The sequence below is a fragment of the Echiichthys vipera genome (genome assembly GCF_963691815.1).
Source record: "Echiichthys vipera genome assembly, chromosome: 16".
Classification (NCBI taxonomy): domain Eukaryota; kingdom Metazoa; phylum Chordata; class Actinopteri; order Perciformes; family Trachinidae; genus Echiichthys; species Echiichthys vipera.
Genome location: NC_139841.1, coordinates 20709937 through 20851499, shown reverse-complemented (window position 1 = coordinate 20851499; position 141563 = coordinate 20709937). Strand labels below are relative to the sequence as shown.

Sequence of the window (141563 nt, the reverse complement as noted above, 5' to 3'; positions counted from 1 at the left end):
TTAACTGACACATAATAACAACACAAATGAATACAAAAGTAAATAACCGTAAGAAAAGACAAATATATAATTCGTGAAAACAACTGTAGTACAACAGAAGATGAAGTTAAGATGTCAAGCTCAACTCAATCGAATGCCATTGAGAAGTGGTGAGTCGTCCAGTAGTGACTTAAAGGTCTCTAAGGTCTGAGCAGTTTTTATATGAACAGGTAATCTGTTCCAGAGCTTAGGAGCAGACACCGCAAAAGCTCAGTGCTCTAACTGGAGTATGAAGATGGAGAGTTCTGCTAGATAAAGTGGCGCCAGCCTATTTAACATCTTAAAAACAAGTAACAAAATCTTAAAGTGAATCCCGAACTGGCAGGAAGCCAGCAGAGGGAGGCCAATAGGGGTGTTTCTTTTTCCAGTTAGAAGACAAGTGGCTGCAGAATTACAGTAGTCCAAATGAGGTTATAAAAGCATAAATAACCCCCTTGGGATATTCGTGGGAGAGAAAGGTATTTACCTTGGATTAGAAAAAGATATTTTTAACAAACGGAACTCATTTGTGAGCTGTAAACAATCACACCAAGATATTCTACAAAGGGTCGATTGTGAGAAGCTCAAGGGGCAAGTATACCAACAGCTTCATGAAATGGGTCAGGCCGTCCCAACATAACAATTTCAGTCTCATTTTCATTAAGACTGAGAAAGTTTGAATCCATCAAAGGTTTGCTATCCACCACTACCCACAGAAGACTGAACTGTCATTCAGTACCCCCCTGAATCCACCAGGTGGCAGTCATTTCTCAGTCATATCCACTATGTATTGTGTATTACACCCCTTTGAATGATGCACAACTCACAGTGTTCAGTGAACTCATTAAGCCGTGCAGTGTAGTTCCCAAACCCAATTATGAATAAAGCTTTGTGGAGATGTTCACTCACTGTGTTTTCTTGTTTATTTTCGGACTCAATGACTGAAATTAGACGTTCTTATGCAACCGTACTGAACATCTTTCTTCTCAAAGATTGTTTGACAACATGGTGGGCTGCCACCAGTGATTACATTAACTGAAAAAGACCAATTTAATACACTGAGCCTGTCTGTCTGAGTAATTATCGTCATTATTTCGTAACAAGTTGTTGCATTTTAGTTCCTGGAAGTAAAGCGGTCAACTTTGTGAATTTGTTTTACAAACATTATAATCACACAACATGCATGATGTTGGTTGTCAGCTAAAACTAACAATTGTGTCAACAGAATTATCAGTATTATCATAATTTCAGTCATTTCATCAACAACACGAACAAAAACCCAATTGTTAATTTCTTTCAGTTAATGTCAACGGTTCCTTGTCAGATGGCATCTTCATTAAATATGAAATCATTGTTTGCATGTTGCGTATTTGTTTCACAATGAGCCCATTTGTAGAGAACAGTACATGTCATGATTCGCCTTTGATTAAAGAGGGGCCGAAATTAAAGTCCTGTGCACATTCTTTTAACAAGCTTGGGTCATCGCGTCCTAGGAAAAGACAGGGAAAAAAACATGGCAATATACATGTAATTCTCAAAATCCCTTCTGGAAGTAATTAATCAATGTCATTCAAGGCCAGGCCTTAAAAGATTTCCAATATTTGCTGAAGTGCCCCCTTGTTCCTAATTATATCTCCCTGCTTGTCCCCCCCATTATTTAGAACTACCCACAAAAAGATGCAACTCTGAATGGGAACACCCCCAGCCCCCTTTTGCAAAGAAAATGTTTAATCACAAATGAATGAGTGAGTTACTGTGCTGCGATCAAGGCCTTAATGAGGTAATTTTATTAGCAGCGGCTGTCCAGGACTGTTGGAAACCGATGGAGGAAACAAACAGAGAGGCAGCATAGAGAAAATTAGTGTTACCCTATTCATTAATTAATGCATTAGAGTGGGCAGCAAATTAAAGGCCCCAAAAATCCCCCATTCAGTGAAGATTATGATGAAAAAATACATTGTTCTCCCCATGCAATTACAAGACAGTGCAAATTCAATTCTAATGAGGCGAAAGGCACCCCCTTAACATACATCCCTTATTTCCCCCTCTAAAAGGCTTGCTCTTGTTGGGGCCTAAGTTTAAGGAAGTATTGAGGGTGAAGGAGACAATAATGAGAGATCGGCCTGGCCTTAAGTGCTTTATATGCTGCAAACAGGTAGAGAGGATTGAATGGCTCTCTTTCTGGGACTCCTGGGGGGCCTGTCTTCCCAGCACAACAACACTTGGCCCTGAGAAAAGGGTCCTCTGAGGAGCCTGGAGAGTGAATGGACCTGTGCTGCAGTGGGTCAAACTGAATGGCCACAAGTTCTTCAATGATTACAAACTATGTTGTGCCGGCCCGGGCTACACACATGTACACACACACACACAGAGAAACACACGTAGACAGCCCTCACCCTTCCACCTCTCCCTCTCATTGAGTTATCTTTACTCAGGCTTTGTCTCGTCTAATTGGAGCTGATGAGGGACTAATTTGTAGCTTTTTTACAACACCCAGTACTTAAGCAATGGCAAGCCGAGGGAGGCAGCATGAGCAGAGTTAATGAGAGGCTTTGCACAAATAAAAGCTTTAAAATGGGCCTGTTCCACAGAATGGGAGAAAAGGAAAGTTGAGAATATCTTTTGTGTCCTCTACATCTTTCACTTATGTGCAGGTATCTGAAAAGAAGAGGGAGTGGTGGAGGGCACACAGTGGTTGCTGAAACGTTGAGCACTTGTGCGCATAAAGGGATCTGTTCGGTATTGTTTGGGGCCCATCGTTTAGTGTGTCTGTTAATAATGAGAAAGGGCTGCTCTTCAAATGAATGTGGCAAAGTCCTTAGTGGACAATAAGTGCCCTCTCTTGGCCGGACCACACTGGACCGTGTTGAAGCAATCTGGAATAAAGGGGTAGTCCTTCTGCATTGTTGAGGGTGAGTATGTGGCCTATGTGCGTAGAATTGAGCCAACAAATAATACAGCAGCAAAGCCAGTCTACACAGCTTATGTGCAGTAATCATTAAATCTTAGTTTGAAAGTATTATTATCAAAATGTGCTTTAATCTACAAGAAATGGGGCTTGTGTCTCCTGTCGGATGCACTTTCATCATATATGACATGCAGCACACCAGATGGAAACATAAAAATCATGCTCCTCGTTCTCCTCTAGGGCCAGTTAATAGATTTGCATCATGGTGGTAAACTTAAGAGCCCAGCAGGTTCAACCACAGGACATTTCCTTAGCATGCTGTCGTCTCAGCGGACATTTTGTTCTTGTGATAATGGCTTGCTTTGTGCTTTTCTGGTATGAATAAACACCATGAGGCAACAGGCTTCATTTAACTAAGCCGTGGTCTCACACCAGGAGGTGACAAGCCACTCTCCCTTTCCCCCTAATGTGACATGGGTAATACAAACACCTTTAGATCATCCAGGAACAAGTAGCCCCATGCACAACTCAACTGGTATTTGTTTTATCTGATTAGGCCAGTTTAGGATCGCTAATGTTGACTCAAAGTACACCCAACAAGTGAATGTGAGGTAGAAAATGTTAAAATATGAGAAGAACATTTAAAGAAGATGTGTGGGTAGACATTAATTAAATGCAGATCCAGGATATATATTTTAAATACAGTGTTATTTCAACACCAATAGTTCAGGCCCACCCTAACCCATACAGTATGTTTACTACACCATCCTATAATTCACTGGCCAAATATTTGTGCTGACTCATGTGACAGGCTATTCACAGTCTCAGTGACCCATTAACATCCTACAGGTTGCTATTGTCCCCCAATAAATGGATCCATTAGCATTGCCATTGTTATTTAAATCCTACATTTCCTTACAAAGAGTGGGGTTTAACTCTCTAATGAGGACTTCCTCGGACAAAGGACAGAGGCCTCTATTTTCTCTGCTGTCTAAATCCACTGGAAACATGTTACTTTTCATGCATTTTAAATGTTACATTAGGTTTAGCATCTTATTTGAAATTAAGTGTATCCCACTTTGTATTTCTAGTGTTTTGTTATACCTGCTGTCATCCTTTACTGTATCTACTTACCTATGCACTGTCCAAATTGACCCATAGAGATCATTCAGAGTAATCTTTGTCTAATATATTACTTTTTACAGTGGCATAAAGCTCCTCTGATATACATATGTTTGCACATTCACAGTGTGTCTATTCTATAATAAACATCACATGACCCCAGTTTAAGAAGAAACATGTCGTCCGATAGATTTGATTATGGTGCTTCTCTTAAAACAACTTTGATATTAAAACCTTTAACACAGAGAAAGAAAATATTTAGCAACAGTTATTCATAATTTTTTGGTGCAGATTGCAGAATCAAAACTTCTGTTTTGGTAATAAAAAAAATACTTGAAGTTGAGTTTTGTGATTTTTTTTGTCATTCATGTTAAACCACTGTTAATTAAATTGACTTAGTACCAACTAATAAATGATAAGTTATTGCAAAAGATGTGTTCACATCAACAGAGGAAATGTATGTTTTGAATATGGGCATTTTCATGCCTTCGTTGGCTTTTATTAGTCATTATTTAGAGCGTTAATGTGATTTAAAACAAACACAAACACAACATTTTTGCCCAATAGAGAGCAGACTAATGCGAAAGGTCATATCACTTTAACATGAAAAAAAAAAAATTATTCTGTTAGTAAATCACATCCATTGTTGTGATAAAAGATATGATATTGTATAGTAGAATAAATGATTTAATGGTTAACTAGTGAAAAGCAAAAGGTACCCAAAAAGAAAAAGGAAATCTCTTTTCATATGTGTTACACGACTACATGACCCTAAAGCAAATATATTCTTAATTATCACATCAAAAAACATGATGACTGTAAACCTGTGCACATCGGTCCTTGCCATTTGCTGATCATTTGCCAGAATAGCCAAAATCCCTGGATTAGTGTCACCACAATGGTCTGTTTTGTTCTGGGGTTCGTTCCTGAACCCGTAATCACGGACCCTCACAGAAAGTGATGCTTCACCTCCAAAAGCAACAGGAAGAAGCTGGTGAAAGTAAATAGAAAGCGAGTGGCACATAATTGTGTCATCTCCCGTCTCCCACTGAGGCTTTCAGACTGCAGAGAATGCTGCAGCAGCCAGCAGGGCTACGTCACTTAACCTTTCTTTGACCTCATGTAGGCTGACGAGCTGGTCCAGAACACTACAGGTGATGGTGTTCAGCAGCTGAAAGAACTTGTCTTTATTTTGACATACCGCATATGTTTGTGACAATGTTGGTCTTTTATTGTGGATTTAGATCATTTGTGGATCATGTATCACTTTTTTTGTTTTGCTTTTTTGCAATAGGTGCAACCTGTGCATGATGTTGTAATGACAAAGATATGTGTCAGACATCTTGCACAATAACATTTTTCAAATATGGAACTAAGTTTGCTACTGAAATAACACAGGCAGGCATCTAACTACCAAAACAAACCTTTCAAATATAAGTAGCAACAGAATAATACTGGAGTCTTTGACATTTATACTAATATTGACATTTAAGTTAAAAACTGGCACATACATAAACCTATAACAGGAGAAAACATGTCTCATATTGATTCTTTGAATTGTGTTCCTTAACATTATAATTAGCATTAGCATTAGCAATAGTATAGCATTACTGTGTAAGCTACGATACAACATTTAACATCATATCAGCTAAACGTATTAGCTAAAATTATGTCCTTTTAAAGTGCATTTTGGGTAAGCAAGAATTAGCCATTTATGTTAGCCTTAGTATCAGCATTAACATTTGCAGTTGTAATGTTGACAATGTACAACCATTTCAAATGTCATTTCGGAAACTGTGATGAACATTTTCACCATATTTCTGACATAGCATTAGCGTTAGCATTCATTTTAGAATGTAGTAGCATTAGTATTAGCATAGTATTACGCTGCAATTGCTTCGATATCAGTACATTATAAAAGAAATTATCACTAAGCTAACATGTTGTGTTCACACCGACCTGCAAATCGCGCAAATTGTGCACTGCGATTTCAAACAAAGTAAATGCAAAGACGCAAGATGATGCAAAATTGCGACGTGAAATTTGCATCATTCGCCTATTCAGTATTTAAACTCAAGCGATCAGACTTTCACGGCAAAAAGCGAATTTACACAGCTGCAAATGTATGTTTTCTGATTACAAGCAGGGGTTAAAGTACGGTAAGAATATGGGGAGCATTTTGAGACTCTGTTATATCTTTTTTCAGTGTTAGCGTATTTCAACAGAACAAATCCCCCATCAAATAATGCTACTACCACACATCTCCCACACATCTTGATAGGGAGCACATTTGAACATAACGCAACATTACTACCATCAGCATTATCATTATTGATAAAGTACAAAAATTTCAATTTGGGAAATTATGATGGGCATTTTCACTATTTTTTTTAAATTATGGACGGATTTTGACACAATGGGCACCTGTCTACGGGTGGGAACAAGACGCCCAAATTCAAAGTCTACTTTTAGTCATTTTGTAGAAATGTTGTCTCTCTTTGTGGTCATTGTGCACTTATTTTTAGAGGGATTTCTGTGTGGTATTTGTGTTTCTTTGTGGTCATTTTAAATCCATTTTTAGTTGTTTTGTATGTCTTTGTGATTGTTTTTCACCTCTGTTATTGTTTGGCATCTATTTTTAGTCATTTCACATTTCTATGTCATCATTTTGCTTCTCTTTTTGTGGTAATTTTTACCTAATTTTGCGTATCTTTGTCATCGTTCTTTGTCTCTTTGTGGTGGTTTTATGTCTATTTTCACTAATTTAGCATCTGTTTGTGTTCGTTTTGCATTCCTATAGTCATTTTTGTCTCTTTGAAGTCATTTTTTGTATACCTGTTGGCATTTAGCATCTTTGTGGTCATTTTATGTTTTTGTTCTGCAACATTAAGTCAGGGCCCCTGACCTTAGGGGCCCCTGACCTGCCCCGTAGGCCTGTTCAGTAATCCATCCATGATGCCAATCAAGAAAATAATTGATTTATTAATCGACCGTGCATAAAAAATAGTGGCATATACTCTTAATGTACATATGGTCACAATGTCTGTATGTTTTATTTTTTTATTTATTTTTATTTATTTTGCTGACCACGTGACCAGAAGTCCCGCTTCTCGACTTCAACTGTTACCTTAAGAAAAAAAAAAGAAGAAGAAGAAGAGAAAAAAGGACCAAAAAAACCGACCAATCAGAAAGCGCCCTGTTGGCCTACAGGCATCCCGTCATGCTCGTGGCCTCAGCGCTACGTCAGCAGTGATACAGAAACATGGCGGTGTCCATAGCACGGCGCCCGGCTGCCAACGCTCGTATGTTGATATTAACTTTTCTTACAGCGTTGATATTTCACCGTAGTGTCGCAGATATCACCGCCAGTGCCTCGACGTCACAGGAGCTCCCCCACCGCCGGTTTGAGTACAAATACAGCTTCAAAGGACCGCACCTGTCTCAGACTGACGGCAGTATCCCGTTCTGGATCCACACTGGAAGTAAGTTTGTGTCCAGCTGTCAGCATCACAGAGCCGCTGGTCACCTGCTGCATGAACTTAAGACACTAATGTATCAAGAGGAGAAGAGGTACGGCTGAGCTCGGTCGTGTTTGGACGGTTTGTAACCGACCTTTTGCCGCTATTGTTCAGAAATGACAGCGGGTTTGCTTCGTCCATTCAAAACTGCACCGGGGGGGGGGGGGGGATCCACACATTTAAGCACCCTAGCCTTTAAATGTCAGAGAGAAACATGTCCCGGGCTTATTAAACATAAACAAAGTCTGTGCAGAAAACATGCAACTCAAGTGCTGAACTTTCCTCTTGCAAAATGGGGCATTGGATTCTTGCATCACACAGTTGAGTTGTCCAGCTGCTGATATGAGCTGCAGCAGGAGATAACACTACATTCCCCCTAAAGCATTGACTTAGGGGCCCTAACGCAAGCCAGTAATAACTACTGACATAGCAAATGAGTCTATACATTCTCCTTTTGACACGCAAATGTTTACGTTACATAGAGCAAACCTAGATCTGCAGGTTCTGTCCCTGAGGCAGTTAAATATTAGAGAGTATGCACAATCAGATAGTGCTGATCGTGATATCAATAAAACAAGTTATCTGGCGTGAGCTTTTTCAGTTCGGCTCAAGTGTGCATATTATCTTTTAAAACGCCACGTATGCTGTTGAACTTTGTGATAAACTATTATTTTCGTAGATATCGAACACATAACTCGCTACTAAAAATCCTCCGTATTCTCTGCATCTCTCCTCTCTCATCCCAGATGCCATTCCAAGTGCAGACCAGGTGCGCATTACACCGTCCCTCAGGAGTCAGAAGGGCTCTGTGTGGACGAAAAACAAAGTCAGCTTTGAACACTGGGAGGCCGAGGTGACCTTCAGAGTATCTGGACGAGGCCGGATGGGAGCAGACGGTTTGGTAAGGAGAGGTGAAACTTCTGTGTTAGTTAACAAAGTCCAGTTTTCTTTTAGGGAATATGTTATGCTGTACAACTTAGTAATGCACTCCTGATCGCAGGTGTTAAAGTTTAGTTTACGTTTAAAAAGTCCAGAATCAGGTGACACAACAACACCGACCTGACATGCTGTTGTCTACTATTCTATGTATCCACTCTGTGGCTGGGTATTATAACTTGGAGGAGACCTGAATGTCCCAGATGTAGTCCAGAGTAGAATAATGACATACAACGTGGTCCCTTATCGGTGCAATTTCATTTATATTTTGCTTCTAGGAGATGCACTGACTTCAGGTGGAGAAGGACCTTATTATGTTAAGTCTTATTTTGATGCAGAGATTAGTACATTAGCAACCATGTAGCACAGCGTAGAAGCAATAAAGTGTAATAAAAATAATTTGTCCCTGAAATGATTTTGAGTAATCATGATAAATAAATGTTAACTCAATATTAATTAAAAAAATAAATAATAATAAATCATCATTTTTGCCATGATAATGCTGCCCTACTTTGGCCTGTTATATTTTATGTAGACAGAGCAATGAATGATACGTGATTAAAACATTAAGTATCAGTTGGGTATTGTTAGAGAAACACTAAAACACATAACTACTTATATACCTCATCTTTACTTAAAGAGATATTTTTCTGATTTTAAGTCAGCTCTGTGTCCTGGCAGTGTGTAGCTGCAGCGTTTAGAACACCGGTCGTCCGCTGAGATCCGCCGAATGACACTTTTCCACAACAGAGAGAAGCCGAACACTGTTCATCAGCACACTCTGCCATGACACAGAGCTGACTGAAGTATCTCTTTAGGTCATTTTTACAGGAGAGAAACTGAGGTCTCACAAAGGAAAATGGCTGCTTCCTTTGTGTCTTTGACTTGTTCTGTAAAGGAAGCTAAACTAAACTAACATTTGAACCCCATTTTCTTCCTCTTTCAGGCTGTGTGGTTCACCACTGACCAAGGCCTCGATGGTCCAGTGTACGGTGCCGCGGACCAGTGGCGTGGAGTTGGAATCTTCTTTGACTCCTTTGACAACGATGGAAAGGTTGGTGTTCAATGTTTAGCTATAACTGTCAATGATTATATCTTTCCAATAGTGTTTCTGAAAGTGTTTTATTGTAAATTGTTGTTGAATATGAAATTAGGATTGTGAGCTGATCCATTTTTTCGGATTCACTATCCATATGCAGTATCTTAAATATTAGTTTTGGCTCATTTCTGTGTTTAAAAAATAGTACATGTTTTCTTTTTGTTTTTGTTGAAACTTATTAAGTATTCATTTTGAAATACTTGTCAATGTTTGTTCTTCTATGTGTGTATACATGTAGTTATTTTAAAAAGAATATTTTTCATATGAAAAGTCTATTAAAGGTTGTTTATGTAACTAAATATTACATTCAGAGATCATAATTTAAAGCATTTCAGTTTATATGTATATATAATAAAATTAATTATCATCTTTTGAATAGATATAATGAAGAGTTCTTTGTTTCTCTGGCCATAAAAGGGTCATAAATAACAAAAAACATCCGTGTCAGCATTGGGAATCAGTCAAATTGTTATTTGAAATATTTGCATCAGTTCCTGCGTCCTTAGTCGCTGTCATGCAAAACAAATATTTCATAGGTCTGTTTATATCACATTTGAATATAATTTATTTCAGGTAGGGGATTGATATTTCCAAATCAGATTACCTAATAGCAAAGCCACCTCTCTTCAGATGAACAAAAGGATTAATGTGCTTCCTTGTTTTCTTCCATCATCATTCCAGAAAAATAACCCCGCCATAGTTATTGTTGGAAACAATGGCAACCTTGTTTATGACCATCAAAAGTGAGTAAACATTTATTTTGCTTTGCTCGGATGTCATCACCAACTCAAATTTTAACAACTTAAAGAAGATTAGGAAATATGATTATATTTGCTTGGAAAGTAAATAATCCTTTATCTTTCCTAATCTTCCCCAGGCCAGTGAAAGCTTTAAATCACTTTTCCAATGCCATTTCACTTTGTCTCAGAATTCACACTGTTTACCGACCACAACAAGTGTTTACAAAAACATTAATGTTATTCACTTATTTAATAAACTCTAGCCCTACAATATTTACCCCTGTTCCTGTCCAGTGTCTCTGTGGAGAGCAGTGCTATACTATATCCATGAATGCAATTGTTATATGTTGTCTAAAAACGTTGTTTTGATCCAGTGACGGCACCACACAAGCCCTCGGCACATGTTTACGAGACTTCCGCAACAAACCCTATCCTGTCCGAGCCAAAATAACATACTACAAGAAGACGCTGACGGTAGGAGAAACCATAAACACAAGAGTTTTTATTTATATATATATATATATATTTTTTATTTTTTTATATTTTTATATATATATAAATATATATCTGTCTATGAAGAGAAAAAAGGCAATGTTACCTCGTGACACTGGTATCATAATAATAAAACATGTTTCATTAAATATTTCCTTGAGCTTTCATAGTTCTGTCCTCCTCCTCAGGTGATGATCAATAATGGTTTCACTCCAGATAAAGAGGACTACGAGTTCTGCACAAAGGTGGACAACATGAACATTCCCAGCGAGGGCTTCTTTGGCATTTCAGCTGCCACTGGAGGTTTAGCAGGTATTATTCTGTTCTCTGTGTTGACGAGCCTTAAAGGTACAATCTGAAAGATATACGTTTCATTCTCTCTGCCGGCACCTATGGAAACAAGCAGTGATTACAGGTTTCTGGATCCCGCTTCACAGAGATCCAGTGACACCTGTCAGTCAGTTGGCTGTTGCCAATTTATTTTATTTTTGGATTTGCAACATAGACTTTATAAAAAATGGACCTAGCCTCTCCATCGATGTCCGTTCTCTCAACTTGATCCAATCGTACTCACCTACGGGAGTCGCCATCTTGACAGACTTTGACTCCGCTTCATTTCCTCTTACCAAAAAAGGGCATTGATGTGACGTTGGGGGGAGGGTGATACGTCCATCGGGCTGACGTTTACCTCCAAGGAGAAGTGAGGGTCCGCTGCTAGCTGTCCCTCAAGAGGCCACGCCCCTAATTATTCATTAACTTTAACCTCCACTAAAATAAAAACAAGCCTAGTACATAAAAATATTTCCCCCTCAGTGTTGCCATGGAGATATTAACTAAACATACCGACTAGAATGTTTTTTTGTACAAGACCCTAAACAGGCTTAATTATGCCGTGAAAAAGAATGAAAAAGCAGAGACCAGAAAAAAACACAGTACACCACTTCACACACAAGTGAGTTTAAGAGTGAGTCTGCCTGCCCTCTCTGGCTGATCAATCACTTCTGAGTGATGGAATACACGTTGGCTATGCGCTACAACAGAATCAAGCCGTTTTTGGCCAGATTCAGACACTAGTCAGCAAAGCCTTGATTTTTTTTCTAAAGATTATGTGAGAGTTTGTGAGAGTCCACCCTGGCTGCACTGATTTTATATTGCAGATATTAAAAATGTCCAATATTTGCTATCTATCTGTATATATATATATATATATATATATATATATATATATATATATATATATATATATATATATATATATATATATATATATATATATATATATATTGTCTTACAGTATCTGTTTTTGTGTTGACCACATTAGGATTAGCTGATTTTCTTCATCAGCTAATGGGGATCTTAATAAAATCCCCAAATTACAGAATATAACACGATATTTCTGAGATGTGACTCTGTATCAACCCTTTTCCCCTAAGATATAACCCTGCTTTCACATGCATGAATAAAAAGTGCTTAATAATTTAAAATGAGTTCATTTCTGTTGTAAGTTTCTAATTCAGAATTTCTTTCCTCCCTCAGACGACCACGATGTTTTGTCCTTCTTGATGTTCAGACTCTCAGAGCCAGGCCAGCAGCCGGTAACTACATTACACTCCAAATACTTTCACAATCCTGTGTGTGCAGTTCACTTCTCTGTAGCTGTGTGTCTCAGTGTGTGCAGGCATGTATGTGCACACCGCAGCCTGAGAACAGCCTCTATTGAGTTCACAGAGGGTTTTTTTGTCTCTCTCCCGCTGAAGCCCCCACCTGAATCTGAGATTCCTAAAGAAGAGAAGGACAAGTACCAGGAGGAATTTCAGAACTTCCAGCAAGAGCTTGACAAAAAGAAAGAGGAGTTTCAGAAAGAGCACCCAGACGTCCTTGGAGAGCCAAGTTAGTTTTCTGAAATCAAAGTGATCATGAAGAGAATCTATTTTGTTTTACTCTTTATTATCTGTTTTATATAATCTGAACAAACCAAGTTAAAATGTTTAGAAAATATAAATCAAAATAACGCCAAACATTACAATTACCTTCATGAAAGGTGTGTAGACTTTATTTTAATTGGTTTTATATTTTGTATCCTCCTCAGTTGAGGACTTGTATGAGACCGTGAATGATCGGGAGATCCGTCAGGTGTTTGAGGGCCAGAACCGGATCCACCTGGAGATCAAACAGCTGCACCGGCAGCTCGCTATGATCCTGGACGAACAGCGTCGATATGTTTCTGTTATCACAGACGAGATCGCCAAGAAGGGGCCGAACGCTGAGTCGGGACAGGTGAGCGTGTCATCACCAAAAGAAGAGTTCACACCAGATGCAAACAGATGGAACAGGGTTTATAAACCAGTTAGAATGGCATGTTTCATTTTTCACACAAACTAAATAATAGATTCATTTCTAGTCAGTTTATTGACTTAGAGTATTTTGATCAAAAGAGACCACTGCTCAAACAAATTGTCAACACAGGAAAGACCCAATGCATTCAAATATCATAAATCATATCTGTGTACTCTTGCTGAAGTTAACCGTTTTTATGCCTCCGCCCAGGCGACAATATGTGTTTTGGGTTGTCTGTTTGTCCCTTCCATTCTTGTGAATGTGATATCTCATGAACCCCTGGAGGGAATGTCTTCAAATTTGACCAAAATTAGTGCAAATTATTACAATTTATATCCAAAGGTCACGGGTTAAAGATGTGAAACTTGGCTATTTTGCCATAAAAATACACTTTTAACTTGTTTATTATATTCCAAAGTCTGCTCTTCATTAGTATGTAAGTCTGGACAGTTGGGATGTAAACTGCAACTTGACCGGTGGTGAAGGCACACAACTGCAAGGCTGTAATTCTACAGTTTTTATGACAGGTTATCGAAACTAATAAACCTTTTTATGTGACAGCTTTATCAGCCTTCAACACTGGAGTGTTTAACCTTCATACCATTTTGTTGTATTTCTCTCTTTTAGTTGGAATCTGCCGGACAACAACAGTTGGGCACCGTCATAGCCACCCAGCAGGAGGTTCTCAAAAATCTGAATGAGCTGAGGTAAGTAACATCTGTGTCACTGTTGTTGATGTTTGGTCAGTCTTTTAAACTAGCTGTTGTTTTTGCAACAAAACATAAAGCGAGACTCGTGATACTCTAGAAAAACAAGGGAAATCCTGGCGGTTAAATCCCTCACATTATATTTAATCTCAGGATGCAGTGGCTGCAACATCACAGGTGTCTGCCAGCCTGATAATCCATCTGCAGTAACCCTCACAGGCACGTGCACACGCTAAAAAGCCTCAGTGCTAAATGGGATGATCAATGGGATAAGTCCTTTTAATAATTTTTGTGATAAAATAAAAAGATTAATTACTTTTTAGCAGACTTTTGCATTTTAAACGATAGCCTCTCAATGAATATGAATTTTATCATTGCTGAGAGATACAGCATGATAGGTTTAGTAATATTTAACTGTAATCTTCTTTTTCACTTACAAAACTTGTACAGTGCCGGTTCAAAACGTTCCTATTAGGAAAGGGCCAAATGCTTGACCTACTGTAGTGCTGCTTGCAGCTTTCTTGAGAACCGCTCATTAAGCAACTTCACACTGGACACTGCCCTCCCTTGGGTCCTGAGTAACACACCTGCCATCACATAGTTGCATCTCCTAGCAATGTTAGAGTGTACGCCTCATTTGCTAACAGCTAGCTATTTAGCACCAGGCTATTTCCCCAAACAAAAGCGTTGATTCAGAAAGTAATATTTATGGTCTCATTTATACTGAGATACGGATGCATACAGACGGAGCCTTCTGAAACTGGGGATTAGTGTAGCGTGAAACAACCATGTAGGACACAACAAAGACATGTTAAAAATGGTGGAACAGAATGGTGTATTTGCTACATATAGGAACGTTTTCTGTCTATTTTTTTTTTGTGGGAAGTTTTTCAAGCCTTTATTATATAGGACAGACAGGAAATGGGGTGAGAGAGAGACGGGGGAGACATGCAGCAATGGGCTGCAGATCAGAGTCAAACCCGCGGCCGCTGCCTCAAGGACCTTCAGCCTCTTTACATAGGGCGACTGCTCTAACCACTCAGCCACCAGCCGCCCCGTATTTCTATGATTTATCCAATGACCTGACAGGCTATTACACGCTGCCTCCGCTTTTGCCTCTATAATACAAAGTACGTTATTATGACCTCCTCCACCGCCGCCGTGTTTGTTGTTTTGACTCCAGACTGCCCTCTAGTGGATGTGTTTGTTCACATCTATGGCAGCATAGAGAACGCATTTAAGTATGTGGGCAGTGGCGGTAACGTTGTTTGAAATGAACGGATATATTTTCATCTGTAAAAGGAGCATAAATGAGCCTTAACATATAATCAGGCTCCACTCTCAATACACTACAGTGTGAACATAACACACTAATAATAAATATGTCCTATAGATCACAAAAGACTGCGCTTAACACTACACAGTCGATCGGATAAACGGTTGTTGAGGACATCAAAAGACAGACAGACAGAGACTTCTTGCTTTATAGGGAGATAATCTCCGCACTGCTCTCAGTTGACATGTTTTTAATGCTAAGATAATGCAGCTTAAGAGATTTCATGATGGTGTGCCTTCCATGACTGTTTGATTTTGGTACTTACAGTAAGTAAGCCTGATTAGGTGTTCAGAATGTAATTTTTTGATATTTAGAGCTTGTGTCTTGTGCTTTTTGAATTGCTTCCCTAAGGTGCTTGTGGGCTTAGTCACTGTGAGCACGCAACAGATTTAAAAACAATGTCTTCTTCAAAACCCTTCTGATAAATTCATGAGGGGATTTTAATGAATGTTTTTCTCTTATAATTAAGTTAGTAATCATCCAACTAGTCTGCTTATTTCTCAACATTGTATTCGGGTTTTAATTGTCTGACGTTCTTACCGGCATGTTCGTCCTGTGGCTGCACTTTGATTGTGTGTCTTAATTTCAACACACCATCTGCATTAAGAATTAATCAGAACCACCAAGATATTAAAGATTGTATTTTATGTAACATTAATCTCTTAGTCTCATGTATCATAAAAGAACCAAGCTGTTTATATGCCCTAAATCCAACAGGACATTCAACCTCAAATGATTTTTGCATACAGGATTTTCTTTATTATATTGTTGACCCATAACTCGCATGAACCCAGACTCTCACTTGTGATGCGTCTCATTTTCCAATTCTACACAAGTGAATAATACTGTGTTGACGGCAGGGAAAGACGGTTTCTGTAATGTTATCAGAGGTGCACAGGAGTAAGCTGATTGAAACAGTAAATAAGTTGGGACTCTGGCAAAAGACTGCAGCTGCTCCCTCTAATGATCTAATGTGAGCGACTGATCTGTATTACTTTGTAGATTAAGCTCTCAGTTGATCCTGGCCCATCGTTCAAACAGTGTTTATGATAGGACTTCATCTCAGACTCCCAAGGAGGGCTTTCTGCTCATAAATGGGTCACTTGTAGCAGATGAAGATTAGATGTAGGCTTTAATAAATGCTCACTTACTTTCTCAAGGGAGCTGTGAAACAAATTAGATTTTGTTTATATGTCATCCCTGTCCATCCTCCCAGAAAACAGCCACGTGGCCGAGCAAGAAAAGGCCACCATCTTAGCACCATTTTGTCCTTATGAGATTAGTCGTCTTTAAATACATCTGTCATACACAGCCAAAACATGGTTTACCTCCAATTGATTTCTTGTCCCAATCCTCCCCTCAGGGCCTTCCTACTTACGCCGCTGGAATTCACTTTTTTCTTTGTAATCGTCTTAGATGTGTTTAAAATAATAAGGGAAACTTATTGCTTTCTCCCTGTAAGTAATCAACTTTAAGAAATTACATTTTGTTGAGAAATATGATCCAGGCTTAGACGTCTTCATTCTCTACTGCAATTGTACTTCATTTGCTAAAGAAATTGAAAGTGAAGATACAGATTTACAGATTTAAGGGTGAACAAATATTAATATAACAGATAAGTGGTGACCTTTTAACCCTCTTAACCATAAATTCTGCTCTTCTCAACCTCACACGTACTTAAAGGAATAGTTTGACATTTGGGGAAATCGTTTGAGTCTCCGCTAGGGCTGCAGCTAACGATTCGTTTTATTATCAAGGAATCTGAATATAGTGCTGGGAGATAATTCGCCTTTCTGTGGAATCCTATCGTGATGAAATTATACATCTAGATATCATGATACACAATTACGTCATCTAAATTGATAATAACCTAGATTTTTTCAGAAAATCTGATTTGAAATATTTTGAGTTGAGTTTGAGTTTTCTTAATAAAATCCGAAAAAGTCAGAGTTTTTAATTTGTCAAGTATTAAATTAAAACAGAAGTATACACAAAGTATAGACAAAAATGTGGTTATTTCATATAGACTCTTTATTTATGAAATGTAATTCATATTGTGATATATATATGTATATATATATTGTTATCGAGATATGAAATTACCTATATCGGGAAAGATGATTTTGGCCATATCGTCCAGCATTATCCGACAATTATTTTCTGGATTAATCATTTGGTTTATAAAACGTAATAAAATACTGAAAAATCTCCATCACTGTTTCTCAAAGTCGCAAATGATGTCTATAATTGTCTTGTCCAGTCCAAAACCCCAAATATATTCAGTTTACAACAAAGAAATTCCAGAAAGCTCCATAGAAATGGCACAATAACACTGTAAACCCACAGACCGTTGATTTTTACACTTACGCGTCATGGCTAGACTCTGGATTCCATATTTCAGATAGCGTTTCTCTGTGGTCTGTTTCTTAACCTCCTCTACTTGTAATCTGTTGTAAGAACATGTTTTTATAAGGGATTAATTCAGCAATCCTGACCTCTTTTATCAGATGGTAATTTTCTGTTTTTCAAACTTTGAGAATATGTAGCCTCTTGTGAATAGGGATTAAAAGATTAATTTTGGAAAATTCGTATGACTGTCAGGGTTCCTGCGCAGTATGGAAAAGTATGGAATTCAATTTGAGTCATTTCCAGGATCAGTTTGGAAAAAAGTTTGTATTGTTTCCAGACTATTATCTCACTTTCTAAAATAAAATATATCAATATATACAAATCACAACAAGTTTACTAATGCAACATAGCCAACCTGTAGATGATATGAAACTAATCCAGCTGGCTGTAGAATGGTGTTGGAGTTACCATGGTTACCATTCACCATGCAACTGCGATTCTCATTTATTTTGTTTGTTCTACATTTAATTTATGATTCATTTTTATCATTTTATTTATTTACTAGTATGTTTACTCTCATAACATGAAAGACTTATGTTTTCTTTTGTAGTTCCCTGGTTAGCTGTACATCCCTACTGTTACTGTCTGTAGGGGTTTGGAGTTCATTCACTTATATCAGCAAGAACACGCATGTAAAAATGTCATGGCAACGTAATGGCATACATGGTCAGAATTTAACATACGTGTTAAAAGTTGGATTTTAAAACCATTTATTGACATTAGCATTTAAAAATGTGCATTCAGATGTTTAATGTTGACTGAAAAATCCTCAGAGAAGTCTGGAAATTAGAGTCTGAAAAAGTGAAAATGTGTAGGAACCCTGTTTTCAAGATATTATGCCATGACTGCTTTAGACAGGCTAACCTATAACTGATTTAAGCATTTTTACTATACTATGACCTTTATTTTGTCTTATTTTTTGGACATACTTTTCCTGACTTTTTTCAAGACAGTATGCCGTGACTGCTTTGACTGATTTAAGAATTTTTTTGGACATGTTATATCTTGACTTTTTTGACACACTATGACTTTTTGGGGCTTTTTTTTTTACCCACTTTTCTACGACTTTTTTTTCGAGAAATCATGCCATGACTGCTTTAGACAGGATATCCTATGACCGATTTAAGAATTTTTGGGACATAATATATTTTGACTTTTCGACATACTATACTATAATTTTTTTGATATATTTGCCGTACATCATTCAACACAATTCAAATTGTCAAAAATAATAAATAATAATACATCTAATACACTTTATTTGCCATTAAAAGGCTGCTGCGCTAAGGATGATGGACTTCAGTCCTTTGGGTTGAAGCAGTATTCATGTTTTTCGTCCTGCAGGGATTTAGTGTCTTCTCTTTGTCACTGCAGAAACTCCTTTTATGAGTCACTGAAACAGATCGGCTCAGTCCAACACCAGGGTAATGCAGGCGGTCTGGGCACATATGAGACCATTCAGCACTTCAACGACATCAAGGAACATCTGCACATGGTCAAGAGAGACGTGGAGAACCTGGTCCAGCGTAATGTTCCGGTATGGATCACAGCATGGAAACTCTCATGGAGCAGTTTATCAAATAGATAAACATGACTGAATTTTGTGTCGTTGTTTTTTTTTGTGTATGTTTTCACGCACAGAATCCTGCTGAGAAGGTTATGAAGTGTCCCGAGGTTCCTCCCATGCCTTCCTGCTTATCCACGGTTCATTTTGTAGTCTTCATTGTCATCCAGTCGGTCCTGTTCTTCTGCTATATCATGTACAAGTAAGACAACATTGTTTTTATTTGGCGAGACGAGTGCTCGTACATTTAAACGACTCTCTAATTAGTGGTGGAATGTAACTACGTACATTTATTCAAACACTGTACTTAAGTACAAATTAAAGGTACATTTCCTTGAGAATTTCCATTTTATTCTACTTTATACTTTTACGCCACTACAATTTGGAAGACAATATTGTACTTTTTTCTCCTCTACGTTTATTTGACATTAGTTTCTTTCTTTGCAGATCCAGATTATTGACACAAAGTATGAATCTTATACATTATGATTATGATTATTATTATGGATTTCTGGCATATAAAGTTGTTATAAATAATAGGTATAGTAAGTTATAGTAGTAATACTTACACATTAATGCATTTCTAATTATAATCGAGTGACATAATGTACATTATTCTGTAATGGGCCATTCGGCATAATGAGTACTTTGGTACTATTATTTTTAATATATTTTGAAGCTAATAGTTACATTTACTTGTATCAGAGTCTCTTTGTGCTGTTGTATTACAAGTATGTAGTATTTAGATATGACATTTTAATATCGATCTAGCTTGTGATGCCATGTGGCTGATTGCTGATGGGCCACGTCCCTTAGTTATGACTTTACGTCCAAATTGGTAGGTTTATGCCCCCAGTGTTCGTGGTGAGTCCAGTGTTAGAAGCTGATTTAGCTACAAACAAATGGTTTTTACTAAGCCTTAAGTGTCGACTTTACAACACAAGAGAAGAGGTACACATACTGTGGAGTGTTCCACTGCTGTCCCTAACACATGTTGTGTGTCTCCTGCTTTTCTCTTGCAGAAGTCAACAAGAAGCAGCAGCAAAGAAGTTCTTTTGATGAAAAAAAAGAGCGTGTAAATGAGGGAATGTCCATTTTGGTAAAAGTTTTTTTTGATTATTTTCAGATTGTAAATTATTGTTCTTGAAAAATTTGGTTTTGTTTAAGAAGTTTTAATTTGATCATTTAATTGTTGTGTATGAATGCTTGTGTGAGACCTGGGTTTCAACATGATGTAACATGCTCCTTGCAGTATTTTTGGTTGGTCGGATCCTTTTTTTGTTTTTCAAAGGACAAAATCTGCCCGGTCCACTTCCCTGGAAATGAACTGAAAACAAAAGAAAAACCTGTGTTTTGAAAATGTGCAATTTTGTATACAATAATGCTGAACTATTGGTGATGAAAAGTCAGAGCAGGTGTCTGCTTCCGTTTATCTGCTTTGATCCAGTCATACGTGTCAGAATCTGACATATCCTCTACATGAACAATTTACATAAACCGAAAACCCAAATTACTCTATGGTGTCTGCTTATTTTGTTATGTAAGATGCACCCCACACAAGATTCAGCTACATTTGCTAACGCGTCTTCTGTTACTCTCGTAATTACAGTTTTGTCGAGTGAGCGCCTACTGTACACATGGCGACTGAATGCTTGATTTCAAATTTACACAAAAGGCAGTTGCAGTCATAACAGTGTGCCATAAAGAAATAAAATATAATGCCATTAAGATTTAAATTAAAAGGTATTGGTATAGGATATCATAAATAAAGCTTTTATAACAATGAGAACTGTCCAGACCACATCCTCCAGAGTAAAGGGTTTGTTGTATATTGATTTAGAGCGCTCTCAGGTCGAAGTGGTGATCCAGACCTGTCTTCCTGTGGATAATGAGACTGATGCTACTGGCTGCTGTTTTGACTGCAGATCGTCCCTTGACTGAAGCAGGACACCAACAGGAGCTCCAGGACAGGGCATCAGGACACTGTAAAAAATGGTCTATTCAGTGTTATATGACAAATTTTATGTCTTAAATAGTCATAGTATATATAGTATGTCATGAAGAAAATGACTGAAAAGAGTATGCCATTAAAATCATAGTATAGTGTCATAAAATCACAGTAGAGTATGTCATAAAAAGCCATTAAAAGGTCATAGTTTAGTATGTCAAAAAATCATAAAAAGTCAGATTAGTATGTCATAAAAAAGTAATAAAAAATCATAGTAAAGTATGTCATAAAAGATCATAAAAAAGTTATAGTATAGTATGTCATTAAAAAGTCATAAAAATTCATAGTAGTGTGTCATAAAAAATCATTAAAAAGTCATAGTATAGTAAAACCTAAAAAAGTCATAGTATAGTAAATAGTATGTCATAAAGCCTGTGAATGTTCCCATTTGTCCAGGTCATCGTTATCCCCAAAGCAATTTCAGTCAAAAACAACTGGACTTGGTTATTCGTCTAGGAAGACGTTTCACCTCTCATCCAAGAGGCTTCATCAGTTCATGTACGCATCTGACCAGTTTGGGATTGGTCCAAATGTCTGGTGTGGAGATCCAGGTATTTAACCTCTCACAAGGCCGATGATGTCACTGGAACCCTTTGCGATCCCAGTGCCAACGACCGTCGTTAGAGCGACAGTCGTTGGTGGGTAGGTAAGTAGGTTTCCACTTCGTTAGTGCTCTACTGGGTCCTAACGACAGTCGCAGGCCATTTGTGAACAGTTGTTCTCTGAGGTTAGATTGTTGAATCTGACCAGTCAAATTTATAGTGTGTCATGAAAAAAGATACCAGCTACCATTATATGATACCAGCTACCATTATATGATTTTTTAAAATAAAAAGTCACAGTATAGTATGACACAAAAACTCATAAATCAGTCACAATATGCTGTAGTATGTCAATGTCTATACTATGATTTTTTTATGATTTTTTCACCATATATGATTTTTTAAATAAAAAGTCATAATATAGTATGTCATAAAAAGTCATAGTATAGTATGCCATAAAAAGTCATAGTGTAGTATGTCATAAAAAGTCATAGTATAGTATGCCATAAAAAGTCCTAGTGTAGTACGTCATAAAAAGTCATAGTATAGTACGTCATAAAAAGTCATAGTATAGTATGCCATAAAAAGTCATAGTGTAGTATGTCATAAAAAGTCATAGTATAGTACGTCATAAAAAGTCATAGTATAGTATGTCATAAAAAGTCATAGTATAGTATGTCATAAAAAGTCATAGTATAGTACGTCATAAAAAGTCATAGTATAGTACGTCATAAAAAGTCATAGTGTAGTATGTCATAAAAAGTCATAGTATAGTACGTCATAAAAAGTCATAGTATAGTATGTCATAAAAAGTCATAGTATAGTACGTCATAAAAAGTCATAGTATAGTACGTCATAAAAAGTCATAGTGTAGTATGCCATAAAAAGTCATAGTGTTGTATGTTATAAAACATATTACAGGATATTCCCGTCACGTGCCTTTGTCTCCTGACAGGATCAAACCTGAGCAGTACTAGCTGAGATTAAAAAGAACAAAACTTGGCCAATCAAACTAGAATCCTAAAGACTTCTCAATGTTTCTGTCGTATAGGTGTTAGGTAACCAAGGTGACTGCTTTGTTTCCAGAAAACTGTACTTCATCTACTCTGTTTGCTGGCGGATTACAGCCATGGGTACCCCTTTAAGCACCAACTGATGAAATTACGCTAGCCTTGCTTAGTTTATCCGCTCCAAAACATGAACTATGAAAAAGCACCTGACGCACATTTTGTTATTGTGACCTTTCAAATGTTCACTTAAAATTTGTTTCACAATTGAATGGAAGCACAGCTACTAAAGCAGTTTAGAGCACATCTTTCTTCCATCTGTCTACAATTAAGTCACTCCTGCAGCCCAGTAATATTAGGCAGGTAAAGTAGATAATGTAGGTCTTTATTTAAATCATGCATATCACTGTCAGAGGCAGGAGAGAGGCAAAAAAGATGCAAACATCCAGGTGAACATCTGTGGGAATGTCCTCGCTCTCACATTTCCCACGTCCTGTTCCTGCTGTTCCTGCTGTTCCTGCTGTTCCTGCAATTAAATAAATGGGGGGAAAGCTTTATAATGAACAAACATTTAAATGTAACATCATTAAAGATATTGGTCATATCAATACAAGACATATTTGGTTGCAGATGAGCATTTCTAAAGTGTTTGAGCGCTCATGAATAGTCCTTCAGGGAAACTTGCAGGGTGTGGTGAAACTAAAAGAGAGCTGTTTCCTCCCCATCTCTCATCCTGCTGTCAATCATCCTGCCACTGAACAATAGCACGGCATGAGCGATGGGGGATAAACAAGACTGTAATCCTGCTCCTCTCTCTCTCTCTCTCTCTGCTCTGCTTGGTCTCAGCAGTATAAGCTGCACACGGGCCAGTCAGTACTTTCCTAATATGATTACGCACAAGTGGGAGGAAGCAGCATATGTGTGGCCCCAAACTGAGGACAGCATTTCCAAAACCATTTTTATGATGAACGCAGCACCCACTTCTTCCAAAGAATGCAAAAAGTGTCAAAATGAATAAAGAGAAATGTCTCCAAAGGTCTTCATAATTTAAAAATAGAGAGAAAACAGGCCATCTGCCTCTTAGCATAGTGGTGCAGGGAGGATTAAATCCAGATTATGGCCGTTGTGTGCGTGTGTGTGTGTATGTGTGTGTATGTGTGTTTGTGTCTGTTGCTTGTCGTCAGTGTGTCCTTGGCTGCACAGACAAGCAGCAGGTTAGCTAGAGAGCTACCACGGGATTTGACAGCTATAGGAAGCCGAACCGGAGGGCGCCATAAGGAGAGCACGACCACTTTCACCTACCCCCCCAAAAAAAATATTCTCACCCTCGCAGAGTGAACAGTCACTGAACTCAAGATGGCTTTCTTGATCAAGAGCATGATTGGGAACCCCCTGTCAGGAATCGGCCTCGGTGGTGGAGGTGACAAAGAAGAGGAGGCCACCCCCACAGATCCAGCCAAAGCAGCAGGGATGACACGGGAGGAGTATGAGGAGTACCAAAAACAAGTGGTGGAGGAGAAGTAAGTAGTAACATGGGACAATGCTCCATTTTAATGCCATTGGCCCGTGGAAAACAGTATGGCTGCGGAATTTACAATCTGACCTTGACAAGTTGTTTTCTACTTCCCTCCACTGTTTCTTTCCCCCTCTTTTGCCTAACATATTTTCACTCTAACGCTAACTAAATGTAAACACTCATATATCCATTTTTTCAAGAGCTTACACTGAGTAAGCTATGTTTTTAAGAGATGTGTCAGTTGTTGAAGGTCACAGCAGAGGTATCATCACAGTGGATCTTTTCTACATCATAACCTCCTGAGGCTAATGGTCCTGTCGTATCAATAATCTCCCATAATCTGTCATCTATTTCTGCATCGATAACAGTTATGGGTAACATTTTGACGGACTCAGTAACTGAGTAAGCAATTAGAAGGCGGCAGTTTTATTTGCAGCTCGAAAACAGGGATTTGAAAGCAGAAATATTGTAACTTAATAAACTAAAATAAAATAAAAATCCTACGATTAAGGTGATTCTATGGTGGTGCAGCAAAATAAAACAAACACAGTCCTGCAAAATTATATTTATTCATCCATCTTATGTGGATCAACATAGGTGAGGTAGCTGTTTTAGTCCAGATCGAAGGACAGTTTGAAAGTATTTTGCCACTCTTTTCCTATAGGACATCTTTTGAATATATAAAACAGCTACAGTAATATGAGCAGCACATAGCTTGGTTTTGTGCTCCACCATGTTGCTGCCCTGTATGTAGAAATGTACGTATATACCAACAACGTGATTAATCCACATTAAAATTACATTTTGAAGAAATATTGTGGATAAAAAACGTTTAAAAAATTTGGATTTATGTGATACAGAGTAGATTTTGCAGCATCCAGCAGATCCTGTATTACATAACAAGGCTAATCCAGCCTCTTCACTCTTATGTTTGGGAAATGATTTTAAACGCAGACGTAAATTGACAACATTCTCCATAAATGTAGATTTCTACTGATGCATTGAGATCTATAGCAAAAAACAACCATTTGTCTACAAAATAGCACAACTATCTGTATGATCTGGCAGAATTAGCATTTTAACAAAAGCAGCCAATAGCTTTTTTATAGATACCTCAGTCTACTGTGTTGTTGTTGCTTTACTACAGTTCAAGTGCTGTTATTTTGGCTTGATTTCAAATCGTCTTGACTCAGTCTGGACTATTAATCCCATCTCTAATTGGCTGAGGGAAAGTATGCGAGTCTCCTCTTGAAAATAAAACTTAAATCAATGGGCTTTGATAACTTCAAACATCTGATATCTTTGATTCAAAGATAAAACCAAGAATCACTGATTAAGATACTTACTTACACCTAACACCTCTCCTGGAGTACAAGTTGTTGATAAAACTGACCTGCAGAGCTCTACTAAATTCTCTTGTTTTTTGTTTCTGTAGCATGTGAAGATTTTATACGGCATGTTGCTAACCCTACGTCCAAACCCCTCCTTTCTCAACAACCCTAAGATGTTGTAAACACTTTAATTTAATTCATAGTGTAACAAAGAATACAGCCTAGCTTATGTTGTATTCCATGGATCTAAGGGAAGTGAAACTTGAGTAACTGGCAGTTAAAATATTACATTACTAAGGCAATACATTTACACACACACATTACAGATTTCAATAATATGTCAATATATCTTTGACCAGACTGTAATAAATAACAGCCAATATTTCCCACTTTGTAGTAAAAGAAGGTACTTATTAGATTGCAACCGCCAATGAACCTGATAATGTCCTTTTTATAAGTGTTGAGTGAAATAGATTTTCGGATATTTACAGTTCTGAGTTAATAAAGTATATATTTTGTATTTCAGGATGGAGAGAGATGCCGACTTCTTACACAAGAAGGCAGAGAGGGCCACACTCAGGGTGTGCCTCAGAGAAAAATACAGGCTGCCAAAGGTAACGACTTTTTATTCATAGTTCAAATTGAATTCAGACAAATACATTAACAAACAATTTTACCTGTTAACTGATATAGTGAGTTATAAACGAATTATTCACTGTTTGTATACTGCTTATGAATGATAGGGTGTTAAAGTCATGTTAACTTAACTTTTTTTCCCATCAGATTATACACTCCTCCTCTCAGTATTTATTTTTTGTTTTAAATAAAGGCTGGTAAATCCAATTAACAGTCCTTATTACAGGGCATAACTGTCCAGTGGTTGGTAGAAAATGCAGGATTTGATAACTGAGCTAGGTGTCCTCCTGTTGAGGTCATCTTTATCTAACAGCAGCTGCAGCTCCGGCGACAGGAGGTGGAAGCCATGCCAGTAGATTAGCGAGAAGACGTTCAACCAGCGTCCTGGAAGACGTTAGTGTCCCATATTGCACCTTGAGTCTAACAAAGCCAAATGCCACTGAGCAGGTGTCCCAGGCTCATTAGGGAGCGCCGGGCAGTGTGAACTGGTTTTAAGAAAGAACAACATCTTGGCCTACTTTAGTGGATGTAAACCGAGCAACTGCACAATTTTAAAAGGGAAAATAAGCTGTAATGGAAGGAGCAAATAAGGTATGTTGGCATTTTATTTAAGCCATTAAGAGATAACTATTAGTAGTGTCTTCTAATCGCATAGACTGGGGTAGAGGTGAAAACATGCTTATAAATGTGAAATGTGTGTTTTTATAGCAGGAGAGCAAAATCAGTTTCTAATACAGTCATGATTTTTATTCATCTGAATGCAGTGATGACCTTGCTGGAGGCGTCTCTTATAGGATCTTAGTATCTTATAGCATAATGCAACAGACACTCTTTTGTTCTGGTTCCCGGTTGAAACAATGGGTGCATTTACTTTCTTCTTTTATTTGAAACCACATATATGGGGAGGAAAATGACAGAAGAAGAGAGAATATAAATCTAATTATTTTCCCTCAATGATGTTTACATTGCATTCCAGCTTGAAAATGCTAATGACAAATGACAAAGAGTCTTTATTAGTACTGAAATGTGCATTTTAAATGGCTTTTCAACAATAATAAGGGCTCCTTGTTCTGTTGATTCTTTTCTTTTAATGGGGAGGGGGTTGAGGACACGTACATGCTATCAAGAGTGGGGAAAAAGTATACATTTAACGTTTAAGTGTACAGTATAGTACAGTACAGTATAGAGTATAAACAGGAAGTTGGAGCGGTTAGTCTAATGGAATTAGGGTCTCGTGCAACGCTATAGAAGATATCTTTAGACTATCGTTGGGATTCGTAGAGGAAAGGCTAAAGCAGGGCTGAGATAATCCCACAGATTGAAGTTTAAAGTAGTCCCAGAGCACTGCCTATTGCATGACTATTCCAGATAGTAAGTGATTACACTGAGTTTGTCGGACAGGCTTTAATTTAGAATGATGCAAAAAAGGCACATAAAATAGACTTGTGTGTGCTCCACAAAAATGTAGGAAACACAGAGAGCAGAATATCCTGGAGGGCAGCTAGCTACTTGAATGTGGATTAAGACAAATCCTACAGTTCACCTATCTGTGTTTACGACTGTAGTTGGCTTGCTTATAATTTGAATTCAAAAGCAAACCAATGCACGGTATTTTGAGGATTTAATGTGTTACACATGAACTCAAAGAAAGACGATCTAATTAATCAAATAAAGGACCAAGTGGTACTTTATAGTAGGCAAATCAGAGACTTCCTTGTACCCAGTCTCAATAATCTGAATGTATAATCTGTCTGTGTTTCTGTGTTCTGACCATGCTTTCTCCCCGATGTTGTCATCTGCAGAGCGAGCAGGATGAGAACATGATCGAGATAGCCGGGGACGACGTGGACGTGCCCGAGGAGCTGCTCAAGATGGTGGACGAGGATGCCACGGAGGAGGAGGGCAAGGAATCCATGATGGGCCAGTTTCAAAACTTGCAGAACATGGACATGGACCAGCTGAAGGAGAAGGCCTCGGCCACCGTCACCGAGCTGAAGACAAAAGCAGAGGAGAAGTGCTCCGTCATGTGAACGGCCAGAGGTGGTCGCCAGTGTTTGGATGATGAAGAGGAGGAAGAGAAGAACACGAGAAAATTCATTTCAACATGTTCTGGGAATCTGCAGACTGAGCTGAAGTCTGGGATTTCAGTTATACTGCCTACAAAGTATTCACTTTTATTATAAGCATTAAAAAAGGTGTGTTATGTCATTTCTGCTACAGTCTGCAACTAAAGGATATACTGTCAAAGTTTCGCTTTTAGCTTGTTACTGAATGGGTAGTAATTTACAACTTATCATGGCAATAAACAAAAAACACTTTAAATTACAACCAAGGTGCCCCGTCTCTCCCCAGCGACCATTTTCTTTAGCTAAATTATGTAGAAAAGTGATTTTCCAAGTCAAGTATTCCTTGTCACATCATTCAACGGCCACACTGCATTTCGATATTTTGATTATTTGTGATATTATGTTCTTTCTTTTTCTCTGTTTGTTGTAAAAGAAGTCTCTAAAAGTGTGATTTTCAGTCAAATTAATAATATATCAGGACTCACTTATAAAAAACAACCTTCTTTAAGTTTTGTTAAAAAATCAATCCCATGTGAGTGTTTCAGTCTTCCTTTTGGTTCGTTGGTTATTCTAGTTTGGTTCGTTGGTTTTTGTTTTTTTTGTATGTGGTGTTTGAATTATGACATTTAGATTTTTTTTTCTTTTGATGTTATTACAAAGCAGACGGTATACATAAGCCTTGACGTGTTGAATTACTTTGGAATTTCTCCACATACACAATTGAATTGTAATAAAAGCTGTTGAGCCTGAAACATTTGCAGAGGCATTTGCAAATTTGCACAAATCATAACTTTAAAATACTGAAAGATTTATTCCATAAAAAATGAAAACAATGTACATAAAAACAGATGAAATAAATGGAGGTACTTGTAAATGCATTCTTCAAATAAATATGTATATTGAATACATGAAATATGTCAGTTTGTATTCTTCTCTTACTTCCTACATATCATATCAACAGTCAGATGTAGCTTTTCCGTAAACGCAAATGTTCAAACTGCATGTGTATAGCTCCACGTGCAAGCCAATATTATTAATAGAAAATATCAAGGATAGGAAAAGAATTTGCCTATTAACTGTAATGTGGCTGCATTGGACTTTATGCATTAAAAAAAAAGGTCAGCCACACAAAGAGCCACTAAACATTTTAGATGACACAACTTCAATGAATCCCATCTACCTGACTCAGAGCTAATGCAGTGAATAAAGAAATAGGTCCTTCTTTAATTGGGCATTATCCAAACTCTTGTTAGGGTTGATTAGGCAGCGCGGGGGGAGGAAGGAATCCTCAACATTTAGAGTTTCATGAGTTTAAACGGCAGTGGATTTGTAAAGTCTAGAGATTATCATCTAATAGGATCAGCACAAGCAAGGTTGTCAGCCGCCTTTTCTCTCTCTCTCTCTCTCCCTCCCTCTCTCTCTCTCCCTCTCTCTCGCTCTCTGTTAGCTTAGCATAAAGACTGGAAATACAGGGAAACAGTCTGTTTCTGTCTGAAGGCAACAAAATGCACCTACCAGCACCATTAAAACTCACCAATAGACACATTAGGTCTTTGGTTTGCTATCTTCTTCTACAACCTACAACCTGGATGACCACAGATTGTATGTTTCTACCCTCTTATACAACCCATATAAGTGTTTCCTAAATTAGCACCCCTACCAGTAGCAGCTCAAGGGTCACATTCATCGGTCCCAGTTTGGTTAGGTTTAGGCAGAAAAACAACTTCAGTTACGTATGTAAATATTTGATATAGTAATGTGCATAAGTTAACCTGTAAGTTAAATTACGCACGTTGACTTATTTAACGTATTAGTAAGTCATTGTAAGTCAATTTGCCAAGTTTTGGTTTCACTACAGGGCAGTGGTCTCCCGGGTGAAAGTCCTGGGCAGACTGTCATCTCTTATACCACGTCACATGACTTTCTCCTTCGCTGCCATCATAATTATTACGGCCACTGGAGGTTGCCTCCACTTTAATCGTAAATATATGTCCTAATGAGCTGTTTGAACCATAGACTGTATATAAAGATGGACAGATTGCTGAAAGTGAAGTCAAAACATCTTGATCGCCCCCTGGTGGCTGGCTGCAGTTTCGAATCCCCCTCCCCCAACATGTTATCACATGTGACATTGGTCAAACTAACAATTCAAAGTATACCTCAAATAATTTTTTTTTCCCAGAGATGGTTTCCTTCATTTTAGGTAGTTCTTAAAGCGCTGATATTTGTTCGAGCAGGGTTTTTTTTTAATTATCTATTTAATGCTATGGAGTAAAACATCATATTTGACAGCTGTGCTTGACTTGTGATTGGTTGTAAGGGCGGGACTTTGATTATTGATCACACTTGACAGAGTATGGATTTTTTTTTTTTTGGACAGAGCCATGCAGGCTAGCTGTTTAGACTTAGACTTCTCTTTATTGATCCCTTTAGGATGATTCTCGCATGGAGATTGAATTGCCCTGAGATAACTTTTGTTATGATTTGGCACTATAAATGAAATTGAATTGAACTGAATTTCAGTTTCAGTAGTTTACAATATTTGTGCTAAGCTAAGCAGCTTCTGTAGCTTCAAGGAAACAAATGAGCATAGTTCCCAAATTGTCGAACTTGTCCTTGAAAGCGTCTAGATCTTATTAAGTGATCATAGTGGACATAGTTGAAACCTGCAAGATGTTTTCGTTGTCTCCATTACTGGAATAGTGAACACCGGAGGTTATTATGCAAAGTAAAGCTTCATTCAGCCTGTGCGCTTGCGACTCTCAAGGTTAAGCTGAGCGTTGATTGAGTTCATGAGTCAGATAAGTGTTCGTCTTTTTCATTTTTATTGTAATCAAATCAAACTCACTTAAACTTTTCAGACACCATACAAGTCTTTTATCAAGATCTAACACCCTCAGAACTCCTCACATGCAAACAGAACAAGAGAGCATCTTTAAAAAGGTTTTGCAGCATGAATTAACTTTTGCATGATGGAGTCACAGTTTTTTGCTGTTCATTAAAGCAGAGCTCAGTTAGCATCTCTTTCCCTCTGACCCCCCTCCTCTGCAAACAAAGGATAAAGTCACCTTCGGTAATTAGGAAAAGCTAAATAGTTTTAAGGGTTTTCTTTTGAGTAAAATAATGTAATCCCCTTAAGCAGGATTACATCACTGCTGTCAATCTTTGTGTGCTGTTAAGTGGTTATTGTTTAGGCGCTGTTACCCTCTTTGGCTCAACACATTTAAGAAACCGGTGAAAGAAACGCCTAATAGTTTAAGTCTGATTTATGAATAATTGATTTATTTCTAATGACCCTCTAAATGTGTTTAAGTCTCTTTTATTCAACACGTCAGGAGGTGCAAGATTGATCCTTTAGGTCAATAAAACAAATAGTTCTTCAAATAAATGAAATGTCCATTTGGCAACAATATATTGACGCTTTGATTAAATATTAAGCTGTCATCTTGCAATCCGTGTCCTGACCAGAAATCTTGTAATTATGATTTTGTTGTACCTTAATCTGTGGGCCTAATCTTCCTCCTTTTTTCACAGACATGAACATGACATCTGGAGGAGTGGAAAGATGGTTTTAAGATTTATGTAAGTAGGTTTAGAGCCAGCACTGACTGATGCACTTGAGATGGGGAGGAGTTATTCAAGGGAGTGTGTGTGTGTGTGTGTGCACTGTTGCCTGCTTGGGCGCACAGTTACCCCTAAATCCAGGGCCAAATCCAACAGGACGTCCCCTCTCTGACGTACAGCGGGGGTGCCGCATGAGCAGGGGGTCTTACAGCAGGCACTACTTTAAAAGCCCCCTCTGAAGATGCTCCATATCCACTGAGCAAGACGGGCTTACTGGTGCGTTTCTTCTGCGCAACTTTTCCACTCGGCTCTGGTTTGCAGTTTACAACTTTTCCAAACCCAAAGAGCAGCGATATTTATATTGAAAAGAAGCTGCGTAGCCTAATTGTGACCACTTTTTTTGGACTTCATCGACCAATGTGGCTCCTTGGATCAGCTTCCCAAGTGATGATGATGATGGATGAGCGCATGTCTCCGTCCGCACGCTCCGTCCAGAGCCCGGGGGACAACCCGTCCACAGTCCACAGCATAGAGGCGATACTGGGATTTAAAGAGGACACTATCTTCCATAAATCGGCCTGCTACAGCATGACAGAGAAAATCCTGGTCAAAGACGCGGAGCGAAATGTAATTATGACGCCACTGAAGAAAAGCCACTCCTCAGAAAGTTTTGACAGTAAGTGATTCTCTCCGAAATTAAGCTTCTAGTAGATTCAAGTGCAAAAAAAATATAAATCTACTTATGTTTATTTAAAAACACCTTTACTTCTTTCTCAAGAAAATCATCCAGTAGTCAGTTTTTCGAGTCAGGTGACAGTTTGTCTTGATATAGTGCATGCGCGCTTTTTGCAGATTATATAGATATAAAAAGACCAAATTAATGCTTATAGACACACACAAAAAGTTGCTTTAGATCAAACTAGAATGAGAATTTAGGACGCAAACACCTTTACTTCTTTCTCAAGAAAATCATCCAGGAGTCATTTTTTGATATAGTGCATGCGCGCTTTTTGCAGATTATATAGATATATAAAGAACAAAATGATGCTTATAGACGCACAGAAAGTTGCTTTACTTCAAACCATAATGAGATTTTAGGACGCATATTTAAAGTTGGCTCAACAGTTTTGAGACTTCTTTTCTCGGTCCTCCTCACACTCTCCTCTCCCCGCAGGTGTGTGTTGTGCCAGCGGCGCCGCGGAAGCCTCGGCCTGCCCGGACTCACCGGACAGAGACGGCAAACTGTCCGATGATGACAACCCCAAAAAGAAACACCGTCGAAACCGGACAACATTCACCACCTTCCAGCTTCACGAACTGGAGAGGGCTTTCGAAAAGTCCCATTACCCGGACGTGTACAGCAGAGAGGAGCTGGCGATGAAGGTCAACCTGCCGGAGGTCCGAGTTCAGGTATGTCCCCAAAAACAACCGCGTTCACCGGCCTTTTTTGTCTCCCCGTGCACGCCTGTATTCGACCTGGATGCTGCAGAACAAATAGGGTCCACACTAATGTGGACATATATACATTATATCCTTATATTTTCAACTGACTATATGTAATAATTAAAACAATAAAAAGAAAAAAATAATATTTCCAAAATGACATCATTATCGCGTTTCCATAAAGGGTTATTTTGGTAGATATACGAATATTACACCAAATTGAATAAATATTAGACATTTAGAGAAAAACTTGTTTAATACGCTCACGTTATTTTCATTTGAAGGAATATTGATCCGGCTATAAGATCATAAATATAGTAATATATAATATATTCTTTTGAAGGATTTTTTTGGGCTGAATTTTAAATACAAATTAATTTGCAAAAAGTGAAACTTATTACTTTTATCATGAATTTTGAAAGAAACTGAAAAGCTGGAAGTTCAATCAGTTTCTTAAAATGTTATATTTTCAACAATCACTAATTATTGATCATCGCAATTTAATGCAAAGTGCCTCATTTAATAGCTGAAATCATCACTCAGATATCTCATATTGTCAACCTCCACTCTTATAAATATTTGAATACTTTACTGTATTTTATATTATAGATCTATAGTCATTGAAGCCTTTGATTCTTTTTTTAGCTTTTAATGTGTTTTTCTTTGGCTTTGTGTGTCTGTTCAGTTCCCTCTTTGTGTGTCTGTTCCCTCTTTAAGGATGAATAAAGTTGAAGAGTTGAACTGAATTGAAAATTAAAATCGTCCTCTTAACTTCCAGGTTTGGTTTCAAAACCGGCGGGCCAAGTGGCGTCGGCAGGAGAAGCTGGAGGTGAGCTCCATCAAGCTCCATGACACCTCCTCCTCCTTGCTCTCCTTCAGCCGCTCTCCCACCAGCTCCCTGGGCTCCAGTCTGCAGCTGGACCCCTGGCTCTCTACCCCGATCACCACCTCCACCTCTCTGCAGTCCCTCCCGGGCTTCATCACAGGTTCGCAGGGCCTCCCGGGCACTTACACTCCTTCTCCTCCCCCTTCCATGCCCTCTTCCTTGCCGGCCTCCTTCCTCAACTCCACAGCCCTGGGACACAACCCTCAACTGCCCCACATGGGCTCAATGTGCCCCCCGCCCCCAGCGTACCACTGCTCAGCGGATCCAAGGAACTCCAGTATTGCCTCACTGAGGATGAAGGCCAAGGAACATATTCAGTCTATTGGGAAGACGTGGTGATGCTGAGTGGAGGTTAAAAATGGACATCGAAGCCCAGCATGCATCATGCTGCATCTTTTGAGAAACTGACTTCATCCTCATGCTTACGGGATTGTTATCCTTGGAAATATACAGTTGAACTTCCAGGATGAGAGACAGCCTCGTCAACTATAAGGGTAACACTTTACTTCTCCCTATTTGGCATCCATAAGCAGTATATACACACATTGAATAAATGATAAAGTATAATTAAACGGATATAATTCTTGATTAATGTAAGTATCCTCCTGTGGAAACCTATAGGTGGCAACAAGAGGCTAAGGAAGAAAGTGAAACAAATATGTCTTTAAGAATAGTTGACAATTACGGTACATTAAATGTTTGTATACTGCTTATAATGCTAAAAAGGGGGAGTTTTAGTGTCACCCTCTCGGAAAACCTGTGACACTGACTGTCAAATTCCTATAAAATTCGAATGAACACTGATGATTGGCTGTTTTTCTCCTCCTTTATCTTCTCTACGAGTTGTGTTTACTGTAATGTTTTACGTTCGTTCAGCCCTGTCTCATTCTTATCCAGTGTTATGTTGCCACTATAACAAGTCCATTAGCACCCATCAGTATTTATTCTACTTTTGTAGTAAACAGAGAACTCCTCAATTATATTCACACTTTCCGGCTGCTTTTCTGATCCTTCATCGTGACAGATTCAACAAATGTTTTCATTTCAGTTCAAATATTTTTCTCAACACAATAAACTTTCTATGTAAAATCGATAAAAAAAGCGTGGCTAATCATGTTTTCCCTGTGTCACATTTGAGGTTGAGGTGGAGATTTGTCAGAAAATGTCTGACGGGATGAAAAATATGTGTGTGTACATCAGAAAAGACTACGATGCAAAAGGAATTATATAAAACATTAATTATGCTGCAGAGAGGAAGTGCATGGAAACTCAACACACACTAATTGGGGGAAAATATTGACTACAGCACCCCTCAGTGGTGTATTCCACTAACATGACTATTGGGTTGGGGACAATAAAATGTTAATTTAACAGTAAAAGCACAGTAATAAAGCGAACATTTTTAGTTATTGCATACTGAAGCGAGTTTCAAAATGCTGTCTAAAACACTTCAGGGGCCACGCATCGTACTGTAAATGCAAAAATCCATTTAACCTATTTATGGTTTCATGTTCCACACTACTTTAACATTTAGTAATTTAAAGACAAGAACACAGGGCATGACAAAGAAGCATCCTCAATTTGCAGTCCCTCTCTGTGTTTTACAGATAAAGTTTGTCAACCCACTTATTTCCTCCTCATTAACTCCTTTAAACTTTATCCCATTCGCTCCTGGGATTAGACTATAATGACTGGGTGAAAGTGGCTTGTACCTCTATTGTTCGCCAATCATCCGTGACAAATGAGGGAAGAGCAGAAAACGCGTTCCTTTGGCTTTAAGAAAAAAAGATGTGTGTAACTAAATTGTTTCAATTAGCATTTCCTATTGTCTGCAACCCCCGGGGGCTAATAATAGTCCCCGTCATCATTTATCCTACTGTCCTACATGCACACTGGGGTGTGTTTGTTTGTTCTCATGAAGAAAAGGCAGCGGCAAAGCTCGTTATATGGAGCATAAACTGCTTTTGTAATCTGTAATTATAATGATAACCCTTCGTGCTTTACCTTACTGGAAAGTTACTGAAAATGTGACCGCAGGAGCTCTCACAATGGGTACTGTGCACCATCTGGTGGTGCAAACTGGTTACTGTTCAGGCGGAGTTTTTATGAACATAAAACATTTTTAGAAAACAAAAAGTGAGTGTGTGCAAAATTAGAGAAAAGCTATTTGTGGTGTGCAAAGCATGATCAGACATCCACAATGCAGTTATCACAACTTTAAATTTATTAAGCATTCTCACGTCAGGTAACATAGCCTTGTCATATCAGTCTGTAATCAACCTGCTGCATTTAAATTATTGTTAAAATAAACTTCTATTGGGTTTCCAGCATCCTCTTACAGCAGAAAAATAAACAGTGTGATTATGTGATTATAGGGTGCATGTTTAGAAGTTAATGATGAATGTTTTGAAATTGGTCTTGCATTCAGGTGGAGCCATTGTCTCGCAGGTTCAAAGCCAGAAGACGCAGGTATGACATCTATAATGGAGAAATAAAAGTAACTATAACATCTCACTTACAAAAATGGTAATGTCTGAAGTATCACTAATAGGTAATCCACACACTGACCTCTCTGAGATATTTGTCTCTGTCCTCTTCTCTCCATGCGCTGTGCAGCCGAAGCAGCCTGTCTGCAGTTTGTGGCATCCTCTGTTTCTGGTTCTGGTTCTTTGGTTGCATCAGAGCCTCCATCAGTCCCTCTGTGACCGCAGCTCTTTCTGGGGGTGAGAGGTAGTCAGTGTTGTGGTTTGTCTCCTTCAGTCCAGGCAGGCTCTGGATGCTCTTCTTTCCCATCAAATGACCTGAAGAGTTGGATGTAACGGGGTGTGTTAACTTTTCTGGAATAAATCTGTTTGCGATCATTTGGTTTAAACAGTTGCACCATTACAATCGGTGATTAAATTGTAAATACAAAACCTCACTTTCACAATGTTGCAAGTCTGAATAAAACAGGTTATTCAGTATATGTCTCCCATGAAACAGCTGAGGTTAATGTATTTAGTAATTACATTTAATTCACTGTATAATTTATTTCTGTTGTGAACATATCCAGCACAAAATCCACCTGTCTATTACATTAACAAGTAATAAGAGTTACTAGAGCTGACACACACATGAGACAGGCAAATCACTGCCTTGCCTTATATAAATAAATTTACATTAATACATATTGACACATGTTATATATGAGCAAATATTTGTTCAAAAAAAGTAATGGTCCCTTAAAGCATATATATGTTTAAAATAGGTTCTGATCCTAGATATTATAAGATAGACTTTATTGTCCCAGATGGCAATTTTCCTTGGACATCTGTGTCTGCAAAAAACAATCACATGCATCCATTGATGTGCTCTAAATATGATTGCCAAATATGCATTTAACAAAAAATAAAGTAAATAAAATATCACGTTTAAAAACTATAAACTCCCACAGGCCTGTAGTAGTTTGACTGATTCCTATAAAATATGAAATGTCTCTTACCTACTGCCCAGTGGTTGCCGCGTGGATACATCTTGCCGATGACCGCGGCAGGACTCTCTGAGCAGTACAACATACACGGGATTGTAGCCAGAATGATAAAAAGTGGCCACACCGGTCTGCACGTCCACGAATAACCCACGCACACCCCGCTCATGTTACCGGAGAAAATGTCAGATCTAAACAGCGCTACTTGAATCCTCAGTTGCAGCGGATCTAACTTTAGAACATCTCCATCACGGTCGCTGTGTGTTTGAACCTCTGCAGCAGCGGGGTGAGAAGTCTTCCAGTTGCAGACTTGTTGAAGTTACACTCCCGATGCCTTTGATAGAAGTGACTAATGATGAAAGTTAAATGCCCCTCCTGAGAGCCTACACGCTGCACGTCAGCGGGTGTTTTTAAAAGTACCACGGTGACGATTAAGTCATGATGACAAATGATCATATATAGCATGTAATTATCACTGCTCGCCATTGTTGACCTGGAGATTGCAGTGATTGCGGGAGGCGTTCACGTCATTTCAAGAGGATGGACGCAATTTTGTGTAATTGCTTCCCTTTCAGTATGTGGGAAAAATAGAAAGTAGCCTAATGTTAAAACAGAAATCAGCAAAAGTACGTAAAGAGTGTTATTATAGGGAATCTAGTCTACTACAATTGAATTATATCCACTGAAGTGGTATGTTAAAAGCATTTTAATATGGAGGTGGAGCACAGGTTGATTACTTTATATAGCCGTATTAACAGTAATGCATCATATTTCATGGAGTGATCGCTTGTTCTTAATGCTAAAACCTAATGTAAAACTGGCTAGCATGCAGGCAAAGAAGCAGGCTACTACTGTCAGATAAAACTAATTCAGCATTGCACTCATAAGGGACTTTTTCTTTTTCTTTTTTCTTTTTAAAAGGTTTCTCAGATAATTCCACCACCAGTTCTTCTTGGTCATGTCTGGATTCAATTCAATTCAATTCAATTCAATTTTATTTATAGGGTCAAATCATAACAAAGGTTTTCTCAGGACACTTTACAGAGTAGGTATAGGCCACACTCTATGACGTATTTATGATTTACATAGACCCAACAATTCCCCCGTAGAGTACCGGCAGGAACGTCGGACAGACCCAGCTCTATGGAGGACAGCCATCTGTCTTGACAAAATCATCTTAAAAATAACAACATAGCTAAGGGCTCGTAAGCCCCAACTGTAAGCTCTATCAAAGAGGAAAGTTTTAAAGTCTTAAATATGGGGACAGTGTCTGCCTCCTGAATAACCCTTGGGAGTCGGTTCCACAGGAGAGGAGCTTGGTAGCTGAAGGCTCTGCCTCCCATTCTACTTTTGGAGACTCTAGGAACGACAAGTAGCCCTGCATTCTCAGAGCGCAGCGATCTAGTCGGGTTATACGGTACTATGAGCTCTTTAAGATACGACGGAGCCTGATCAATAAGAGCCCCAGCCCTACATATGTCTGATGATGGGCCGGGGCCCGAAACGTTACATGGTGCATTAAAAACACTATTTGGAGATGATTCTGGTGTGCGGACTCACCATTCATTCCTGTACTGCTTTTTTGTCCGGCAACCAGTCCTTATATTTTTGGATGTGCGTGCCTCTTTAACTTTCTTAAAGCTTAGACATTGACCATGAATGGTTACGGTTAGAAATTGACCATGAATGGTTAAGGTTAGTTGTTTAACACCTTTCTCCTTCCTTGTTAAAACCTGGTGTCTACAGTACATTGCCCACAATGCACTTAGGGTAGCATTACCAGATGTACTCCTAAGCACTGCGTATTATGGCTGAAGTCTGGCTACACCAGCTTATCATTCTGGGATAGGGGAAACAGTTCTGGCTTTTCAGGTATTTCTTTAACCCAATCACAATCATCTTAGGGTGCGGCTATGTAAACGGTGCCCTTACAAAGTAGATAGTGAAGACAGTGGAAGGGGCCTGGCATCCGGCTTGTGAGAGATGTGCCGGATATCAGGCTTTATCCCAGCGCTGTTCACCCGTTCAGAATACAATACACTCAACGTATTCTCAGGTTCCTAGGATATTGTAAGGAAAGTAATGCAAAAAAAATTGTAGGATATCTTACAAAATATGAAACTCTATTTAATGCAACTATGGGGACTGGAAGTGGATTGGAAACAAAAAGTGATGGTGAGGCAACAAAACTACCCTTACAGTATGTGACAAAAGATGACTGTTAGGCTTGGGCTAGGCATCCAAACGACTTGGTTAGGATGAGAAAAAAGGTCTGTTTTGACCATTTTTTAAAATGCAAGTTTTTTGCGTGTCTCCCAAATATATTGAGCTGCAATACTAAATAACTGGATTATCCCTTTCAGTTATTTCCCCCCCTCTGGTAATGCAACAGTATTTAAATACTCTGTTATAAGGGAAAGCCTTTTTGGTCCATTCATTCATGTTTTACTAAAGTACAGAGGTATTAATGTAAGCAAATAAAGCAGGCTATCAAAAGTAAAAAATACTCATCATATAGAATGGCCCTGTTTCTGAATATTATACTAGTGGTGCTTCGTTAACATGTTTACATTGAAATGTAACATTTGAATGTGTTTATTATGTAGTATCTTATGCTAGAAAGTCCAGCTGTAAAAAGGATAATATTTATCTCTGAAATGTAGGGGAGTAAAAGTATCAAATAATATGAATTGATTCGTAAATAACAGTACAAGCACCTTACAATTAGTATTTATACAACAAGTATTAAAGGTTACTTTACTATTTACGGGCATCTGCAGAACAAGAAGCCAGTTAATTAGAAAAGAATAGAATAGAAAAGCCCTGTGATGTAGCTTAATCTTACTTCATATCACAACATTTGAAGGCTACCTGACCTGTATAATACATTCATTCATCTACAACCGCTTGTCCCTGTCGGGGTCGCAATGGGCTGGAGCCCATCCCAGCTGACATCGGGCATGAGGCGTGGTACACCCTGGACAGGATGCCAGTCTATCGCAGGGCACATAGAGACGAACAGAGACAGGCAACCATTCACACCTACGGTGTTTATTTTTCCATTATTATGTTGTGTTTGTAGAGAACCACTGCAGTTTTCTAAACATGTCACTTTCAGAGCAGAGGAAATGACGCAGAAGTAAAAAAAATAATCAACAGTGATTGCAAAGGAACAAGTCTTGAACGACGATGATGCATATTTTTGCTGCAGACAACACCTGCCGTGTTTTCCGTTACAAGAATTTGACAATGAAGCATATGCCAGCTTTTTATGCATAGTCCACATCATTTCTTGGTACAGTTTATTACAGTGTATTTATCCCCTGGAAAGGTCAACAGCGTCAATTAAGCAGTCCTCAAACACAGTGAGGCACCCACGCATGAGCCTGTGTGAAATCCTTATACTTGACTGATCCCTTTCATGACAGTATTGACAGACAGATAGCTGGAGGAAGAGAATATATGAGGACAGATAAGGTAAGTAACATTTTGTGTTGAAAAGGTTGGAGGTTTCCTCTGGGTATTGTCAGGTCAAAAGCCCCCTTTACATCCCATTTTAGATATTAGGGAGTATCTCTGGCTCGTAACGTATCTTCGTCAAAGGATGACCTTAACAAAACAGGATGAGTCACTTACGATCAAAGGGCAGTATCAAGTAATGCCGGCTAAAATATTTGTTGGTTTATTTTTTATGTGAGACAACAAGAAACTGCATAAGATCATATACCAAGAAAACAACTTGGGAAATCATCAAATTCCAGGAAAAGGAAATGTACCACTGAAATCAAACGGTTTTGAGTTCATCTTTTAAAAATCATGTTTGAACATAATGATTAAGATTTATTCTGTCTCTCATTTAAAATGTGATCAAATTGTATTTATTACTTTATAATTGAGGTGAATTTCTACACGGTGTGGTAGACTAAATGAAACCAAATGCGTCAGACTTCAAACATGTCATGTAATGCAGAGTGAGGGTGTGAACTCGGGGTTATTGCATAGAGGCCAAGGAGTTTTTAATTAGGTGCTCTTGTATTCGCGATTTCACTAACAGCCACTCATGTCTGATTGCCAGCCCTTGATCCCCTGCACTCGAGACCACTGACATCATTTAAAAGCACACAATAAAACCAGATAAATTATTGTTCCGGCAACATGTGTGAGCTGGTACTAACCAATTCTCCATACTTTGGTAGCCCCTGCTATGCATAACTTCAACCTTTCAAACTCAAAGTGCTGGTAGAAGTGGATGTACTGTAATTGTCTAATCAATTCATACTTCCTTTGACTGTACTTCATTTCAGAGGCTAATGTTGTTCATTGTGTACTTATTAATAGATTAATGCTATAGTACATTAACTTCAACTGTAAAACCCTGGTTTAATCTCAACTTCATTTTGATTAGAAACAGCAGATGGCACTGTCGGGTGAATTTAAGGAGAACGCACTCTTAATGATAAGTCATGTATCAATAACTTTCATTTTAAAGTATATTAAATGTGTGTACATTATTACATGCCAATGGCATGAAACTACTGCTTTTACTGCCATGTGTAAATATTATTTACAATCAATGTATGTTGTATCATCATTTTTATGAAAAAAAAAACAATAATACATATTTCTTAAAGCTAATCTGATATATTTAAAACAGAGTGACCAATAAGTGATCTCATTTGTGAGCTGTGAAAATACACCCTTTTCTAGTTTCTAGTCTCTCCTCTTTTCAAATGTCATGATACATTGAGTGATACATTAAGTGTCCTGATGGTTGTCAAGACTGTAATGATATTGGCTTTATACAAATGTATAAATGGGCCATTAAAATGGGCCAATTAAGAAAGGCCTTTCAGTAGGAAAGTGTCATTAAATAGGACAGTATGCCATTATAAAGTCTTTTCTGTTTGTCTGTTTCAACTAAATCACTTGGCAGCCGTCCAATCAGAAACCTCCAAGAAAGTGCTGGGATTTAAAGGAAAATTGTTTTAGTTTATATTGTTACACAAGAGACAGAGAGGGAGAGAGGTGCCTGTGCTTTTACTGTCAGGGCAACTCAGCACTGAACTCTCTGCCCGAGGAGCTGAGACTTGCAGAATCAGTGATATCTTTTAACTCCCTTCTCAAGACTTAAAAAAGCTTTTAAATCATTAAAGATCCCCTCCACTCAACAATGCGTTTTGATCTATGCCCCCTAAAATGACCTTGACTATACTGACGTGTATCTTGTAGTTTGTATTTCAAGAGGTGTTTGCACAATCCTCTCCTGAAAGGAAAGACGTTTAATCACTTCCCTCAAATCTGAGATTCACACCTCCAGCCCCTGGCGGATTTGTCAGTACAGGGAGCTCGTCATTCTGTAATGTGAGCTGGGCCAAAGCCTGAAATAATATCTGAATATTTGGATCCAGCCCTAGAGGCGTGGGGGCATTGCTTCATTTTAATTTCACAAGTCAAAAAGGTTGGTAACCACTGGTTTTAATGGAGTCTTAAAACTAGGAATCCACCTTTCAGCGATGTACGTTCCATTTACCTTCAGGTATACAGGGTATTTGGGAGTTAAAATTGGGATATCGGGCTGCAAATAACAACTATATTCTCGATTAATCGATTGTTTGGTCTATATTATCAGATAATGGTGAAAAATGCCCATCAGTGATTCCCAACGGCCACATCGACGTCCTGAAAAATCTTGTATTGTCCACAGCTCAAAGATATTCAGTTCACTGTGTTCAAATAGCTCCTTTTTGCTCCTGAAATAAATGGAGGCGAGGTGACGTCACAAGACTGTGCCTCTGTTAGGGGTGGGGGAGCACAGCAACCTCAGCCTCCTCTCCTGCACTGAATCTGTCACACTGGAGAGAGGCAGAGGCCTTTTATGATGCACAAATCCAGCTGCCTTGCAGTGTATAAAATGCATTTGTGTTGTCTGATGAATAAATCTGACATGCTCCTTTACATAATGAAAGCTAATTAGTTTACGCGGCAGAATTCATGGCTGCCTTTGATAGGCCTTCCAGATGCAACAAGGACTGGTAGCAGGCCAAATAGAGACAGCCTTATTCAGCTCAAAGTCTCTATCTGCAATCTCCCAGGTAGGTAATGAAATGCTTGATTTGATCGTGTTTTGTTTACATATTTATCTATCACACGTACTGTAATGTGATGCCATCTTTTTTTACTTATAATTGCCTTGTTATTAATGTCATTTGTATGTGTCTCTACGTTGCTGTAAGGCCTACATGATTCTCCATGTGTAGTTGAAAATGATACCATTACTGTATGTATTATGTAGTATCCTTTAGGCTGAAAGGCTGTCTACTCTTCTATTGATTTTTGCTTTATGCATGTTTGTTTATGACACTTCCATCTTAAACAAAAAAAAGTTGACCTTGGCATACATAGCGTGCAAATGGGCGGTTGGGCCTAAACAGAGGACTCGGCTATTCATATATTATGTTATTGATCCCTGAATAAAAAGATTGAGACAAGTTCATCAGCACATCCCATGCCACTCGGCTATGCTATTGCACAGGACTAAGATATGAACATGGAGAATATATTCAAGCCCTCTTCTCCTGCTCATTTTCCTTTCTTCCTCTCTATATCCCCCACCTCCCTCTGTCTCTGTCTCCCACTCTCTCTCTTCTTCCTCTGCACCAGCTGCTGCTGCTACTGCTCCAGAGCCAGAGTGGAGAGTCCCCTCACCCCCCTGCACAGAGAGAGACAAAAGGCCTGGTTCGCCTGCTGAACACTGCCCCCTTTCTCTATCCGTCCCTTCAAGCACGGCCGTAGTGGTGGCGGTGGTGGCGGGGGCTTCAGGAGAAAATGAGGCCCGGACTGGGACTAATATCTAGGACTGACCCAGTGAAAGAGAGTGGGAAGGGGGGGAGGGGAGGAGGAGGATGGGGGCTGAAACGGTTGGGGCTGAGTAAAGGCAGGTGCTGAGGCCTCTACAGGAAGACTTTTTTCCTGAATATCTCTGAGTGGAAAAAAAATCTGACAAGGGTATGCCACATTTACCTTTATATATGCATGAAAGTGCATGTTTATGTTAACGTGTGTCTCTGTGGCAGCATACGTGCGCTGGGGTGGCATGTGTTGGATGGAAAACTGGGGAGAGGAGTGCATGAATGACCTGTGTTTGCCCATGTCAGATTGTCTGTCCTGTTTTTTTTTTTAACTTTATATCACAGTGCTGGCTGGTTGTAATGCTGTTGCAGGCTGCATAAAGTTTTCAGGTAGACTACCAGTGAGACTAGTGTGACAGCACTGGGGGGGAAACAGGCCAAGGTACTAGTCTGAGCTTCTACTACCATCATAGTTACATAGATATGCTTCTTCCTTTCAATGTGTTTAGTTGAATATCGGTTATGACCTACCATTTTGTACATCATTTTTTTGTTAGCATTGTATGATTTGTCTCATTTTCTTTACTGTTGTTTTACTGTTTACTGTTTGTATGTGTCAAGGTAACTGTATTCACCCATACACCATGTTTTTCATGCATTGTTGTATATTTGTGGCCTAAGTTTACGACAGTGTGGCACTGAACAATTTTATGTTCTTGTTTCACTGAATATATACAAATATACCTGGTGAGGAGGATGTGTTTCCAGGGAGGTAGGCACATCGCTTCTGCCTGTGTGTTTCTGAGGCCGTATTGCAGCACAGGGCTTTATGCTGGGTGACCGGAACCAGATGAAACCGGTTTGAGGCAGACGGAGGGCTGACAGGAACAATGCTGTCTCTGTGCTCCACTGAGGGATAGATAGCCCAGGCTACTCCATGGCAGCCCTTCGCAACTACCATGGCACAGGCAAAGACTCTGCTGCTGCTCGCAGCTCGCTGGATGTCGGCGTGCTAGGCAGCGTAGCTCTTAGCGACGGGGGCAGGGAAATCTGGGAAGGGACAAGAGCAGGGGGACGTGGCTGGTTGGGAGTTTGTGAATCTGCAGCCTGGAGCCTCACGTACACACATACACACACACAAACACACACAAACACACACATGCGAGAGCATGATCTATCTGTCTGTTTGTATGTCTGTATGCTGCTAATGGTGCAAAGAATGACTAAGGAGGATCCTTACCCAGGACCAACACCACTCACAAGATCCCTGGATGTAACCTGACCCTGTATTCTGGGCCTTTGCATGTTTAGGAAGAAGCAGGACTTTTTTTTCTCCTCCAAGCAGGGTTGGGTGGGTGGCTTTTTGTGGGTTAGTACTGTTGTGACTGTTGCAGTATGGAAGGAAGGAAGGAAGGAAGGAAAGAAGGTTTGGCTAGAGGCTGGAGAGGGACGGAGGCAAGAGGGTGAGGAGTGGCTGATTCAATTGCATGTTTCCACTGTTATTGTTTTACATTCACTGAGATCATAGTTTTACACAGATTCTGGATTTCAGGTGGTGTTGATGCGTGTGTATTAAACTGCTGTTGCTGAGAGGAGTTCTGTGTTGTGTGTTTTTCATTTTAGTCTATATTTAACCTTCATTTATTTTTTACGTCAGGCTGCTGAGGCTGTCATGGCTGTAACTAGCTGTTCTTTCCACCAGGCCTTTCTCTCTCTGCTGCAGCTTCACAGCCCAGCAGCCATTTTTCCCCCTTCACAACATTTCTCGCCTGCCCTCTCCCTCCATAGCGTTTCTCTCTTTCTCTCTGTCATTTTGTTTATGTTAACCTCATTATTACAACCATCCCATCATCCGGATGAAACTGAGAATTGTTGCTTTTTGAAACCAAAGATGAGGCTACAAGATATGGGTTGGTGTGTGTTTGACTATGCATTTGGATCACCAGCAGAACTGGATTAACAGCAGCGCAGCTCCATGGCTGTGCCTTTTGTCCCAAACATCCAGAATACATAAAGACACAGTGTATTTCAGTCCCATCGTATCTAACTTGCTTTTCTCACTATTAAAAAATGAAGACTGGTTTGTTTCTTAAGAGTTATAACCCACTGAAAATGAATAATAGTGTATAAGACATTTTGCTTAAATAAATCACAAACAAAAACATGTTCTATGAACATTAGTTCTTTTTGATAAACATGCTTTATTTGCTTGAGTGACCATCCATCCCTATGTTCCATATTACCTTATCAGAAGTCTTCCCCTGTCATCATGTTCATGTTTTATTCAGCTTAAGTGTTGTTTAAATGATATATTTGAGCCTCAAATTCAGCTGCCAATCCATTTCCAGGTAAATTACTAAAAATATAATAATCTTATATATTGTATTAATTACTTGGACCAGATCCATAATCCTACAGATTATATATCAGACAAAATATATTCAAAACAGGAACTCTCTGATTCCTCTCTTGCCTTGTTCAATTGGCATCATTTCAAGAAAAGTAAAATGGATTACAGTAGCACACTGGTATACTTGTTTTTCTCCTTATTTTATTTGTTCACTTATAGCAATGGTGACCATGTAGTGATTGAAGAGGAAAATGTTTGTTAAGTACCCACATGTAAAGTCATCAAAATGTCACATTTACCCCACATGTGGACCAGCAAGTGCTTTTCCGGTGTTTCCCTCTGAAACAGTTCAATGAAATGATCCATCGTAAATACACAGACGCAGACACTGGTGCACCAAGTGGTGACAAATTAAACCACGAAAGAAAAGCTTGACTGAATTATTTGTATGTGCTTCGATCCAAATCTATCACGAGTCCTTTATAAAGTATAGGCACATACTGTACGATTTTGGACTTTTTTATGAATTATGTGGATTCTTTTCGAAATAATATACAATCCCTAACACATGAACATACTAGTGCATAGCTTGGACTTTTCTGACTAGCAATAAGCAAGAGACAACTTCCATGTACTGCAGTTAGGCCTACGTCATTGTCTGTAACACTTGTCAACTATAAAATGAATGCATTTAACCAGAACAGAAAAATCTTTATTTTATTCTTTATTATACCTTTTATTACCTTCTTGTCTTTTACCAGTCATTGTGTGTAAAGCCATAAAGGGATACAGCTCATTTAAAACCAGCTCTGTATCATGGAAATGTGGGCAGTGTGTGCAGATGATTGATGTTTGGCTTCCCTCCATGGCAGAAATCCCTGGGAAGTAGCAGCAGAGGTTTAGTGAAATGCTCCCAGCTCAGTGAAGGAGGCAAGTCAAACACAGCTCATCTGCAAACACTGGCCACATTGCCCTGATACAGAATTGGTTTAAAATGGGCAATCAGAAAGCACCACAGTAGAATATTGGCCTAATTCAAATCTATCTTGACTATAATCTAGCATAGCAATGTTGATAACAGTGTACGAGTATTAGGTATATATTGTATTGCATCGTGCTTAAGATTTAATTTTATTCAAAATCCAATAGTACAGGGCAGAAAACTGTATTTTTTATTTAATGAATAGCGTTAGGCCATCAGTGTGTGATATTCTCAACTTTAAGTGAAGAAAAGTGTTTAAATGAATGTCTTGAGCAGGTGTTGCTATTACAGTCAACAGTCGAGTAAATGTGAAGGGCACTATTCACAATTTACACTAACTTCAATGTACATCTACCCTTCATCATATCAACCTAGAAATTCAATTCATTTTTTAATTGCTTTTGAAGAACTATGATATCCATATGTATTGGTATTTCCCCATCACCATAAGTGAAGTCCTCATTTGGGACTAATGATGACTTTAGGATTATGTTAGCCAGTATAGCTGTGAATTATGTTTATTAAGAAAATGTATGTCTACAAGAATATGGAAACGATGGTCTTTGGATATTATTGGTTTTATCTTACACAACCCTAAAACCAATACATCAGCTTCACATACAAGCCATCTCATAATCTTATAAACAGTTTACCATAAAAATGTTACTACTACCACATTAATCCAAAAGTCCAAAAGCAACTAATACTAAGATAGTATGAAGACTTTCATTGCAAAATGTGATATCTCATAGCATGTTGAGGAATTCTTCATATCATTAGATGGCACAACATGACTTATGTTAATCATTATTCTACAATTTGTGTTCCCAGGTGATCTCCTCATCAAAACAGGAGCAGGATCATGGGAGATATGAAAACGCCAGACTTCGATGACTTGCTGGCGGCCTTTGACATCCCTGATATGGTGGATCCTAAAGTCGCTATTGAATCTGGTCCGCACGATGACAATGAAGGACAGCTCAAGCAACTCAATGGTGGGGTTACTACCGATGAAGATGAGACCCACAACCCCTCATCAGGACATGACATTGGCGTTAGTGTCATTGTCAAGAACACCCGAAACACAGACACTAATGAGCATGGTGGAAACATTTCAGAGAAGGATGGACATTTCCTTCCCAAATCACATTCTGTTGGCATTGGCCTTCATAATGGCTTTTTCCCCACAATACAACCAGACAATCATTACAACAAGAATGAATGGAAATCTCCCAGGGAGGGAGGACAGCCTGTCGACAACCATTTATATAATTTCAATCAGTTCAGCCCCATCTCCAGTGCTGAAGAGTTTGATGACGATGATAAAATTGAGGTAGATGACCCCATGGACAAGCAGGGAGGTGAGTCATTCTTTAGGTCCACGACTAAGACAGAGGACCTGAATCCTAAATCTTCTGTATCAGTGGACAATGTTTCAAAGCCCAGAGCAAACAGAGAGCAACAACCTGATCAGCACAAGAACAACATTGGCCTTCTGGCAGGTTCCAAGTCAAACGAGCCCCCTCAATCAAGTTTACCGGAGGGAGAACAAAAGGAAACTGTCCAGTCTCAAGGTCAGGAGTGCAAGGAGGCTGAAGAGCCAACGGAGCTTGTTAATGTGTCCGATATGTCTCTAGTAAAAGCCAAGTCCTCTGCAAAACTTTCATCTTGTATAGCAGCCATAGTAGCCCTCAGTGCCAAAAAGGCTAATGCTACAGACTTAGGTGTTTTGGATTCTCCTACAACACAGAAAGAATCCACCCCAGCCAACAAATATACCAGAGGTCCAGAGACGCCACATGAGCAGGAGTCAGCCCTAGAGTTTGCAAAGAGGCTGCTAACAAGACAACCAGACAGCCCCTCTAGCGTCATCAGTGAGGGCAGCAGCAAAGGTTCCCCTGCTTCAGGCACAGACACCACCCCAGTCATCCCAAAAGTCAGAATCAAAACAATTAAGACATCGTCTGGCCAGATCAAGCATACCGTCACACGAGTTGTACCAGAGTTTGATCCTGAAGGTTTGAAAAAAGGAGAGAATAGTTTTTCTATCATGGCAACCACCAGTACAATTTCCTTATCTCCTTCAAGGCCCTCTCTGCCAACCACAGTATTAGCCACCACTGGAGGCCCTCCAATAGAAATAACCAAGCAAATGACTATTAAACCTGTGGCGACAGCTTTCCTGCCTGTCTCAGCAGTCAAGACAGCTGGTTCCCAAATCATCAACCTAAAGTTAGCTAACAACACCACAGTCAAAGCAACAGTCATCCCTGCCGCGTCAGTGCAAAGTGCCAGCAGTGCTATCTTGAAAGCTGCTAATGCCACCCAGCAACAGACTGTCATGGTACCTGCCTCCAGTCTGGCTAATGCCAAACTTGGGCCAAAGACAGTCCATCTTAGTAACCTCAATCTTCTGTCTCAATCTATATCATCTGCTGTCTGTGATCTCAAACAAGCCCTGTCCTCCTCCAAACAAACACAGCAAGTCAAACAGCAATCAATCGTCACTGGCCGGGCCTCAAAGAAAGTCTCTAGGATTCAAGTGTTCACCAACTCTCAAAGCTCTGTAGTGGATGCCTTCAATAAAGTCCTGAGTAGCATAAATCCGGTCCCTGTGTACGTACCAAATCTCTCTCCGCCAACCTCGGCTTGTATCTCTCTACCCTCACGTGGCTACAAGTGTCTGGAGTGTGGAGATTCATTTGCTCTTGAGAGGAGCCTGACACATCACTACGAACGTCGCAGTGTGCGGATCGAAGTCACCTGCAATCACTGTGCCAAAAGTCTAGTGTTCTACAACAAATGCAGCCTCTTGTCTCATGCCAGGGGCCATAAGGACAAAGGGGTTGTCATGCAGTGCTCACATCTAATTCTAAAACCCATCCCTGCAGATCAGATGATAACCACATCACCTTCTTCAGGACCACCCAACATCACTGGCACTACCCCCACCTCCCAAGCACCCACTAGTCAAACCCCAGGGAGAATTGCTGGTCGAGGGTCCCAAAGTACAGTGATTTCAGCTCCGTGCAGTGCACCTCTTGTGGCAGCCATGCCCTTGGAGGAGGATGCGTCGAAGCTCTGCAGGCACAGCCTTAAGTGCTTGGAATGTGACAAAATGTTCCAGGATGACAGCTCGCTAGCTATGCACTACCAACAGGCAACAGAATCCAGCGGGCAGGTGTGTGCATGTAATGTATGAACTGCTACATACGTGTGGTTCAATCTAATTAGGCATCCTTTTAGTGGTTTAGTGGTGGAGACTACCTCGGAGGACTTTTTTCAATTATTTGGTAAACAACAGTATCCTTTATGTAAAGATAATCCCTCATATTCTGGGTGTAATCTTTCAAGATCCACGATAAAATGCAAATGATGATTTACTTTATCTCCTCCTTTTAGAAAACATGCACTATCTGCCAAATGCTCCTCCCAAACCAGTGCAGCTTTTTGTCACATCAGCGAATCCACCAGCACAAGTCTCCTTACATCTGCCCCGAGTGTGGCGCCAGCTGCCGCTCTGTCCACTTCCAATCACATGTCACCAAGAATTGCCTGCATTACACCCGTAGAGTCGGCTACCGGTCAGTGTACCTTGACTAAAATCATGACAATATTTATTTGCATTTTTTTCTTCTCTTGTACTTCTTTTTAGATAGGCATATCTGACCAATGTCATATTTAATTACAGCTATTATTACATCACGTTTGCCTGTGCTTGACAATCCAATATAATTGATATTATTCACAATGAAACTTGTGGTGGAAAATTGGACGGTCAGAATTTTTGAATGGAATCATCCAAGACGCAAGTAATATAAATTTAAATCTCAGTATCTGACAAATAATGGTTTAATTATATGTCTGGTCAATCAAAATGTTGTAAAAATCATCTTCAATCTTGTCTCAAAGTTAAAATCTGCAATGTTATAATATATTTGCATTCCTGTCTGGTGATGTACTGACCAGCACATTAGTCTCACTAATCAAGTAAATTAAAAAATACTATCTTAAATTAGAAACGCTTCTGTTAGAGGAATGACTTCGACTGCTTTCCCTCAGTTAAATCTGACTTTTGCACATTTTTTCTTCTCTTTGTCTCTCCAGCTGTATCCACTGCAGTGTGATATTCGCTGATGTTGCAACTGTAAAATCCCATGTCCAGAGTTCTCACTGTGAGATCTTCTTTAAATGTCCTCTCTGCCCCATGGCCTTCAAGACTGCACCTGCAACGCACTCTCATGGGAACACACAGCATCCAGGAATGAAGCAAGGAGAGCCCAAGTAGGTCAAAAACACTGTTGGTACTTAAAATGCAAATCTAAATCAAACTTATTTCATTTTTTTAAATTCTGTTTAAAGCAGAATTGAGCAAAGTGTATTCAATGGTTGTTATAAGTGCACATTTTAAAGTTCATAAAGTTCATTATTCATGATTAAGTCTAAATTTTAATGCAAATAATATGGAGTATGCACACGTTACAGCCTAATGTAAAAACATATAATTCAAGATTTTTCAACACACATCAATACACAGGCAAACACCAATATAACCTAATACCCACGACCAATTCAATTTTCAAAGGAAAATCATCCTTGCTGCTTCATCAGTAGAAGGATTTGTGGGTTTTAGACACGGTGGCTTAACTTGAGTTTGTTTTTTCCACCTGGCAACCTTTCACTGACTTACATTACAGCCATCATCAGCACTGCTGTTGATCCAGGTGCTCAGGGGCAGGTGTTCTTGCGCTCATGTTTGGGTTAGGCTCCAGTTGTACCCAAAGCATAAAGCTACATAAACATCTGACATGAAATAATATTCAGTAGTAGTAAGTCCTGAACCACCTATGTCAGGATTGTTTGATCACATCACAATATAAAACTATCTAAAAGGTTTGTTTGGAGACTTTAAGTGCACGAACACAAATTAATGTTTAATTGCTTCATGTGAAACATCCTCAAAAGTAACAGCTTTATTTTCTTTGTATATATGTGTGTAGTGAGTCTTTTTTAAGGATGTCCTTTTCTGTCTTTCAGGATGATATACAAGTGTTCCATGTGTGATACCGTATTCACTTTGCAGTCCCTGCTCTACACACACTTTGACCAGCACATGGTCAACCATAAAGTTTCTGTCTTCAAATGCCCCGACTGCTCAATGCACTACGCACAGAAACAGCTCATGTTGGACCATATCAAGGTGGGCATAAAAAGCAGTTAATTTAGGCATGTCTGATAATAATATCCACTTGTATGCATGTACGACTCTTTTAAATAATTGTGAAGCATCATGATGTGACTTAGTGAATAGCGTGGCACAGTATTATTAACTTTATATGAGTACTACTAATAGGCTTAGTCGAGTAATGTTCCAAATACCAGTGATTATACATTTTTAGTTGTACTTCAAATCAGCATGTGTGGATCCTTTCCAGGCCATCCATGGAACCCTGAAGACCATCGAGGGTCCACCAAACTTGGGCATCAACCTCCCGCTCAGCATCAAACCCACTAACTCCAACAGTACCAACAGCAACAGCCCCAGTAGTAATAATAACAACAATGAAGATGGAGAAAATGTCAATTGTCAAGATAAGGGAGAAAAGAAGCCTTCACCATCACCTCTTAAGAAAACAAACAATAAATGCTCAGCAGACCCCAAGACCCCTCCCAGCTCAGGATACACATGTGGAGACTGCAGTAGCCTCTTCGATTCTAGGGAGGTCTTTGTGGCTCACATGAGGCGGGAACATGGCAAGGTGAATGTTTGAAACCATTCTCATCAGGAAGTTTACATTTTGTCACATGGTCTTATTTGAGATTCTGTTTAGGGATGTCAGAGAATACACATTAGGGAGAATTAGAGAGTTGACGCTGTATGTCCTACAGTGATGGAGGAGGTATTCAGATCCTTTAGTGAAGTAAAATCCCCATGATAAAAGTAAAAGTTAAAAAAGTCCTGCATTCATAATCTCACTTAAGAAAAGTATGGTGTAATCAGGAAATGTGCTAACTTAAGTGTAGTACTTGAGTAATCGGTAAGTAGTGAGGCTTACCGGATGAACTGTGTGGGTATATTTTGCAAGGGCATTGTCACTGCATCCAGGGCACAGCGTTTTCACCCTATACCAGAATGTTGACTTGTGCAGCCACACCATAGACCAGTACTGACACAGCACTAGGTCTGGCAATTCAAGACAAGTACTTGAGTAAGTGTTCTTAGTTATATTCTACCACAAGTCACACTACCTATATTCTAAATATATTTTTCGCATTCACCTTCCATTGCAGATACTGAAGAAACACCCATGTCGGCAGTGCGACAAGTCATTCAGCTCTTCCCACAGTCTCTGCCGACACAACCGTCTCAAACACAAGGGACAGCGGAAGGTCTACATCTGCCCGTGAGTACACACACCCATGGTTTTCCACCAAAGTCCTCCAAATTTAACGACGAAATATGTTGTTGGTCAATGCCAGCTAGAACAACACAAGTAAGAGTTTTCTGATCTGATGGCATTATGGTTAAGGTCTTGATTAGGTCAAAGACCATGGTTTTGGTTCAAATAACTACTTAGTTAAGGCTAGGAGTTATTGGTCGCCATGGTTTCCATAATAATGATATAGTTAGCAAACAACAGCTGTATATATATGATGACAAATATGATGACAAGAAACCAAAGTTGACTGTCCTTAAGAAACAGGACACCAACAACTCCCTTGTCCAACGTTTTGTTGACCTGTCCATTTACTCTGATCTCTGGTGTAGTATTGTTAGATTACTTCTTTCGTTCACAAGAGATAGACAGGACTTAGTCACTGAAATATGATATTTGTCATTATTTCTATTAGCCTAAACAACCGATGCTCTTGTATTTCTTGGGAGGACATGTTTTGAAGAAGGTCAAAGAGAAAGTGATTGGCTTCGGTGTACCACAGACCAATGAGTCAATAATCAATAAGTAGCCTCAGTTAGTTAGTCAAATGTCATTGGGCCCATGCAGCAGCCCCAATTGCGGAGGTTTAGGGGTTTTATGCAAGTTTGCAAAGTCCATTGCAAGAACCATACTTTACCTACTTACATACAGTACAATTCAAAGTGAAAGTACTTTTTAATAATAATAAGCAAATGCAGGCAAATTATATGTACGCAAATAATAGAATGCAAAAATCACCTTGCACAGGTTTATCTTTATTTTCTTGTACTTTGATAGGCACTGCCCAGCTCTCAGTCAGCCCTTCACTAAAAGAGTGTTGCTGGATCAGCACATTAATCTGGTGCATGGGGTCAAAGACCCAGAGGGGAAGACTGTGACCTCTGATAATATGGAGGCTTTACCAGACAAAGAAACGGTAAGAGTACTGTGGCACACATTTGCAGACATACATTACTTGGAAAGAGTTCAATCTCTTCACTTCACAGGTGTTTTTTATGGTTCTGTCATTCCTAATCAGATCATATTAATCTCCTCAATAGACCATCATCCCCAAAAGGAAGTCAGAAGAGGACGAGGGGTCTCCAGGCTTGAACTCCAGAGGCTCTGACTCACAGCCGTTAAAGAGACTCAAGGTGAACATCATTAAAGTTCACAAGTGTGCCGTCTGCAGCTTCACCACTGAGGATATCGCAGCTTTCCATGAGCACATTCCCCAGCACAAGACAGATGGCTCGTGCTACCAGTGTCAGGAGTGTGGCCTGTGCTACACCTCCCACCGCTCTCTGGCCCGACACCTATTTATCGTCCATCGGCTTAAGGAGCCGCAGGGTCTCGCCCGATACAACGGACGGGGCAAGGGTGATGATGAGAGTCAGAGAGAGAACCAGCTGGATGTTACAGATGGGACACCGAATACCAAATGCAAAGTGTGCGGGAAGATGTTTGAAACGGAGGGAAACCTGAATACTCACATGAGGACACATGGGATGGCGTTCATAAAGTCAAAGAGACTGAGCGCGGCCGAGAAGTGACACTTCTCCATTTGACCATTGACCATTCCACCTAAAGCAATGTTTTGAATTTACAGATTGTTAAAGTGTTGCTGACAACCTTCAGTATATTATGTTGTATATAAATAACGGATATTTAGGATACTACAATATACACACAAAAATATGTAATATTAGGCCTATGTCAAAGTCACTTTATGTCTTTAAGTATTTGAACAAGATAGTTTTTTTGTACAGACATAGATGTTTCTATAGACTTTGAATAGATCTTTTTTATAGAAGAGTTTTTATTTTAAACAGTTTCCATTGTTCTCACTAGGCCTAGATAATGTATGAATATATTGTTGTAATGGGATTAATCCTCATACGGTCAGCAGTGTACTGAATTTCCAATGCTGCTATGGTCAAATGAATGTCTCAAAAAAATATAAACATATGTGAAAGCTATGAGAACTTCAGGATTTCCCGGTGCAGTAACTCCCAGCTGAGGTCTTAAATTTCTCTTAATTTAAAAGTTGAGTAGAAGACTGGCATCTAGTACACTTTGTTTACATTTAATTTCATGGATAACAAAAATGTCTCTCCGAGCCCTCCACTGCTTCTACTGCACTACTACTACTTCACCCTATAAACTATTGATCCTTAAATTAAATATCTTTATATTAATCCTGAGCTGAAATTACTTGATATGTCAGAAGATATCAGACAAAGATAAAAGCTTACCACATTGTCACATATATATATATATATATATATATATATATATACAGTATATATATATATATATATATATATATATATATATATATATATATATATATATATATATATATATATATATATATATCAAATACATACACGACAAAAATAGATAAAAGGGAATAAGTTTATAGCTGCCAGCGACACGTGTGAAACACTTAACATCATTATCAGGCATCTTTTAAAGATAAGTAGATAGGCCAAATTTGAAATAGTTTTTAAAATACATTTTGGAAGAGATTGTCAAACAGGTTTTATGTTTCATTCCTGTCTTAATAATATATACAGTATGTCGCAGCTCTATGTGATAACAATTCACTGAAAAAGAAAGTTTATTTACCTGAGTATTTAAAATAAGGTAAAAAAGCACTTGCCTTTCTTTTAACAGTGATCTGTTCTTTACATCATAACTAACGCCAGCGTTTTTAGTTTCTGTCTTGTTTCTTTAGTTTGTGGATTTTTTGGTTATAATGTTAAATTATCATGAGCGTATTCATTGACAGGAATAACACTGAAGAAAAAACTTCTATGAATGTAAACTCGGCTGTGAAACTGACTTATTGATACAAGACCAGGAGTTAAATTAAATTGACAATAACTGAAAGTTCTAATCAAAGTATTGTTTTCCGTGGCTTTGTTTGCTACAAGCATTCCCAAAAAAAAAATCATTCCTTTTTGGACATTCCCTTTTCTACTCAGACAATAAGACTCTCATTGTCTAGCGCTGTAAAACTGCATGTGAGAAGCAGTCTGTGAGTTGTGCGTTGATTAGAATGTATCTTGCTGCTGCTGCTGTTTTTAGACATTGCTGATGCTTGTGTACAAAGCTGTTACTTATGTCAATAAATGATGACCCAGCTGTAAGATCTGATGTCGACTGCACATGAGACATCAGCCCTTCTCTGTGGAAATATATCAGAAATCCTTTCCTGATCATTCTTGTATAGTGCTGTTTGTGTCATGCATTGTTATGAAAGCCGAATTTGATAACAGGTGTTTGACATTTGCAATCTAAGGTCTATATGAACAACCGGACGTCCACACAACCCTATTTTTGAGTGGCAGTTAAAGTCTTATTGTGAGTGAAATTGAATCATACTTAACTTATCCTCAATGCCTGCATCTACATCAAATATTTAGTTTTCAAACTACTTATTTGAAACAGAAAATATTTGAAAAAAAAGTGAATGCCATCTGTAAAAACAGGTGAAATAAAAAAACATGGTGGCAGGTGAATTCTTATTTTTCAAATTGTTGTTGTAATACTCTTTTCAGCCACAGGAGGCCGAAGTGCACCACTATCCCATGTTCTAAATGGGACTCAAACCAAGTGAGTTTTTATTTCTCTATTCAATATATTTAACAGAAGTTAAATATATTTTGCGTAAGCAAGCTATGCAACATCATTTTAAAAAATGTTTTATTTAAAATGTACGTTGTGTTTAGAGTGCAAGGAGAAATTAGAACTTACCTTGAGACAACAATTGGATCACTGTGTGCCAACATGAACGTAGATTAAGGTCCAGTTACTTTTTGCATGTTTATGTTGTTGCGTTCTTTATACATATATGATGCTGTAGGGGAAAAAATTAAGTTCATATTGTGGAATAAAATAGATCTAATGACTTATAAGCAGGTCACCAAAGCAATTGTGGTAAAGGGCTGCTGCATGACTTGGTTTCTATCTCCATGAGCACAAAAACTAGAATTCATTAGAACATAAAGCTGCAGCATAATGAATGTATGTCGATTGTTTCCTTCACTTGTGTCTGGAAATGTCATGGCACTTCATGTAGCTTTTTAGGACAATCTCACCCTCTAGTGGCCATTTTGGTTTTATTTGAATTGCTGGCCTGTGTGATGTTGCTTCTATATTTTAGCTTGAGATAAAGTGTTCCACTAAAGACACTTAACAGAAATTACATAAAAATATCAAAATGATTAGATGAAATAAAACCAGACTCATACTATTGTTGCACATCTGTCGTTCCAGTGGTAGTGAAGGGGCCAACACTGACTTTTTAGTAGCTGTCATTATTATACTTGCGGTCTAATTATGCTGATCCTGCATGGTGACTTTAATCACAGGCTGCATCTTTTTTGTGTTCGCCTCGTGTTATCCTCATGTAACCAAATCCTGTTCACACCTGATATAGAAAACCAGGTATGGACGATCTGCAGTTGCCAAAGCCGCCTTTCAATCCACCCTATGCAAAATGGATTTCACGCTACCTTCTTTGTGATGACGCCTCCTCTCCCATGTTATTTAAACAAATTCTCCACTAAAAAGGTGCACTCAGTCCTAAAAATGTCCCTGGGTTGGGTGGCGCTCCTTCTGTTTGCAGGGTGTAGTGTAGTGCTGGAGAATACGCAGGCCTTGACTGTGTCTCAAAGATGTATGGAGGATACCGATACTTTCCTCTGGGAAATTATCCAGGACAGGCCGAAGGAATATGCTGTTCTCAGTAAGTGTTGCTGGGCTTTTTCTTTCTGTTGCAGAGTGTATTTGGAATAAGTCTGGGGCAGTGGAGGATTAGGTCCATTTAGCTACAGGGGCCAGCTGTTCTTTGAGAGAGACAGGTTACATTAACTTTGAAAGTAAGTGTTCATTTCAGCCATGGAGTGGATCAGAAACTAATTTGGACAGACGGTCTAAAGAAAAATGTTATTAAACAGGACAGTGAGTTTTGTTTTACAAACTGCAAAACAGACTTCTGCTACAAACTTATATGTTCACACCAAAAAGGAACAATACACATGAACATACATTTCCATAGAATTCAAAAATATATACTGTACAACAAAGCTTACAAAGATTTAAGAGTTTATGTGGACATCCAAAAGCATGCATGTATCAAATGACTCATCTAGGTGTAAGCCTACAAAATGAATGTAGTTACTTGTTAATGCTAAATGTACCAAGGATATTCAAAGGATAGTGTATGTTGTTATATATATATATATATATATATATATATATATATATATATATATATATATATATATATATATATATATATATATACTGTGTTCTTACTGTTTATTTTACAGCCTGCCTTATTTTATAACATTTCATTTGATTGTTTATTTTTTATTCTGAGCTGCATTTTCTGTATGAAATATACTTTACAAATACAAACTGTTATTAGTATTATTGTTATAATAAATTATTAGTATTATCCTGCTCTGTAGCCTACATACAACCAACAGGTCAATTGCCAAATTGGAAATGACAAATTATTTAAAGACAATGCAAGCTAGACTGTGTGTCGACAGCAAACTATAATAGCACAAAGTCCAGGCAAACAGGGGGTAACGTGTGAAATAAACACACACACAAACAACTACACACTGTAGCAGTTAGTCCAGAAAAGAGACAGAGGGTGCATTTAACTCACCGTTGAAGCCAGTCCTTTCATTCAAGAAGTAGTCCATAATCATGTCAAGCAATGCACTTGTTGCTGAAATGGTAATTTAGATTGTTTGTTTGTTTGTTTGTTAGTTTGTTTTTGCTTGCATAACTAGCTGCTAGCTAATTAATCCCACAACAACACCATGGGTACGTGTGTTTATGCAACGCTGAAGAAGAGGCTTGTTGTTTTGTTGGGGCCAGATTATGACTATGGCTTCACAATTTACTTTTGAGTTTATTTTAAAAAAAGTTTTACGGTGGCATCACGGTGACGGCGTCTGTTTATCTCATACATACAACTTCACCTGTCCGGGCTGCACCACCTGTAGGGTGCGACGCCATTTTTGACCGTTAGGACCCAGGGGGGCGCTGTTTCTGCTGCACTGCACTGATGCAACCAGATGAAAAAACAGGGAAGAAGAAATAATATTATCATATTTATTGATTTTTTTCTTTCTTTTTTTTAATGAAAATTAAGTCCTCCTTTGCCTTTTCCTTTTTATTTTTTTAACTTAGTTGTTTACTTTAAGCGCCTTGAGTAGTCAGAAGACTAGAAAGGCGCTATATAAGTACAAGTCCATTAACCATTTACCTTTAAAAAGTATAATATTTACTTCACTTGGATTTGTATTTTTTTTTCAGTAAAACATGACATGATTTAGGCTATTTAATAAATTTAATCGTTAAATCGAGTTTTGCACACATGCCCAAAAGAAAAAAGTACAACAGTTGTATAGTGCATCAGCGAGTCTGTCTTAAGGTGGAGAAAAAAAACAGAAAAAAAATAACATAAATCCCATTATCCCTCCCAACAACCCCTGTGCTATTTAATCTTTTACACTGACACTGGGAATTGGATCTCTGCTGAATACATTTCTAGCCTAGCACCTGATTAAAGTGCAATATGTCATTATTATATAGTCAAAATAGCATGCTATGCCTCATTTTTAGTTTTATGTAGGAAGTAGATGTAGTTTCAATCTTAGCTTTAAATGGTTTTTGAACAATCACCAAGATTATAACTTTTAAATCAAGGAAGCAGATAACACGTGTGCAGTTGTGATCAATCATCAATATCACATTTAACGTGTTTAAGTCTTTATATTCACTCGCTTTTTTATCCAAAAGTACTGAAGAGGATATTTGTTTTTGCACTAAGTTGTGTTTTTTGTGCGTTTCTTGTGTGTTTGGTGGTGCTTGTGTATATTGGCAGTGTATGACGCATTTGGAAAGATGGGAAGCAATGTGGAAGGAGGGAATGCCAACCAGCCTGGCCTGCTGCAGCAGTGTCGCTCTGCACACAGTCCCACCTTCTCTGGACAGTACTGCCAGGTGTTCCTTAGGCAGGTAACAACAAACAATGTATAATAAAAGAAGATAAAATGTCATCCTGACGGTTTAGATCTTGATTAAAGTTTTGACTACTTCCAGGGAACAGTCCAGTACTTTGTGGGTATTTGTGTTCCTGACTCCTGTGGGGAAGAGGAGGTGCAAATGCTGGTGCTGTACGGTCAGTGATTTTTAAAATCTCTGGACAATATAATTCGGCCAAGTCCAATACTTGTGACGTTTTTCACCTTTTTAACAGGGAGACTTCAGTTTGGCCAGATGTCCCTTATTCCTCCTTTACCTCCCATCCTGGTCAATGAGTCCACTCAGGATATGATCATGACCCACTGTTTGTCCAACACCACCGCCCCTGACGCATCAGATGTCACCTGTCTGTCAGTATCTGGGTGGATCTGACTTTTTAAAAACGAAATCCTCTCTCGTTGTCTTACATGCATGTGTAGTTTACATTTCAAGACCTGACTCTGGTGAGTCTTCACCTAAAACAAATGCCTTTCCTCCTGCAGGTTTGTGTGTTGTGCAATGGTAGCAATTCCTCTTGCTGCTACCCTGTTTACAGCAATTATAAGCTGGCAACGGAACAGAGAGGTCAGTCCCACAGCAGAGTCATCCTGTTTAAACACTGGCCTCAATGTTTATGGGACCCTGAAGACCAATGGCTCCTACAGTAGTGATATTAATAGTAGCACTTCAGAGGAAAATAGTAAGTATGTTTGTTTTTGTGAATACATGTTTGTGAAAATGTTTGACAGATGATGCATCATGATCATAATGTTGTTCTGTGTTTGAACTACTGAATATTGTCTTTCATAGACAGCACCAGCGACACTCTACTGAGTTTTCCTCGAAGCTGTGTGCACCGGTGCCTTCAGGCGTTCTCACTACAGACCACCAGCCAGGGTGTCTTTAGCACCTCCTCATCCATCCCAGGAGGCTACTCCTCCCTGAATGGCATCCGTGTTCTCAGCCTGTTATGGATCATATGTGGACATTCTGCCCAGTTCCCTGTAATAAACAACCTGGGTAGGATTAGACTCACTCCCTCACTTACTCACTTGCTCATTCAGTCCGCAAGTCATTCAGTTCCTTATATTCTTATATACAGCTTTATCTTTATTGCAGATAACTACAAAGACTGGAAGAAAACAGCTGAAAGCAACCCTCTGCATGTGCTGACCATCAGCGGGCCTGTTTTTCTGGCTGTGGACACCTTTTTACTGCTAGGGTGAGACTGAAACAACATGTTTTAAACAGCAGCGTGTCTTTGAAAAGCAGTTTCTACAGCCGCTTTTGTGTTGCAGGGGTCTGCTTAGTGCAAGGTCTCTGCTGGGCTCCATCGACAGGGCTGAAGACAAACTGAGCCCCAGTTTGGTGGCAAACTACCTCTTCAGGAGGATTAAAAGGTACTTTATGTTGCATTTCAACAAATGAAGTTATGATAATCTATGTGTCACTTTTTTCTTGCCAATAAAACAGATTCCGAAGCTCTGACTTCACTGTATGTGTGATCTAAAACCAGCAGCAAATAATCTTTGTCTTTCCTTTGCTACAGGATTCAGCCGCTGCATCTGTTTATTATGTGTCTAACCATTGGCCTCATATCGCTGGGGAAGTGGGGACCCTACTGGTTCCCATTTATAGATACAATGATGGATTGTAAGACATACTGGTGGGCTAACGTACTGTTGATTAGCAATCTCCTCCCGGTCCATGAAATAGTAAGTTTAAGCTACATTTCAGTAGCTCCAGTTCTATTTTGACATATTTCTAGGGATTCACCAACTTTTTCAGTCCTGATATTGATCTGAACTGGGGTTTGGGTATCTGTGTGTCGATACCAATGTTTGACCTATAAGCTGTATGTGGAAGTGACTGGTATCTTAAACATTACTTTCCCAACCAAAACAAAATGTCCCAAATAAATATGTACAATTACTGAATTGTTATTTATTATTTAAATAATAAATTGTGCATAAGTAACTGGTTAAAAAAATCAAGACAAGAATTACAATTCAAGTGTAAACACTTTAAATGCAGCAACAAAATGGTCAAAACTTAAACAGGAATTAAAATGACAGTAGTCTGTACAATGTATAGGCTGCAGTATAAAAACATAGAATTGAATTGACTATATTGGCCCCATTATCACAGATACCCAACCCAGTTGTTTGAGTCAGTATTAACCCGATATTTAATGTCAGTCTGGGATCGTGCATCCCTATATATTTCTATACTCACTTATTTCTCAACCTTTTATTTCCCAATCTCTCCTCAGTGCATTCCTTGGACATGGTACCTGTCTCTGGACTTCCAGTGTTACACCACCACTCCTCTGTTGGTCTATATTTACAGAATGTGCGTCTACCTTGGACAAATCACATTTTTCAATGATGGCCACAGCTCACTATAATGACTCTAGTTCTGTAAACTTATTCATCCTGCCTTTTGTTTTTGTTTTATTGTTTTTTTTTGTTTTTTATCAGAAACAGAGGGGTGTTTGTGGTGGTTGCTGGAGGCCTTCTGCTGATGACCACTGTGGCTGGTGCTCTTATAACCGCACTCCTGCAGTTGCCAGTCTTTCAGCCGTCTACACTGTAAGATTTAGTGATGGGGATTTGATATCAATGCAAAAGGCTAAGGAACCAAAAGTATGAAATGTAAGCTGACCTAAAGCAGCACTATGTAGGATTTAGTGACATCTAGCGATGAGGCTGTAGATTGCACACAAGTTAATGCCCCTCTGCTTACCCCTCCCTACATACAGTATATATATATATATGGAATATGTTTTATATAAATATATATATATATACAATGTATTCCATTTCTGCCATATCCCCCCATATACTCACTGCTCATATAATTGCACTTTCTTTAATCAAATGTAAAAGCAATTAAAGGCTAACCAACCATTCCAACTGTTTCTTTACAATATTTTATTTGTTTGCTTTTTTATTTTGCAGGACATCTGAGAACTATGTCTTGCATTACTATGTGAAACCCTACACAAGATATGGGCCGTTTTTAATCGGGATCTTGACTGGAATATATCTGACAACAAAGAAAGATCAGCTGTTAAAGCAAAAGGTGAGAACATCCCTGTCAGAATGCACACAGTTTATTCTTCTAGTCGAATTTTAAACACATCAAATGCTCTCAAGCCGAACAGACTCATAGAAACTAAGCTGCCATGACACTCAGTCTGCTCATTGTGTCTTGCTGTTGCTCCAGTGGCAGGCAGCACTTGGTTGGTTCTGCTGTCTGTCGATCATGGCTGTGTTGGTTGGATTGGCTTACATCCTCAGGGAGACCCCGACCTATCCGTCTGTGCCACACGCCCTCTACCAGGGACTGCACAGGCCGCTCTGGGCTCTGGCTGTGACCTGGATCATACTGGCCTGTGAGGAGGGTTACGGAGGTAAACCAAGTACAAAAAATAACACTCTAAATATGCATCTTCATCATCAAATATCAAGCATTTCTTTCTCCTGCATTGAAGTTGATCATGTTGATTAATTATTGATTATACTATAAGACACCAACTTGATGTACCTACAGGTTGGAGGATTTTTACCAAGGAAGTATTCAGATCCTTTACTAAGTAAAAGTAGAAGTAGAGAAAGCATTAGAAGAAAATACCCAAGTAAAGTAGAATTACCTCAAATTTATACTTTAGTTAATGTACTTCTAAACTACCTAACCCTTAACTACATCTCTACTGTTTACAGTACAGTATATATATATATACTGGTCTGCACACTGCACTTGTTAAGTGTCATGGGAGTAAAAACTGTATCTTTCACTGTCTCTCTAGGTTTTATCAAGAGACTGTTGTCACTGGACTTCTGGGTTCCTCTTTCCAACATTAGCTTTGCCTGCTATCTGACACATCCTGTCTTCATCATCCTCTACATTGGCTTGCAAGAAACTCCAATCCACTATTCAGACATCAACTTTGTAAGTCAGCTCATTTCATTTAAGCGTAATGCTGCAGTGTTTCAGCTTGGATCGTCGTTTGGCTGTGTTTCTGTATCCCTTTTGACTAGATGTATTGCATGTCTCCTGTCTTCTTTAGATGTACCTGTTCCTTGGCAACCTGGTGCTCACGCTGGTGGTTAGCTACGTGTTTTCTGTGCTGGTGGAGAAGCCATACGTCCTCCTAAAATGGAGCAGTACATAACAGGACAAGTCAGCGCACAAAATCAATCCAGCTTACACTTCTGATCTTATATTCTGTCTGCCTGTGCCTTGTAGGCTTTGCCAGTGCTCTTGTTCGATTCAGCTGTTGAAGATAATAAACCTTTTTTTCAAAGGAAAATAGAAACTAAGAAACAAATGTCAGGAGTTTTTTTTTACAGTGATTGCTGACTACTTTTACATTGTAAACAGTTTACAGAAGGTTGATATAGATGATGTCCTGCATACACAAAAATTAGGTGAAGATCAATGAAAACAACACATCCATCAACCTCCACAGTGACAGACGTGGAAGAAGTATTCAGATCTTTTACTTTTATAAAAGTAGGAATGCTACAGTGTACAACTAATAAAAGTCCTAAGTTGAAGTTTGTAAAAAGCAGCTTTGGCATCAAAATACTTTCTGCTAAAAGTAAAATGACTCATTATGCGGAAAGGACCATTTCAGAATAAACTAGAGTTAATATTATTATTATTATTATTATTATTATTATTATTAAAATGATTGATGCATTAATGTGTTTCTTTAATGTTCCAGCCTTGAGATGTTGAGCTTATTTTTTATCTTATTTTTATTTTTCTATATATATAGCTGGGTAGCTTGTAAATTTCACCAATGGATCATTAGGTCAGATAATGATCATTAAATGGATCATTATCTTTTATCCAAAATAATACGTCATAATTTATATGTTGATTATATATCTTATCTGTACAGTAATTAATGTATCACCTAAAATATAAAAAGTACAGTATTTCCATCTATAAAGTAGTGAAGTAGAAGTATAACGCAGCATAAATACTCAAATAAGGGTTAAATACCTCAAAGCTGTACAGTACTTGAGTTAATGTACTTTCCACCACTGCACAGTAATAACAGTGAAAATATTTTACATGTGGTTGGGTTTTCATCTCCAGAAACAATAACAAATAATGAATGCAGAGATAGAGAGGGATATTTACTAGTGACTTTACTCTGCCTTCACGTCGTCTAATTTTAATTTGGAAGTTATTAAAAGAGGAGAGAGCTAAGATTACAAAAACTGGCTCGTGCCAGGACAGTGTGACTGGCCTCTTATGACCCAAAGTTCATCATGTCATCCTTCCTCTCCGTTTAATGGTTCTGCTGTAAGATGGAACATACTTTCACCGCACTTTCCGTGGCGGCAGTCCGAATTTAAAGTGACACTGACTCATCTGATGAGATCACAACAAAGGTTTTCAGTTTCTTATGACGCATAAATGCACAGCTACGTTTCCACCGTAGCACTTGAGTTATGCAGGGCATTTGCTCTGTTGAACATTGCATTAAGTTGAGTAATGCTTCATGAACAGCCTCAAAGAAATACCTTGATCCTACTGCCACTGTTAATCTCTGTTGCTATATGTAAATATGTGGTCATTTAGAGTAATGTTGTACAGTCAGCATGATGCAACACAGTTGTCTGACACCAGGATGGAGACTTTTTTAAAAAACAACAATTTTCTCCCATAAATTGTACCATAATTTCGTCATCCAAGCATCGATTTAATCATTTTTATTCCATTATTTAGGCAAAGCGATGTGTTCAGTGGTGTAAGATAAAGGCTAAATATAGTTTGCGATTTGCTAACACTTTGGCTTTGTGAAGATGTGTCTCATATCTATAATTTGCCCACTACGACACTCCAGTCTTAATTGGTTCTGGAAAAGCATGCTTTATCTGACTCTCTCACACACCCAGACAAACACAAAGTGTGCATGTACACACTTCTTACATGTGCAGCACCATTCTCAACCTGGTCCCGTCCCAGGGAGTTTAAGGGAAGGAGGGCAGACGCCAGGCCGAGGCAGGATACAACAACACGGTGTAAAAATATATCTTGCTTTGGTAAGATGACACTTCTCTCACCATGACTTCAAGAGTCCAATCCCAAACCCCACAACAACATGCTTAAGATGGCGTAACATGTCTGAGACTGTTTCACATTTGTAACACTGTTTTGGAGAGAGAAAAAACGCATTTGTATGCATATAGTTAAAGAAATACTGAGCTTAGACTGATTTAAGTGCTGTGGACAGATAAGTTTTACATTATATAATATACAAAAAAATATAAAAACACACTATTGTACTCTGCCAAAGAATTCAGAAAGAGTTTATTGTTCAGTTTTATTCAATGAATCTCAGTGTTTGTTGACAAACAGTTCAACCACCATCTCAACCTAACAGCTGTTTCTTGCAGAGACAGATGTGTTCAGAGAAGCCATGTAATACACATGTCCTTTAATAGCTACATCATATCAACTCGTTGCCTTACTAAAGTCCTGTCCAAGTGCTACCTAGTGACTTAATGTAGTGGTCACTCAGGACTGTGAAACATACATGAGTAAAGCTTTATTTGAATGTGTTAAACATTTTGCTCTCCTTTATTTTATTTTGTCTAAACTGACAAAGTGACTTCATTGCAACAAACCTGCTTTGAAATGTGTATAAGAGGAATTAAAACGAAGCGGGATGAAATGCAAATTGATGCACAACACAACTCCTACACACATGCACAGATAGTCCAATAATATTCCTTCTGTTGCTTGGTAGATTTACAAGGCGTCACAAGAACAGGTGCACGAGTTTTACATAATGACACAAAAAGAGCAAAAGGACATGACATCATTTTAACGGTTCGCGCATTCATCCTCTTCTGTTTATTGCGCTCGTAATGATAAATGAAACCTTTGTAGTGTATGTGTGTGTGTGTCGGTGATGGTGGAGGGGGCATTTCTTCACACACATACACACAACAATAGTGACTTCATAGTTGATAGTTTGATAGTGGTATAGTAGTCACAAATAAGTCTATTTTCTATCATTATGTATTTTTAAAAAGGCAGACGCGAGACATTGTTGTTTTGTTGGAGGGTCTCTGTTGTTAAACAACTATTTACAACATGGAGATTTTAAAGCAGTGGAAGTATCTGCTCCTCGCACCTGTCACAGGAGCCATAACTTACTCTTGGTTATAAAAGTGTCCTTGGCTGTTATTATGAAACAACATTATGTAAGGTGTTTTCTGAAAGATTTAAAGGTAATTTACATGAAATCTGGAAGTTTAAAAACACTGCATCCAACCAATGATCGAGAGTTTTCTCGAGTGTAGATTGTTTTTAACTATTAAGCATAAAAACGGAACCAGAGAAAAGTGTGACGTTGGACTCAAAATTAAAATGCTGCGACAACAAGAACCTAGAGATGGTGACTGATATTTCTTGCAGAAGCATAAGAACAATAAAGAAGGCTCAAACTGAAGGACAAAGACAATACTGTATGACATGGTAACAGGTCGGTGGATTAAAAAAAACTCAATAAATTAAATTGACCCTATAAGGAGTAAAAATGTTCTTGTTGTTGTATGCATGAACCTAGGTTCATACAAACAACTGATTATCTTCCAGCTAAATTAGAATAATTGGACCATTCAAATGTTTGGAAAGTGACCTGCCATCTATGTCATAAGGGATTTGCTTGTGTTCACTGCTTATGAGATGAGTAATTCTGCTAAATGAGAGGCAAAGTCACATTTAATCACTGTCCAGGCTGTGATAATTGACTGCTAATACCTTGACATAATAAAAGCCAAGAAAGGTCCGTCCTCATTAGGTTGTTTTGGCCTCTGACAACAGTGCATTGTTGCTTTGCCAGAGCAGTGAGAGGGGCATTAATGTTGCCGGAAATGTGACCCCCAATGTCACGGTAGCACTGTAAACACTCTGTTTATAAAAGATTATACTTTGTTTTAATGGAAAACAGCTGATATGAATTTTGTTGTAATTGTTTTTCCCATGCAGACTCAACCCCAAGATGTTTGAATGTTTTTTTTTTCATTTTTTATTTTATTTTTTATTGAAGAGCTCTGTTTACTAAATGTTTTCACACAAAATAATATTTACAAGCTTATAGTAACCTTCATACATTGTATATATTATAGCGTAAAAATAATAAGAAAATCAGCCTCATGTTTAACAGAGTATTAGCTGTTTGTATGTTTGCTTTCTCTCTATTTTTCTATATAAACTGGTTTGGACTCTCCGTCCAAACCAGTTTATTTCTCCCCCCTTGCATCCAGCATGTCTTAATGTGGCACAATTGCCATCTAAACCTTAATTAGTACTTTAGTATGTGCTTGTTTAAAGTTTCTCATTATTCCTCTCACTGGAGTCCAAAACTTCCTTTAATTAAATTTCTATAACAATCAAAACTAATCAACATATTCATCTGTAATGTAGGCCGACACTGAAACTGCCTGTAAATATAGATATTGCGAGGTAAATATTTAAGATGTCTGCAATATCAGGTAACTGACTTTGTACTTGTGGGGAACAACAGTTAAAAATAGACTCACACCCCAAGACTGCCGGCTCTAGCCTGAGCTCATACTGAAGTCCTACATCATAGGTCTATATCCTCAACCACACGGCTATGACAAGGGTACGTAAAACATGCACGGCTGAAAATCCTATTAATCCCTCAAGTAATAATAATACCTTTATCGTGTGTGATTCAGCTGTGAGCTAGCCTGTTTAGTTATGATTCCCTTTGGGTATGGTAAATGTTGTCGTCTCACTGTGCTGACAGGTCGACACTGCTGTGCTGCATGACTAACACGATACACTTCACATCATGTAATTTCTTAAAGTGATTTACAAGTATAATGAATTTTGGCAAATATTTGTTTAGTTTTCTTCTCATTTGTAGCTGTCACTGCTGAGAGAGTTGGACATGCTGAGGCAGCTTGTGATTTAATTTCTTAAACTGTGATCCAAATGAATGTGGGCTCATGTCTTTCAAGCAAGTTGTTCACATAAAGAGGCTTTAAAGATGCAGCAGGCTCTTAGGGGGTGTTGTGTGACTGAGGATGGATCTATTTTGGCACAGACATGAAATCAAATTACACTTTCTTGCTTTCAGTCACGCAGGTGCTGACAGTTTTATTGTTGTTGTTTTTTTAGTCCTATCAAAAGCACTAATCGACTACACCAAAAACACTGATTTCAGATTCATTAAAAAACTTCCCAGTAGTCTCTAAAAGTAGGCTACGACTCAGATATATGAGATTATTAACATGAACGCCATAAATAAATCTAAATACGGAGTCAGTGTCCTAATGTGATCAAACAGATCCTTTTAATTTAAGGAAAACAGTACTTTTACTCCAAGAATATCATTTTGTCAGGGTTGTTTTGCAGCCTGAAATGTGTTTATATTCGAGGTGTACGTCAATAGGCTTACTAAAGTTAGCATCTGTATTCCATAGTAAACATTTGAGGCTTGAGTTCTCGGCTAGGTGTCCTTCACTGCAGCAGGAATGTCACAAATGCAGGTCATGGGTGAAGATGTGCTGGTATTTTTCCAGTGTCTGTGCCACCAGTTCCCCTTCTGCACTCTTGTATATCAGGGTGCATGTTTTGATGCCGCCCCCTTCAACACTTCATACCAGGCCTCAGGTTGCCTGTAGTGGGCAACACGGGCAATGTGAATTTTAGATAGGTGCTGTTAAGACGCAGCTATGCTTTTACAGTTACCTTAGGTCTAAATAAATGCAGCGTTAATTTAAAAAATAACAGAAACAGAAATATTAAGAAACAGCTCTGGTGTTACTCATCAAGTGTATCAACACTGTGGTAACTTCTCCAATTTCCAATATAATAGCTTGAGAACTATGCAAAAACAACTTATTTTAAATGTGTTTTTAAAGTATTGTGAATGTTAAGCATTAGCAACAGTGATGCTAAAAGAAACCTTCACAGACTGTAGTTTGTCAATGAATTAAAGCTGCAGATTATCTGCTGTTTGTGCATAAATTGAATTGTTTAGGAAACATGTGAATCAGATGACCCTGAAATATGTGTTGTTTGCTTCGACTGCATTACAGGTTCTTACATACCACTGGATATTTAACAGTATTTTCAACTTAAGGCCAATGCAAGAGAAACTTCTCATGTACTCCAGTGCACTACATTTAAACTAATGAGTAATACCAGAGATTCTGTCAATTTGTAACTATTTGCAGCTCTATGGGCTTATAAACACAATACTATTGTGTTTTTTTATCTGGTAAATACTTTAATAGTGAATGTGATTGATCAACATAGACAATGCATGTTTAACCACCCCTTGGTTGTACAAGACAATAGAAACTGGAGAGTGTAGTCTGCAGCTAGTAACAACACAACACAACTGGCGTTTTTATCAGCTATAAAGTAACAACAACAGGAAGGTTTCCTGTTGATAAGGTATGTCAAGTTTCCTTTAAAAGCTTTCAAAATAGATGCAACATGATGCACATTTGAAAGGGACATCCCCTGCAACTTAGATAAACAGCTAGAGAGAGATAGTGGGCCTTTACTTCAAATGCTTTAGATTAAGGAGGTAAATATACACAAGAGCCTTAGAGGAGAGATTATTTGACTCTCTGACTTCACTTTGTAGGTACTGAATCTAAGGATCGAAGGATACAGTTGGATCCAGGGGAGGAAATGACACCAGAAGTTACAAAGGATCTGTGTGAGGACCTTCATGCTGTTTGTCACAAAACTTGGCCTGAAGTTGTTGTTTGACAGCTGGAGTCTTACTGCTGACAATCTCCTCGGACAGCAGTCCCGATGGATCTGTCACTCCTTTACACGGATGACCAAACACGGCCCCCATCAGCTCTTACAGACAGTCAAACTGAGGATTTAGACCCTCTTTCTCTTTTACACAGTCCCGCAGAAAACATGCTGTCTTCAAACGAGACAGCAGCAGAGTCTGTGTCAGATCTCTCAGACCCCAAAGACAAATCCACTGAGCCTTTATCAAGCATTTCCAAGTGCCTGTCTCTGGAGAAAAGCCCCAACCTAGACAGTATGAAGCCTTCATCATCCAGCTACAATATGTCAGAGTGTTTGTCACTTTGCTCCGAGCCTGCGCCAAATGATGATGATTTCAGGGTTTGTGGCTATTTTAGCTCCCTACCTCTCTTACCTCACCTATCTCATGATCTTATTTCCCCTCTATCTAAATCTTTTTCAGAGTTTCACATTAAACAAGAACCAGTCCTCTCCTTTTCTCTCATACAAGACAATAGCACACCTAAACCTTTTGAGGCCATATCATCTTCTTCTGAGGGTTCGACGGAGCCATCTGTCACTGAGCCTCTCACCAGCTCTGAACACAGTCGAGACAATTATCTACTACGGTCATTATCGCATCGGTCAGATAGTTTAGAGAGTGATACAGCAACAGCACCTGTGTCAGACCTTTATATCTTTGAAAGTGACACACAGGACTTCATCCTGAGCCATAAGGAGATTCAGTGTCCTGAATACCAGACATTATCACAAACTGGCCGCGATACACATGTCCTGATGTGTGATTCAGACAACTTGGTGACACAATGTCATTGTGGCTCTGGTGAGGAACAAGGTATGGTTGACTATGAGTCGGACGTGACTCGACGTGCAAAGCTAAGGCCACCAGCTGTGGATGCCTGTGAGGCAGACTTGATGTCGGTAAATGATGTAGGGCGAGGGAAAGTAGAGGTCACCGACTCAACCCCCCAACCAAAGCGAAGCGACAGCCCTGTTGAACTGTGGCTGGACGCATGCCAGTATCTGACAGGTACAGAAGGTAGGGATGCTTTAGACAAGACAGGACAATCTGTGATGCAAGGAGGGCTTACACGTGACTTGTCTTTTCCACCAGAAGAGACAGTGTCAGGTTACAGCCTTGAGGGGATTGGCTGGTCCAGTGATGACACCAAAGGTTGGGGGCCACCGGTTGAGAGGTGGTCTTCAGTGGACAGCTGGGCAAGTGCACTCTCAGACTGGGCCGGGATCATCGCGGCTCCACCAGAGGACTTCACAGCTGCCTTCACAGAGATTGGGGCTGAGATAGATGCTCTGACACAGGCACTAGCAGAGGTAAACACTCATATAGAAACAGAGACATCTAAATTAGGAGAGGGTCTAGAGCCAGCAGCGCAGACACAATCAAAGCCACCCATGGGTGTCCAGGATCAGCCTCTAGAGGCGCAAAACACCCCAGAGAGCGCTGGCCTCACTGGGCAGAGCTGTCTCTCTTTGTTGTGCCTCGAAGCTCCAGGACCTGAGCTCAGAGACAGAGAGAACTCCCAGAGCGTTGAATCCTTGTGTGATTCAACAGCTACCACCCAAGAAGAAAAGGAGCCAGAAGAGATCCAGAGCATCCAGGCTGAGCGCTCTCCATGCCCCACACACAAGCACTCATCCATGGGATCATCCAGTGCTATGGTGGCCTCTCCTGGAGGATACGGTGTAAATACTTCTCCTGCTGATCTGGATCTTTCTCAGTTTGGTGGATTTGTGGACTCAGACATTTTTATCAACAATGAAGAAAATTCAATTGTACTGAATATAATAGAGGATACAGATTTGGACAGACAAAATACATCTGGACAGCTGATAATCGAGGAGGTAAGTTTACTTATATATACGGTATATGTATATAGATTTATATTCACTATTATCTCTTGGACTCATTACATAGAGCATGAAATATGAGCGCATATTTCACATTTAAACTTGGGTGCTTTCTCTGAAGTATGTGACAGACAGAGGGTGGAAAGATTCACCCTTTACAATAGAGAATAACAACGCTCACCTTCACATCAGTCGTGCTGGCCAAAAGATTCACCAGCCACGCGCTTTGGAAACATAGCCAAACCATTAAGAGACATTCCCTCTCCTGCCCTTGTCAGTGTTGTCATACCTAAAGTATTGATAGCCAGTCAGGTGGTACGTAGAGTACTCCTGACTGGAGTGAAATCCACGTATGACACTCACAAGTATTGTCACCTTGCTTTGGACTGGAGCCATTTATTTTGCAGCCATGAAGGACTCTCATCCAGGCTTGATTCTGCATTATTGGATAAGTCCTTTGGCTCCTATCTCAAAGACTGACAGCTGTGTGTGCTGAAGGAAACGAGCAGTGCATGAGAGGAAAACTTCAGATGGACAGAAATGGCATCTAAGAATAGCTGAGAGTTCAATGATAATAGCATGCATCCATGGCGTGTCAGGGTGGAGGAGTGAGAGGAGAGCACAGCTGAGGAATGAAACATGACCCTCCCTTACTCTCTCTCTCTCTCTCTCTCTCTCTTTACGTAGACACCCTTTAACACACCCATTGCCTCCGCATCTCCTTTAAAAACCCAGGATCAGGACTCCAACAGGTTCAGGAGCCTAGGAGACTGCTTTTGATTGGCTTAGGTGTGCAAGGCATAGCTAGAGCTCCTGTCTATAACAGTGTAGGATTCAGTTGTATTCAGGACACATGGACTGTGGGATTGGATATATCATGGTGTTTCATAGACGTCCGCTTTATGGCTCTATAGAAAGGTATGTTTTGAACGGAGCTGAATGTAATGGCATGATTTTGTAACCAACTATCTGCAGGATCTGCCTTAAAGTGATTACCTGTTTAGTGTTATTGGAGTCTGACAGTCTTATACTCAAACTGATAGATAAGGATTAAATAATCATCCTAGTCTCAGATATATACAAATTCTTGACATTACCTCACATCTGTATTATTGTTATTGTTTTTTTTTTCATTACCAGCCCTTTGGAGATGAAGTGTGTAAAGTGACCGATGAACATAGTGTCTCCAAGCCGGCTTCGGTTGCCGAGCAGGAAGCCAAAAGGGTCCGCGGGCCAGCTGAGGAAGGAGCTGAACCTTCAACAGATCTTCCTTTCCTCACCACACACACTCTGACAAACATTCACGTGTCAGGTGTGCCCATACAATCAGGCCTGAATACTAATGTCCACACACCCGTGCCTTCTGACACTTTTCCAGACCGTGATGGAGCATGTCAGGTGGAGTCAAAGTGGGGAAGTCCCAAGTTTATTATGCCCGTAGCTCCTCTCAGTATCGGCTCCTCCCTCGTCTGTCGGACAAGCTGCAGTTTGGAAGGAGATCAGACTTGCGCCGAAAGGTCTCTCAATGACAACACGGACCTCAGTTGTGACCTCGTAGAACCCTGCGTTCTTGGGCCAAGCTCAGATGGGATTACTGTCAAAACATCTCCAGAAGGTGATGAGGTGATTCATAAAAAGGGAAATACAACTGACTCTGCTGAGAAATCGCCAGCAGAGGGAGAATCGGATTTGGTCACCGCGAGAAAAACAATCACTGAGGAGATTCATGACCTGAGTAGAGAACTTTCAAACCTGGCTGATTTCCCTGCAGATCATTTCATCATCTCAGAGAAGAACCGCATTGCATTCATCACTTTAGAAGTAAATGATCCATTTGTCCCAAGAGCTGCAAAACACATCACCATAGCCAAACAATCTGAGTTGAATCAGAAACCAGCTGAAAAGATGCCGCACAAAACCCACAAGTCCACCTCAGAGAGCAGAGCACGCTCCAAAAAGGACAAGTCCGCTGGTCATCATTATGGTGCACAAGTTACCAAGAAACAGGAGAATTTATCTCCCCATGTTTCAGCACAGCAGGTTTGCAAACAACAAGAGACTCACACTCTTACTGGGGAAAATCACACCGGTGAGAACACTCAAGTCAGGTTTGAGGACAAGGAGGATAAATTGGTGCTTGAGACTGGTGTAGCGACAGAGAAGGCTCCAAACAAGCCACACGGCAAGAAGAAAAAGAAACACACTCTGAATGCAACAGGAGTGAAAAGTGTAGGTGAGCCACTGGTCGAGGTAGAGAATGGAGCAAAACCAAAGACTGCAAAAGGAAGGATTGATATGTTTGAGGCCAAGCTGGGGGTTAAAGCTGGAAAACCTCAAAAGGACAGTGATCACTCTGATGACAAAAGGTCCCAGCAACCAGAGGCTAAAGCTAAAACTTCCCAGGGACAACAGCCTACACATCATGCAGATCGTAAAGACCATCAGCCAAAAAACTTCACCAGTCCTCTGAAAGATGATATCATTAAAAGACGACGCCTGTCAGAGGATAAGTTTGGAAAGATTCTCGGTGTTTTGGAGTCTAAACTTGCAAAGCCAGACATTTCTATCAAGGCAAAGGGAGAGGAGCCCAAAGTAGATGCTGGGGCAACTTACAAGAAGGCGTACAGTGAAGTGGTCAAACAGAAAATCCCACCAAAGGAAGGTAAGGGGCCGCTAAGCACGCTTCAATGACACATTAGGTTTTCCACATGTCCTCATGCATAATGGCAGGTAAACACCTCATATTAAAAGCATATGACAATGTCTGCAGACCCCAAAGTGGTGCAGCCTATCCAGGCCGTGTCAGTGAGCGGGGACCCCCAGAGTCTCTGCCTGTGGTGTCAGTTTGCAGCTGTCTTCTCCAACTACACCGTCACCTGGAGCACAGGGGGCACCGTCCTGTCTGAGAGCAAGAGAAGGTATTTAGTTTGATTTGATATGATTTCTAAAATGTGTTTTCTCTTTAGCCGACTCTCACATCACTCAGCTTTATACAGCCCCAAAACACCGACCAGTCTCCAGTGACTTACCACATTGTCTTTGGAAACTAGTAACGTTATGCTCCTTTAGTCTACGTAATAGGTGGTATACAGTAGCAGTGGTGCCTTACCTTCTCCGCCTGACGTGCTCCCACAGAAACATACAGATGAACTCATGCACTTTATTGACACTGTGGTCCTATTCTAAATATTTTAATTTACATGTATTTTGTTTACCACTGTTAATCATATAAAGTTTAAATTGTTAGGCTTATTATCAAGATTAGTTAAGTTTGCATTTGTGCTACAAGACAGCTTTTGGACAATCATTTATCTTTTATTTTTAATACATTATTTAAACTTTCTATCCAGTATGTTTAAGCAAATATTTCAACTGTTTATCCATTACTTGTAGCTAACTAATCATTTATCCATTAGGCTACTTTTGGCTAACTGTACAATGTTTATCCATTGGGCAAAGTTTACTACACAGTGTTTATCCTTTAAGCCAATTTTAGCTAACTGTACAACAAAATCCATTAGGCTACTTTTGGCTAACTGAACGGGAGCATACCTATGTTCCCTGGGTCCTGTGTTCACCACTTTGTTTGTGACTGGGGAACAGCAAACCTTTTTTTAACAAAAGGGTCCTATGTTCCTCGGTCTATTATTTTTTCCACAATCAGTGCCAAATTCCCAGATAAATAGGCTTATGTAGACCCTAAGAGCGTGATCACACTATCCTTTTGGCCGCGGCCAAAACCGGTTTTTCAGCTAAAGTCTAGTACCTTTAAGTAGTGTGAGCGCACCCGCTCCGCGCTCAACTGGGGCCAGCTGGGCCGCCACGGCCCGCTTGAAATAGGTGGGCTTTAGCGGAGCCGTTTGCACATGTACGAGCACGAGCGTGCGCACGTGTACGCGCACGAGCACGAGCCCTACGGCAGTAGCGTTATGACGCCTGTTCGGACATGTAAATAGAAGGACGGACCATGTGCGGACATTTAACAACAACAACAATGGTGGTGAAAGGTTCATGTTGGTGTGATGCGGAGGTGGAGTGTTTACTGCAGATTTGGTCGATGAAAATATTCAAAAACAGTCGACAAGACGCACAAAAACTCTGAGTTCTACGGAAAGATTTGTAAACAAAGCCACACACACGCGATCAATGCGTGTGACGTGTTACGGCTTGAAGGCGGGGCCTCGGCCAAGAAGCATTGGCCGAGGCCCTGGTAGTGTGAGTACAAACGGGGCTGGGGCGCGGGGGGGAGAGGGAGGGGGGACAAGTACCCTAAAGTCCGGGTCTCGGTCCGGGAGGATAGTGTGAGCGCGCCATAACCCTGCCCCTCCATTCACCTACTTTTATCTAACTATTTGAACTCTGCTCAGTTGCTAACTAGAGGAGGAATAAATTCCATTAACAATTGAATTTTTTGGCATAGCACAGATCCTTGATTGCTATAATGTATATAATTAAATATCATAGTAGGCCTAAATAAAATTTCAGATGCAATGCCAGAAAAATCTTGCTTTGTTCGGTGCATTTTGTGACACAGTACCTCTCTCTGAAGTGCAGGGGACGAGAGCAGAGTGTCGCTGACCATCTCCAATGCTTCTCACAAAGACTTGGGCAAGTACGAGTGTCGGCTCACCAGTTTACATGGATCTGTCACCCTGGACTACCTGCTCACATATGAAGGTATACATCAGGATTGACTTAGAGCATCTACAACATAAATGTGGTGACAGAATGTGTTTCCATCACATTTCTTCTTTTTGACTATATTTACAGTGCTCAGTGAGATTGTCATCCCTCCATCTCCAAAGACCATCTCCTGTGAGTTTTGATCTCAGAACAAGGTTTATTACTTTACATTTTTGACAGATAACAGATGAGAACTTTTTTGTCTTTTTTTTCTAGTTGCCCCTGTAGAGGTTGGCAGTGAAGAAGAGGATGTCCAGTGTTCCAGGCTAATTTTCAAAGAGGATTTTCTATCCGACCAACACTTTGGAGAGAACCAACCTGCCAGCATCATCACCGAAAAGGTCCACTTTGGGGAGGGGATGCACCGGCGGGCTTTCCGGACCAAGTTGCATGCGGGTCAGATACCCTTGTTACTACCTGGATACTCCTGTGTGCTCAAAGTACACAACTCTATCAGCTACGGGACCAAGAACAACGACGAGCTCGTTCAGAAGAACTTTACCTTGGCTGTAGAGGTAAGAACATCACTGGACTCTCCAAACAGTCCTTCATAGCTGCATTGCATTATGTGCATAAAAGTCCTCTATGGAAACCAAGCACCACATTGCATGCCACAGCACACCTTTTCTGCTACAATTTTATGGAAATGGGATTAAATATTTCATATATAATTGTGACTTGATTACAATATTGTTACTGCATTAATTCAAAGATGTTTTGTGATATTTTACGTATTAAGCATCACAAAAAGATTAGTGAAAAATGTTTTGGCACTATTTTTTTATTAATTGATTAAAAAGTTCCAATTGGTATTACATGAAGTTGTATTAGGGTTTTAAAATATGCATCTATGGGCCACTTTGTTATGTTTTAATATGTTTATCATCCATTCATCATTTGAAATAACTTTTAGGAGTGCCATGTCCAGAACACAGCAAGAGAGTACATCAAGGCGTACAACTCCGAAGCCCAGTCTGTGGAGGCCTTTGGAGATATCCCAGAGTGAGTGACACTTCTGATAAGCTGTAAACGTAATGACCAACATAACTAACTATTTAAAAATAATTTAAAATACTCAAAGCTGAAGGCATTTTGTTTCGTGCTTCCACCAGGATCATTCCCATCTACCTGGTTCACCGTCCATCCAACGACATCCCGTACGCCACGCTTGAGGAGGAGCTGATCGGTGACTTTGTCAAGTATTCGGTCAAAGACGGCAAAGAAATCAACCTGATGAGACGCGACTCGGAGGCAGGACAGAAGTGTTGCGCTTTCCAGCACTGGGTCTATCATAAGACTGAGGGCAACCTGCTGGTGACTGACATGCAAGGTCAGGAAAATATATATCTTTTGTTATGCAAATTATTTTGCTTTAAATAAAAAAACATTGGGAACTAAATATCAGTCTGATTTCTGTGGTTTTCAGGAGTGGGAATGAGGCTCACCGATGTGGGAATAGCCACCTGCAAGAAAGGGTGAGTATTTCTTTTGATACCAGTTATAGATGCAAATTTGTCGATGCAACTTGATATATTAATTATCTATTTACTATTTAGATATAAGGGCTTCAAAGGGAACTGCGCCACCTCATTCATTGACCAGTTCAAGGCTTTGCACCAGTGCAACAAGTACTGTGAGATCCTGGGCCTCAAATCCCTGCAGCCCAAACCTAAAAAGTCTGCTCCGAAACCCAAACCCCAACCCTCTGCTGCACCCAAGAAGAAAACATTTGGGCCAACAGTGAAGGGCAAGTCATAGTAGAAGGAGAATCTCGGACTATGGGGTGTCATTTTTATTGAAATGGAGAGTTTCAGGTGATCTGCTTCACTCACGTTGGACGTCGTCATGCAGAGTTTACTTGGTTTTAAGGCGACAGACGGCCAGATGATGATGGGGAGGACAGATGTGTTCGACTGTGAAGAGAGCGATTGTTTCAGAGGCCGTTTTGCTTCATCTCATGTTCAACATTTTAGAGATATATTTTATTTTAAAGAGATGATTTATGTATGGAAGTGTATTTAATGTTTTGGTAAAACTGTGACATTTACTCGAAGACGATGATGATGATGAAGATGATGATGATGGTGTTGAACTGTGATGTCTTAGAGATTGCTTTATTGATGAGGTGCGATGAGGTTTTCTTGTTTTTCTACTTCACTGATGTTTTCAAACTATCAGTTCATTAAATTAATGAGCTTGTTAATTAATTGATCACAGGAAATGTCTTTTAAGTAGGTTGTATGATAAAAAAAAATACACACATTAGAGGACATGTAGTGTTTTGGTTTCAGTATGAGCGGGTCATTTTTGTGTTTGGTGTGCGAGGTGACAAATAATTGTAAATTCAGTTTAATGTGACGTTATCGAAACGTTTTTTTCATTTAGTAAAAGCTACTGATCCAGGATACGCTCATATTGAATTCTGGAAAATAACACAAAGACATTTTGTACAAATCAAGCTCATGTAAAGTATGCATTTAAATGTATTCACTGTAAAATGTAAAGATTTATTGATTTATTATTTTATTGTATGGTGCAGTTCTGCTTGTTAAATTGATTTTGAATGTCTGGCATCATTTCAAGGATCTAAACTAGTGCAGCTTAAACTAAATGAGAGACATTTAAAATCAAACCTGACATCCAGAGTTAAATTACATACGTATGATGTCAATAACATACCAGCTATTCAATCAACAGCAGTCTGAAACGGTCTCTCTGTCCGACGCTCAGTGCTTTTTTAAATCCCTGACCCAAATTGTTGACATGTTTCTCGGGTTGCGGCTATGGCCAGTGTTTAAGCACACGGTAGATCTTTGTTATTAAAGAGATGTTGCTGGTTCGAGATGCTTTCTGAATTTATTTTTTTAATGAAGTTAAATCAACTCACATTTCCACTATTGGGAACTCTGACCTACAGGTTTAAGGGGTGAGCGGTTGTCTATGTGAATATATAAATATCTGCTTGTCTTTGTACATCCCGCTGGGTTTGAGGGTGTTTAAATGTGAATATTATGTCTTAATTAATTCTTATGAATGACTAAAGTTCACTCTATGGCAACAGGCAACAAACAACCACTTTATTTACATCATTAACACAGATGAAGATAATGTAATCATAAAAGATTAGCTGTTACATGCCGGAAAAGTGTCGAATCATGACAACAAATCAAATGGCGGCAAGATGAAAACAACTGGGCCGCCTATTTTTATTTTTACCAACAGGAGAAGGTTTCCAGCAGCAAATTAGCACCTCAGATACAAACATAAGTAGGTCACACTTTAGGCTTAAGATCATGTACGGTGTATCAACACACATCTATTTTCATCTCTGCCCCTCCTGCACGGTGTAATGTGTCCCTGGTGTGTTGTTGGGCTTTACAAAAGGAATGAGGAAACTATAGAAAAAAAAAAGAAGACAAAGAACATTATACACAAACCACTAACTAAAAAAAAGGAAGACGAAAAAAGAGGTAAACCAGGAAACTGAGGAAAATATTGAGGTTCAGTTTCACACTGTAGCTATTTAGTGTGATAATGGCGTTTGATTCACAGGACACAAACACCATTGTCACACTCCACAGCTCTGGAGGACAACATTGACTGGAGATACAGCGGACGGAGAGGTTGTTGAAGGGTTGAGCGACCTGGTGGAAGAAGGGGGGAAAGTAGTTTGGTGACACGTGCAATGGAGCAATGGAGAGAGTGAAAGTGAGAAAACATACAAAGATAATGTTAAAGTACACGTAGTGTTGGTGTGTAGGCCCGTCACAAATTATGATTATCCATATAGTACTTTAATTTTGCACCCACCGATACGTAGATATAAAACACAAATGAAAAACATTAAATAAAAATGTTAGAAAATGGGGGAAATAACGCTAAATAAATACACAAGGCTTATCAAAGTGTCCAAGGTTCATGTGGTTTTCACTGATGGTGGGGATGACTGCAGCTGTGTGCATCTAAAGTGTGTGAGCGTGTGTGTGAGAGAGTAAAAGAACACCTGTGTGACCTGCATTTCTCTTCTGTACGACAAACATTTTTCCACTACTTTGTTCTGAAATGTAGTTAAAGACCATATGTAACACTAAATTGAATACATTTGTAATGTTTCTGCTCTTGTTACATAAAATTTCTGAGCTGTAAATACCACCAAGAGGTTTTTTTCCAATTGATAAATCGACCATAGCTCATTAATTACCAGCTTTACTAATAAAATTGAGACAAAAACATTATTAAAGGATTCAGAACTATTGCAGGACAACAACCAACTCACCTCAAGTTACTAAAGTGGATCCTCTTTCCACGATTCAGTCATTCATACGGAACGGTCACTCTCTCTGCTTCTGATTCTCCCAGCTACTCTCTGTTCTCTGCTCCTTCCCTCTCCCACCAGCGTATCTTTTTGTCTCTGAGTCTTTCCAAACAGTTAAAAGTCCAGTCAGGCGTCCGGAGCTGCGAGTTCATGAGGTGATATGTGGTGGATTTGGGTTTGATGCTGTCCAGTTCCAAGTCTTTATGTAGACAGAGCAGGGTTTGGACAAACAGCCAGTTCCACATTAGTGATAAGCTACAGGGGCAGTATTGATCGACCCTGACCAGAGGTAGATGGTGAGGGGTGGAGGAGGGGGAGACCAAAAAAACTGCCCCGCGGTGAGGCAACAGGGCCTTAATACCAAGGTTTCACTGAAAGTCACCGTGAGCTGAATGCAACAGTTGGATAATGTGACATGTTTTGTTTTCACATGTTAAAAGTTTCAGCCACATGAGAAAATGTGGAAATTGAATGTTCGGATAAAAATGTTATATGTGATTTTGTACAAAGTGTTTTGTTTCCACGTTTGGGAACTGTAATCCACAGAAAATGTCCACTTTTTAAAGTTCAAATTATCATTCATATGTGAAAAAGCCAAATAAATGTCCAGTTCACATGTGATGTTATCTTATTTTCACTTTCAAATAGTATTTAATGTGTGAAAATAGCCAATTGCATTTAAAAATGTGGAATTTACAAGTGAATACGCAAAATTCATGTGATGCCATGTGCCATGTTTTGTTCTTACATGTTATAAAAGCCAATCACATATGAATGTAGTTAACCCATTCACATTACATTTGAATTCACATGTTCACAAATATGAACTTCACATGTGACGGTCTCTTTAGCGTCCTGACAGAAGAGCACCTATGTAATAAGATACAGGGTTGGAGGTGACAAAAAGTCAGCACGGGACAAAACCAGCAGTAAAATTAGACACTCATAAAGTAAAAGCAGAGTCAAGTCAACACGCTTGCATGTTTGTCGTGTTGTTCTACAAGTTAAAGCCTTACTTTATTTATCGTAGAGCTAATTTTACGTTTCTCCTTTGAAAGTCCACATTCTTAGTAGGTCGATTGAAAATAGTTCATATATACGGTTCATTATATAATATGTCCCCGTGGATCGGTTTGATAATAAACCGTGTCACCTAAGGCAGATTAGGAAATAGCTGGAGGTCTGATGCATATGTCGCTCTGCTCAGTTTTCACCCTCTGACGGCGTAATGGTAAATCACAAATTCCTAACCAGGACCACTTATACCACGACAGAGGGCACTGAAGTTAAGTTTACACTTTGTTGTTGTCAGACTGCAACTATTCCTATCAAAGCAGAGTCTGCAGGGCGGTCACCGCATGTTTGATACAAATAGACAAAAACATGTAGACTCTCTGAAGATGTTAGTGTTCAAAATGATGTAGTAAGAATGGCTTTTGGACGGCCCACCGACCGGCCCTCCCAAGTTTTTAAAAACCTTTTACTCAATTATAGAGCTGTAGTAAAGAATCCATTTGTACGGACGTGGGAGCTTGTCAGGAAGGGGGTTAAGTGACGCTCCAGAGCAAGGCTAAAGTTTGACGAGGGAAAAACGTGCATGGCCATTTACAAAGCAGTCCCTTGACCTCTGACCTCAAGATATCTGAATGAAAATGGGTTCTACGAGTTTCCTCTTTACAGAAACTCTATTATTAAATATGCTGTATCTTTGAAAACCAGACTCAAACTCTTTTTTTGCAAGTTTTAGTTCAGTGTGTGGTTAATGGGTAAAACCTTTATTTTGGAATCAGTATTATTAGGATTTCCTTTTTAATAATGATCTTGTTCAATCCTCACTGAAATAGTTTCTTATATTATATACCTTATCTTGTGTTTTTGTCATGTCCATGATCTTACATTTCTGTTTTGAAGGTAAAGTGGTGAATGTGACTGCGCTGCATTACATCAAGTTACTATTTCTGCAAGTTATTATCATTAAGGATGTTGTATTATAATCATGTAAAGTGATCATGCCTCTCACAGGGTGATGTTGTTAAAGGGAAGAATTTAGCAAGTCTTATAATATTTTGGATGGATGTTATGAATCAAATATTTTTGCCGCTTTGACCATATGACACTTGGGAACAACTTTAGAGTTGAAAACATTAATCATTAGAAGATTTTCAACTCATAATGATCAACTTTAGGTTCAGGTTATTGTTTTCCACCAGGGTTTCATTGTGAGAGACTGACTTTTACAGAAATCCAAAGAAATGTCTGTTTCCTTATCATTCGACTAACGTTTAGATTTACTTTCATTTGCACATTGTGACATTCTTTTTGTGCAGGTGGATCTAAAGAAGAGTTGGCTCTTGGTTTGTTTGTGACCAGATTGAGAGTAGCGCTGCTTGATAAAATGTCCCCGGACAGGCAGGGTGGCTTTTATTTGCTTGTCCTTGGAGCTGATAACTCCTAGATTGCCTGTGTGAATGAACTGAGGTCCCTTCACCACACCACGTGCACACATACACCAAAAAAGAGAGACGTTAATGTCATTAATGTCTCCCTTTTGTCTCCAGCAGCACTTTTTAAAAAACGAAGCGACCTCCAATGAAAGGGTTTTGTTGGCATCAGTAAAAAAAAAAATAAAGGTGCTAAACTCAAAGGACAGTTCTGGTATTTTTTAAGACGATTAAAAGTATAAAAGTCAGTTCAGGTCAGTATGAATGAACTGAAGTATAAATCTCAGAAGGGCCCCTTTCAGAATTTTGTATTATATTGAATGTTATTTTCATTTTATTTTTAAATGTTAAAGTTAACAAGGAACTATAAAAGAACACTGTAAAATATTAGTACATTTGTGTAAAGTATAAAGAAATGGGTGCACTTAAGTGAACGTATTTAGTTTCTATCCACCAGTGCAAAATATTTCATTTCAAACGTACAAAACCAGAGGTTTTGTATTTTTAACCCTCCTGTTGCCCTCAAATTTTACTGACACCATTTATTCTAGGGGTCAATTTGTCCGTAGCAATTTAAACATCTCGAAAATGATCATAATCAATTTGTTACTCAAGTTAAGTCGGGTACTTTATGAATTTATTTAACAAAATGAAAAATAAAGTGTTTTAAAGTAAGTCTGTTATTTTAAGGGCTATTTTGTGTTATTTGTAATATCTGGAATGAAAGTAACAGCCGTTATCAAGGACAGTAGCAGGAATTTGACCTCATATAATATTTGAATTGTAAAATAGACGATAATAATAATAATGATTAAATCATCCAGATTATCAAATTGACCCAAAGGAACACGGATGCGACAAGTACATGTACAATGTGAACAATAAAAATTTATATATATAATCATGCCAATTTTAGGTTTTTTATGAGTTGTCCCCATAAAATGAGGAAAAGTCATAAATATAAAGCAAAAAAAACAAAAATATGTCATTATTTAGAGATGTTAAACATTAAATGGGGTCAAATTGACCCTTAGGATAATAGGAGGGTTAAATGTTCAAAAGGAACAGGTAGTTCAAAAATGAAGTGTCTGATTTCAAATGTTTTATTTGTAAAACGTAATGTTCATATGGGACTTTTAGATAGTTACTATACTCAGCAATGTATTTTATTTTATTTTTTTGAATGTATCGTCTATACGTTTCTACTCATGGTATAAAGAAAGTCCAGTCATATTAACTCAAACAACACACTGAGAAGTTTCATTTTTTATTTGACTGAAGTTAAATGAACCACAAAGAGTTGCAGAGAGTGGTGGAATCTTTAACAAAAGTGATATTTCCCGTCATTCATTAAAAAAAAGGACTAATCTTTACCGAGTCAGTGTGAGAGGTGGGATCACAGAAGGGAGGAAACACACAGGAGGAAAGGAAAGGGGCAAAAGAAGAGAGAAAAGTCTAAAAGGATACACTTGTGTCAACTTTTTCTACCTTAGCAGCAGCCCAGATTTACAGACTATTTATATTGCACCAGGGAAGTGCTCCGAATGGAAACAAACAAAAAAAAGAATCACATTCAAGTTAATGACAAAAGACATACAACAGGCGACATGACCTCAGAGTGATCTATAAAGTGCCCTTTAGGTTCAATGGTGTTAGAAAAAGGAGAGATAAACAAAAACATAAAAAAGAAAAAAAAAACATTTTTTCCTTTGTAAGAAACGTGCTGCTTTATATTCAGTGGCAATCACAGCTTTTCTCTCAAACACCCGCGCACACACACAGCTTCATTTTTAGTGTTGTTGATCAGTAATACTTCTGTTAAATTCATACATATATTTATAGATCATGAAAGAACTTAAAATGTGTTTTTTTCCAAGAACAATTTACAGCATTATGAACAGCAACAGGCATGAGAATATTAATATAATCAAACGTCAGAGAGAAACTATCCCCAAGCTTTAGTTTTCCCTTCTCGACCTCGAGATCGATGACACGTCCAAATTACTACGATGTAGTCAAAGCAAACACAAGATACAGTTTCATGCTGCTTTCATAGCACTACAATAAAAACCATTTAATTCAACACATTTGCTATCACCATAACAAATGATATGGATTATAATTCCCCGGGCTAGCCAGATTTACACTTCACGCACCATGTCATAAAGAAATGGCTAAATAGTAAACAACGTTGTTCATCAGTACAAACACATGGAGAGTTTTTTCCTGCAGGAATTATACCAATGATTTAAAAATCCATGATGAGGAAAACTATTTAAAAAAAATCATCTTTGGGGATTTTTTTTTTTTTAAATCCCACCATTCTTGAATCCTTACCAGTGGCTAAAAAAAAAAAAGAAACCGTTATTCTACATAAAGGCTGCGGCGGCGATTTCTGATCACACAACATATAGACAAGGCTCTACGGAGGGGTGGGGCTGATTTTCCTGAAACGTGATTGGCTAGCATTCCTAAGGTAATCTGGTGTTGGTCGAAAGGATTTGAGAGAGTTGTGATCATAGTGCCATTGCAGTTTCTTAGAGAAATAGTGCATGTACGTAGGAGCCAGATTAAGGCCATGCTAAGTCCCCTCCACTGAAGGACGCTTGAATACTGTGCTAAAGTGTACATAAAGGAGCTGTTTGAAATGCATTTGTATTTTCCAGCACTGTAGATTTTCACAGGACGAGGGCGGAGGGGAAAGAAACGACAGATCAGGGGCCAGCTCATTCATCGTTCATGCCTGTGGATTATAGATTTCAGCATTTAACAGTGCGCCTCTCCCGTTCTTTCCCCCAGCACCTTTAAGGAGTGACCTACCCACTCGGAAAAGATTTAAAGACGTAGGCATGTTGGCTCGACATATCGCTGTACAGTCTCAAGCCACCGTGCTGTGGAAGTGGCGCTCAGTCAGGCATTACAGTACAACATGCTCTCACAGAACTGCTACAGCAGCTGGTTTGATATCCCTGTGGCTTTTTGTTTGTGTTTTCTTTTTTATTGTTGGTTGTTTTGATGCGTTCAGAGGCTGCTGTCTTAGTCGACTCCCTCGAAGCCCTGCGCGTTCTCCACAGCCATGAGGAGTTTCTCTCTCAGGTCCTCAAATGATTCGTAAGTGGGCAGATCCAAGCGGTTGAAACTGGGAGGAAAACGTTTAAGTTATGAAATCTTAAGATGAAATACAAATACAAACAAGTACTTGACTCTTGTGTACTAAAGTATTATAAGTGTGGCTGCATGGCTCCATAGCCAGTGATGTCAATTGATCGGTCCACTTTGATCCATCCCTTCCCCAACAGTGACTTTCATGATCCCTTCACTTTTCCTCCAGCGCCCACAATACTTTGTTTATTGTCAAGCACCTTTAAAACGTAAAGAGATATTTTCCTGATTCCAAACCAGCTCTATCGCATAGCAGTGGGTGCAGCACACAGAGCTTAGAGCACTGGCATCATCACCATTTCCGGCCGACCTCCTCCAACCAAACGCCGTTCATCTGCACACACTGCCACGACACAGCTGGTTTAAAATCAGGAAAGTATCCCTTTAAAACATTCCCATCTATCTAAGCTGCAATTAGCAAATGTAAATATGATAACATACTAAATTAAGATGGTGAACATGGTAAACATTACACCTCCTTAGCATCAGAATGTTAGCATTGTCACTGTGAGCATGTTGATATTAGCATTAAGCTCAAAGCACCACTGTGCCTAAGTACAGCCCAAAAGTGTCTAGCATGGCTGTAGACAGTTGAGGTTGTTTTATCTGTGTGTGTGTGTGTGTGTGTGTGTGTGTGTGTGTGTGTGTGTGTGTGTGTGTGTGTGTGTGTGTGTGTGTGTGTGTGTGTGTGTGTGTGTGTGTGTGTGTGTGTGTGTGTGTGTGTGTGTGGGTGTGTGTGTAGTTGTAGTAACATACCATGTGTGAGCTCTTGGCAACTTATCTGGCGTTCCCCACTGCTCAATTGTGAACAGCTGCGGTCCATTAGAACCTGGCACAAAAAAAACAGACACGATGATGTTAATGGATTATAATCACACAGTTGAGATACAGAAAATAAATACTTTTATTCAAACCCAAATACAAAATATATGTATATTCATATCTATTGAATTTACTTTTTAAGGATTGACTCATTTAAAGCCCAATGTAAAAAGAAATTATATTAATCAAAAAAGCTAAATAAAAAAACTCTGATCACTGAATTAATATAATTATTGTGTCACGTACAGCCCAGGCTCAGCAGTTTAAACAGAAAATATATGATTTTTAAAGAACTAGTTCTATTATACAGGAGCAGGAAATAAAGGAAACCTGAAGTTTTCTAGTGAGGTAACGTACCATAAAGCTCGGCAAAGCCATTCATGGGCACTCGTGATGTTCCCGTAACAAACTGGAGGAGTCGGATCCTCTTTTCAGCATCCATCAATAGGACAACCTGATGACAGAGGAAAGAATAAAATCTCCTTTTAAAATCTCTCATTTATCAAATATCAGTCACTACTAGGGTTGCAAAGGGTCGGAAAATATGGAAAAAGATTTGAAGCAAAGCTAAACTCGGGAAAATCTTTTTAATAATTAACTTATAGGGTCAGAAAATAAACATAACATTTCAATTAACCAGAAGATAGTAAGCAGAGTGCATGGTTTATAACTTAGTAACACATTCGCTTGTTTTTGCTAACTAACTGTTACCATGCAGGATGTAGCTTGATTGAGTTTTAATTCATTAATTTCTTTTATAAATTAGTTGTTCACTTTAAACATTTAGTTTGCAAACAGCCCACATGGTCACAAGTACAGTACCTCTCCCCATTAAGTTAACATGCTAGCTAAGGTTAGCGAACTCACCACTTGGCCCATTTCACATTGTATGTATTTAACAAATGAATGGGTTTATTTGGCAAATTACTGGATTATGTCAGCATGACATGATATGACAAAAGGTTTGTTTTTATCTGTATATGACATAGTAAATACAGCCTGAGCAGATAACCCCAATATTTCCAGTTTATTCCTGTTAATATCCATGGAAAGTTTTCCACCTTGAATAATCATGGGATTTTTGCAACCTAAGTCACCACCTCGCATAAAAAAATATTTATATGATACAACACAGAAAGAGATGATAGAATTATTCAAAGCAGCAACGCTTTTGTTGACAGTTTTGCAATCTAGCCTGCTGTCTGAGTGTGTTTGCTTGTGTGACTGCGTGTGTTAAAGTCAAGACAGGTGATAACCAGAGCAGGTAGTTTAGGCTCTTTCATCAGTGCAAACAAGCATGTTCTTCCAAACAGACTTTGATCTTCAAAAGCGAGGCCAGCAAACCTGTCACAGGCAGGACGGAGGGAAAGATGACTGGAACCCAACTTTTATTATGAAACATTCAGTTGCTGCGATTAATACGTGGCGCCGCGGCTGACAGTTAACACAATCCATGTCTGTGTGTGGCTGCATCACAGACGTACCTTCCAGAACCACTGTATGACAGGGTGGTTGGGACAGTAGCCGTTCTTGTAAACAGTGTGTTGCCTCCAGTCGTTGACGTCGACGTCACCAAGACCGCACATGAGCAGCTACACAGAGACGGAGGGAGAGAGACAGTGTATTCTACCATTGTCACTTTCTGTTCAGTTAAAATGATAAATGTAACATTAATATAGGAGTATACTGTACACAGACACTCTGACATCAAATCTAATCAGAAACTGGTTAAATAAAGAAACCATACTGTACCTCCAGTTCGTTTTCATCAAAGATCTTGATCAGATCTATGAGAATGAGCTCGGTGAAGCCCTGAAAATCAAACAAAAGGGGAATTAAGTTCTGATGAACTCAAGCAGCATAACAACAGAACATCCCATTAAATAATTAAGATGTATAAAGTTTTCGAAGCTATTAAAGAAAGAGGTTTAGGTTTAGATTCAGATGGCCTCAGGCATGGCAACCCAAAGTATGTGGTCACATTGCCCCCAAGTGGCGACTGTATTATTGCACATAAATACCTCCAAGAAGGCGTTCATTTGCTTCTGGACTCGATTGACGAACCTCCACTGGATGACCAAGCTGTCAGAGGGATGATTACAGACATTCATATTCTTGTTTGATAATGGAGCTTCATGGTTATCATTGCTGAAAGCCTGTAATTATTCATAAGAGGAAAACGATTTGTAATGTTCTTACTCAATGTATTCCTTTTTGTTCTCGTTGGTGACCACCATGTCTGAGCCGCTGGGCTTCAGGTCGACCTGATACGTCTGATAGAAGAGAAACAAACAAGATATAGAAAGGCCCGGAGGCTCGCAAACATTACATCCATTTAAAAAAAATAAATAAATGGCGAGTGCTTTTGAGCGTGCACACCTGTCCAAAGTTGTCCTCGTCAATACAGAACCTCAGGTCCAGCTCGGTGGGATCGTTCTCTAGGATCCACTTCAGAGAGTTGTAGTATTCACTGTCCTGCAGGGATGCAATGCAGGGCGGATAAAAATTACATACAACAAAAATTATAAAATTCATTGGCTTTTCTTTGGGGGATTCATCCTTGGCTTTGTGAAGTGTGTCTGTATTTCTAATCAAACAATAAGCCCTGTGGTCAGTGCTGTAAATCAAAAATGCTGATTGTTAATATAATAACATATTTACAACACACATTTAAGTCAAAGTTGTTGGCCCACAATTGCAGCATTTCTAATAATGAATCAGTTAATAATCTAGTAGCGATGAGATCTTACCACTGACTCCATGTCTTTAAGGGAGATCTGTTTCCCCAGCATCATCTTGTAGAAAGGCCGGATGAAAAAACCTAAAAAAGCAGAAAAGTGTGCTGTGACCTAAAATTTACAAACATTAGAGGCATGCTGCAAATACACACAGCAGAAAATAATAGAAAGTCTTTATCGCCCTTGTACAGAACCCAACAAAAATGAAATGCACTACTCCTGTTCAGAGCACTAAAAAGACAAACACAAAACAACTTAAGCAAACTGTCAACAACTAATAAGCAATAAGCAAAATAATAAATACAATGTAAGATTCAGTAGGTTTGCCCTTGAAAGAAAGACACGATGACAAAAAGTTTCTAATATCACAGTCATCACAGCTTACCATCCAGTAGTTTTCCATGAAACACAGCCATTCCTGCCACACGTCCGATGAATTTGAAATAGGAGAGGTGATCCTCGTTACACAGGCCAGAGTTGGGATTGATTTGGAGAGTGTAGTTGTCTCTGCACAGAGGAAGAAAGCCATTTTAATAATCTAATTTCCAGGTTATTCAGTAATGCTCGGAGCAGTCAGTAGCACCCAATGGGCTTATTTCTCCTTCTCCATTTTGTTACGGAAAATCTATGCACCATCTCAATAGAATAACATTGCTAGGCAACAGCCTGGGTCCCTGTTGACTTCCTGTCAGTTGCTGTCATTCACATCCACTGCAACAGGAAATAAACAGGAACACATTTGGAATGTTTACAACTGGGAAACTATCGATATCTCGACTGAAATGTTATTTGCAGCTGCGAGCTATGAAAAAAGGAAATGTACAAAATGCTTACAGCCCTTGATTTAACACAACAAACATTGATGACCTCACTAAAAAAAAACCTAGCTTCATAAAATCAAGACATTTTCTTTTTTATATTGGACACTTAACTGTAAATTCTAGTCTTCTAAAATATCTTGTTTTGTATTGCAGATTATTTACAGAACTTCATATTTTTCCACCTTTACCATGGCAACAAAACCCTGCATTTACACACACTGTGTTGGAGCATCTTACATGTAATTAAGCATTGTTCAAATATTAAATAAAATTGTTTTAGCTAAAACTGTTGTGACTTTAAAAAGTGTTTTTATGCACCCCGGAGAAAACACAGGCGTGGATATAGAAACCTTCAAGAGGGTTGCTACGTACGGCTTTTCATTTAATCACACCTAAGTAATTATGAGTTTCTGTGATTAGTAATAACAATGTGGTTTCATTTAAAAGGTGTGAAGATTTAATCATACTCTTATGTTTCATTAAATCAAGCAAACCTTTAATTAAAAACATCTTTGCATTAAACATCCTGTTTTTCGTTACCTTTGCCCTACATGGCAAAATGAGAGAGTGATCATCTATTAATAATGGTGCCAAGAAAGGGAACAACACATACGTCATTTTAATTATCTAAACGCTTGCTGTTTGTGAGAAATGTGTACCAGGATGGCTTCTTGAATGAGAGGAAAAGTTAATCAGAGCTAAAGGAAACTTTTACAAGTCTCATAGGGAAACAATACTTCAGCTCTGCCCCTTACTCCACTTTGTGGAAAAGGCCAACCAAAAATATGAGTAGAGGAGGTTTTTTCCATGGCTGCAAACATGTGGCATGGTTTCTCTAATACATGAACTATGTCCTGTGTCATATCCTGTTTGAACCTCAGTTAGAGGCAGCTCTGTAGACTTACGTAGCAGAGTATTCGAACAAGCCGTAGTAAGGATTGAACATCTCCTTCGATAAGAGGAAGAACCACTCTCTGGCCACACCGCCGTAGTCCAATCCTTTCTCTGACTCAAACTCGATCCACAGCCGGGCCTTCAGAACATCGGGCCTCTTCAGGGACATGATTCGACGGTACGACTCCTCAAAGATGTTGTTCCTGTGTAACTTCATCTCGAAACGGTTGGGGATGTCAGCCTGGAATAGTTCACAAAAAAAAACTAATTTGAATTCAAATAAAAACATACATGAATTAAATACAGGCAAAACTAAACTAGGAGTGAGGAAATGTGGAAGTTTGTGACCATGGTACACATGAACTAGTGCTGAAGTTTTTTATTTTTTATTTAAGATCATTGGTTTTTGGCAGTTTTTCAAGCCTTTATTATTTAGGACGGACAGGAAATGGGGTGCGACAGAGAGGTGGAGACAAGCAGCAAAGGGCCGGAGTCGAACCTGCGGTTGCTGCCCCGAGGACCTTCAGCCTCTTTACATGGGGCAACTGCTCTAACCACTACTGCTGAAGTTTGTTACTCCTGTGTGCTGACCTTAAACATGCTCTAACATGAGACTGAATGCACTACAAATTAATCTCAGGTCAAGTGTTATTGTTAGTTTGTCCAATATTAGACTCCTTCATTAAAAAACAGCAGTTTGGGAAGAAAACCGGCAGTAACAATCAATTCTGCAGTCCACCTATCAAGTATTAATCAAGAAGAAATGGGAAATGATTGCAATGAATATTTAGCATGTGAGAAACACGTCCAAAACTCAGTCATGCAGTATCAAGACAGTGTGAAGGAAGTTGAAGTATGTAATCAAGCACAATCAAATTGAAGCAAATTAGACTGCCTCGGTGTGAGTCGTGAGGTTTTGACCAAATTCAGTTTTGTTTATGAAAAAGTGCCCCAGCAGGAAGCCAGAAACCCAAAACAGATTTGTATTTTAAAAATCACTTCTTACCGGTTTCTTCAACTTCTTCCTGAAGTAGTCGTATTTCTGCTTGAACTCTCTGGAGTAGGGAACAGCCTGGACAGACAACAAACAACACTGATCAATGCCCTTGTAAACATCTGCTTTGTGCTTTTGTTTTTTTAAAACACGAAAAAAATAAATTATAAAGTGTAACTTGGGGAGGAGAGTTGGCAACGAGAGAGAGCTGAAGTGAAGTGGCACACAGAGTGACATAAAGGTGTTGGTATGTTAAGTGACAACCGCAGCGACAAAGTGATTTATCTTTGTTGTACAACAACACTGAGGCTGATGTTGTAGCGTGAGCGACAGAACCACAATGTTAAAAGAAGAACTTGTTGTTTGAAAGACACTCTCTGGGGAAGAGTGGCAGGAAGGAGAAACTACTCACAGGTCCTGTGATAGCTGGACTCTGCAGACGAGGGTCCTCCCACTGCGTGTTCTTTGTGTCTGGATGAAATAAACACAAGTAACACAAACTCTTGAGGCAAGAAAAAGGATGTATCAGGATTTAATGAAAACTATAGCAAAAAGTATTCATAATTAATAAATAATAATAAAAATTACTAATTGATTATATAATCTATTTAGCAAAAACCTGAAAAATTAGCTGGTTTCATTTTTTCAAATGTGGGGATTTGGTGCCTTTCTCTGTTTTATATTATTGTAAATTGATTATATTTGGGTTTTGGACTATTGATCGGACAAAATGAGTAGTTTAAAGAGATGAATGCATGAAATCCAACAGATTACACTCTTAAACTATCTTTTGGGCAAAAAACTCCAGACTTCTGCACCTCCTCTTGGCTCTATTTTCAGGCTTTAGAAAATCAAACCCGTGACGAGAGACTTTAGCCGATCACAGGTCATTTCAGAAAGAGAGAGAGTGAGAGCATCCTTTGTATTTTGAGGGCGAAGTATTCCCTTAAACAGCATGACTTGTCCCCTGAGTTTCTGCTGTAATAGATTAGGTGCTTTGCTGTCCCTGACACTGAAAAATCTGTGTCTGCACTGCTACACACTATAAAAAGTATCTTAAGAGAAAGGCTGCGTAGTAACACACACATGAACTAAATACAAAAATGGAAGAGAAAGAAAATTGGAGTGGTCTTACTGTGGTCAATGTAGAAGGTGCGTCCGTCTGAATGAATTCTTTCTTCCCATCCAGGCTAAAAGGGACAAAGAAGAGAAGTGTGAGAAAAGGCATAGAAAATCATAAGACTACACTATTAAAACAGGCCATGCTCAAATAGTTATTTAAATCCATCCACTTTTTTTCCCCTTTCCTCCGTTTGATTGAACTTGGCTGACCATACAATGGTCCAAACACTGACGGCCTGGCATTGCAGGCGAGGAGAGCCCAATCAAACACCACAAAAGGAACTGAAAGGATTTTCTCTCCTATTTGAGTCAAGGTCTGAGACATCAGCAAGGCAGGGATACGACCACAACATAAAAGGTTAATCACCACTAGTAGTTCAAACCAGTACACCACCACTGACACGGTGAGCACTCAGGACAGTGTCACAGGCCACACAAAAACACACCCACCCACACACCCGCCCACCCACACACCCACACACTCGTACGGCACCAGCAGTCAGGCAATTAAAACAGTAGATTGAGAGTAAAGGTGTGGGGAGAGGGGCCGAGTCTGAGAATGTGTCAAACAGGGTGAACATCAGGATGTGTGTTTCTAAGCAGGGCTGGGTGATAATTTTATCATTATAAAACAAGAAAATTGCAATGAAACCGTTATTGTGCTGTATTGCTTTTCACAAAGACTCTCATTCTGTCTTGTGTTATAAATCAAAGTCACCTCTCATCTTTACAGCGGTATGCTCTACTGACTGGAATATATTGAATATATTAAATATAGTTCAAGTAATCAAATGCTGAATACATGTTTTAGAGTTTTCAAAAGATTGACAAATTTAATCTAATTTACATTTGAACCAATTTATTTATTACTACTATTTCTATTTATATATAAAAAATGAGCAGATTTTAGTAGGTTGTGGAAATATTTCAAGATTATTTATTTAAATGTATACATATACTATTTATCTCTGTTTTAAAACCGTTTTTGTTTGTTTAATACTCAGTTTAAATATATTAAAAGATATAGAGTTAAAAAAAAGTGAAATAAATGTGTAATGGTAATAAATGTGATCGTGATTATGATTTATGCCATAATCGAGCAGCCCTATTCCTAAATTTGCTGCGAGTGCATGAGTGGAGAGCATGCAGCGTTCAGACAGTTAGTAGCTCCTTTTGTTTCTCTGCCTCCCACTGACCCCTTATTCAACCCTGTTCTCTTCCTTCAGTCCTTCTAATTCAGTCTCCTTCCCTCCCTAACAAACCTAACGGTGCATCTCGCCTCGTTCCACTTTCCCAACTCGTCTTGCCTCAGACACTAACATCTAGCAGTCTGAGAGATCCCAGGAGCTCCGCATGTTAATCGCAGAAGTGGTGGTGGTGCAGTGGGGGAGAGAGGGGAAAAATATTGATGAAAAGGAAGGGAGAGGAACAGTTCATCCATGCCGGTCATGAGAGAGAGAAAAGACAGAAAGGGAGAGTAGAAGAAAAAAAAAAAAAAAAAGAAAGCGCAAGGCTGTCTGCAGGCATTTAACCAGACTGGACCGGACCAGACAGGTAGGTAGGCAGGCAGAGGGAGGGAGGCACCAACCAACCTCCTCTGGTAGGTTCTGCCAAACAGACATGGCCAGGTGTAGAAGAAGTTGCATATATTAGATCCACCAGAATGGAGAGAGAAGAGAAAGAGAAAGAGGGAGAGAGAAACACACACACATGCACACATCACACAAGCCAGTGAGATGTGCAGGCCAATGAAGCTTTGATTATTCAAATGCTACTTATGGTAACGTTTGGCCCACTTGTTGGGAGTTTGTCTTTGTCAAACAGATAATAGCGCAGGTGGCAAACAGTCTTCACCTCCTAATTAGGGATAATCACTCAGCCCCCAGACTCTGCTCGCCAGTTACATTCTCCCACTGACAACCTCTATTCTAACAGGACTAAAAAGGAAATGTCTCATACAGTCTGATCAAACGATCATGTCTCATCATCTTCAGCAAAAGCCACTTTGTTCACAAAGCTTAAATTTAAACAAGACAATTGGGTTAAAGGGATAGTCCTGTTTTTTGAAGTGGGGTTGTATAAGTATCCATCGTCAGTGTATTACAGACTGTAGATGGCGGTTGACAAGCCCCCAGTTTGAAAAAGCAGGCAGGAGGACAAGCGCAGAAGCTAAGAAATGTACTGCTGTGGACGGCCGCAGCAGCTTAATGTATTAAAATGTAATTTGTGTTATAAATTTGGTGAGAAATGTCATTATCAACACCAGCATTGATGTGTTCAAATACAGTACAGTCATAATTAGTTTACAGCTAAAAAAAAAAAAACACGTTTAAGTGTGCAATACCTTGTTAAGTTTAACTGAAGTAGTTTAACTGAAGCTGTTATCTATGCTCTCGTCAAAGCCACCAGAGTGCATCGACTAAAACAGGATTTTTTTACTTTGCATAAAGCAGCAGTTGCTGTTTTACTGCAGCTATTATATCGGTTAGTTTCTTTGATGGTTTGTAACCCTTTAAAACCCCAAAGTCACAGACTAACACAAATTAGCCGATGGAGGCAGTGGTAGACCAGCAACTCCCAACTCCCAACAGCACAGAATAGGCTAAGTCCCCCGCGTAAACTTAAACAGGACTGTCTGATGGCCAAGTAGAGTGGTGAAAATATTCTAAATATAGCGTACACTTAAACTGACCAAGTCAGTCAATCCCTTGATAAGCTTCCGTGTCAGGACTCTTGCCTGTTCTCCCAAACTGGAGGCGTGCCTATTGCCTACTGTAGGTCATACACTGACTATGGATAAGTACCTTATGCACCTCCACTTCAAAAAATCAGGACTATCTCTTTAAGATGACAACAGAAAAAACTTGACAAGCCACTGGTGGTGCAACAAGGTGATTCAAAGATTATTTTAGAAACTGGTTACACAGTTACAGTAACTTAAATAGACTTATCTAGAACACATAATAAAGGCAATTATTGGGATCTATAAGGCCAAAGTTTAAATATGCAGTTGGTCTAATTGTGACTGTACTTACAGGAAGTGGACCAAGTTCACCAGGCTCCATTGAGCTCTTATTCCTCATATAGACTGGATATTTCAACCTCGGATCCTCCTGGTTGTCAAAAGAGAGAGAGGGAGGGGAGAGAATAAGGAGATACAGAAATGTAAATGAAATATTTCAAAACGGAGTGAAGAAATATATTTAACTCCTTAGTCTGAAGAGCTGAATCCTGATAATCCTGATGTAACTGATTTTCACACCACCAGATGTCACTACAAGATCCTGGAAGAGCAACACTAACCACTGTCCTCGAGTTTTTCGTGTCTATTTAATTAACTACAACTGTCAAATAACGCTCATAATCACATTCAGAAACAAAACATATAAATCACTTGTGTATTCTACAGCTTAATAGGCTTTGAACACTTTATCAAAGGGTCCCAATGGGTTTCATGGAAAGAGCTATAGATATTGGTATCCTTTTTAAGGAACATAGAGCCGGTACAAGAAATTTAAAGGTCCCATATTGTGCTCATTTTAGGTTGTATTTTGGTTTTCTACTAGAACATGTTTACATGCTTTAATGTTCGAAATAAACATTATCTTTCTCATACTGTCTATCTGAATATTCCTGTATTCACCTTCTGTCTGAAACGCTCTGTCTCTTTAAGCCCCCCTCCCGAAAAAGCCCAGTCTGCTCTGATTGGTCAGCTCTTCTGGGTCTTATGCATTTGCGGTTACAGCATCTCTGCACCGTCATTGCAGCTGGGGAATGACTGTAGCGGCACTTTCTACCTCTATATAGTATAATTGTGACATCACAACTTATCATAAATAAGTCATAGAGTGTGGTCTTTACCTAGTTTGTAAAGTGTCCTGAGAGCGTGATCACACTATCCTTTTAGCCGCGGCCAAAACCGTTTTTTCAGCTAAAGCCTAGTACCTTTAAGTAGTGAGCGCACCCGCTCCGCGCTCAACTGGGGCCAGCTGGCTGTCCACGGCCCGCTTGAAAGAGGTGGGCTTTAGCGGAGCCGTTTGCACATGTACGAGCACGAGCGTGCGCACGAGCCCTACGGCAGTAGCGTTATGTCCGCCTGTTCGGACATGTAAATAGAAGGACGGACCATGCGCGGACATTTAACAACAACAACAATGGCGGTGAAAGGTTCACGTTGGTGTGATGGGGAGGTGGAGTGTTTACTGCAGATTTGGTCGGATGAAAATATTCAAAAACAGTCGACAAGACGCACAAAAACTCCGAGGTCTATGGAAAGATTTGTAAACAAAGCAACACACACGCGATCAATGCGTGTGACGTGTTACGGCTTGAAGGCGTATGGACAGCAAGAAGTATTGGCCGAGGCCCAGGTAGTGTGAGTACAAACGGGGCTGGGGCGCGGGGGGGGAGAGGGAGGGGGGACAAGTACCCTAAAGTCCGGGTCGTGGTCCGGGAGGACAGTGTGATCACGCCCTGAGATAACTTTTGTTATGATTTGGCACTACAAATAAAATTGAATTGAATTACAGAAGTCGTGAAGGCTCGTTTAAGGCACAGTTTCTGAATACGGGCTGTGTGTATTTCTCTGTGGGGCAATTTGATACTTTCATGGTATTTATACAGCACCTCAACCTGCTCTCAAATCAAAGAAGACATGGAAATCTCAAATATTACAACCTTTACCTTCTCCGGTAAAGACTCATTAATTATTCATTTATTATTGGAAAACATATACAGTATATGCTGCAGTGTATGCAGACTGACCTTGTGTTCGAGTTTATGTGAGCAATTCATTGGAACCGTACATTCCCTATAATTATTACCAAATAACAAAGTTCTTTCCTGGAAACTTAGTAGGAAATTGTTAGTACATTACAGACAAAAATAAAGCTTTACCCTTCAACCATATTTCAAAAATGATCTTCTAGCCTTAAGCACTAAGTAATTCAGTTCCAGCCTGTGTGTTAGCTCACCCAGGTGGTGACTCTGCTGTTGTGGTCAATGAAGAAAGGCCGTCCATTGGGGGCTATCCTCATCTCCCAGCCTGGGGGCAGGAAGCTCTGCTGTGTCTTGGGCTGTGACTTCGGGGAGCTGTAAGGGGACGGTTGGGGGGACTGCGGGTTGGACAATGTGTCCTTTACAGCCCTCCGCACCTGGATGTTGTTGGCTCCCTGGAAACAAAACAATAAATAAATAAAATTAAGTGTAAAAGTATTGCTCTCCATTAGATGAAAAAAAGGGCAGGATTACAGTTGTAACCGAATGTTGATGACTGACAGCATGAAACAAAACATCACTGATCCTTTGAAACCCAACAGCCAATAACAAGGATGGAAACTCGCCCCCAGAAGTCGCCTTGGTATTCTGTTAGAAAACTAAATAAGATTAGAAAAGATCTCAGCAAAAACCATCACCATCCTCAGCACAATATCATATCTGAGAAAGCTAGCAGTAAAATCTTTTGATTCCCATGTAAAGAGGGCGGAAGCTAATCAACACACGGGCTGCGGTTTGTCAAGTTGTCAAGTCATAAATTCAACAGATTTCAGTTTTTGCTGATTCCCTAGATATTCCCTCAGTGGCTTAATGTCACACGTACAACATTTTTGTACATTCTGAGTTCTTTGTGGTTCCCTAGACTTAAAAGCCCACGAAAAAAATAAAGATAATTTACTCTCAAACTACCAAACTCTTTATTTATGTATTTCTGGTAATAGATGGAGACCTTGGGCACATAATACCATCCAGAACCCATGTGTCTACAGGAAACCTGCCATATCTGGCATCTTAAAAGCTCCTAAAGCAACATTAAACAATATAAAGTTGGTCTGGCTAATGAGTGTTCCTACATCACATTATTCTTTTAACAGTAATTACCACTGACTGATCTGATGTTTAACAGAAAAAAAGACTGCGTTAATTAATCCACAGACCTTCCACCTCCTCTGGAAGTTGTAATCACTTCCTTTTACCTCAGCAACGCTTTGTCAATACACAGAAACAAGTGCAGGCACACACCTTAATTAAACCTTCATCAGGTCTGTTCCCTTGGTAGAAGCACCAACTTAAGCCATTAAATGCAGAGGTCAGAAAGAGACCATCTGTTTGTGTGGTTATTTATAGCTACACTGCATAACTTAAAGTTGAAGTTACATGATGACAAATGTGCACAGATAATAGGTAACTGAATTCTTTCACGACCCAACATTCTCATCACACACACAAAAACATAAACAGTTCTGAGAGCATAAAGTCTGATGTATGCAACAAAATCCAACTCAAAAACCTGGGAGACTTCTGTAGTTATCTGTATTATGTCACAGCCTAAGTTTGCCTGCTCAAGCCAAAACGAAAAGTGGAATTTTTTATGTCATAGCCTCTAGAATCATGTGGCTAACATATTAACCACCAGCTCTGTCTGATTATTAAACCCCCTGACCAATGAGTAAGAAACTGGCTTTGTGAACAACACAAGTGTAGAAGACACTTTGTGAACGACGACATACTGCAGAGAAATTAGGAATTACTCTGTGATCCATTAGTGGATATTCACACTTAGAATATTTAGGATTAGTGAGTAATTGGTGTCATTTAAAAATGTTTCACTCATTTTCAAACAGTGCCAATATTTCTCTCCACAACATGGGTCAAAAACTTCAAATCAACAGCAGTGCCTGTAGGTGTGAACATAACTGTACGATTTTCTGTACATATCTGTTAAGAAATCAGACATGGCAGCTCCATAGTAAAGGGAGAGCAGCAAACCATGATTACTGTCTGATGTCCCAATCTTTGCAAGTTCATATCTCAATTGATCTGAGAATGGAACACATTGTGTAACCACAAGTATTACATTTGGCTGAGTTGCCTAAATGTTCTCTTAAAAGGGTATTCACAAAGGAGGCTGTGCCGTGCAAATTAATCTTCAAATCATACCCACAAGACCATGTTAATTCGCTTTTGTGGTTGCCTTTGTGGTTGCCTTTGTGGTTGCCTTTGTGTCACTAAAATGGCCTCTGAGATGGATATCATTAATGTGGATATACCCAGGTCTGCTTTAGCAAAATTACTACAATCATTTGGGACCTGTGATCAATTCAAATATTTTATTAATTCAGCAGTAACTGAATCTATCGTTCTGGATTTACCATACCAGCCTCATACCATTACTGCTTAGAAACACACCGTGCTGCAGAATGAAATGCTGACTGTGCCAAGAGTGCATATAATTCGCTACGAACTCATCATGGACAACAGAGCCAGAGTGAAGCTGGGACCATTTCACGTGACTAATCACTGTTTATCGGCTCATTATCCATTGAAGATGGAAAAAAAAAAAGAGCAATATGAAGAAAGAAAATCATCCTCACGGAGAAATGAGAAAAAAAAGATGAGAAGAAAAGATGAAAAGATCAGTTAAATGATGAGATAAACATTTCCATGGCATCAAGGCAGAATTAACCTGAAAGAAAGAGATGACAAAAGAGTGATATAAAATTAAAGAAGGAAATTGAGGATTGGCTGATGGAGTGAGGATCATGATTTGCTCATTTCAAAAGGGTTGGAAATGAAGGAATGCAGGACGAGGAAGTGTGGTAAAGAGTGTGGAAAAGAGGAGGGAGTCGTCCTGTGGGTGTGTAAAGAGGAGAAGGATATGGCAGAGCGAGACGGTACAGGTGACTAATTCTCACCTCCATGGGGGTGGAAAGGGTGACAGTGGGGGAGCTGAGGCTACGAGGTCGTCGGACTTGGGGCTCATGGAGGTGGTTGTTGGAGGCATTGGAAGAGGAGGAGGGGGTGGATGGGGGTGCCAGGGCCGAAGCTCCTCCTGATGTTGTTGGTGCTGCTGCCGCCGCCCCTGAGGTGCTGGCTCCATCTTCAGTCAGCTGTCAGTGAGAATAGCACTTTTGAGGTTAAGTGAGGTTGGAATAAGGTAAGCGATGCTGGAAAAAAAAAAACTACAATTGTTCTCATCATTAGCCCATGCTGTCAGAAGACGCTTTTCTGTACCGGAAAGGCTTGAGATCAGTAACATGATGTACTGGAAAAATGAAAGTTAGTGTTACTTACAACCCTAACCCGAGTGGCAGGTACATTGGGTCATCCCACATTTACAATGGGCCACGGCTATGTACCAAAACCAAAGCAATGCTATGATACTGTTATGGAAATCTTTTGGCAGTGTCCTCTCCTTCTGAGTAATAGCACAAACACATAAGAACCAGAGAAGACCGTGTGATGACAGGACAAGAGATGAACACGTATAACCGGCGGGTCTCAGATAAAAGCAGAAATGAAAGGGTGGATTTCAAAGAGGAAAGGTATTAAAACCTTCACCCAATCCCATGTAGCAGTCTCTCCCTGAGCTCAGACTATCTGGAGCTGCCATAATTTGCAGACAGAAAGACAGGGGGAAGACAAGTGGAAAAACAGGGTAGAAATGGAGAAAAGGGAGGGAGAAGTGGTGGTTGCAGTTCCATGCCAGGGTTTAGAAAGGCGTGAGCTGCACTTCATCCAGAGTATCAAACTAAACTGCTAGACAAGAGGAGGAAGACGCACAATAAAGTTGGACAGAAGAGGAAACTGGGCAGAGAGGAAGACAGAAAAGGAGACTTTGAGGTTTCAAAGCTGTGCCTCTTTCCGTCATTCTTTACAGCTACACAGAGGAGAAACACAGGGGAATAGAGGAAGAGGTCCGACACACAGGCCCGGGCCATGACAGGGGCCTGAGGAAAGGTCCAGTCCCATGCATAGAGTCCAGCTCAGCCTTCAGACCTGCTGTACCTGCACAATTGGCCTAGTCCAGGTAGTGGTGCGGCTGTTATGGTTGACGTAATAAGTTCTTCCCTTGGCATCCTTCCTCTCCTCCCATCCAGGGGGCAGGCCAGGGGTGGTCAAGGCGTAAGCAGTCGCCGAGGGAGACTGGCCAAGTGTAGAGAGAGAGCAAAGCAAAGACAACTAATCAGTAAAGGCTGGTATGCGTAAGGACATGGGGAGGGATAAAATACTATAAATTAAAGTTGTTTTCTCTACATCTATGAAGGACAACACTTTAATATCAGAAACAGTTTAAGAAAAGATATGACGAAAGATTTTAATGGAAAAGTTGGTGACTGCGTAGGATGTAAACCTTCACCCACAAAAGACACAAAACACAGAATTGTACTAAAATAAACACCACATTGGGGAAAAAGTAGTGGGTCATTACTACTTTGTTGCGTGAACTATTAACCATTTGTAGCATAAAGATTACTGAAATAGTCAACGGAACAATCACAACATTCACTGTGGTGATATTTGAGCTGTGACAAAGATAGCACCCTTGAAGACCGGACACCAAAGACATCCTGAGCCGATCTGGGCATATTTTAATGGATCGGTATCCTCCTTTCTTTACTGTACTATGCTTTGTTTGTTCTCCTCAGCCGGCCCAAGTGCAATAGTTTCTGTAGTTCCAACCAGTCCATCAAAGTGATACATCTTATCTCCAGCGGATCGTGTCGTATCAGTTTCAGGAGTCGCATTCTCCAGTTAAACTTTCAATCATCTTATCAAACCAGGACCTCACGTATTTGGATTACGCTGCTCAGGAAGAATGAGGTGTCAGATACATATTTTATCAGACTCTGTATCAGCAGATATTAACGGACTTGGATCGGGGCCAAAAAAAAACTTTGATCCGGACATTCTTATTGGACACTTTTTATAATGCTGCTTTGTCGCTTGTTAAATGGCTGAGCAGTGGCATTACTTAATACGGACTACCAGGTTGTACACACACATGCGCACACACACACACACACACACACACACACGCACACACACACACTATACAACATATGCAGCACCTTTGGGAAAACGGCTGATCTAAATAGGCTCTTCAGCACGTCACAACATCACCAATGATAGAAAAAATAAAAATAGATTCATTTGGCTGTGGAGGGCTTCTTTCAGCTGCTCGTTTCCTGCCAGCAAGGATGTAGATTTTACATGAATGTTATCAGTCATTTCTGAAAAAATGTTAGCTGTATTATTCATGTATGCATTATGTGCTGCTGTATAGTCCAAAACTTAATTAACTTAATTAATTAATTCAATTCAAAACATTCAATTTACAGGTTTTTTTACATGACTAATCATTCCGTTTCAGTTAATTCAATTCAATTTTATCTCTAGTGCCAAATCATGACAAACAAGACACTTTACATTTAGTGAAGGTCTAGACCACACTCTATGACTTCTTTATGATATACAGACTAGGCTACACTAATATTATTAGTATTATACCATTTGTAGAATTAGATTCCAGTGGTGGCTGCGTAGGATTGTTTTTCAATTTAAAAAAAAAAATAATAATTAGATGTAATGATTTCCAAAATTCATAACGTGTTTTAATCTAACAAAATGTTCTGCTTCAATCCATATTTGTTGGTGGTAAGCCTTGAATTGCTCCTCCACTTGCCACACACAAAGGGAGGCCTGCACCTGTATTTACACGACGGTCTAGCAGCAATCTAAAAGAACCGTAAATCCCATTTATGTAACCAAATTGTGGATTTTGTTCAACGGTTTCTTTCGAGGGGGTGACATTTAAAGCTTTATCGGAAAAAAGGACACATGGAGCTCATCCTACGTGGTGTCTGGGAACTAAGAAGTGTACGACTGATTGGGTTTAAACTGTTTATAAACTGAGATATTACCATAGACTCCTCACCACCTGAGACTGTTTGAGCTCTCGTTCTTCTGGTCTGGGAACCCTGCTGGTGGTAGACAACAGGGGAAGATGGTCTTTAGTTCACAGTATGTTATATTTTCAGTGCCAGGGTGGAAGTCATATGGCAAGGGGGAAGTGCTTGGGCAGTGCACAAGTGTGTGGGGGGGGGGGGATTCATTCTTAGAAGGAGGTGAGGAGTGACAGAAAGGGGGTGATTCATCCACTGAAGCATTCGAGCTGTGAGGTTGATCGGTAGCAGGGAGGAACACAATTAATTTGGAGAGTAACTGTGAGCTGCGATTGGTTGCTGTGATTACACAAAAATTAGGTTAGGGGAACTTTAAGAAGAGTGCTGTGGGTAACTGTTGGGTAAAGTAAATCAAATTTAATATTAAGACAAGACAAAGAAGAAAATCCGGACAGTCTGAGGCGCAGAAGCTAGCATTTCCCTGCAGGAGGGAAGGCACAGATTATTTCCCCTGAACGGTGAATTTAATCCCCAGCCAGTGCAGCATCTTTAATCTCAACCCAAGCGAGAAATGACGTTTAAGCCACAGAAAAACAAGGCAGAGAAAACAGTTATGCCTCCTGGAAATGTTAGAGCAGGGAAACAGAGTGCCGAAGTTCAAAGGAAGTTCACAAAAAAAGAAGTTTGAATTTCATATTTGAACTGTAAGAAAAAAAAAGTAGAAATTGTAGTTTTATCCAAGCAATCCAAGCAAGACAAGTAAGATGACAATATCAGTGCAGTTCAGTCACCAGTGCTTATCGAAGATGTGCTTAACGACTGGCTGTTATTCTGCTTATTCTAAACTACATAACCTGAAGGACTGATAGCAACCTGATTTGCCCCAGACAGTTGCATCACTAAACCCGACAACAGTAAACAGCCTTATAACTACAATCGAGAATGACCTCAGTTGTAATTTCTAATGTTAAAATATAAAAATAAAGCAAAAATACTTAAAGACAACCTCCTATTAAAGGCCAAGTGTGGTGATATTCCATATGTTTATTATTGTCAACAAGTCTATGTAGGACAGAGGCTGCCAAAATCTAAAATGAATAAACAACTGATAGATAAATAAGTATGCCATTCAATGTACCAAAAACAATATCAAAAATAAATAAAAATGAATGAATAAATTTAAAACATTAAATACAATATTGAAATAGCAAATATTGATAAATAGTGGAATTATACAAAAGGTAAATAAAAAAGAAGAAAATCATATATTATAATTAATAATAATAATTAATGCCTACATTTGAAAATACATTATAAGTACATGTAATGCATGGCATACTAATTCATATATCAAGTACGTTATTTATACTCCATTGTTGTCCAAAAACACATCAATGAGCCACATTGTTGCTCACTGGGTGAGTCAATCCCACATACACCATCCTACTCACCAGAGCACTAAATGTGTTTTTATCCACAGCTGAAAATAGTCGCCAATAAGTGCACTATTTACTCCTGTTTGAGTAACATTTCCTTAAAACTACAGAGCAGTTTTAGGAAATATCTGAGATTATTTTTAAAAAAAAGGTATGATCATCTTCAGTAGAAACCAATAGGTTTAAGACACTTTACATGTGATTTGATGACAATAATAAAAATAAAGATTAACGCCAGCCTAAGGTTTGTGGTCACAAGTGAAGGCCACTTTACATTCATTGATCAGTACAAACATCAGCCAACGGCCTGCACACCTATTAAATATCTTGTGGAACTGTAACTAACCTTCCACAAGTCCCCACACTAACACGTGCTAATTGTACGTCTCCTCTGCTTGCTTCTTAATTCCCCTCCTGTTGGCCAGTCCTCACAGACTTGACATTCAAGGGGAAGGCTGACATCGGCACCTGTACTTTTCCTTGGCCTGACAACGCCGAGCTCACTGCTGTGACTCAGCTCTGTGACAAACATCTGACTCAGATCTTGTGACTGTTTGTTTGAGCTGAATCCCCACTGATGCTATGACTCAGGGACACTCTGGGGAATGTTTGATATGTTGTGGTGCTGGCCTTAATCTTACTTGCCAATGGTTTCTACTAGAATGGTCATTCCGCTGCCTCAGCTGTAACGCCAACATTTCTACATTACATCAAACATAGCTGAAAGTGAATCACAAAGAGCAGAGCGAAATAGTGGGAGGAAGAGGTGCGGTAATCCTACGGAAGCGAGAAGAAAGGAGGGAGCGGTAAAATCGAAGGAGAAGGAAAGAGAGTAGGGTGAAAAGGGTGAGAAGGAAGTGCGTACAAACGAAATATTTAAAATGCAAGGTGACTTGAGGTTTGGTGCATCCACAGCACTGAGACATGTATAGGAAAGGGAAGACGTCAAGGAAGAAAGAGAGGAAGGTGGAGAAAAATGTGGAGGTTCAGAAATATGTACCATAAGAGGAGGAGCTTGGGCCTGATCACTGACACCGTCCGTCATACTCGAGGATCGGAGTCTGTTTGACAGCTGGCTCTGTGAGAAAGAAGTAAAAGGGGCCTGTCACCAATATCTGACACAAGAAAATCTGCCCACATTTGAGCATCATTTGAATGTGGAGTGATTGAAGTTTGGACTACTAGAAAGTGCAGTCTCACCAGAGCAGAGCTGGGCCCTGGCACTTCCCCGTTTGTTTCTGGAGTGAGTGACAGCCTCAAATTTAAATCTTCAGAGAACTCCTGGGTGACGGGTGTCGGTGGTAGTGGTGTAGTGGGTAGCGGTGTTAAGACGGAAGAGGGGCCAGGCAGGGACTGGGCCAGACTGTCGTTAGGATCCTCTTCTGTGATGAGCTCCCAGGACTGCGGGGGGGGGAAACAATAATAACATTTTCAGTTCAGCTGTGGCTCAGTGTGCTTGTATGTATGTATGTATGTATGTGTATATTCTTCTCTCTCACATTGTCCATGTCCCTGGGCTCCAGGTGCTCGTTCTCCAAGTCTTCACTGATGTGGCGTCTGGAACGGAAAACACGTTGTGCATCCTGATGGATCTGCCGCTGTTGATTGTCACTCTCAGTCTCTGAAATTACACCCCTGAAGGAGAAAATAAGTGTTAGTAAGACACAGAATGACTGCTAAGAACTATGTCCTAAATGTTAGTTTAAAGCAATTCAGCATTTCTGGCATTTTGACACTTTTCTTTTGTAATCTTAAAATGCTCCTAATAGGCATATGGCACACTAAAATGTAAATGTAGTCTGACCAAAGTCTGACCAACCATTTTATTCAGTCCAAATACAGGACTTCTGTCTGTCATCTGTCGCTCCGTTTCAGTTGCGCTGCTCATGCTGCATTCCAGTGACATGAGAAGTCCGAAGTTGCGGACCTCCAACTACGCAAACTGCACCGGAATGCCTGTCAAAGTGGAACTTCCTACTAGCGAATTTGGGGTAGGTCGATCTCTCCCGAATTCGCTAGTAGGAGGTTCCACTTTGACAGGCATTCCAGTGTACTTTGTCCGGTTGGAAGTCCAAAACTTGGACTTCTCTAGAACAAAGCATTTCTCTCTCACGCCACGTGTCCGGGGAGGAGGGAGCGTCAGAGGTCAGGCAGGGGGAGGATGGTGGGACTTTGGAGGGACTTTTTTTGAAACATGCAAGAGCGGTTTTAAACCAGGATTACTGCTATGTAAATAAAAACCAAAATGCCCCAATGTTCAAGTGCATAACAGCCGCGTAACAGTACTAACGAAAGTCACCAAATTGAGACACAGCATAAGAACAAAGGGATAGAGATCAGGCGTACATGGTGGAGGGCCGTTTCCACTGTGTGCTGCGGTTGTTGTGGTTGACATAGTAGGTGCGTCCGAGGTTGTCCACCTTCTCTTCCCAGCCTGGTGGCAATGGAGGCACCAGCTGCTGTGGTCGCTGGGAGCGTGAGTCCGCAGACTCATCCCATCCCTGAAAGACAAAGTTCAGACTCTTCGACATGAAGCAGTAGCTCACTGGTTGCCCGTAGTCAGATATTCCGATGAGTGGACAGCTTGTCAGACACACATGAACATCTGTTTTGTCGGCGTACACAAGCATGGAAATATATTAAAGATGTTGGATTTACTTGGTTAAAACATGTTGCTGTGTTGTGGTTTATAATGTTATTGTTAGCATTTGCTGGTGTGTTTGTTTGACAAGCTGCTGGCTCGGCAGGGTATCTCCAATAACAGGATGGCAGAGAAGTTACCATGAAAAAAATAAAAGTCGAGTCGCCGTACTACTTTTAAATTTTGGAGGATAGTTTCCTACTTTGCCTGCTGAAAGTATCACTGTCTGAAAATGTCTAGCACTTCTCTAGCACTCGTCAAAAAGTCCACACTCGAACACACATACAAGAACGCACACAAAGTAAAAGAGGAGAAGAGAAGCTCCTATTTCTCCAAATAACTGGCAGTATTGTAAATGGTTTTTCCATACCCTGACCCGAAAAAGACTTTCACCAGATTCTGGCAGCAGGATGCGGCCCAAATTCTTAGAGAAAATAATAAAAAGGAAGAGCCATCTCTTCTCCCTTCACTCTTAGCAAAAACCACGCTCACATTTCTGCTGCTGCAAATTGGGACTCACTTTCTTCTTTAAAGTTAGAAGTGTGTTTTCTTTGTGTGGACGGAAGGAATAAAACTAGATTCTGGTTTTGGCTGTAGGTCATTATGAACAAGACGGTCAAAAGCATGCCTTAGGTAATGCTCAGTCAGCAGTTAAAGAAAACTCCCAAAAACATCAGCAGCCAAGACCCTACCTCAGCCTCCTCCCTCATCTCTCCGGCCTCCTCCTCAGGTCCTCCTTGTTTGGGCAGATAGGCCATCTTCAGACGCAGGTAACCCTTCACCCTGGACTTGTGACTAGAAGGATAACATCAGCAAAAATGGACCCAGTTGAAAACAGCACATCAAAACCAGGTGGCCTGCACGCTCAAAGCTCCTAGTAGGCTAATGTTAAGAAATGCAGGGGAGTTTCCAAACTGCCTATTAGCACCAGATGGTCTTTCACCTTCAGTGTTGAAATGACCGTCACATAAACTTACTACTCTCTGGAGACCAGACTACACAGTGCTTCAAATCACGATTAAAGTCACTGTGAGTTTAATAATCTATCAATGTCTATTCCACTTATATTCCACGGAAATAAAACACAATTAGTTAGTAACATTACTGGTATCCAGTTTCACCGTTTACTTGTCACATCCAGTAGAAACTGACCTTCTGGGCCGCAACAGGAAGTCTTTAAATGTGTAGGGCCGCTCCATAGCAGGGTCCTCTGTCTGCAAATTAAGAGCAGGCATTTGTTGATGGTAATCAATAGAATACACAAGCAAATACACATGTTAGACAGTGTCAAAATACAAGAGTCATGAGTTTACAGCATGGCTGCAACCCTGTGCTCAGCAGCCATCCCAGGATCATTATGCAACGGTGAGCCTCTCCTGTTACATATTGAACAGCAGAAAGCTCTTTTGTAATTCAAAACAATCTCCCACTACTCTGTGCCACACCAGTCTGCACTGGCTTCTCACCACACTGCTCTGGATCACTGAATTAGTCAGTTTCAAAATCAAAAGTACAACCTCGAACGCAAGTAATAATAATTTGAGATGTGGTAAAGCTGTTAGGACCAAACTGTCCTTACATATTTTAGATATTAATGGAGGCATACAGTGTTATGCTCCTTTTTAGGTTCATAATTGTATTTGGGGTCTCTAATAGAACATATTGAGATGCTTTAATGTTCAAAAACACATTATTTTTGTCATATTGTCTGTCTGAATATACTGTACCTGCATTCACCCTCTGTCTGAAATGCTCTGTTTTGTCCTGTCGTTCTTTAAGCCCTCCTTCCGAAAAAGCACAGCCTGCTTTTTCTGGCTTGCTCTGATTGGCTTGCAAGAAAAATACGGGGCCACGTTTGCAAAGGTAGTTTTTTAGCCCTGGGTGGAGATATTCTGATGGGGCGGGGTGGTGGAGCGGGGGGCGGGAAGGCATGGGACTAAATTAATATTTCATGTCACAGTGATTCATGATATCCCAATTATCAACAAAATATGCTTAGAACTGCTTTAAAAAAACATACTGGAATGGCTTTATCTTACATTTAGGATTATTGTATCACACATCTTTCTTTTTTAGTTAAGAGTTCAAGATGGAGTCATTGCTCCATGGGAAAAACTTCTCCATGGTAAGGCAGCATATGTTAATGAGCCTGCATGTAACATCGGAAAGGGAGCCAAATCTGAATGTCTTGCTGAATCCCATGTTTTCAAGGTTGTCTTATTTCACAGTTTGTGGATTGGTAGGCAATCGAAATACCCAAATATTTATGCACAAGCAACAAATAGATTTTCATGATATGTCTCCTGAATTGATAAAGTTTTTTTTAAATAATGCATCCAAATAACTGTTTGAAAACATTGCTGCTAAAAGCCTGATGTACTCATACTATCTTACATGTGACCTGTTCAAAACAGGGCTACGTACACAAGCTGGTACAAGGTTTAATGCTATATGGTGGATGAAAAAGCAAGTTCAAGCATCCACAAGGCAAATGTAGCTACCAGATTGCTTCAGATGAGATGAGTCAACATGGCTGACTGGATGAATGAAAAGTATAAGAAGAGAAGCTGATTTAGAAGAAAAAGGTGATGACTAAAGTTATGTCCAGTAACTATGAATAAGATTTCCTATAACATGTAGTCATGCATAAAAACACACATAAAACAGCTCACATCATCTATACAAGCAGTGCAGCAGCTTATTCATACTCAGTATATTTGTTTTAAGTATTAGGCAGCTGCATCAGGACCAAATATTCTCTATCTCATCCACTGACTTCATTTCATAACATGACTCAGCTAAAGCTTTTATCTGCTAATTTCCCCGGACTTATGGGAGCCTAACAGGACATTAATAATTAACCCCAACACCTTTTACTGATATGCCTTTACAGAACTTCAGAGAGCCTCAATCAGTCTGACAGCACCGTTCTCAGCTGAGGAGAGGAGGCAGGAGAGGATTGATTTGTAGGTCTATTTGAATTTCAGGTCCTGTTCACTTACATCAAACCTCAACTGTAAAAAAATCTCTCCATGTCATTGTATTTAAAAGCCTTTCTCTCCCAGCAGTCCAGTTTCTAAGCGAGTATATGCAAGTGTGAGGATTTGAAATTTGAAAGTGTAGCTTTTTGCATTAGTTCTGAGGGCAGCCCGCCCCCAGGATAGCCACTACTGTTTATATTCTAGAAAGCCCGCTTTCCATTTCTGACAAGGAGTGTACTGTTTGATCACAAACCCCTACTTGTGAGGCTAGCACTTTCTCACACTCCAGACAGACACACACACTCTCTCTTTGCCTGACCTTCACAGATGTTAATCAGGCATAGCAAAATTGAAGATAAGAAACAGCTGAGGATTCAAAACACTGTTATAGTAGTTAGTCTGGCCACACGCAGGCACGCACGCAAATAACTCACCGGCAAATGACTGAGAGGAACATCAACCTGTCCCAGAAAATCATCTCTGGTCTGTGAAAGAAAGAAAGAAAATTACCTTTAGCAGCTTAATTTTAGTTGTAACAGCCAATACCAACATTTCCAGCAGGGAAAGAGAGGGGGAACCACAATGAGGTAAATGATTCATTGCACCAGAAGGTTCAGCAGCATTTTGTTTGTTTGTCACAGACAATATGAAAAGAGACAGTTCATTTCATGGACAGCCCCATCCAGAAATAACCTCTAGCCTTTTTTTGATGAACACCTGTAGTACTCTGGAAGTGCAATTATGTTTGAGCACTTTCCATATTACTTTATTTATCATGCAATATTTGCTCTAGTTTGTTGTGCCTTACTGGGTAACAACGATTTTATCTTCTCTACCAATCAGATTTCAAGTGTCCATTGCAAAAGGCTCGGTCTAAGGTTGTATTTATGGACAGGCCTTTGGTATCATTTCATAGGAGAAGAACCCGTGATCCCAGCAAGGAAAAACAACACCCACTGCCACCAGATAGAAGCCAAGTCATCCATACAGAGGGAGAGAAGGATAGTGGTGACAACAGGGGAGAACCAGGGAAAGTTTGTGCTCCAAATTTAAGAAGCCCGCAGAGTTGTCCATCCTTTTGTCGTAATTAACGCAGACTGAGAGGAAAAGAGGGAGATTTATGGATGATTGAGCTGCATAGAAGCAGCCCCCAGTGGGAGCAATGATTACCTGTGTGAGATGGAAAATGCCATTCTTGGAAGTAGCCTGTGTGTGGGACACAACTGATTTAGACAACAGGCATTGACTAACAATGATGTTTGTTTGTAGACACTTGTTAGACAGGAAAGGCTGAGTTGAAACAATGTGTGGCACTTCCATTAGTTCAGTGTTTCTCAGTTTGAGTTATGGTCCACTTGTGGGTTGTTGGAGACTTATGAGCAACCTGGCAGTCTGCTGTGCTGCACACAATGAGTGTTCATTCATATACAATAGATATGTTTCGATGCTGTGCCATCTGTAAAAGTTGCTTCACTGCTGCACAAAAATAGCAATCATAAAAATTCAGTATGGAGAAAATAATTTCCAATTGAACTCTCAAGTGTCAGCTTTGACAATGACATTTAATGATATCTGTAGTGCCTTTTTAACGCGATACTTTACCCATTTAAATCCAATTCTGTGTAATGGGAATGTGTGCACTGTGTTCAGATGAACAAGGTTTGGTGTTTTTCGGCAAATCTCTGTTGCTCCATTCCGTGGGTGACAGGCCATACACCGTTCATATAAACATAATGCCCACATTGTCATGACACAGACCTGGATTAAATTCAGCACAATATCTCTTTAACTTGCAGTCAGCAAAGAAGAAAGGTGCAAAGCCACTTCTTTATAGTCCTTAGCGCTTCCTGAAATCTCATCAAATGTAGTTTTGCGATGTCAAAAATTAAGCAATGTAGTAAAAACAAGAAAAACTAAAGCTGGTACTAGGTTACGTATACAGCAATCACACTGGTCTATTGTGATCATCAAAAGAAAAAGGGGAAAGCAGTTTTGTTGATGTGAGAGGACTGGGCTCCCACCACAGTTAACAGACCAGGAATTCAATGGTGAAAGGTTGCAAATGAGTCACATAAAAACGGTGAGTTATTAATGCACAGACACGTAAACAGACACTTGTGAATGTGTGTGTACTCTCTCTCACACAGACACAAATCCACACGCCTACAGTCACACACAGTTTAAAGTATTTCTTCTTGGAAAAGCCAGAGGCACTACTGTGTAACTTAAGCAATAACTTCTTGCATAACATAAACTTAAAAACATTGAATCATAAGCGCCATCTGAACTAGAGAGCAACAAAAGCAACCTGGTCAGCAGCCCAAGTCTGGTGGTATCATATTGCACTCTATCACATGTTGACCTGTAACCTACATTGTGGATATGTGAAACACTTTGTTTTGAAAAGTGCTTTATAATCGAAGTTTAAAATTACAATTAAGGCTGCAGAGATTTCTTCTTGTACCCAGCCAACACCTTCAGCAGCACTGATGAGCATTCATGCTTGATCCTGTAAAACATAGTGGCACTTTAGCCTGTGAGATAGTCAGTGGCAACGGTAGTACCTCACGGGGAACATGTAGTCCTGGGACACATGGGTGCAGTAACATGGCTGTTTTTTTTTCTGTCCTTAACAATAACAAGCATTTTAAGCTGTGGGTATGTGTATGCTGAGGGATATAATTGCAGAGTCATCAAAGGGTCACAGTTGAGCCTGCAGCTGCCTCCCATGGCCAGGTTACACTCTCAGAGGGAGGGTGTCACTAACGACCAACAGAAGGAGGAGGGATGAAGAGTGAAAGAGGCAGATGATGGATTGTAAAACTAGCTTGAACAGAGTTAGAGAATAAAACACAAACAGGACAGTTCACCCAAATCACTCACATCTAACATACTTATTTCTGCCGCAACCTCAATTTCATTCATTCACAGCATTGAAAAATTAAGAGGACATACTATGCTCTTTTTCTGGTTCCTTCTTGTATTTTGGGTTCATACTAGAACATTTTTATATGCTTTTATTTTAAAAACACATTATTTTTCTCATACTGTCTGTGTGACTATATCTGTATTCGCCCTGTTTGAAACACTCTGTTTTAACACTGTTTTAACCCCTCCTCCTGGAAAAGCCCAGTCTGTTCTGATTGATCAGCATTTCTGGGTCTTCCACATCTGCGCTCTCTTCATCTCTGCATCGTCACTGCAGCAGGGGAATGACTGTGACTGCACTGCAGCAGCTCTTTCTACCTATATATGGTACAGTTGTGACATCACAACTGTACAGAAGTCCTGACGGCGATGACAATTAAAGACACAGTTTCTGAAAACGGGCTGTGTGCATTTCTTCGTGGATTGAGCATGTTGATACTTTCACAGATCATACACAGAACCTCCCTGCTTTAAAAAAAATAAAAAAATGCATGACCATCTCTCAAAACTATCAGCAAGCATGCCTGTATACCACAAGAGGTAATTGAAACAAAACATTTTTTTTTGTAATTTGGGTGAACCAATCTTTCAAGACGGTAGGAAAGTAAGTAAAGTGATAAGAATTGGCAATGCTAACTGTAGCCATACTGAGATGCCATGAAGATATTTATGAAGAGGTGGTAACAGTTTATGATATACAGAAACCTGGAATGGGTCCAGACTGGCACTGAAGTGTGAAAAGGTTGTCTCACCTACTCAACAGTCTCAATGCTGACACATCTGAATTACAATGCCATGCATTGTATCGGAGCTCAGAGATCAGAGCTGACAGGGTAAAGCCCTTCACAACAATAGCAATTTGAACCCCTCTCACATGCTACTGGACCGAAAGAGAGTGCCCCCCCCCCCCCTTCTCCCATCCACAATCCCATCGCAGGTAAATATAGCAAACCCAGTGGCCTGCAAGAGCTCTTTCTGAATGGAAACTGGAGGGGGTGGAGGGGGGGGCTGTAACGAGGGCATGGCACTGTGGCATAGCTGTCTGCAGCTAGTCTCGCTGGCACGCACACACACTCATAGTATCCCATGCAGTGCAGGGCTTTAAAAAGGGGCACTCCAACTCCAGGCTACCAGTTGGGGAAGACCTGTCATTATGGTCTAAATGAGGATTTCCTTGTTGCATGAGAAACGGGTTACCCTGGGGTAACAACACCACGTGTCTTTTTAAAAAAAGAGGAAAGGAGAGGGTGTGTAAAATGCATTCAAGTGTGGATGTCATATATGACTAAAAATATAATACGACTATAGATGCAGTAGTGGAGAACAGCCAATATTAGCAGGCCAATCACATCAAAGGTCCAATTGTGCCTCAGGTCTCCGACTGTGTGACTGACAAAACCAGAAATATTGTATTTAAATCTGAAACCATCTTGGTTTTATTACATTTTGATTTAATGTTAGCTATCATCAGTAAAGCAATAGAACAGTAACTGGTTTATCAAAAAGGTTATTCATGCAATAAAAGCACAGCATAGGGCCTGGGGCGCACTACAACGAAATTCATATAATCTCCTTATTGTGGCAGGTAATTAAATAATCACAGCACACAATTTATTTTGTGTTCAGAATTAAACTTTCGGAGTTTTCTTGAAAACAAACAAAAGTATTGTTTACATTCAGTTCTGTTCAACAAATGTAATTGAGTGTACCCTTGAGGTCTAACAAATGTGTTAAATGCATTTCAGTCTTAGTAAAACATTTCCACAACTTATACACATGTATACACGCACACACGCGCACATACATATGTATATATGTATATATATATATATATATATATATACATGTATATATATACATATACATATATATACATATACATACATATACATACATATATATACATATACATATATAAACATATATATATTATTATTATTATTATTATTATTATTATTATTATTATTATTATTATTATAGCAAAGTGCTTTTGTCCTTCCTTTCCTATGCTGTTAATCATCACATGAAATGTCGGCAACAACAAATGTCCAAGGTGTATACACTGAAAACGTGAGAGGCAGGCAAAAAATTTAAGTTTCTGTTTAAGATCCTCTCAGCCATGAAGGGTTCACTCAGAAACCCTGCATAAGACACTACTGGGAGTAATCCTTAATAGTCAACGACAGCCCCATAATTTAAAAATCCACTACATATTATTGTTAATTACAGCTGAAACTTGAGCCTTGGGTTTATTATCCAAATTTAAAATTGGGGAAAAAGTGGGAGAGAAAATGTACTGCTGCTGAATCTTGTGAATGATAAATGAAGTAATATGACACACTGAACTTTAGATCCCTTTTGCTTCCGAAGCTTGGTATACAAATGGGCACAGAACAGACAGCAACATTAACAGAATGCAGGCTTTCAGGAAACATAGATACTGTTAGTTTGTTAAACTTCTAGATCGTTGTTTGGCTCATAATGACATCGTAGTTTTGAGTCACTCATGGAGCAGCTGCGAGGAAACGGATCCATACCAGCCTGGAGCCAAAGAAGACATGCCGCCTGCCCGCTCTCAAAATCAACAACCACACTAGAAACAGACTAAAGATAGAAGCAGTCAACTCTCAAAGACCACTGGCTGCAGTTAAGGGTATTACCAAACTTAAGTGTCACATTTCTGTGAAACAGAAGACAACAAGTGCATTGGGAGAAATTACCCACTCAACCATTAGCCTGTTCCTGTTTTCCTTCCATGACTGAATTGGCCCGATGTGTGTATAACTTCAAATGCCTGTGGTTGTGAAGCGAAAGAAAGCCTGTGTGTGTGTGTGTGTGTGTGTGTGTGTGTGTGTGTGTGTGTGTGTGTGTGTGTGTGTGTGTGTGTGTGTGTGTGTGTGTGTGTGTGTGTGTGTGTGTGTGTGTGTGTGTGTGTGTGTGTGTGTGTGTGTGTGTGTGTGTGTGTGTGTGTGTGTGTGTGTGTGTGTGTGTGCGCGATTTAGCTCAGCAACCATGCCTGTGCTTTTCACTTCCCAGAATGTCACCACCCTCTTCCTGCACCGAACGGATCTCTCCTCAACTGGATTCAGTGAGTGACAAATTAAATGTGAACCCATAACGTTTGCATAATTTAGGTAGCATAAATTTCACTCTGATTTTAATTTGTTATACCTATGGCCCTACAAAAATACCACCTTCTGGCTATACTACATATGAGCTATCATCTGTTTTACTAAATGGCATATGAGCTCCTCTATTTGTTGTGATTGTTTACAATTCATTCTCTAATTACTTTCATCATCATCAAAAATGACAAAACTTGCAAATGTCATATTCAAATGTCAAAGTTTCCAATAATATTTACCTTGGGATTATTCCTTGTAGAATCATTGCCAAGACTCACATCCTGATCCCCACCTCCGCCTGGGGTAAAATATATCTTGAAATGAGGTTGCCTCCTGGAAGAATCCCCACTGATTTTGAAAGTACAACCGTTAGATCTGTTTCTTGTGTCCATCCTCTCCGTGTCTGTTTGGTTCTCATCTTCAGCTTGGCTTTCTGCACCGGTTTCCTGGTGCTGATTTTCCAGCAACAGCCTTTGATGAGGCGAGCTTCTCTCCAGTCGAATTCTGGGGTAACGCACCATACGGCTACCTCTTGAGCTGGCGAAGCCAACATCTGTGCATTCTTCCTGGGATGCAGCAGCCTGTTGCCTGCCCTGGCTCTGATCCTGGTTCTGATTTTGCTGGAGCTGAAACACTAGTCTTTGTGTTCCCCCATTAAGAACAGAGCACTGGTCCAAGCTCTGCTGCTGGACAGACCAGCCAGTACCAGGGTGGATTCTGAAATGCTGAATGTCAGAACCGTCAGGAGAGTTCCTCTGGATAGAAATACCACCAACACTGATACCAGGTTGGCCTCTGCTATACATGGTATGGCCATTGGAGCCAATACTAAAGACCCTGCGCTTGGGCAGGTTAGGATCTGTCAGAAAAGTTTGTGAGTTTAAAGTATCTTGGCTGTAGTATGGAGGAGGCGAGTGTCGTGGAACCTCTGCTTCAATCCGTGGTTCAGTATAGGCAGGAGCAGGACCCGGAGGAGTATAACAGGGTGGTGGGACATCATCAGCGTAACCACGGGAATCTCCATTACTTGATCCACTGGAGCGCTGGAGGGAGATGTGCATGGAAGAGCTCTTGGTGGGCCGCGGCTCAGCGTAGGCGGCGAGTTGGGGTATGAACATGGAGGAGCTGCGTTTAAGAGAAGGCTCCGACCGCGAAGCTCTTGGTGGGGCATGCTGCGCAGCTGGCTCCTGAGAAGGTGTCGACACCGGAGGCGGCTGCATGCTGAGAGACGTGACCACATCATTGTCTCTCTGCTGCTCCTCAGAGTCTCCTTCCAATATCTCCGGGGCTGTGTTACTGCGGCCTGAGCCGAAGTAAAGACGCAGACGTTGAGCCATTTTCACCTCAAGTCCCACAGCTCCCGTTCCCTCGCACTTTCTCTCTGACTGGCTGTTTGGTTCTCTCCTCTGGCTCCAGTCTCTTAGTGTCGCCCACTTCTCTCCTTTGGCAGGCTGGATGACTGATCCCCTTTTTTTTTTCCTCCTCTCTCCCTCACCCCCCACCCCTTCCCACCCTCTCGGAGTCTCTTCCACAACTTTCCTTCCACAGTAAACTGCACGCAGGAAAAGAAGTCACGCCACAAAAACTGAACAGCCACTACAAAAGAGCTGACAAAGTTAGACTGCACTCGAAGGAATGGCCGAGTGGAGGCTAAAGAGAAGAAGGGTGAGGGGGGAAAAAGAAGGATCCCTTTATGTCAGACTCTTAGCACTACCAAGCACTAGCGACAGACAGCAGAAATAGCCTGAGCCGAGTGACGGCCAGCATTCCTGACATGATTGGATAAGAGCGGCCGGCGCTCCTGGTTTCCGAGGTGACAGTGGGTTGCTTGTAAGTCATGTGACCACAAATGGCCCCAGCACCTCCTGTTACGACCCCATGCTGCCCTCAAGTGCCAACTGCCCCTCCAAACACACCCCTTGTACTACTGTCCATCCATTCACATCTCTTCTCTCATCAATGTTCTCGCTCCTCAGTCCACACAGTTTGGTAGTTTTTAATCTAAAGCACCTTCGCTCAGTTTCAGAATTAGAATCAGCAATACTTTAATAATCCCAGGGGGAAATTGTTTAATTGTTTCTTGTTATAGCACTAAATAGCGTCCTCAAAACACCACCTGTTTTATCATTAAAGATAACGTATGTAACATATATAATTTCTCAAAAATAAGCATGGACATGTAGGTTTTTGTGAAAACCTGCTAGAAATATGCGATCGACTCCAATTCCATTACCGACAGAGGTAGTAAACGGTACATAAACAGTAGTAAGCAGCATTGAGGTCAGTGAAAATGTTACAGTGGTTACTTCTTTTCTAGTTCTGTTACTTATTCAGCCTCTCTTTCAAACTCGATGACAACTCATTTGGAACAGTATTTGAGCGCTGCTTGCATGGACAGAATTTGTGACAAGATGACAAAGAGTCGCAGAATCCCCAGGGCGTTTACCCAAGTTTCATGTCTCCACCACTGCTGATCGTAGCTGGAGTTGATAAATACCTGTGACGACTGTCTTTCCCACTAAAGAAAAAAGCCAGACGTTAGTGTGTTTTTCTCTAGTGCAAAATGTGCATTATCTTAAAATATCACTGGTATACATGACCTCTACTCTATCTCTTCATCCATGTAATGAACATAAAATCCCCTATTCTGCTGTTTTCGGATCTGCCCGAGTATCCCGCCACGAGAGAAATTACACAAGAAAAAGACCCATAAATCTGTTGTATACAAACTGGAGGAGAACTGTTACTGTTTTGTAGCTTGGAAACTGAAAAAAAAAGAAGCATAAGGAAGTTGTTGCTAAAAATGGAGCAGAAAAAAAAGGCAGTGACAGAGTGAAGAGCAGAATATCTGACAGATTGCAGCTTTGATAAGGCAAACAGCAGGGTCCTCTCTGGAGAAAGACATCCGAGTTTTCTTCAAACAGAATAGACTGCGCTGTCCCCCATACGCAGCCAAACACTTAACTCTCTGGTGGTTTTATAGACCACTCTATTTGCATCCAAAAACCGCCAAAGATACGACTCAGCTGTGATCCTAGTCTGCAATTCTGAAATCAGGCACGCAATAATGATGCTTAAGCATTCGTAATGTACTAATTGGCTACAGTACACAGTCAAATTGATTAGGATTTACACAAAATACTATACAATACATCCATGAGAGGATTCTTTATCCTGCACTGATTCACCATTCTGGGTATTATCATGTGAAAATGGGGGTTTTAGGCCACTTAGCCCTGACACCAGAAGTAGTGGGCAACCACAAACAGCATGGACATGATAATTTGCCCTTTCAGATCATCTTTGTATCGTCCCACTTCTATGACTTGTTTGACCTATGGTTTAGCCTTCAGCGCATCGCCTCAGTCAAGCCATTAATGGTGCACCACAGTGGCAAAAGGAAAAAAAAGTTCTCCATTGTGGACAAGAGGGCATCAAGGAGACAAGCGATACTGACTTGAGGCAGCGAAACATCCAAAAGAAAAAGACTGTAGAACAAGAAGAAATCGTGGCTTGGCAGCATGTTGCGATGACACACTGCCTACAGTGTTAGGCACAGTCAATAAATGTGTGTGTGAAATGTTATGAAGAATGTTCTGTATAAAAGAAACAAAATGCCAATGTGTGGTCCAATGGCAGCCAGCCCAGATCGCCAAATGACATAACATGCCTGTTTCAAACAAAGCACTATACTGTATTGTAGGCCTAGTCATACTATCTTTACATTCTATGCTGGCTGTGTGTCTTATATGTAGCTCTCCTTTATTTTGTAGGCACTTACATAAATCGACATATGGTGTATCTACAGCATTAGTATCTCCAAGTACACATTACTCAACCACAATTCATCACACATGCTATAGAAGAAAGTTTAATCAAACATTTCATCTCTTCAGATAAATAAACCATAAATTAATGGATGCAAGAGAACAAGCAGCCCCTTTAAAGAAAATACTGGCCAGGGGTGGAGGAGCCGCCTTGGCATGCACCTTGAGACGGACAAGCACCTCCTCAGACATATAAGGAGAGGACCGGGCTTGGGGCTGCCTTTGCTGTGCTGTGCTGTGCTTGTGTTATCCTCTTCTATACAGCAGCAGAGAGCTCCCACTGTACTGAAAATTAGAGCCGCCCTTTTCTTAGCAGGCCGAGAGCCAGCAAGTCCCCTCTGTCAAACATGCACCCAACACACACTATTATATGCGCTGATTTTATCAGTAACATGAACATAAAGTGAGATTTAATCTTTAAATGTTCCTTCGCTTCATTAAGTTATCTGGGGAACTGCAGGTTGCGGTGTAATAAAAAGCTTAAATCCCAAACTCAAATTTTTCGACCTCCCACATCGGTTCTGCATGTACAAAAGTAGCAGTAATCCTGAACCTGTAAAGCCCAGACAGAATGTGTCTTATCCAGCCAAGAACATCAGAACCATGTTGGGCTGCATCCCCTGTTTGTTTTATTAAACATCAAACTCAAGACGCAGACCCCAGAGTTACTGAGAATTCAATTCAAGTAAATAACTCCCTTTGAGGGAAGCCTTTCACTTCTTCCACAGAACAATGGGCCTCATGCAAGAACCAGATTCATTCTTGAGTGGCTTGGAGTGATTTAGGAGAACTTGCTGCATTCACCAATTTCTTTACTTTGAAGCAATTTTGAGTTAAAAAAAATCTTATATAAATTACATTTCATATTTATGTTTGAGTCATTAGTTTGTTTTTATGACTCTTTTTTATGACAATTCAAATTATAATATATTTCTACGAATCCTAGCTTATTGTTGTTAATTAAAATTGCCATAACTTGCATTTCACTTACATATAGGTGGTATTCATCATGTTTACTTAGGTCATGTACACAATTTTCTGAAGTTAGGAGCGTTTGCTGAATCTTACTTATCACACTGGTACGAAAAAACTCTAAGAGAAAGTTAAGACAAGAATACGGAAATGTTCTTGCATGAGGTTCAATGTCTTCACTAAATCAACAACCACTTAACTCAGCTCTGAAGATGGTTCGCCGAGGTGAAGGTTAAACAAGAGCCTGAATTAGCGAACTGATTATCAAGAGCTACTTGTGCTGTTTTTAATTGCTGCAACTCTTGACATTGTGCAGATATTTCATCTAGTTGTCATGGCGACTGAAATGCCTACGAGGGGCTTCATTTCACAAGTCAATGAAACTAGTGTTTGCATCTGTGGTGGAAATCTGAGAAATTTGACATACAAAGAGGAATGTGGGAGTTGTTGGTGGACTACAACCTCAAAAGTAGAGCAATGAAACAAACAGATAAAAGGCTGTGCACTGCGTCTGTCCACCTTTCTTCCATGTGTCGGCTACTGCAAGGTTTTTGTCTACAGCAGCTTGAGTTCTTTTGACTGAGAGCATACAGTTGAAATCCTTTCGATGTCAAATCTGGCAAAGTGTCAAAGAGTTCACAAGAAGAAAACTGTGAAGACATGGGGGGGTTGCAGATTAAATAAATAGGGTTGTGAGACTTCAAGTCGACAGCATGGGTGACTGGGTAGCGTGAGAGTATCTTTACAAACCCCCCACCCCGAAAAGTATAACGAAAACATAGTAAAATGCCTCGGTTCGAAAAGAGTTATTGAAACTGTCGGAACCTGCGCTCAGGAGCGGTTACCCAAGAGTTATTAAAGAAGACAAAGAGAAAATGGCTACTGATAAACGCCTGAGAGAAAGCCACAACAAAATGCTGACCTAATTGAGAGATAACAATTTAAAGCAAACAAACAAATTAAGATCGGTATTTGAAAGTTTTCTGGACGAAACAAAAGAACTACGAAAAGATGTGAAAGAAGTCTGCTCTGACTAACAAGACACTTCCAAAAGAATCAGAGAGGGAGAAGTAAACATGACAAACACGACAGTGAAGAACCTGTAGTGTGAAGAACAGACAATGAGGGATGAATTGGATTACCTGGAAAATAAATCCGGACAAACAACGTGAAGATCTACCAAGTGAAATCCAACACAAATCATTCTAGGTAGTGAATGATCTCTGTGGTCAAATAAAAGTGGAACTATTGTGGGAAAATGCAGCATTATCAGTTTTACAATAATCACATTTTATTAAGGTTTTATTTGCATTTTATTTGACACTAAACCATAAAGAAAAGCTCTACCGAAAAGCCCATGGTCACCAAAAGAAATGGAATAAGATGTTATCAAGACAATACGATGTCTAAATAGTTTGTGGTGGGAATAAACTGCATGAAGTAGATTAAAAGTGACATACGGTGGAACAAAATAAATCAACTGCTGCTGGAAGCTGTCAAACATTAATGAAATGTCATTACATTTAAAATAATAAGGTTATGAATTTGATTCTTACCAATCTGTTTTCATCAAACACCTCAAAGAGTAGCCTGTGATTCTGCGGACAAACCTGTTTTGGCAACAACATAATAACAGTAAGTTACACAGCAGTCATCCAGTGGTTATGTGTTACACAAAGCTAATGCAGATGGACATGCATACAACCACTTTGTAAGCAACAGCAGCCTGCTTGTTTTTGTGACACAATTATTCACAATTTTCAATGCGACGGTGGCTAGAAGGTAGTCGATCTTTGAATGGTTGCAACACAGGGCTGAACTATAATTATTTTATGCATAACAAGTGAGGAGTAATCATACAAATGTAGCTAAGCTTCTAAGGTATAATACGGCCTGTGTGATTATAGTGGTGAAGGAGGAGGGACTCTACTCTCAGTTAAACTGCAACCAAAGATTAACAACTCTGACACTACCACTCTAGAGAAAACAAGTGCAATAACAGACTATCTTAGTGGAGGATACTGTGAAGACAGGGAATCTGATACAAAATAAAAACACAAAGCAGGGATGCACGATGATAATGGTATGTCATCTGTAAAGGCAGCTAAAGGCTTTAGAATTAAATGGAAATTAACATTTCTGGCAATTGTGAAAGGGCGATAAGATGGCGCTTATGTGCATGTGAAGCGACATGACTAAGTGCTGGATGCAACAAATATGTTTTGTATGTGGTAGGGGCTGGGTGATATGGCCAAAATCTTCTATCCTGATATAGGTAATTTCATATTGCGATAACATTATGTATCATTATACTGTAAGCATGTTTTATGCCAATTCAACAAATAAATAGTCTATATGAAATAACCACATGGTAAAGCCTATTTTGTATAGCGTCAAAGTCAAATGCTTAACAAATGAAGAGTATTTTCTTATTTTATAGACAAATGCAAAATTAACAGTGAAATTAAAGAGAAATAAATCAATATTTTTTAAGCTATACACTGACTGTTTACATGCATGCACACACATAGTGTGGTGTAAAAATAAAACTGTAATCTTCAACTAATATACCCTCAAAATATTTCACATTTCTGAGAAAGGTAGTATGCGTATTGTTATTAGCATTTAGGACGACGTAATTGTATATTACGATATTATTTCATCACAATACAGTTCCATTGAAAGACAATAAATTATCTTTTTGAATTATCGCCCAGCCCTGGTCTGTGGAGTTTTTTTAAGTGGGGGAAACAAAAAGCAAATTAGCAATGACTGTTTCAAAATGTTACATAACAATAAACATGGCATGTTTGACATGTAACCAAAGATGAAGTAGTTTTCAAACTTTTGCCCAGTGTGAATGTGTACATCTTAAATAGCATTGACAATCGACAAAAAAAAAAAAAAAGTTAAATATTGTGCATCACACAGTTCAAAATCTGAACTCACTCTGAAGAAGAATTCCTCGTTCCATTTTGGATTGAGTGTCTGAAACACAAAGTACAGACGTGGTTATATTGATTATTAATTAATTGTGTATTAAAGCACACTGAACAACATCATTAGTTAACACAGAAAACAGAACAGATGTATGAAACCTATCCAACTCAGAGTGAGAGAAGAGAGCCCAAGTGACAAATTAGGCTCAGTCTTGTGCGTCAATGATCCGCTTACGTTGTTAGAGGAAGTTTGTAGCTAATATGTCCCTGTGATTGCCATTACTCCCGAGATTAACAGCCACAAGGATTTTCTTCCACTTTCTGAAGAAGTCTCAGCATGTGGACGCAGACTCTCTCCTTCTGCCTCACACATTTGATATTTTATTGGACTGAGAACTATGTGACACATCTCATTAAAATTCTTCCGGTGATTGAAATGACTTAAACACTAGAATGTCAATGAAGCCTTAATTTCACAAGTCACTCTGATTAATAAAAACTTTACGACATTTTACAGCGGCGATAAAATAACATCTCTGTTAAAACCACTGCTGAGACAGCAGAAAGACAAAAGGAACTCGCTGCCCTTTGACAACAAGCCAATTTAACTCATCTTGATGATATAATGAACATTTACTGAAAAGTGCACCAAATATTAGCGGTGTGGGTATAGACTCGTGGTAGCTTCTAGTTACTGATGTTAGTCTCAGACTGGCTCTTCATTTGTCATCATTTTCATGCCATCTTGCCACAAGCCACACTTTTAGCTTCAACGACAAAGACGCCATCAAAAGTGTCCCACTTAAAGACACATAGAGCCCATGGAAGAGTCGAGTAGTGATGCTTCATTTTCTGCTCCACATAGCAGTGCATTGTCGGCTATTTATATCCAGTAAGGCAACCATGGCCACTGGCAGCATATGTCTGCCTGCATGGAGGCCTGAGCTGCCTGACTCCAGCAGAGGGTTGGCTGGCAGCGACATGCAGCTAACCTTAACTACTAAGACAGTCCTATTTCAGGTCAGGCTACTTTACAGAGTTAGAAGCACACTGCTTCATCAAGGTTTCCCCTATATATGATGTAATATATCATGCAGAATAACATGCATTACATGATCTCCATAGACTGCATTTGAACTCATATAGCCCCCAGAGGATTCCACAACATGAGCAAAGAATATGGACATTTGGTTCAAAATCACAGCCCACTTTAACATTAAAATATCCTCTGGATGGAGTTTACACTATTAGTAAGTAATAGCTCCCCCTGCTGTGAATAAATTTCCCAGAAATCGGTCACAGGGGTAAAAGAGCTTGCTGAATATCTCCCTCTACATGGAGCAGGAAAGGAATCTTCTGGTGCCTTCCTGTGGTTCCCATCTCTAAAGATATGATTGCCTTAATAGGAAAGGGTGGTGATAGGGTTGGAGGTGGGATTAGGAGGATCTAGTGATCTCAAACCTGTGATTTAAAAAGGGGAGTGAACAACGGTAAAGTCGTGAAGCAGGTGGGGGAGGAGATTAATGCGGCAGCAGTGACCAATCTGATACGGTGCGAACACAGAGTTCAGTAGGACTGAAACTACCAGCCAAATGTCAATGCAATACACAGGCAGGAGCAGCAGTGAAGCCACTTCCCACCATTAGGACCTACCTTTTTAATGGTCTTTGTTTGGACTAAGGCAAGCTCTTTGTTTTCATCCGCAACATAGAGGGAAAGTTTGACGTACGGATCACTGCAGACATAAAACAGAAATAGAAAAATAAAAAAAATTAGTGGCAAAAAGGTGATTTTGAGCTTTTCACAGTTCTCACTTTGCAACAGCAGCTCGTGTAAATTCACAGGTACAATGAGTCATAGGAGTATTTATCAAATCATTTTTAAAATACTGGAAGGATAAATGCATTACAAAACAATATTTTTCTAAAATCTTTTTTTTCCACTTGAGAAAATAAGCCAAATGCAATGAAAAAACATGCTGGTTTAAATCGGGGGCTATCTGACTAACATTAAGCGGTAACTTTTAGTACTTAACCATTATTAAAGCTCTATACTAACAAATCTTAAAGGAAAAACATACAAGTAGTACTATCCCTGTAATCCCGTTTTCAATCTAACATCATATTAACTGTGGACACAGGTGCCAGAGCCCATGTTTCTAGTCTACACACACTCTGACACACTGCTTTTTCCAGACCTGAAACCTGAGTCCGCCACCAACAACCCAGCAGATAAAAAACGCTTGCATTTGGGTTTTGTGAGATGAGGCTATAATGTCTTATTGACAAAGCAGAGTGCTAAAAATGGAAACTGCAAAACATTTTGAGGTGAGTAGCGCAAATAGTAAGCAGAGTATGTGACTGTGCTATTTAAAAATAGCCAATTGGTTTTATTTGAAGGTGCTGACAGGGTAGAAAATCTCCTGTGAGTTCTGGATAAAGAGGCAGAGCACTATTCACCAAGCAGAGCAATTACTCTACTGATCCCAGTCCCAACAGGCAACACCAAGTACAGTGTCAAATTATAACCTTTCCAAAACCTCCCTGAGACGAAAAACCTCTCCCAAGTTTGTGTGTGTGGTGACAGTTGACATTTTTTAATCAGTAACTTAACACATTCTTACAAGAAACTAGTTACATTAAAACCAAGGTGAATAACAAAATCACTTTACACATCTTGTCCGTATTCTGGCCACAATAATGCCCTTTGTCGTATTTAGAGCAGGTAATAGATGGAAAGGTGGCACTGTCAACAAAAACAAAGCTGGTGGCAGAAGAGACGACTTTCGTGGCAGATTGTGCTCAAATATTTCAGTAGAGGGGCGTCCGGTGGCACAGTGGTTAGAGTGGCCGCCCCTAACCGGCCGTAAAGAGACTCGTTCAAGGCAGCGGCTGCAGGTTCGCCCTTTGCTGCATGTCTCTCCCTGTCTCACCTCGTTTCCTGTCTTAAACTTAGACTTCTCTTTACTGATCCTTTGGGATGACTCCCGCAAGGAAATTAAGATTCCAGCAGCTTACAAAAAAACATAAGGGAGGTATAAAAATTACAGTATAAGATAACCAGTAAACTCTTAGTAAATAAATACAGAAAGTATAAAAAAACAATTAACAGTAAGCAATAAGCTCTTGGTCAAATATATGTGAGGTAGATGTAAGAATACAGGTCAAACCAAATTCACAGAAAGTTAAACCAGATAAGTTAAATGTAGAGGAAATGTATAAGACATAATCTATTACCTTAGCTGTGCTTGTTTCTACTATTCTGCTGTATTAACTGCCATAAGATATAAGTCATATTCACATTACTATAGATATTATTATAGTTAATGCAAGTGTGTCTGTCTTTGTCTCTCTCTGTCCGTCTTTTCTCTCCTTCTCTCTCCTTTTCTTCCTCCCCAACCGGTGCAGACAGATGTCCGTCCTCCACAGAGCTGGGTCTGTCTGACGTTCCTGCCTGTTAAAGGGAAGGTTTTCGTTGCCACCGTACTCTACGGGGGAATTGTTGGGTCAATGTAAATCATAAATAGGTCATAGAGTGTGGTCTATACCTAGTATGTAAAGTGTCCTGAGATAACTTTTGTTATGATTTGGCACTATAAATAAAATTGAATTGAATATGACACAAATGAGCAGTACGGTTAAATGATTGCACTTAAGTGGTGGATAAAGTTATAAAGAAGAAGATAAGTGTCCCGGTCTGTAAGAGTATAGATTATTTATTGCACAGTGAGTGGCTCCCACTCCTTCCCTTCTGTCCTCTTTATTTCCTCCTCCCCCCGAGTGAGGAGTTGTAGAGTGTGATGGCCTGAGGGACAAAGGAGTTCTTGAGCCTGTTGGTCCTACACTTGGGCAGGAGCAGCCTTCCACTGAACAGGCTCCTCTGGATGCTGATGACGGTGTGCAGGGGGTGGCTGGCATTGTCCATTTGTCCAGTGTCCTCCTCTCTGCGACCGTCACCAGCGAGTCCAGTTTAATGCCGACCACAGAGCCAGCCCTCCTGATCAGTTTATCCAGTCTGCAGGCTTCCTTCTTGGATATGCATTGATTTTTGGTCTGGACCTCCCAAAATCAATGACCAGCTCCTTCGTCTTGGAGGTGTTTAGCTGTAGGTGGTTAGTGTGGCACCAGAGAGAAATGTCCTCCACCAGACTCCGATACTCCTCCTCTCTGTCACCCCTGATACATCCCACACTGTGTCATCGGCGTACTTCTGTACGTTCTAGAAATCCGAGGGTGTAGCAGTCTGAGGGTGAAGAGAAGAGGGGCGAGCACTGTGCCCTGAGGGGCTCCAGTGCTGCTGACCACAGTGTCAGACATGGTGTCCTTCAGCCTGACGTACTGTGGCCTGTCAGTGAGGGAAATCTTTGACCCAGTCCACCAGATACGGGTCCACTTCCATCCAGTCTGTCCTATACAATAAAAGGCTTGAAAAAAATAATATATATATATATATATGTATATATATATATATATATATATTTCTGTAGAGTCAAGTGGATGGGAACTTTTGTGTAACCAGTCGAAAAGACCTTATGTAAAAAATGATTATTTTATATAAAAAGAGAATGTGAAGCACTATGTCAAGTAAGCCTAACCTGATACATGCATATTAATTAATGAATTTAATATTTATCCAAACCTGGCCCAATCGTCTTCAGGTATCCAGACTCTAAGCCTGTTCTGCTGATGTACGGTATGTCCTGAAATAACTTTCATTGTGTAAAAACCATCTGTTACATTACATCCATATACACTGACAGAGGTTATTTCAGGACACACAGCTACTGTCTGTTATTTCAGTAGATGTGTGTCCTTCTATCAATGTATACACACATAATGTAACAGATGGTGTGTTTCTCCAATTTAATAGTAAAACAGCAAGCGGCTGCAGGCTACATGAAGAGTAGAGACACATCATCTACTTCCTCACACCAACACAATATCCAACTGTAGCACAGAGCTTTCAATCTCCCCAGATGACAGCAAGACAGTTAAAATCATGTTTTTCCCTCCATGCTCTGGGTGAGAAAATGGTGTTACGTCTGGCATTTCCTGGGTAATAAATGACATTTCGATTGCTGTGGTTAGACCTAACACACAAGATAGAAATTTGATTTAAAAATCATATTTCAACCCATCTATGAATGCGTTTTTAAATCTGATTTGCCATAATCAGGTTTCAGGGGATTTTTTTGGCATCCTGACTCGATATAAGCAGCAATCTAATTCCAGTATGGATATATCCAAATTTAGATTTGACCTGCCAGTTGGAGCCCAGCCTCACATAGATTCTAAGCAAACGGAAAAGGGTAGAAGGATGGGGGAAAAAACTGCGGCAATGTACCCACAGCAAAACTGTGTTGTGGCTTGGTTGTTAATTAACGTCTCCGAGAACCCCACAAACTCTAATTGTGTGTTTGTGCAGGTCTGTGAGGTGCTGTGACTACACTAAAACAATGGGTCTACTGTATCTTGACTGCACTGAGACTCCTTTTTGTCTTCTTCCCTCTATCAACAAAAATCCTGCTGAGAGAGACAGGCTACTTCAGGTCAACACTGGAAAATGAAAGCAAACATTGGTCGCTGGACTCAAATGGTAGCTCGGTCCACTCGTAGTTTGATTGCATGCGAGTTCCTCGAGTTTCTATCAACACCTCACTAGAACAAAAACAAAACCGAGGGGTGTTTCACTTAGCCCGAAATAACAGAGCAGAACACAATAGATCAAAGTAGCTGTATTACAGAATGCAGCAGCAACAGGGATGGGTTTGGAGCAAAAAGAAGAAAAGAACAAGCCAGCACTGTTTGAGCATCTTATGAGGTGACAGACTGCCAAGTCAGCACTGTCTCCTGTGGTTGGTAGCCACATATCCAGACCTCATTCAGTGTTTCTTCATCACAGTTCAGATTTCTCCTGAGCCAGGCAGAGCTGTCCTGCCAGCAGGACATCAGGATGCTAACACATGAACTTTGGCATGTGAGTGGCACTCACACAAGGCCAAACATGCCAGGCTCCATCTCTGACAATGTCCACTCTCTCATAGCTCAGATACAATGCATTACTGTGAACGACAGTAGTGGCAGTGTGCAAATTTAGATGAGGCTTACACTCGTCATATGGTGAATTAAGCCATATACCAATTGCAGAAAAGGGCAGTTTAGAGGGGGTTCATAACTGTATCGAATATAAAAAATTATTTAAAGGGGACGTATAATGCTCATTTACAGGTTTATACTTCTACCAGTGCATATTTACACAATTTAATGTTCAAAAAAAACATTAACTTTCTCATACTGTCTGTCTGAATACATCTGTATTCACCCTCTGCCTGTCTCTCTGATTGGCCAGCATATCTGGGTCTTCCGCATCTGAGCTCTCGGTGTCTCTGCACTATTGCAATAATACATTTTTTTTAAAAAGACACAAATCTTCCTTTTTGCAAATATGGGACCATTAATTCTGGTTGTATGACTAAAGCGTTCCAAGCGGTCGTTGTCTCGTCTACACTATTCTTGATCCTTCTTGCGCTTGCTGTTTACCAGAAAAAAGTTAATGTTGCAGTTAACAAATGATAACATGAATTCTTCAGTGAGATAGCCAGTGATAGTATTGCTGCCATACTGCAACATGTACAGACTTATTCGGGTATTTACTTCTGGCCCTCTGTAGGCCTAGGAGCTGACTGTTGAAAAGGAATCTCAGTTCAGCCGTCTGGCAACTTGCTTTCAAAAGAGCATGTTGTCGAGAAAGTACTGTAAATGAAAAAGTGTTGCAATGAATGCCTTTGAGAAGTCCAACAGTATGTCACTGAACCGTTTTACATGCTTCTTTGAAAAGAATGGCAGTCTATGACCTCCTGAAGGCAAAACAAATTTGCTGCAGAAAGGACGGTTGATCATTATGAGTTCAGTCATTGGAACTACGAGCACATAAATAAAATGGTAACTGATTTAGCTGTCATTGATGGTGACGCAGTGTTATAGCACTGCAAGTACATAGATGTGGGTTATTCAAATTGAGAGGGCAGAAGGTCTAGCGCTTAGCCATGCAAAAAATAACCATACACAGGCTTCAACTACAACTCAGCAAAGGGATATTATGTAATCTAACATAAAGTTTGATTACAGTGGGTTACACTTCATCACAGAATCACACAAGAAGAGACAACCCTTGACGAGCAAAACATTTCAAAAACGCACGAAAGGTTAAGTTCAATATATGTGTTGTCCTATGTATGAAAAAGTTTGTGGTGGGTATAATTAATAATCATCACTTACATCTGGACAAACTGTAATAGAGGTGGGCTGTAAGCCGGATAGAAGAGCCAGGTAGGTAATCATTGATTAAGAAGTTCAAAGTCTTTATAAAGGAAAGGAGTGTAGTCAAAGTGCAAAACACTTTGTTGTCTAAGGACAGTCTAAAGGTGTCCCTCTAAATCAATGTACCGGATGCTGTCCGCAATTACATATCTGCAGGTTCTTGGCTTGGTCTTATAATTGGCTTTTCTCATATTAATACAAAACAGTTAGAAAAATGCATATATGAGCTTTAGAGGGCCAAACAGCAGTCAGCAACATATTAAAATATAAGAATAGCTTGGCAAAAAAAAAGGTGCAATGTCAGAGGCAGTGCATCTGAAATTAAGTGGTGACACATCGATCCCGCAAGATGAAAATGAATGAAACAGGGTAAGTACTAAGAAACATCTGATGAAACAGCCAAAAAAAAAAGTCATGTGGTGCTCACCTGGCTCCAATAATGTCTTTCTTCGCCAGATCCATTCCTGCAATGACCTTAACCCGCAGCACTCTCGTTTCATGCTGCAGAAGAAAGAGATAATGGACCAAAACACTGAATCAAATTCATGGGGGGAAAAAAATCTCATAAACTCGCAATCAAGCCACTTCAAAAAGCTTTCATTCCTGAATGACTCCAACATTTAGAACCTGACACATGACATAATAAGCTATAGTGAGAAATTGCAGGTCAAACATGTTATGTCAGTTTATGTATGTGTGTATGCTATTTCCCACAGCACCTCCTGTAGGAGAAACTATATGTTTAGTTAAAGCACATCATAACATGCTTGATTCACAGCTTCACGCATGATTTTCCCTACTTGACTTTGACTTGAAATGGGGTCTAAAGTAAAATCACTGAAAGGAGAAGGGGGCAAAGACCAACCCAGCTGTTACCTTAGGCCCTGGCCCTGTTCATAGGGTGTAGCATTTCTGAATGTTTGCCTCATAGTCACAGGAAGTGCAGTGTCTCGTGGAATGTAAACCCACAATGGTCTTAAACCACTAGAGATTACACGGTGGGATTTAATGCCTGCAACATGGGAAATGCTAACTAAAAACTAGCCAACCCTTTCTGAAGTCCTGTGTGTGTGTGTGTGTGTGTGTGTGTGTGTTTGTGTTTGTGTTTGTGTTTGTGTTTGTGTTTGTGTGTGTGTGTGTGTGTGTGTGTGTGTGTGTGTGTGTGTGTGTGTGTGTGTGTGTGTGTGTGTGTGTGTTTTACAGGCATGCTTCCCCTCCAGTAATGGCTGACAGACAGGGCACTACAAGGCTATGAAAGTAAAAAGAGTGACCTCATCAAGAGAGCAGCGCAGGCACAAACACAAACATGTGACTGGCTGAGTTAGATCTTCGCCCGTAAAACAAAGTTGATCATTACCTGATCTTCATTGAAAAAAATGTTAAATGTCAGAAACGCAGATTTAATGGGTTTTGGATCGTTTTGGAGCAATATATCAATATTCTATCCATATTGTGATATGAGATTAGATATCATCTTGGATTTTACATATCTAATATAACATAAGTGTCGTCTGTTCCTGGCTTTAAAGGCTGCATCACAGTAAAGTGGTGTTAACTTGTGATGTGAACTAACCAGACTGTTCAATTATCTGCCTTTACCTAGTCATTATATTCACATTTCTAATGATTATTTATCAAAAAACTCATAGTGGAAATATTTTTGTGAAAGCACCAATCATCAACTCTGCAATATCATCACAATATGAGGTATTTGCTCAAAAATATTGATTTTCTCCAAATTGCCCAGCCCAGTGTATGTCCACTAAGCGAGCAGTAGCTCAGTCCATAGGTGACTTGGCTGGGAACTGGAGAGTTGCTGGTTCGAGTCCCTGTGTGGACCATGAATGAAGCGTGGTCTGGTGGCTGGAGAAGTGCCAGTTCATCTCCTGGGCACTGCCGAGGTGCTGTTGAGCAAGGCACTGGACCCCAAACTGCTCGGGGCGCTGGTCACTGGCAGCCCCCCCTCTCTAACATCTCTCCATTAGTTTCATGTATATAGGTACTGTCTGAGCATGTGTGTATTTCAGGCCTGTGTGTGTAAAATTTAAAAAGAATAGAGTGAAAATTGAATTTCCCCATTAGGGGATGAATAAAGGATTCTTCTTCTTCTAAATTGGCATAAAAGAACCACACAAGTCTCCCCTGCGTCGAACAGTGACAGTTTAGCCTACTGATGACAAACTAAACAACCACGAGTCACGCCCCTATTTGCCTCTGTGAACCTTGAATAAACATTTTGTCTAGTCATCCATCCAGGTCATCCCCACCCAAAGCAACATCTCAAGTCTGACTTTTTCTAAATGCATTTTGTCTGACAAGTCATTTGCAACATATGACAGCAACTCTGCTAGCAAATGATTTTGTTTCACTCAGTCGTGCTCTCGTGTTTGACTCGTGACTATCGAGCTACGATGTAAAACAACCTTTGCATCATAGCCTTACTTTACACTACATTATTTACCAGGGTTCCTGCGCCTTTTCCAAAATCAAATTAAAGCACTTCAAGGTGCATTTTCACGTTTTTCCAACACTTTACAGCTGTGATCAACTACATATTTGTATACAGTAAAATACTCAGTAATCAGTATACTTAATATTGCACTTGTTAATCGCATTAGATGTTATTGTCCTATAAACAACCAACATTTTTTGTGACAGCTTTCTACTTAAGGACAGCAAATGAAAGGAAAACTCATCTGTTTATCATCAATAGTCATGTTTCATGCAATGAAATGTCAGAAAATGCTGTTATCAGTCTCTCCATTATGGAGATATTCTTTTCAATGCATTATATCAAATATGCCGTCCCATATAACATAGCATTTCAAGCACTTCATTCAAAATCTAAAGCAGGAGAAGACCAAGAGGGGATGTCTCCTCTGCACATCTGGGCTTCAAAATAGCGCGTTGGGAGCTACAAGTCGTCGATACATTAAATCAAATAGAAGATGTTTGGAGGCTGTTCCGTTTAATGTCAGTACTCTGAAGACAAGTGGTGGTGCATCTGTGACCAACATTAAGGTGAGTAAACTAACCTTAGTGGACACGCGGACAAGGGGGCAGGAAACTGACAGCTGCCTGAACATTACTACGGAATGTTGCCGTGGGTGAGGGCTTGTTAGCTTGACGTTAGCTTGGTGTTAGCTATTTACGCCTGATAGAGACACCCATTCATGACTTGTGTACACATAACAAAGCTTTGTTCAAGTGAAAGCTTACCTCATCTTCTGAAAGTCCATATATCGGCTCGTAATTCGCAGCCATATAGCCTGCGGTCCCACGCTATACACACACACACACTCACACACACGAAAACCAACCGCTAAGGCAAAGCTAGCTGGCTAGCCTTGAACAATAAAAGTCCCACTTTCCTCTCTCTCTCTCTGTCTCCCGTACGGTGGTGGTTAAATCCACGGTGAGATCCAAGTCGGGGGTTTTGCTTCGCAGCCGGATCACGTAATCCTCGCCAGCGTGACACAACCTTGAAATTTAAAAAAATATACAGTGTCCAAAAATGTTTCAACTGAGACAGATCGCTTTTGTCAACTCCGAGCTTATCCCGACCGAAACGTTTTGACACTTGACTTCCTCCTTCACAGCTCGACCAATCACCTGCCGAGTCGGCGTGATTGCTGTCAACATCAACCAATCAGGTGCGAGGGGAATTTCCCAAAGCTTCTCAGCCATGGAGGACTAAACATGACCTAAATCTCAATAAATACATTTAAACAAGTGTATAAATGAACTAAATAAATGAGCAAATAAATAAATAAAGACATGCTTTACATTTATTTCTTCATTTTTGTTTACATTTATTTATTTATTTATTGGTTTTCTTGTGTGTTAATGAGGTAGGAGGTCCCATTTATGCATTTATTTATTCATTTATTTATTTGTTTATACATTCGTTTATTTATGCATTTATTTATTCGTTTTTTTTATTTATTCCTGTATTTATTTATTTATTTAATAATTCGTTTCTGCATTCATTCACGTATTTATTGAGACTTAACAGTTGAATATGGAGAATCAGCAGAACACCGCCATCTAGTGTCTCAAGATCGTAGTCGCAACAACAAGATATAATTAAAAGCAGTCGGGTTGCCAGGTTGGTCAGCCCCGGTCCAGTAGTCTACAGGAGACCAGAGTCTGTTTGAGCCTGTTTGAGCTCATCCCCTTTGGCAAAACGCACCATAAAAACAAGTATTGCAGAGTTTGACTGACAGTTACCGTGGGCCTTAGGTTATAATGACAAACAAAAAACAATAATAGTAACAATAAACTCTATTTATATAGCAACTTTCACATCATGAAATGCAGCTCAAGGTGCGAAAAATCAATAATGCAGGTAATAAACATAAAAGGCATAAAACACAAATGAAAAAAATAATAATATCAATCTTAAAGAAAGAAAAATAGGATAGTATTAGTGATACTAACAAGAAGTTGATCATTCTAAAAGCAATTTTAAGACATTGAAATAAAAATATAAAACAAATACATTATAACAACAATGATGTTTTTTAAAAAACATGAAAAACGTTTTGTAATTAATTAAAAAATAATATCATAAGTTTGAGATTTTTTTAAAACTATCAAAAGAAGCTTGTTTTGTTTTTTGTGATGATGCCTTTTTGTTAATCATATCATTTAATCACAGCTCGCTAACATATTGGATCTTACAGTACATGTTAAATCACTTTCTAGAGCAACACTGGTCCTATACTGCCGCCTAGACGCCTACTACACTAATGACATCACACCAGAGGCAGACACAGTTTACTTTGAATGGTATCAACATACAGGACAAGAACTGGAACAATAACATTTAAAAGAACTGGAACAATAACATTTAAAAGAACTGGGACAATAACATTTAAAAGAACTGTAACAATAACATTTAAAAGAACTGTAACAATAACATTTAAAAGAACTGTAACAGTAACATTTACAAGAACTGTAACAATAACATTTAAAAGAACTGTAACAATAACATTTAAAAGAACTGTAACAGTAACATTTACAAGAACTGTAACAATAACATTTAAAAGAACTGTAACAATAACATTTGAATGATTAAAAAAAAGGTTTATACACGAGGAAAGTTTTATTGACACTCTCATTTTGAAGACATACACTGGGAAAAGCATGGCGTTTACCTCACCAATACTGTATTTGTAACAAAGTAAAATAAACTCATTTCAAAAATCTTTATAAAATATATCCTGTTAACTCCCTCATTTCAAAATGTATGGGTGTGGACAGCTCTTTTGTTTTTTTGAATGTAATGTCACAATACAATTTTGGTCGGACTTGTGTTCTTATATCTTCCCCCATGTCAATTGCACTTAAGTGTGAATGGTTGTCTGTCTCTGTTCGTCTCTATGTGCCCTGTGATAGACTGGCGTCCTGTCCTGGGTGTACCCCGCCTCACGCCCGATGTCAGCTGGGACAGGGACAAGCGGCTGAAGATGAATGAATGAATGAATGTTATATTTTATATAAAAATAAAAACAGGTGTTGTCAGTGTTTAGTTGATTTATTTATTGGTAAAATTGTATTCACAAGCGAAAATGTTCAGCCTCCAAATCAATCTTTTCTCATTTATTCATTGAAATCCATTCATTTTCTAAACTCCTGGCCTCAGTCATAAACAAAACGAATACAACATTTTTAGACAGCTATTAAAATATATTTGATATACCCCCTGGCATTAAATGAAATGTAGGATAACAGTATTACACATGTATTTAAATGACAATGTTTATTTGGTTATTGATTGATTTTTTTTATTTTATTCTATATGAGATCCTTGCTGTATTTATTTTCTCTATTTATTGTTTCTTGGAAGGTGAAACATCTCTCGTGTGTTGTGTTACACTGTATGTATGTGTTCAGCACTTTCTGTATAGATTTAATAATTAAATAAAAATAAAAAAAACTTTATCAAACCAGCCACTAGATGTCCCCACATACATAGTCGTGATCTCCTCCCCGTGTGTGCCGGTTTGGCCCTGAAGCCCGATACCCAGATGTCCAGTAATTGAGAAAGCACGTGGACACAAAGCGCAATCACGAGCCCTGAACTGTTTTATTGAGCTCTTCATCTCTGGCTGCAGCTCACGTCACCAGCACCGAAGAGCAAAGAGCTGTCACATTGAAACCATCTGACACCTTCTGCTACCAGCACGTTTTTTATGAGAGACAGAAAAAGTGATATTAAAAGGACAATACATCCGTGCACTTGTCTGCACCGATCAAGCGTGTCCTGGTTCAAACGTTCACTGGCACTGACCATGACTCTGTAGCATTACGGGACTTTTAGATCAACAGGGAGAGCAGATGGCCATATTATATAACGTTATTGCTTCTAAGTAGAGCTGAAAAGGGGAGGGCTGCACATTTCTCAAGTCCTTGCTCTTGATTCAATCGGTCAATCCGTCTGCTACATTTTTTTTCTGTTCACTCACAAATTTTTATTATTAATAAATCTAATGTTTTTTTTTCTCTCTCTCTATATATATACTTTTTTTTAGGGATTACCAGTCACTGACTTCACAGACATCACACACAAATCACTGACATATTGCAGTGATGTTTTCTGTTTCGTAATTTTTTTTTTTTTTTTTAAAGGGTCTGCAGAGCTAAAGTTTGCCTCCATTGTGACTTTAAGTAGTGGTGCAATGTAAAAAGTACTAAGTACTGTAATTAAGTACACATTTTACTAGAGTATTTCAGTATTATGCAAC

At 39.6% G+C, this 141563-nt stretch overlaps 8 protein-coding genes across 13 annotated transcripts; 6 read left to right on the top strand and 2 right to left on the bottom strand.

Annotated features, from left to right (window-relative positions):
* Positions 1 to 7305: 7305 nt before the first annotated feature.
* lman1 (lectin, mannose-binding, 1) lies at positions 7306 to 20626 on the top strand. Its single transcript, XM_083929664.1, has 13 exons — positions 7306 to 7530; positions 8313 to 8467; positions 9449 to 9556; positions 10283 to 10344; positions 10716 to 10815; positions 11022 to 11145; positions 12370 to 12428; positions 12591 to 12723; positions 12923 to 13110; positions 13798 to 13877; positions 18997 to 19159; positions 19264 to 19388; positions 20209 to 20626. Exons 1-13 carry the CDS (start codon positions 7311 to 7313, stop codon positions 20243 to 20245), a joined length of 1554 nt encoding a protein of 517 aa, XP_083785790.1. The 5' UTR covers positions 7306 to 7310; the 3' UTR covers positions 20246 to 20626.
* Positions 20627 to 24099: 3473 nt separating this feature from the next.
* Positions 24100 to 28256, top strand: cplx4a (complexin 4a; the record flags this gene model as incomplete). Its single annotated transcript, XM_083929964.1, has 3 exons — positions 24100 to 24263; positions 26117 to 26204; positions 28029 to 28256. 3 exons carry the CDS (start codon positions 24100 to 24102, stop codon positions 28254 to 28256), a joined length of 480 nt encoding a protein of 159 aa, XP_083786090.1.
* Positions 28257 to 32273: 4017 nt separating this feature from the next.
* rx3 (retinal homeobox gene 3) lies at positions 32274 to 34524 on the top strand (the record flags this gene model as incomplete). Its single annotated transcript, XM_083930215.1, has 3 exons — positions 32274 to 32532; positions 33031 to 33266; positions 34078 to 34524. 3 exons carry the CDS (start codon positions 32274 to 32276, stop codon positions 34522 to 34524), a joined length of 942 nt encoding a protein of 313 aa, XP_083786341.1.
* A 1908-nt stretch (positions 34525 to 36432) lies between these two features.
* grp (gastrin-releasing peptide) lies at positions 36433 to 37820 on the bottom strand (the record flags this gene model as incomplete). Its single annotated transcript, XM_083929504.1, has 3 exons — positions 36433 to 36663; positions 36754 to 36986; positions 37667 to 37820. 3 exons carry the CDS (start codon positions 37818 to 37820, stop codon positions 36610 to 36612), a joined length of 441 nt encoding a protein of 146 aa, XP_083785630.1. The 3' UTR covers positions 36433 to 36609.
* A 6754-nt stretch (positions 37821 to 44574) lies between these two features.
* On the top strand, positions 44575 to 55800 carry znf532 (zinc finger protein 532; the record flags this gene model as incomplete). Its single annotated transcript, XM_083930382.1, has 9 exons — positions 44575 to 44656; positions 48663 to 51012; positions 51234 to 51415; positions 51939 to 52115; positions 52869 to 53031; positions 53267 to 53590; positions 54123 to 54235; positions 55046 to 55184; positions 55309 to 55800. The coding sequence occupies exons 2-9, from the start codon at positions 48694 to 48696 to the stop codon at positions 55798 to 55800; spliced, it is 3909 nt and encodes a 1302-aa protein (XP_083786508.1). The 5' UTR covers positions 44575 to 44656; positions 48663 to 48693.
* A 3046-nt stretch (positions 55801 to 58846) lies between these two features.
* oacyl (O-acyltransferase like) lies at positions 58847 to 65480 on the top strand (the record flags this gene model as incomplete). The annotated part of the gene is made up of 15 exons (XM_083930220.1): positions 58847 to 59003; positions 61164 to 61297; positions 61382 to 61460; positions 61539 to 61674; positions 61807 to 62003; positions 62114 to 62323; positions 62423 to 62525; positions 62602 to 62703; positions 62853 to 63018; positions 63576 to 63655; positions 63784 to 63894; positions 64264 to 64387; positions 64532 to 64718; positions 65115 to 65257; positions 65376 to 65480. 15 exons carry the CDS (start codon positions 58847 to 58849, stop codon positions 65478 to 65480), a joined length of 2034 nt encoding a protein of 677 aa, XP_083786346.1.
* Positions 65481 to 69898: 4418 nt separating this feature from the next.
* Positions 69899 to 81494, top strand: alpk2 (alpha-kinase 2). The gene is made up of 11 exons (XM_083929961.1): positions 69899 to 69962; positions 71964 to 73966; positions 75113 to 76634; positions 76743 to 76890; positions 78522 to 78649; positions 78743 to 78787; positions 78872 to 79170; positions 79569 to 79657; positions 79768 to 79985; positions 80082 to 80130; positions 80212 to 81494. The coding sequence occupies exons 2-11, from the start codon at positions 72137 to 72139 to the stop codon at positions 80411 to 80413; spliced, it is 4530 nt and encodes a 1509-aa protein (XP_083786087.1). The 5' UTR covers positions 69899 to 69962; positions 71964 to 72136; the 3' UTR covers positions 80414 to 81494.
* Positions 81495 to 86693: 5199 nt separating this feature from the next.
* On the bottom strand, positions 86694 to 138361 carry nedd4l (NEDD4 like E3 ubiquitin protein ligase). 6 transcript variants are annotated; one of them, XM_083929565.1, is made up of 32 exons: positions 138034 to 138361; positions 135242 to 135315; positions 129149 to 129230; positions 127506 to 127544; positions 126113 to 126166; positions 114875 to 114910; positions 114139 to 114189; positions 111876 to 111937; positions 111416 to 111518; positions 110429 to 110583; positions 109582 to 109717; positions 109283 to 109483; positions 109083 to 109160; positions 106665 to 106724; positions 104749 to 104886; positions 103656 to 103850; positions 100938 to 101135; positions 99000 to 99077; positions 95978 to 96032; positions 95255 to 95313; positions 94855 to 94920; positions 93860 to 94089; positions 92519 to 92640; positions 92146 to 92216; positions 91775 to 91870; positions 91595 to 91668; positions 91417 to 91477; positions 91148 to 91207; positions 90880 to 90987; positions 89753 to 89849; positions 89330 to 89402; positions 86694 to 88550 (listed from the first exon to the last, which is right to left on the bottom strand). In XM_083929565.1, the coding sequence occupies exons 1-32, from the start codon at positions 138076 to 138078 to the stop codon at positions 88448 to 88450; spliced, it is 3060 nt and encodes a 1019-aa protein (XP_083785691.1). In that variant the 5' UTR covers positions 138079 to 138361; the 3' UTR covers positions 86694 to 88447. The 6 variants fall into 6 exon arrangements, with proteins under 6 accessions (XP_083785691.1, XP_083785692.1, XP_083785693.1 ...); XM_083929566.1 differs by lacking the exon at positions 114875 to 114910; XM_083929567.1 differs by lacking the exons at positions 126113 to 126166; positions 127506 to 127544; positions 129149 to 129230; positions 135242 to 135315; positions 138034 to 138361 and adding an exon at positions 119997 to 121175.
* Between the last annotated feature and the right edge of the window lie 3202 nt (positions 138362 to 141563).

Excerpts from the sequence above, each read along its gene's own strand:
- alpk2 (XM_083929961.1), top strand. The coding sequence starts at position 72,137 with ATGGATCTGTCACTCCTTTACACGGATGACCAAACACGGCCCCCATCA. Across the intron at positions 76,891-78,521 it reads CTGTCTGAGAGCAAGAGAAG|TGCAGGGGACGAGAGCAGAG; the intron begins GTATTTAGTTTG and ends CTCTCTCTGAAG. Across the intron at positions 79,171-79,568 it reads ACTTTACCTTGGCTGTAGAG|GAGTGCCATGTCCAGAACAC; the intron begins GTAAGAACATCA and ends AATAACTTTTAG.
- nedd4l (XM_083929567.1), bottom strand. The coding sequence starts at position 121,094 with ATGGCTCAACGTCTGCGTCTTTACTTCGGCTCAGGCCGCAGTAACACA. Across the intron at positions 111,938-114,138 it reads TTCCTCTCAGTCATTTGCCG|ACAGAGGACCCTGCTATGGA; the intron begins GTGAGTTATTTG and ends CTTAATTTGCAG. Across the intron at positions 89,403-89,752 it reads TGGCTTTGCCGAGCTTTATG|GTTCTAATGGACCGCAGCTG; the intron begins GTACGTTACCTC and ends TTTTTGTGCCAG.
- lman1 (XM_083929664.1), top strand. The coding sequence starts at position 7,311 with ATGGCGGTGTCCATAGCACGGCGCCCGGCTGCCAACGCTCGTATGTTG. Across the intron at positions 13,878-18,996 it reads AAAAATCTGAATGAGCTGAG|AAACTCCTTTTATGAGTCAC; the intron begins GTAAGTAACATC and ends TTGTCACTGCAG. Across the intron at positions 19,389-20,208 it reads TTCTGCTATATCATGTACAA|AAGTCAACAAGAAGCAGCAG; the intron begins GTAAGACAACAT and ends TTTCTCTTGCAG.